At 42.0% G+C, this 126428-nt stretch overlaps 2 protein-coding genes and 1 long non-coding RNA gene across 8 annotated transcripts; 2 read left to right on the top strand and 1 right to left on the bottom strand.

Annotated features, from left to right (window-relative positions):
- Nucleotides 1–14102: 14102 nt before the first annotated feature.
- GRXCR2 (glutaredoxin and cysteine rich domain containing 2) lies at nt 14103–20591 on the top strand. The gene is made up of 3 exons (XM_048487380.1): nt 14103–14444; nt 18648–18875; nt 20526–20591. Exons 1-3 carry the CDS (start codon nt 14103–14105, stop codon nt 20589–20591), a joined length of 636 nt encoding a protein of 211 aa, XP_048343337.1.
- Nucleotides 20592–33575: 12984 nt separating this feature from the next.
- LOC125428269 lies at nt 33576–37532 on the bottom strand. The gene is made up of 2 exons (XR_007243797.1): nt 36937–37532; nt 33576–34884 (listed from the first exon to the last, which is right to left on the bottom strand). It is a non-coding gene; the product is annotated as an uncharacterized LOC125428269 (long non-coding RNA).
- On the top strand, nt 37199–85789 carry PRELID2 (PRELI domain containing 2). 6 transcript variants are annotated; one of them, XR_007243796.1, is made up of 8 exons: nt 37199–37341; nt 56719–56776; nt 60345–60418; nt 62701–62861; nt 71781–71886; nt 72918–73107; nt 83918–83984; nt 84459–84499. XR_007243796.1 is itself a non-coding variant. In XM_048488061.1 (7 exons), exons 1-6 carry the CDS (start codon nt 37267–37269, stop codon nt 83972–83974), a joined length of 531 nt encoding a protein of 176 aa, XP_048344018.1. In that variant the 5' UTR covers nt 37199–37266; the 3' UTR covers nt 83975–83984; nt 84459–84591. The 6 variants fall into 6 exon arrangements, 5 of the variants coding, with proteins under 5 accessions (XP_048344018.1, XP_048344021.1, XP_048344017.1 ...); XM_048488061.1 differs by lacking the exon at nt 72918–73107 and having other exon boundaries at nt 84459–84591; XM_048488064.1 differs by lacking the exons at nt 71781–71886; nt 72918–73107 and adding an exon at nt 64880–64922 and having other exon boundaries at nt 84459–84591.
- Nucleotides 85790–126428: the final 40639 nt, after the last annotated feature.

The following is a 126428-nucleotide window of genomic DNA, read 5'->3' as shown; positions in this document are numbered from 1 at the left end:
TCATTGGTGGCAGTAGGTACTCTGCTTTTGGCACCTCGGGGAGAGTTTGGACACCTAGAGATCATTGAGAAGATAAATGGATAATTTTGGAAATTCTGCATGCATGGAGTAATGGTAGTGTGAAAATAAAAATAAACCAGAGTAAGGCTACATTGAGATAACCGGCATGGAAACAGTACAGCAGCTGAAGTTCATGGTGTTTAAACAGGTAGAGCTACTTGAAGAGTGCCAAAATAGATGTATAGAAAGTAGGGTTGTATTATGAACAAGTTAAAGATCCTCTCGAATGACTCCTTGAGCTCAGGAGGCAGCTAAAGCAATTCTATAAAGTCAGTTTGTGCCAGGGACAATAGGAGCTGAACACCCAGGCCAGCAGGGAGAGACTCATGTCAAGGAGTATGAGGGAGCCACTGTATCTGTTAATGAGAAGGAGATAAGAACTTGAGTTCTAAGGATGTAGATGAAGGAGCTGGAAAGGATGAAGGGGCTGGAGGAGAAGGTGACTGAAGACTAGAAGCAGTTGCAGGAAGATGGGGAATTGGGCTGCCAAGCTCTAGGTGGGAGTGTGGGATACTCCCTGGGACACCCACTCAATAAAAGATAAATTTATGGTTCCCCAGAAGGCTAGTTTCTCTTTGCGACAACTAATGGATTCATGCTGTTGCTTTTGTTCTTGTAGCTTTTACTGCCACTCCAACTCCTTCTGTGCCAGAGGTGGGATCCAACCAGTTCTCACCACTTCTCTAGAAGTGGTTACTATTTTTTTCTGAGTGCCGAGAAAGGGATACTAAAGCAACCTCCCTGCCCAATAGGGACTGGAGGTGCGTGTGTGCGGCGGCGCCACTGTTTGAATCCCATCACCATCGGAACCTGTTATTAAAATTTTTGGATCCCACCACTGTTCTGTGCTTATCACCTGATAGGGCTGCTATGCCTGGCAACTGGAGGGAGGGTTGGGGGAGGCAGCATCCTATGAAAAATTAAAAAGAAAAATAAGGCCTTGTCTACTTACAGGAAACTTTTACAGCAGAGTTTCTGGCAATTCATAGCACTACTTGGATGTGAGAAGTGGTAGGTCTAGGAATGGCTGGAATCTCTATGGAGAAGAAGTTTTGGTTTCACTATGGAGTTTCTAGCAATTGCTAGAACTACCCTTTTCAATTCTAGGTAGCTCTAGGAATTGCAAGAAACAGTGTGGTGAGGACTTCCTAGCAGCTAAAACATTTAGGATTTGTTAAACCAAATGTATGATAAAAAGCGAAGTAGTGGTTTAGGACTACTCAAGCTGCCAGACTAAGTTTGTGGTATCAAACTATAAAATTGAGTTTTTTGAAAGAGTGAGTAACAGATAATGGAGAAAAGTTGCTGGCATAGATTGAGCAGAATTTTAAGGTCCTACACTCCCACACACGCCAGCTGGGTGACCTTGGGCTAGTCACAGCTTCTCGGAGCTCTCTCAGCCCCACCTACCTCACAGGGTGTTTGTTGTGAGGGGGGAAGGGCAAGGAGATTGTAAGCCCCTTTGAGTCTCCTACAGGAGAGAAAGAGGGGATATAAATCCAAACTCTTCTATTAAAACTATGGCTTTGGGCAAAGAAGCCAAATAGTAGGCATTATTAAAATAATAATTTAGTAATTGATGCTTACTCAGCCCATGGGACCAAGTAAAGAGTAAGCTGTTAGTCAAAAACTTCCCCTTAGTCTCTCTAGTTAGAGACATGATAGGAATGTTTTTTTTCTCTTTTAAGAAAGTAGGAATTAACACATATAGAAATTTGCTAATAAATAGTCACGTAATATAACGCATAGTTACTTGAATATTTTGGTTTTTGAATATCAGCAAGTTAGAGGTTATCTATGTTATATGTTACAAAAGGTTTTATGTTACAACCTATGCCAAAATTTGAGAAAATGCTATGCACAAAGAATATATTTTTAAAGCCTGTATACCATTTTATAGGCTGAATTACGTAAACCTGATAATCATTTTCTTAAAATATGGCAAAACAATATTGGTAGTTATGTAGGTGATAAAAAGTATATATATTTACATGTGGAACCGCCTTTATGATTGGAATCTCTTATAGGAAAAATCTAATTAAAATGATCAATCAGTGGCACCTAAACCAGTGGTGGGTTTCAGCAGGTTTTCACCACTTCGGCAGAACCGGTTGTTAAAATGGTGCTTGTAATCAACCAGTTGTTGAATTATTTAAATCCCACCACTGACCTAAACCCTTTCAGCCTAGCAAAGATCTATGGAACTGAGTAGTAAATGCTGGTTTTCAGCCCCATCCAAGAGCTGGGCACCAGCCCTGGCCATTGCCCCCATTTAGACTTCCCAGTAGTGAGAGGAGGCTAGAAAAGTGAAACAGCCTCCTCACTGCCCTCCCCACTCCATAGGGCTCAATAGGCTTATGCCACCCAAAAGGGCGGTATATGCCTTAAGTCCTGGCTACAGTGTAACACCACAGTGGGGTGATTGGGAAGGCATTTATTTTCTCTCTAATTGGCAAATTAGCCATCATCTCCAATAGCATGCCCAGGTTGTAGGAGGAATCAAGGTTAAGGCTTTTAAAACTGCAGCAGTTAAGAGGTTCCAGGAGGGACCTTTTTCTGTCCAAAAGCAATTTAAGTTGTTCTTTCAACAGAGTAGGATATACAATGGTTAACTGCAAAAATGATAGAAACGGGAAGAAAATGGGGGGAGACTGAGGCAGAAGAGTTTGAAGCTCTGTTCCAGCTGTCATGCTCAATTAATTTTAGTCCAAGTTACCCAGAGAATAAAAGTGTCTGGTAAAAGACAAAGGGCCAGAGGATGCTCTCAATGCATCAGAGCTTGTGAATCAGTTGATGCTGAACAAGGACAGATTGGAAAAGAGGACTCCCCAACTAAGGAAGGGAAGGAGGGATTCAAGAGAGGTGAAAAGGCTAATACTTATTCCAAATGGGATAAGGCTTCTGTGCAAGCAGAGGTTAAGAAGGCCCCTAATTTGGTTAATTGGAATTGTCCCAAAGAGCAAAACATACTTTTGCTGTGGTGTTATAGACTGCTTAATTTCATCACGCCCTATGATGGATAAACCTGGGCTGACTTGGACAGTCCTCCCCCAGAGTAGACTGGAAACTATGCATGGTGAGGAATGAGAGAGTACCTTCCTTCACTACTCAGGTCACATGTTACACGGGTTTCAGATCCCCAGATGCTGGGAGCAGTTTCCAGGTATGTGATACAAGCAGAGAGAATCAGCCCTGCTCCACAAGTGCCATCCATCCTAAAGGCGAAGGAGGAGCAAGTCATAATGTTGGCTTATTACTTCTACTTCACCACTCTCATTGAAGCAGGAGAAAGGAGCCTGTTTAGCTCTAAGACTAGTTGGTTCTTAAAATGCTGACATAGGAGTCTCGTTTTCCTTAGTGCATCCTGACCTCAGCCCAGGGGGTGCCCCCATTGTTTCCAATGAAAACTAATAGGAGATGGGGGCTAGAACTTTGAGGGTCCATAACTTTGGTCCACCTGAACCAAATTTCACCAAACCTGGGTGGTATCATCAGGAGAATCTCCTAAAGATACCCTGAAATTTTGGTGCTGCTAGCTTAACAATTGCACCCCTGACAACAAGCACCCCCCAAATTTCCCCAGATTCTCCTTTTAAATCCACTCCTTCCGGCATGGATTTAAAGGGAGAATCTGAGGTCCCCAGTTTAAACATTGAAAGTGATGAAAGTGGGGGAGAATCCACCCCAAAACAGCATCACTTTCAATGTTGTTTTAACTGAGGGCCCCAGTTTGTCCCTTCAAGGTGGATTTAAAAGAAGAATCTGGGCTCCCTAGTTTAAACAGCATTGAAAGTGATGCTGGTTGGGGGTGGATTCCAGCATCACAGTGGCTGCCCATGCTGGGGGAGTCTGCTGTCCCTGGCCTCAGAGTGCTGCTTTTATCAGCACTGAAGCTGGGGGCAGGGCTTGGGGAGGTGTGGCCATGCCTCCAGGGGTGGGGGGCGGGGCCCCACCACCCAACCCCCCCATAAAAAATCTATACCAATGTAACTGCCTCAGCCTCTATTTCCTTTTTGTTGACTTTCCTCAGCAAAACATTTGTTGACTTGGCCACTGTGCAAAACATGGTGCTAGGCTGTATGGGCCACAGGTCTGACACAGCTAGGCAGTGGCATCGCGCCCATGGGTTGGGGTGGAGCACGACGCCCCAAGCGAAGTTGTGGAAGAGGCATGGCCAGGCCGTGGAGGGGGCATGGCGGGGGTGTTCCCGGGTGGGGTGGGCAGTGCCATGGCAGGGGTGCAGGGTGCATGCATGCCCCGGGCACAGTTTCCCCTCACTCCACCCCTGCAGCCAGGGTCTTCTTTTGTTCTTTCAAAGCCTACCTGTGACACCAGATAAGGAACAACTGGTTGGTATTATAAAAACTGGTCCATATCCAACTAAATCCTTCCCTCTCTCTTAAAGTGAGAGATACTCCCACTCAGAGGAACCACTGGAAAGTTTGGCTGTTCTACAAACAAAACATTGTGTATATATCATCTATATATCTGATTTCAAAGTGTGATTCCTGCCTGCAGATTCTTAAATCCTCAGATAGGGTTTGCACTCACCCCTGACATGTTTTTCTGCAATCTGAATTTTTAAATCCCACCCCAATTATTTTTGAAGGAGCGTTGTCTCTGCATGCACAGACAGTGCTGTTTCAAAGTAGAAGTGGTTGCTATTGCAAGCTGAGGTCAGCCACCAGACCTGGCAGTGGCTGATGCTGGGGGCAACTCCTGGGATTCAGTGCAGCACAGCAGATGCTTTGGGTCACTCCAATGGTGGCCACTGCCACTATAAAGAACTGGATCCAACTTCATGGGTGGCAGATGTTGGGAGCAATTTCCAGGTATGTGATAGCACCATAATAGGCCTGAGGGACAGAAGAAGCAAGGTTCCCAGTTCCAGGTTGGGAAATACCTGGAAATTTTGGGGGTGAAGCCTTAGGAAGGTGGGGCTGCAGGGAGGGCCTTCAATGCGCTATAATACCTTAGAGTCCACCTTCCATAGTGGCCATTTTCTCCATGTGAACTGATCTCTGTTGCCTGGAGATCAGTTGTAATAGCAGAGGATTTCCAGCTACCACCTGAAGGTTGGCTATCCTATGGAAGATACATGGGGAGGCTGCAGGTAAGCCACAGTGGTGATTGTGGTAAAGGGAAGCATGAGGGCCTTCAGAATGACTTGACAAAATTGACAGCCTCCATATATCTCAATACAACACAGTGCTCTCTGAAACATGCTGTAGCTGAGAACTGCCCCCACAAATAGTGTTGGTCCTTCATGGGCAGCTGAACATCCTGTTGTCAGGATGACTACTTGCTTGCCCAGAGTTGGCAGGGAATGAGCCAAGCTGGTGAGTACTCAAGAACCTCTAATATTGTATAAATGGGACCATCACACAATCAAACACATGTTAATCAAACATTTATAACTGGTATTTTCCCTTTTGCTTCTGCATAATGTATGAAATGGCCCTTGGCATCTACAAACATTATGTTTTTCAGTGTATGTATTTGACTTTTAACTATACTCATCTGTTAGAGACTCACAATATAAGTCAACCATTCAGTGTTTTTCTTTGACTAGGAGCCTCCCATGGCCCATAACAATGAGACTTCCACAACATTCAAAAGGGAGCCTGTCACATGAGCTGTTGTTCAGGAAAAAATAAATCCAGGAATGCAGCTAGATATATGAAACTGGTTACACTGTTTTCTTGATTATGGATGGAGATTCCTAATGTTTTCTAGGGTTTAAATGGAACTCTAGAGCATGCTTCTTGTCAGGAATTGAGGTGCAAGGATGGCCAATAATTCCAAGTCAGGTCTGAGCCCAGGTACGCAGGAGTGATAAACTGTATCCATCTCTTAAGTCAGTGAACAAGCAAAAATCCAAGGGAATGTTAAAACTACCATACATGCAAGGAGCCTTCAAATTAGGCTGGCAGTGAAGATAAGAATCTTCATATCTTTTTCTGACTAGAAGCCAGAGATTAAATGACAACCAAATCGTCAGTGTCAGGAGAACTGTAATCAAATGCACTCTGTTCATAGTTGCCTTATTTGCCTTCTAAAGCAAATCTTCATTTCTGTAGTTAAATTATGTGGGTCTGGTTGTAGGGGATGTGACATGTGTTTTGCGGAAATTAAGCAGCTCTGGATCTGTTTGGTGAGCTGATGGAAGATCTCCTGGTAATCCCATATAACCTATCTTGAGTTCCATGATGGATGAAAGGTATAATATAAATGCAGCAAAAATAATAGGAGTTAATGAAGGTTATTGTCAATCATTGGTAGTGTTGAAGATCCATGACTCAGAAGCAGAGATTTTGTAGTCTATGCCAATGTCATGGAATCCAGAGTATTAAAGCAAGAATGTGCCATACAAGAATTCCAAGAAGTGTACTTATGGGCTACAGATACAGATATCTGGGCTATAGTAACCATGATGTAACATGTACCTCAACTAACTTTGCTAACTGACCTAAACTGAGGATAGTATATATAGGATTGGGGTTGACATGGCATTAGCCAAAGCACATTTCCTCTAAACCATAAAACAGCCTGAATTCTAGTTCCTGCATGTGTCCAGGTAGTCATTCAGTCATCTCAGTGTACTTCTGAATGACTTTTACCACATATAGAAGTAGTTGTAAGAATTGACCATAAGGGAGAGAGCAAGGATGGGATGGAAAGATATTGTACAGGGGATGTTGTCTATTTAAAAGGCTTGTATTGTAACTGACCGAGCCTTCTCACCAGGGGAATCTTAGCAACCTTGCTTCTTTTTTTAGATCTCTGAGAATAGAGTGTGGAAGGTGCTAGTTACAAGCTGCTACAAATTATAGACCTAAAGCTAACTGCTTGTCATCCCCCCCATGAACACTTCACAAAAATCCTCTATTTTTGTTTCCTTTGAAGCCAAGCAGGAAACAGAAGATGCTACTTACCTGCAACTTCAAGCTTTGTAACGAATGCCCATGAAAAGATGGTTGAATTAGACTGGTCAGCATGAACATTTGTCCTAAACTCTGGCAGATTATAATTTGGGTGTGTTTAAAATCTGAACATACATACAACAGTACGTACTGCCAGTTCCCTTCTCCCAACCTACCAACTGTACTTTCCCAAAGTGGGTTGGTTGCGTCAGGATATGAACTTTATTAAATAAATAAATAACATCAGCAAATTATTCTTTCCAATCATCCCCAACCTGACTTCCTGCCAAGATTGATGGCAATTGTGACTTTGTGGTCTCCTGAGTTGAATCAAAAGGCCAACAGAACTACTTTCCCCAGTTTTAAGTTCCAGTCTGGCGCCAGCAGTGGTCACAATTTGGCTACTTAGTTGAGGAAGAATAACACTATTTGCATTGCTGAATCGATGTTTCTATCTGTTTTAAAGCAGCATGGCTGCAATCCTGAAGATATCTTCCTGGGAGAAAGTCCCATAGAATAACATGGGACTTGCTTTTGAGTACACCTGCCTAGAATTGCTCACTGTGTATACTACGTCACTCAGTTCTTCATCAAAGCCAGTTGATGCTCAGTTAGTAATAACTGGGCTGCCAAAGCACAGCTCCTTAAGTGAAAAAGTTTTATTTCTTTTCTACAGACTTTCCAATGTTTTAGAATTATACTAGTCTTTCAAAAGTTGACCTCAGTATGCTCCATAGTTTTCCAATATACCAGCAAGTCTACACTTGAGAGTCTTAAAGCAGAGTGGGCCACTTCAGGCTGCCACACTAAACATTAATTAACTGACTGACTGACTGACTGACTGACTGACTGATTGATTGATTGATTAATCAATTAATTAATCAATCAATCAATCAATCAATCAATTAATTAATTTGCTGCCCTCCCCTGAAGGGCTTCCCCTTGAAGTAACTAGAGATATTCCCAGGTTCCTGACTTGCCGAAGAAACTTGAACCCCTATCTGAATTAACATCAATTAAATGGCTCTTTTTTATTCTGCCCTCTCCCATTTTACTGGTTTATTGGTCACTGCAGACTTTTTCTACTAGATTGCCAGGTTATAAAGGAAATTGGCAGACATGAAAAAGGGGATGGACCTGGCTCTATTCCTCACAAAGGTGTTGATAATTTTTTAACAAATGCTCCTAGCCCTTCACACAGATTGAGTATAAAATCAATATAATCTCAGCAAGTTTGTTAAAGCATTTTACCAACCAGATTTGGTGTCATGTAAGACACCAGTTGAGTCATAGTTTTTATCTGTTCTGTAAATATTTATTTTAATAAGTTTGTTACTTGAAAATCCTAACTTCTAAATGATTGGAAAGTTAGTTCCCCCTTACAGGTCAATTTTATTCTGCGAATTCAGGGCTACAAAATGTATGTGGTACTTTTAGCTAGATGCATTCTATCTGCTTGTTAGAATAGGTCAATGAAACACCTTCTACATCCAACCTACATTTTAACATGTAGTCTATTTCAAGTTTCTTCATTTTACTGTACTTTAACATACTTTGGAGTTATACCACATGAATCCTGCCCTACTAGCAATTATAAAGGAGTACTCCCAAACTACTCCTTCTCTCTTGGACTTCCTGAAAGTTTAGTTTCCTAAAGTTTTTTATTATTTATTTATTTATTTATTTATCATTGAGTGTGACATCTGTAGAAAGCTTTTTAATGATCCTTATGATGTACTTGTCAAGTATGATTGACAAGGTCGCTACCATATTATTTATTTATTTATTTATTTATTTATTTATTGTTTGGACTTTTATACCGCCCCATCCCCGAGGGGCTCTGGGCGGTGTACAACATAATATAAATATAATAAAATTATTAAAACCATTAAAACAGCGGTAACAATAAAAAGAGGCGTCCGCCTATCCCAATTTTTCTTTTAAAATTCTCCCCGGAAAGGTGGGAAAAGGGGGGGAGGAGGTGAGTCACATTAGATGATAGGCCCGATATAAGGGCTGACTGGGGGGCACCATTTCAGCGGCTGGGCCCTCCAAAGGCCCGGCGGAACAACTCCGTTTTGCAGGCCCTGCGGAACTCGTTAAGATCCTGCAGGGCCCGAACAGCTGGAGGTAGGGTGTTCCACCAGGCCGGGGCCAGAGCCGTAAAGGCCCTGGCCCGTGTGGAGGCCAGCCACATCATTGAGGGGCCAGGGACCACTAACAGATTGGCCTCAGCTGAACGGAGAGGCCGTGCCAGGACATATGGGGTGATGCGGTCTCGAAGATATGAGGGTCCCAGGCCGCGTAAGGCCTTGAAGGTCAACACCAATACCTTGAAGATGATCCGGAACTCCACCGGGAGCCAATGCAGCTGGCGCAGCACAGGCTGAATATGATCATAAATGGCGCTGCCTGTGAGTAAGCGCGCCGCAGCATGCTGAACCAGCTTTAGTCTCCGGAGCAAACGCAAGGGAAGGCCCGCGTAGAGCGAGTTACAATAGTCTAGCCTGGAGGTACAATACCCAAACTCCATTTCAGGGAACTGGCAAAGGTTAAACATACCGTATGTGTTATATAGTTAACTTTCTATTTCTGGACCCTCTCTGTATTGCATGGGAAGACAGTGTACTATGTATTGTTTAATTGTCTGATCTAATTGTCAGGGTCACTGAAGTGACTATCAATTTTTTAAAAACCCATACATAATAAAAACCAGTTGCCAGGGATCTGAGGCCAGTGAGATGGCTTGATCTCATCATTCTGGGCACCAGCAAGCTATTCCAGTTGTGTGTCCACACTTAAGTTCAGCATCAGTATGGTAAACTGTGGGGAGTTGGGGTCCACCAGGTTGCCAAGGATGGGTGAACTAGCCCAGATCACTGATGGAGTAGGTTAAAAAAAAATGCTTACAAGTGTGCCAGAGCATTGTAATACTGTTGTGCATGCATGTTTAAAAAGGACAAAATAACAAGATTGGGTTAAAGCAATCTATCACTTAACAATAAGTTTGTGGAAACTCAGAGAGTTTCCTGGAAAGAAAAGACATCTATGGATTTGGTTTGGGTCTGGGGTGAGGAGAAGGTACATCCTTCTTCCTCCTGAATAAACGAAGAACATTCCACCACAATCTCACTGTTTCGATTGAATCACTAAGTAGATGGCCAACTATGGTCACAATAGCTATCAATGTACTCTGAAAGTGATTTATGTCCCTGACTGTGGTTACCCCAACTCCCCTGCCCTCCAAGGATCTTGTCAACCTAATGGCTGTACTTCTGTGAAAAGAAAGCCATTTTGTTGATGGTTGTTTGAATTGCTGCCCTCCTTGACTGAGATGGTTAGGGCAGCAATCAGTCTACTAGGTAATTTATTTATGTCTGCTAGATAATTTATGTATTTATAATTGCGCTGTTTTCTTATTCCCCTCACAAAGAAAAAAAAGTAGCACATAGGAAATGGAAAAGGAAATGTTTATTGTCATACTGCAATGTATCACAATTTTTTGTTTATTGTTGAACAGCACCTCAGAGAAAGATAACACACAGAGAAGGAAGACATCCCTCCCTCCCCTCCCCCACATCAGTCAGAGTTCAAACAACATGACATTGATCAGTTGGGAGGTGCACTGGGTAAATCTGTCTCATTCTTTCACACCTGGTGCCCTGCAGCTTTATACTGACTACCATTTCCCAAGTAGCTTTTTTCTTACTGGAGAACTAGTATAGAGATCAGCTGTGATCTTTGCAGACTTTGCTAAGCTAAAATGAAAGACTGACAAGTGAGTGATGGACTGTCTAACTAGTGGCAACAAGTTCTTAATGGTGGGGAAAGGAGGAGCCCATCAGTTGCAAAGCATGGATGCAAAAAGAAAAAGTGGCCATGGGTGATTTTATGGTCCCGGCATCCCAAAATATTGCTACAATTAATGAACTCATGCACGCGCAAAATGACACTGGGTTAGTGTGTAAGAATCGTTGCAAACAGAAGCAAGGCAGTGCAGAATTAAACCTGGGCCTTTTCTGCACAAATCACCTAGAAAGTTTCCAGAATGTTTTTGATACCCCCATTTACCACAATGTTTGTCCTCACTCACCTCCTCCAAACATTTCATGGTCCCTGTGAGGGTTAAAAAAATTGTTTTACTTATTTGTTGAAACAATCGTTCATTGATTCATTGCTTGGTGCTCTGTAGCTCTGTTTAATCAACGCTTTGTTGATTCAACCAAACAACAACAACAACACCGCCCAATGACAAAAATAAAGAGGCAAGAAGGAAAGGAGTGAGGTCAGGGATACAAAAGTATGGCGCAGAGGGAAAATTGTGCAGCAGCACAGAGATGTGGAACATGGTAGCAGGAAAGATAAAACATTTTAAATATGACTGCACTGTGAGGGAAGCCGGTTCAGAAACATTCCATCTGAATACATCACTGTAAAAAGGTTTTCAAAAAGATGGAGAAAAAGCTGCTTGGATACATTTTCAGAATCTAAGGTGGAATCCGCACGGTCAATTAATCATGTGATACTCACACGAAATATCAAGGTTTCAGCAAGAACTCGCCACTGCTCAACCGCAGAACACAGATTCATCCTGGGTTCTGGCGCTCCTGCTCATCACATGTTTTTAAAGAACTTGCATGGAAGTGCACCTTTTTAAAAAACACGCACTGAAGCCAGATTGGTGGGGAGGTTCGGAGGTTGAATGTATATTTATTTTCCCACCGTAGGGAGCGATGCAGAGCCTTCCAGCCAATCAGAGCACGGCGGGCTGTGCACGATACATGCACAGCCCTTTTTTTGTTTCGCGCTGGTGGAGGTTACCTTGAAATGTGGTTGCATGGAACGTGATTTCTGTGCCAACTGTAAACTAAAATTAGACTTTTGTGCCAGTGTGGCTGCATGGGTAAAGAGTGCCAAAAAACTCAAAGTCGCACATAAATGTAGCTTAGCTTAGGCAGGGAAATTCTATCTACCCATGTGCGTAGTGACATAGCTGCGAAAAAGAAAAGTTTTTTTTTAATTCCTGCCACAACAGCCAATCAGGATGAGGAAGAACAGAATCTAAGCAGATCACACGTTCGTGGGGAGTGCTGCACTGTTTGAAACCATGATAGACATCGATGTCCTCATCAGACACATGCTGCAGTGGGGAGGGTGAACCTGTGATGAAACCTGGTTGTAGTGGCTTTAATTTCTCAATAGGGAAATGGCCGTAGAGGGAAAAACAATGTGGAATTCCATAGAGGAAATGTTTTATTTCCATCCTGAAAACATTGTAAGTGTTTTGTGTGGAAGAGGCCTTGTTGCGTGGATCCCCTGTTGCCAAAATATAATATCTGGATCCGCCTCAGAGGTGAAAACATAAACTAGCACTGCAGTATGGAGGACATAATGCAGTTTCATCTGTTTACCAAGTGGGGGCAGTTAAATTTTAAAAAGAGGTGGCAATTGTATATTTTTCTGTGTTGAAGGTTACACGATCTGTACATGTGGATTGTACTATGAGCCTAAATACTGTACTACAAAGGAAGTGCCAATTTAGACTCTTTTAAATAGTTTAGATTAAGAACTTCCAGAATGTATAAAAGAATGGGTCCTGCACAGTAACTATGTGAAGTTAAACAGTGAAGAAATAGGTCGGTTTAATCCTTTATCTTATGCTGTATTTTCTGTTGGTTTGCAGTACTTTACAATGATACTTTACCATTCTTCACAATAATGATACAATTGTTTAATGAGTGTTCAGTAGTAGTCTCATGTTTCATACTTTTTAAAAGGGTTTCCTTCCAACTCAATCTTTGAAAGCAGAATGTATCCATTTTTCCATGGTACGATTGTGCCTGGCTCTTAAAGAGGGTTTTTTTTAAAGTTCCAAGATTTTTTGTCCACATGTACCTATCTTCCTGATATAATTAAAGGTAGACTGGCAAAGAAAGTTCCTATCAATTTAAGATTCTGTAAGCTTTAACTCAGCATTTTAATAATTCTTATGCATATGAATCAGAATGTTTCAAGGCAGCAAGGAAAGGCAATATGCCATGCTATTTCAGGGACCATATTTCTCATTTATATGTTCTATTATGAGGTTTAAAAAGGGTTGCCATTTCCACAGATGATAGAAAATCTTCTGTTCTCCACCCCATCCCCACCCCAACTGCTGCTGTCTGCCACCACTCAGCTGGGCAACGGAGTGGAAAATGGTGGCTGAATTGGGGAGTATGATTGGTGTCCCTGGGTTGATGAACCAACCTCGGGTGCAACCACAAAGTGAATCTCAAGCATCAGATGAATCTATAGCATTCATCCAAAAACTTCTGGATCATGACAGAAGTTGCATCATTGTGATAGAAGATGCTGATCTTGCCCTCTACAGCTTAGGTTCTCACATATCCCATGTTCTGCCAGTTGCCAGGCCACACCTAGAAACCCAGGTAAACTGAGCCATGTCACATTGAAAGAGAACAGGAACAAATACTTGTTAATCATAGATGCATTGAAAAGCAGACATTTTGAACTTTCTTGTGAAACTTCTGCCTTCAGCCCAATTCTATGCATATTTACTCAAAGTCAGTAAGGCTGTTCAATGCTACTCACTCGCAAGCAAATATGCCCAGGATTATAGCAGCCCTAATCCTTGTCAGTCTTTTAGTATACAATCTAAATGTCTTAAGCCCATTGCCAATCCCTTCCGCCACTTACTCTTTTCTCTTTCAATATGACATGGCTCAGTTTACCTCCCAAAGAATTGCTAAAATTTTCAGTACTTGTTTGCAGCAAGTCAAGTCACTGTAAAATGCATGCATGCACACACCTGAACGTGTGTTTCCTCTGGCTAGAAATCCCTTTTCAATTTATAAAGGCAACCCAATTATTTCTTATAAATCTACTCATTCATTATTTGCTCGAGAAATTTCCCTTTATATTTCACCAGAGTAATAGTCTTTTCTCACGAGGCTCTATCAATATTTAATATCAAGGTATCCTCTCAAAGTGTAATGTGAGAGGACGCAACAGAACCTTTGAATTATACATGGGGCAGATGAATGTGAGCAGCTTTTTTGTAAGTCCAAAGTCATCGCTGAATGAATTTCTGGGCAGCTTCGTGCAAAGCCCATACCTATGGATGAGCTGCAGAAGAAACTGAATCAGAGACATGATGCGAGACCCCGCAAAGTGAGATTCAAAATCTCATCTGCATATAGTGGCCGGGTCTTAAAGCAGGTGTATGAAGATGGACAGGAACTTGAAATCCCACAGGAAGAATATCCTCATCGGCTTCGAAAATGCAGCTTTGAACCTAGAGACCATTTGTTTGGGATCAGAGAAGCCCAAGAACCAAGGCGTTGCCCACCAGCTAAACTCAGTGCTCAGAGGATCAGTGTATTCAGAGAAGGAAGCAAGTATACCCTCACAAGTAGCCCTTCCCTCTTAAAAGAGTACCAGGCAAATGATAACCGTAGGGTAAGTAATGTTTGATCTTGGTTCAACTAATCAAGCTATGATCAGTGTTTAAGTTTATAATATGAGAATTTTAGCAAAGTTCAGATGGACATCTGTAATTTGTAGATTCAGGTTTTAAATCATATTTACCAGCTGGCTTCACAGCACATTTCCCAGTGGGCATGAGTGAACAATAATGAGCCAAATGTAAGCATAAAAAATGGTAGACAATACATTGCAGTGTCAATCACATTCTGCAAGTGCATGGACTACTGAAGGCTAAAAATTAAGGACTGTTAATGAAACTGACATCAATTTATTATGGTGGTTTACATCCATATTGCCAAATGAACCTTGCCCAAGACCATTTGGTGGAATCAAAATATTTATGCACATTTCAGATTAAATATTTCAGTGTACATCATGCCTACATTGTGACCCATCAAGTCAAACACAGCCCACAAGCCATATGTGATTGGCCACTATTGTTTCAATAAACTTCCTGTTTTGTTGCCTATCTGGATCTGCAAAAACAGGATGAGTGTTAATCAGGCACAATACAGAGCTGGTGACTTGCATTCTGCTTGCTGGGTCACAAATTGTTTGAATCTAGTATATATATATATTTGGTCAATTTCAAAAATTACCATACATTTAAAATGACAGGCTGAAACAGCTTAAACCCTTCAAGCTGCTATCCTTTCAAAATGGAACACTTTCCATGCTGTGATGTTTAGTTAAAAGAACCTGTTGTACTTTGTAATATGAAGCACAAGTCAAATAAAGCAAGAAGCAATAGAAGGCTACATAATACCGAGAAACTTGGGAAATGGGATAACTGAGTGAATTTTCTACAGGAGTCATAGTGGACAACAAGCACTCTATGATTTTTTAAAATCAGTAGCAAAGAAGAGAATGCAAGGATTTATGAAAAAGTTTATTCAGACATTCCTTATTGCTAAAAATCCAGTGAGGCAACATGTGAAATTCTATAGCTCTTCTTCATCAAAGCCCTCAAGCATTTTGCAAAACATGAATGAACAAAAATATAATAGCAACAACAAAAAACATTTTGTTGGCATATAATAAAAATGCAAAATTAAATAAGATACAGAACATAAGATATTTACAACAGTCAAAAAAAATCCGAACATGTGTCGGCCAAATTGGAGAGAGTTCATGGCATACTGCAAGAACTTTGCAATCAACTCTAGTGTGATTGGGTACTGATTCCCCCCCCCCCATTACCCTAGGGGGGGGGGAATAGTATAATTGTTAAACTGTCCACAATAAATTGTGTTTTGCTGTCCATTTATAGAAATTAAGACAGAATAAGTTTAGTTTTGCCAACCAAGGCCTAAAATTTCTTTTAGGTTTTGATAACTTTCATTTTCATTTCATGAGAGTTTTCAGAATCTCAGAAAATATGACCTGAATTACTTTGGATGCATACATAGAACTGGGGTAAACCCATCAGAAAATATAAGACAGGGTAGATACACTTTCTAACCTATTTCATCATTACCCATTCCTAAATTCTGAGACTTCTCACTATGGAGGAGTGAGTAGGAGTAGGAGTCACTGTTTATTTTATTAATTTATTTGCAGGCCAATTGTGACAATCGCCCAAGTGCTAAGACAGCTTATTAATGGTAATTAAGGGATTGCTCCTTTGTTTACTCAGAATTTCATTTCTGATGAGCAAAGCTAAGCTAATATAGTGTGAGAGCAAAGCTGAATGCAGAGGCGTAGCTAGGGAAAATGGAGCCCAGGACAACAACTGAGTTTTCCGCCCCCCCTCTCCCCCCATGAGTGGCTGCCCTTCCCCACCACGACCAAACAATGGTGGGTTTTTTTGCACCAGGTCATCTCAAAGTTATCATCACATTACAGAACATGCCTCAACTCACAAATCTGAACACAGCAATGGTCCATGCCACACAGTGGAAATAAAAGTTTTTGACAACATTTTTAAAAGGTTTTCAAAACGTTTAACAACTGTTATAACACTTTAAAGTGCTTAAAATGCTTTCAAAATGTTTTATTACTGCTGTGAAAACGTTTTATGGTGTTATATCCAGCACCCCCAATTGTCCCCCAGCTTTGGAAACACAGCACAGAGCCAGAAAGGAAAGGAAGGAGGGAGGGAGGGACATACACTGGAGAAACTGCATAGGATAGCCCTGCCAATGTTATTAAAGGTAAAAGTCGGATATAAATAAATCCTCATGAATTCATATGATTTTTTAATTGGAATGAAACGAAACCACCATGAAACTATAGAATATATTTTAGTCTACAGGCAGCACCAAAACAATCCCACACTCTGTGGTGCTGCAGTGGTGCAAAAACATGATTGAAAAACGTGGAACTTCATTATTTTTGCACTGTCACCCCCAAATCACCATCACATTACAGTTCAAGCCCTTAGCCACATGTCTGACCACAACAATCATGCATCCCACACTCGTGGCACTGCAGTGGTGCAAAAACATGCTTGAAAAACATGGATCCTCATGATTTTCCCACTTGGTCACCCCAAAATCACCATCACATCACAGCTCAAGCCCTTAGCCACATGTCTGCATATAATAATCACGCCTCCCACACTCCGTGGTGCCGCTGCAGCACAAAACATGCTTGAAACACATGGATCCTCATGATTTTCCCACTTGGTCAACCCCAAATTACCATCACATCACAGCTCAAGCCCTTAGCCACATGTCTGAATACAACAATCATGCATCCCACACTCCGTGGCGCCATAGTGGCACAAAAATATGCTAGAAAAACACGGATCCTCATGGATCCTCATGATTTTCCCACTTGGTCACCCCCAAATCACCATCACATCACAGCTCAAGCTCTTAGCCACATGTCTCAACACAACAATTATGCATCCCATGCTCCATGGTGCCTCAGTGGTGCAAAACATGCTTGAAACACATGGATCCTCATGGATTCTCATGATTTTTCAACTTAGTCACCCTAAAATCACCATCACATCACAGCTGAAGTCTTTAACCCCATGTCTCAAGTGGGAAAATCATGAAGATCCATGTGTTCCAAGCATGTTTTTGCACCACTGCACAGGGAGAAAGAGACAGAAAAAGAGGGAGAGAGAAAGGCAGAAAAAGAGGGGGAGAAAGAGATGCAGAAAGAGAGACAAAAAGAGGGACAGAGAGGGACAGAAAAAGGGAGAGAGAAAGAAACAGAAAAAAAGGGAGAGAAAGAGAAAGCCAACTTCTTGCACAATAGGGGAAGCTGCTGCAGACGCCTGCCGCCAGCCTGCTGGCCTCACAAACAGCTGCTACTACCACCAAGAGCAGGAAGAGAAGGAGGAAGGGGTGGTGAGGCGGGCTGACTGGCTGGCTCCAGAAAGGTCGTCAAACTATGCTCGACCAGCACCACAATGGACCAGGCAGGCAAGCAGGCAGGCAGGCAGGCACGTGTGGTAGTGGTGGGGAGGGAGGTGGGGTCTGCTGGAGGCCCAGAACAGGGCAAAAGGAAGACACCCACCAGCCTCTCCCAGGCCGCCGCTGTCCCAGAAAGCCTTTTTCAGCCCTCCTTTCCCCAAGTAAGCGAGAGGGAAAAGAGCCCCGAGACGTGGAGGAAAGGTGCCCAGGGGCAAGAGAGGCTTGCCCCCACCCCTTCTCCTTGACCTGTTGGCACTGGCACTTAGGGCTCGAAGAGTCACAGGGTGGTGATGTAGCTGGGCAGCTGCCTGTTGGGGCACGAGCCAGGCAGCCCCGGCTAGAAGCGGGTGTGTGTGTGATTTTCCGCCATCCCCACATAACTGAACGGCGGCCTCCTGGGGGATTTGTCTGGGGATTTGTCCCCAGGTGTCCCCGTGGAAGCTCCACCTCTGGTGAGTATCACTATAGACATTGATTTTATTAAATTTTGAGTCCAGATTTAGAAAACTCAGATCTAGGCTGAAATTTTCTCAGTCCTGTCATAAATATCTTTCCTATTACTTTGCTAGTTCATAGCATTTTTTTAACATGATGGAGGTAGACTATACTGAGATGCCAAACAGCAACTATGCAAGATATTTAAAATGGAAGGAAACACTATGACTTGGAAGGAAACACTATTCCACTTGGCAGAAAGCAGTCTTCTTAGCTGTACTGTGCATTTCTTGCCCTTACATGCCTTTCAGAAGTTGTTAGCTCTTGGGCTTTTTACAGATTTAGCCTTATACCTATCCTATTTCCATTTCAGCATCCCCCCATTTTAGATTTTGGCAAGATTATCATCTACACCAGTAATCTGAAAATCATCAGAACGTCTATGAATAAGAAAGAGCTGGTGAGAAAACTTATTCAGAATGACAGTGTTGATGACTGGTCCCTCACACACCGTGAAGAAAAAGGTGAAAACAGTAATAACAAAAGTGATGGGGACAAGAAGGACACTGGACATCAGCTTGTACTCAACCAAGATATGCAAGTAAGGCCCAGTATTTCCTGCCCTTTTCTAGATGTGAAGGAAACCTGAACCATTAGTGCGCCATTGACAGTTCCAACCTTTTTTACAAAGCCCTCAATCATTTCCAGAATGAAATGCAGTTAAATTGATCATGGCAAACATCCTAAATTATTCATTGGTCAAGAACTTCCATTGACTTTATTTTATTTCTTTTATTAATTCCATTTCTAGACGGGGAAATGCAGAAGGTGAATGATTAGCATAGAACAACATGAGAACCCAGCCTCAGGACCAGGGATGGATTGGCCATTTAGCTTACTAGGAAGGTTTCTGGCACATCACTGCCCTGGATTGCTACTGGCAGTCAGGAAACAGGCAGAGCCAAGCCTCAGCCTTTCCACTAGTACTGCAGGAGTTGCTTGGTTCAGGTCCCTCAGCACCTCAACAACAGGTGTCAGCTTAACAGTTGCTTCGGCGTATTGTCGAAGCCTTTCACGGCCGGATTCAACTGGTTCTGGTGGGTTTTCTGGGCTGTGTGACTGTGGTCTGGTGGATCTTGTTCCTAATGTTTCGCCTGCATCTGTGGCTGGCATCTTCAGAGGTGTATCACAGAGGGAACAGACCACGGCCACACAGCCCAGAAAACCCACCAGAACCAGTTGCTTCAGCCTTTTCAAAACCATGCCAGATACAATGGATGAGCCAATGCTCCTTGTCAATGCTGCTGACTTGTTTCTAGGTTAGTGAACACGACAGTGTGAGTTCACTGTATCACAGGAGCAGCTCAGCTTGAGTTGTTTATTGGCCACTGAAACTTCCTGTCCACCCTGCCAGTGATCTTGTTATCAGGAATGTACCTTTTTTTGGATCTGATACAGTCCAAAGATGGATTGGTTCCAATTGAACAGTTCCAGATCTTTAAGTCATCCTATTTGCTAATGACATCACTGACATGTGTCTCAAACTAGATGTTATGTCTGACATAAGTTAAGTCAGGTTACCTTGACCTGACTCTGATCTTTGCACAGACAAACATGGCATTGAAGAACTGACATTCCCAAGTGTTCTGAGGTTTGATTTGGCTTGAACTTGAAGGAAGGAGGGAGGAGAGGCTTCAGCATTCTTGCCCGCACCATTTTCCCAAGCCCAAGCAATCCTGGAAAGATTCTATTTGCCTCAAGTGCACTGACATAGTCTTGCTGTAGCATTTGCTGGAATTCTTGCAGCTGCTGTCTTGACCTGGTAAACTGTGTGGGGCATGGAGAATCTCCAGGGAATAGAATTATCAACTCTGGGCTTGGAAATTAATGGAGATTTGCAGTGAATCTTGAGGAAGATGGAATTTGGGGAGGAGAGAGACCTCAGTGGGGTTCAGTGCCATACCGTCCATCCTCCAAAGGAGCTATTTTCTCCAGGGGAAGTGATCCCTGACTTCTAGAGATTGGCTATAATTCCAGATTTCCAAGCCCCCCCCTGAAGGACCAGGGAATAATGTGACAAGGAGTGAACAATTACAAAGTCACTTCAGATGCATTTTGTCTCCTTAAATTCTGAGATCTGAAATAACTCTGGGTTACCTACATACCAATCAGAGTTTGACCAGGGGTATTTTGGAGCATTTGGGATTATCCAATCCTGATTTCTAATTATTCTTAACCATATCTTCCAAAGCATTTTAATGTGGTTCTGGCAACTGGGTTACCAGTCCCTTTCGATGACTTTGTCAAAGTCAGTTAGCCTGTTCCCTACTTGCCTAAACATGCGTAAAATGTTCTTCAAAACAAGCCAGAATACATAAATCTTCAGGGAGAAAATGGAAACGCCCACTATTTTAGCTGGTTGCTCATCATTGCTTAGTAAAACTTTTCCTGGGCAAGGGCATAACCCAGGTATAACCCACATGGAAGCAGGCACTCTACATTCTTGGAAATCCTGGAACTCCACATTTGCCATCATTCCTCGCTCCAATTCTCAAGGATTAGCTAATAAAGGACAAGATTCTGCTAAAGGAGATTGCCACTGCTGTATTGAGGACAGCAGTAAAGCAGCATGAAACTTCTGGTTTTAACCAAGATCTGTCTGTTTTTTAAAAAATCTGGAAGTCTTGAGGATAAATTTAGAGAACACAAAGAAATAATAGTACACATATCTGTTTCTAGCATGCCCTTTTTATGCTTAGCTCCTCCTATGTCCCTCATATAAAATATCAACTGATTATATCAGCCAGTGTTTTTCTTCTAGACATATGTAGATAAGTGTGTGTGTGTGAATGAGTGAGAGAGAGAGAGAGAGAGAGAGAGAGAGAGATACTTTGCAGATAGCAATCGGTAGTTGCTTTTACACAAAGAAAAGGAAATAGTACATTGTTTGAGGGTGTGTGATAGACTGACATAGACAAATACGGTTAGGTATTTTATCCTTAGATAAAACAAATCACTACTTTAAGAGAACCTGAACATTTTTTCTTGTTTTCCAGCTTACGATAAACCAGCCCTCCCACCTTCCTCAGGTAGGTGAGGGAAATTACAGGCTATTAACCCTGAGGTTTTTGTTAATTACTGTCCCAGATCAAAGTGAAAAGCATTTATCATTTTACCTGTTTACTAAATGTGAAGGGCTGTCTCCTGTTTGCTGCTTTGAAACTACTTCACCAAAGTGTCACCCTGGACAATTGCCTAGGTGTGCCTACTGGTAAAGCTGTCCCTACCAGACATGTCCCACATTTTCAGGTTGTTTTTAACATGCTGAGGGTTTCATCCTCAGGAGTTCCACATTGCCAAATTCTGTGCAAGATGCTATATTTTCCGTTTCAAAGCAACTGTTTCATTCATATTTTCAGGCCTTTTGGATACCAAAAATGCATGGAGAGCAGTTTCCAACTTGAACCCTCATATCACTTGGAAAAAAACTCTTAAGACCCGTTATGCATGGGCGTGTGCAGCATGGGCAGCAGCAGCATATATGATGCTGGTGGAGCCCCGGGACCATTTGTATGCTCCTGTGCGGCCCCAGAGCTGCCGCAACCTGCAATCTGTGCGAAGGCGCCTCTGTGCTGTTTGTAAACTTACCTTCTCTTTCCTGCACAGTTCTGCAGGAATGAGGGGACACGCCCTTATGGCCATGGCAACGCCACGGGGGTCAGAGGGCAGGAGGTGTGCCCCCTCTTCCTGCAGAGCTGCACAGGGAAGAGAAGGTAAGTTTGCAAACAAAAGGGAGGCACCTAAAAGCGGCTCCTCCAACCCGATGCCGTTCACTTGGCACTGAGTTCAAAACGCTCATTTTGAAAAGACTTGCTCAAGGAGTGAGTTTCAAAAACAGTGTTTCCCTGCCAGTTGTGGGGGGAGGGGAAGCATGGTGCTGCCTCGTTGCAGAGGCGGAAGCCGTGTGAAGTGCATCCTTGGAACTGTGTTTTTACCATTCCAGGGCTGCTGTCTTAGGCCCATGCAAACTGGGCCCATCAGTTTTGAACGAAACATTGTTCTCTGTTTCAAAAGCTGTGAAGTCACAAGATTTTGACAGGGCTTGGCTTGCCAGCTCCAGGTTGGAAAATTCCTGAAGAGGACAGGACTTGGGATATAATGCCATTGAATTCACCTTCCACAGTGGCCATTTTCTTCAGGTGAACTAATCTCCTTTGCCTGGAGATCAGTAGTGATAATGGGAGATCCCCAGCCACCACCTGGAGGATGCCAACCCTGGTTTACATGTTATACAGCCTTTTTCTTTGTAGATAGCACAAGGACTTCATATGAGATGAATGATGGGAATTTTGTTTTTCCAAAATTCGGATTGGTCCTTCTCAGCTTGTTATCATTGGGAATAAGAAGGAGCACTAGCCTTCCCCTCACTCTGTTTTCATATCTTCAAAACATACCAGCATTGTGAAAATTGTGTGTAGCTACATAAGTGACGTGATTCTGCAACAGAGCCAGTAACACCTCTGTGGCGCAGTCTGATAATGAGAAAACACAGGAGGGTGGTGGGGAGGCTGAAGCAGCTTCTTCCTGTGTTCCATGGTAGCGAGCAGAAAAGAGCCAGCATGCATCTGGGGGGCACAAAACTCCCACTGGATATCTGATACAATCCCCTTTTCTCATCCAGCAATGAGTAGAAGGGACAGGGACTATCAAAGATGTGTGTGGAAAGTGCTGTCAAGTCACAGACAACAAATGCCAACCCAGTAGGGTTATCGAGGCAAGAGACTAACAGAAGTGGTTTGCCATTGCCTTCCTCTGCATAGCAATCTTCATTTTCCTCAGTTGTTTACCATCCAAAGACTAACCAGGGCTGACCCTGCTTAGTTTCTAAGATCAGACAGGATGGGGCTAGCCTGAGCCATCTGGGAATGAAAGCTCAGGCAGAGTCAGACACAGGCTGCTTTCATTTAAGCAGCAGCAGTGGGAATGGCATCCATACATCCCTGTTCCCCTGGGGGGAAGAGACCACCCTCCCCACCCCCACTCTTCCCATACCCCCTGTTGTTTCACTAAAGCAGGGGTGGACAACCTCTGGTGCTCCAGATGTTCATGGACTACAATTCTACTCCATGGACATCTAGAGCACCTGAGGTTGGTTACCCCTATACTAAAGTGTATACACCTGAAAAATCCCATTGCCTTCACTATTTCTGTCATTAGAAAGCTACTGCACAGCTAATCAGGGAAAGGGAGAACAGCCATGGGCATAAAGGGGACCATGAGGAAGCTCCTCTTCCTTTCTTCTGAGGAATCTTCCTCCCTCATTGATGACAGGTCTGAGCATTATTGAGACTGGCATTTCTACATGTGTCCTTGCTTCTGCATGCACACAGAATTTGTTTGATCCATGTATTGTAAATAAATGCATTACTGTGAAGACAATGCAAATCTCTGTATCCTGGTTCCTAAATGAAACATGACCTTTAATATCCTTCCTGAACTTTTCATTAAAAGCCACAAGCCTGTTCCAGTTTCTGTGGATCTAGCTACAAACCTGACCTAGTTACAAGACAGTGGACCTTGTGCTTTGCTTGATCTATGTGCTGTAAATACATTATTATAAGGGCAGTGAAAAATCTCTGTATCCTGGTTTCTCAAGTAAATATATCCCTTAAAGGTGTTCCTGAGTTTTTCAGTAAGACAAGTTACAAGCTTGATCTAATGACTGTAGATCTGGAGGCTTCAGCAGTATGGTAGACCTTATCATATTTGTACGGAGACTTCTTCTACCCTGGCATAATGACATCAGCACATAACATCAGTGCAGCAAGCCTCTGCTCATACTGAGGAAGGTTTTCTGCATTTTAAGAATCACTGAGGTCTCCCCCTTGGTTTTTGGAACTTTACTGGATTATCTAAGAGGTGCCCATGGAAATTTGTGAACAAATTCTAAACTGTCAATAATTTCTAAAGCTGACTGGGTAGTACTTCTACACAAAGTCCTGCCTTTTGAGGACAATCAAGTATGTGTGAACAGTATTTAAAATTCTTTGCCAAAGAAATTCCAATTATGTAATAAAAATGCTGCTAATTAAGGCCTTGAACATTCACTTATGTTGCATTTTTTGAGCAAGAAACTGGGTGTTGTGAAAAGCTGGCAAGGAACTGGGAGGCCCTGATATAAGCAGAATATTTGGGCAAGTAAAAATGTGAAATTCAAATGACAAGAAATGATACACAGTGAAATTTAGCTTGCACATTGATTTGGTTGGGATTAATGATTGTGTGAACTGCTATTAAGCAAGGTTGTTTTGACTGACTGATCCTTTCTATCACAGGACAGAGATGATGAGAACAGTTGTGCCCAGTGTAAAGGATCTGGCTCTGCACCGTGCTCTGTTTGCCATGGAAGCAAGTTTTCAATGTTGGCCAACCGATTTAAAGAGTCGTACAGAGCTCTGCGATGCCCTGCTTGTAATGAAAATGGCTTACAACCCTGTCAGACCTGTGCTCCATGATTATACAGCTGGTTTGGCTTATCTGGGCTTTCATCTTTTATTTCTGTTTCAAGTAGGAAAAATAACCCCCTTTTGGTTTTTGTAGCTCTTACATCTGATGCCGATGCAAGGCAACATGGTTGCTTGAAAATCTGGTAAGGTGTTCTATAAGGAGGTAGCCATTTTGAAATAGCACTGGTGTTCCACAGTGCTGAAAATGCTTTTTCTCTGTATAAACCTGTCAACTAATCAGGCTGTGCTACAGCCGAAATTAAGCATCATTATGTTCAATTGATTTCAGCGGATGAGATTTACATTTAGCTCTCCCAGAGAAATCACTGTGGTTTGGGTTTAAGTTTGGGGCTTAACATTGGCTGTATCATATCCTGACATTGATTCTTTCATTTTAGTGATATGAACCTTATATTGTTACAGGGGAAAAGCAGTGCCCAGTACCACCAGCAGCACTGGTATTTTGTAGTGAGAGACAAAAGGTTTTGTTGATGTAGGACTGGGATTATTTGGAACAGAATTCACGCTCCCACTTGTCTCTTCTTTTTGGAAAAGATTATGCACATACAACTAGCTTGTAATGTTTGGTACATGATCATCCAAAGTTCATGTATCCAAAGGTATATTCAGGTCAAGAGTATTTCTCTTGTGCTTTTGCTTTCTTGTATTTCCTGGTTTTGCATAATGAGTATTGTAGGGTAGGAATTATCCTTGTGCAGTGTGTTAGAACAGCGGAGTGCCAATCTTTAAATCAGCTTTAGGCACAACTAATACCAGATAATAAACTTGCAACTGCAACTTGACCAATGAAATAAATTGTGAGATGTTGTACGTTTACAACTGCAATTGCTTAGCAAAAGATCATTTTCTACATAACGTTTATGAACATTTTCAATTTATAAATCATTTTGCAATTAGCTGGACATACATTCCTTCGGTGGCGTGTGAACTTTTCTACATATCTACTTCATTTCAAATTTATTGTTCCCAAAGAACACTGCCTTTTTCTCTTCTTTGACTTAGGCAGCATTTTTTAAATTCAAAACACTGTGGCATGGGGAAGTGGCAGTGAGACTGAAAATGAATAACTGAAAAAAAATGTTTTTATGGCCTTATTCACAAACAGGAACCTGCTGATATTAATGGAGAAGTTCTGCATCTCCCCAGATTCAGTTGTTAACAAATAGAAGTCCTGTTCTTTAAAATTAATCCCCATTGTAATTTTTAAGCCCATGAACTCTAATTAATTTAGATAGAGCAGGGCTGAATATTCAACATGCTCACTACACCAAGAGTTTTATAAATAAGGAGGCAAGTGAGAGAGAGAGAGCTTTCTCCCAAAGCCTATCGTTGTTATAACTCAGTTAATGTCTTCCCTGCATACAAAATCCAAGAGCCTTGATGAGCTAAGAGAATTCTCCTGCTCTTTATGTTGCTGAGGCTGCAAGCCTAAGCAGACTAATTTATGGCAAAATTTGTACTTTGGGATGCGTATGTCAGAAGATTTCTTGGAAATAGCTATATTATTAGTCCTAATGCTATAATATGTCTAAAAACTGACTGGATTCTCCAGCACTGAAATTCACTTGTATGTGTCCCAGTCATATAAATATTGCTTTGTAAATGCACTGAGTTTTTTTAAATTCTAAAAATATACAGCATGGAAATACTCTGTATACTGATGTACATAATATGGGGCCTGCTTTGGGTAAGGTGACCAGATGGTCACCTTTGTGAACTGGGATGGGGTAGGCGGCTGCGCGTGCATGCGCGGGCAGCCGCAGGAGCATACTGCCTTCTGGGGTGCTGCCGTTTCCTGCCCTGCGCCCCAGAAGGCAGTGTGGCAGCCTCCCCAAAAGCGGGACAATTGAAATAACCCGCGGGATGTGGGACAAATTGTTTGAAGGCGGGACTGTCCCGCCAAAAGTGGGACATCTGGTCAGCCTGGCTTTGGGTGTTATCCTTTCATCCATATTCATATTAAGGTTACTGTGGGGGTTACAACATTTTATACATATGTCTATCTCACATTGCTGTTCAGACTTCTTTGCAGAGTACATGATAAAGGGAGAAAACAGGTTCAGCATCCCCTAGTTGTGTCTGAAACCATCCTCCACTTCCTTCTTTAGAGATGACTTCCCTATATCTAATTTGAGTTTCAGTTGACAATTGGCATTAATCAAAACATTCAAAAGAACTCTCAAGGTGGAATATATTGATCAAGAAAGCTAAGGGACTAGACTAAGAGACCATAAACATTATTATGAGCTAATTGTAGAGAAACTGGATTTCCATATGAGTGCAGAATTTGAATAAGCTGTTTGGCTGTAATACTATAGCTCCATTCACACTCCAGAATCTACATGGGCTTCCATTACTACAAATGGCAGAGACAGTTCTGCATCGATGCTTACCTGAAAAGCTCCACATGGAAAAGCTTTGTTTATGTGGGAGTATGATGAGAGGGAGGGACGTTGGATGCCCTTAATCACCTTCTCATTGCCTCATGCCCAGAGGAGATTTTTCCCTCCAAAATTAGGCTTTGGCTGAGCTGCCATTTTGTTTGTCAATATGCAATGCAGTAGCCTGAATGTGGTAATGTAGACTTTGTGTATATACTTTGCTTTTTCCCACTTTTACAAATTAAATTAAACAGTAAGAATGGTCTTTAGTTGTTCATCCGGGGCCCTTCAGACTGGAAGATTAGCAGCTCTGTAGGGACACCAAAGTAATCTTTTTCTTTCTGTCAGAAAAAAATAATAAACTGGCACCAGAGACTTGTAAAGTTTAAACAAAGGATCAAATGTTTTTATTTACAAGAAATAAATCAGGAAGTTTTTCTGGCAAAAGATAAAATTGAAATTATATACAAGAAGCAGGTTTCTGAGAGGTTACTGTTTTACAAGTTGTTTCAGTATGTTTTTATAGTTGATACCAGGCTCACACAGGCGTTTTCAAGTTGTTAGAGTCACTTAAATTCTCCACAAACTAAGGACCCACCAGGATAGGTGTTCACGTTTTTATTTGGCTCTCTAGTTAATATACTAACAAAACCTTAATTTCTACCCTCAGGTAAGTATAACCTACCCAGTTCCTCAAACAACTCTAAGACAGTCTCTCCTCTAGAGTATCTATCTCACATGATGCTATCAGAGAAGAATGATGCTTTCCTCCTAGAAACCCAATCCTTTCTCTCTTTACCAACTAAACTACCTTCAGGATCTTCACTGTTCCATATCTTGGTGATTTCTCCTCAGAGAAAATCAGCCGAGCCACCAGTGTGATTAATCAATGTTACTATGTTACAATTAACTCTAGGACCTTGGCATATATTCCTTAACTTAACCCTGTCCTTCCTGGCACTTAATCAGAGTAGCTCACTTCACTTCCAACTGGCCATCAGCCTCCACAGAATGGGGCTACAACAGAACAACCATTCACTCTGGTTCACTCTGGCATTTAAATCACTTCTCCCCTCAAAACTCTCTGGCTAAGAATGTGCTGCAGTTCTCTCTAGCCAATCATGTGGAGTTCCATGTTAACCCTTTGAGGTCTCAACTCTCTACTGCCTGAATGTGTCTAAGTGATTGTAAACATTACAGGAAGCATTGTTTATCCAGCAGGCACTACATCCTATTTGCCTGATTCATTTCTGGATCAGTCTTTATGTCTTTAATTGTGGTTTACTGGAGGTCTTTAAATTGCTGCTTATTTTGCATTCTTGCACACATTCCTCTACATACTTCAACCATACAGTTTTGAATGGTGTTTAAGTTTTCTTAAGAGGAGGTGGTGATTTTAACTAATCCCACCCATTTCAGTTCACTGAGCCACCTCTCAAAATTTTGTTCATGGAGTCAGCAGATCCGCAGGAACAGCAAAGATGCAAAGTAGGGTTTCGCAGTGAAGGGAGAATTTCTCTTAAGAAAACAAAAATGCCCTTAAGTCTTTGGAACAGGTGGTTGGATATAGGGCCATGGTGGCGAACCTTTGGCACTCCAGATGTTATGGACTACAACTCCCATCAGCCCCTGCCAGCATGGTCAGTTGACCATGCTGGCAGGGGCTGATGGGAATCGTAGTCTATAACATCTGGAGTGCCAAAGGTTCGCCACCACTGATATAGGGCATTATTTTGGAAATGATAAGATAATACTTACTACCAGTAAAGTGTTTAGGATTCTGTATTAGTGATTTTGTTCTCATGTTAGTTTTGCTTGAATGTGTTCATTAAAACAGCTAAAAATTAATTTGTAAAATACATTTTTTTCTTTTTTTATTGAATGCAATCCTATTTATGTTTCTTTTGGGGCACTATTTTAACATGTCTTTGCACACATTGCATTTCTTTTGGTAGAAATATTGAGGACATTTGAGCAAACATTTTACTCATATGTAACAGGATAGTCCCTGGATGCAGGATCTCCAAGGATGCAGGAAGAGCTGTGACTCTGAAGCACATAGAAATGCAGTGCTTACACTCCTGGAGCCCCTGACATCAGGATGGGGCAGCATGAGAGAGAGTCTCACTGCCCATTGTCTAGCTGTGCATTAGCTGTGGTAAGAATTGGATATGGAACCAGTTCTGGAGATCCAACCACACCCCATTTGCCTGAGGTACTGGCAGTGACCCAGATGAGAGGATGTAAAATCAAGGTCTTGCTAATGAATATTTCACTGCTGAGTGAAACAGAGTTCTCAGTGAAAGGCCAAAGTGGGTAATTGTAAATACTTGTGCTGTTTATATAACTGGTAGCAAGATGTAAACAAACAAACAAAAAAGCACAAATTCTCAGTAAAGTGTTTGAAATACAAAAATGTAATTCTTCATGAAAGGAAAAAGAAATTACCTTTAATACTACTTTGTTTGGCAGGTTAGTAATTTTTGAGCCGTTTCAATTGTGCTGTAAACCTACTAACTTTGTTCTCTTTTTCATCTGCATTGCATCTTTCATGTAAGTGAATGACTTATTCTTCTGTAGGGGAAAAGTTCTGCTTGTACGTGGTTGCCAATCTGCAGGTGTGCAAACTAAATATCACTAAGCACCTTAGCTGTAAGTACAAAAGTACTGTTAAATTTATAACAATATATTTCAAATAGGACAGTTATAATTCCAAAAATATCAATTTACAAACACATTATTTCTCCTGATAATCTATTCATTCATAACAGTATAAACAAGTTAACATTGGAGTATCCAAGGTCACTCAAAGAAACTTAAATACAAAATCTTAGCACAGAATAAAGATTCATTATTGTGAATGCAGAGTTGTGCTTGTAAATTGATATTTTTGGAACTGTAATTGTCTGATTTGAAATATATTAACAAATTGTTATGAATGTAACAGTACTTTTGTACTTGTAGCCGCTAAGGTGCATAGCGGTACTTGGTTTGTACTCTTAGGTGCACCTCACCAAAACGTAATTTGATATGACTAATTTCCGGATGTGGCCGGGAATTTTCTTGGAATTACACCTGCTCTTCAGACTACAGGGATCAATTCCCCTGGATAAAATGGCAGTTTCAGAAGGTGGACTCTATGGCTTCCTAATGCTGCGACCCTTTAATACAGTTCCTCATGTTGTGGTGACCCCCAACCCTAACATTTATCCATTTTACAGATGGAGAACACTGATGCAGAAAGTCTTAGGCGACTCCTGTGAAAGGGTCATTCAACCCCCAAAGGGGTCCCGACCCACAGGTTGAGAACCACTGCTCTATGGCATCACATCCCTGCTGAGCTCTCTGCCCTCTCCAAACTTCATCATTTCCAGACACTGTTCCCAAACCTCCAGAAACATCCCAAGTCCGAGTTGGTAACTGCATGTCTGTGGGACACTGTTGCAACCAGGTAAAAACTGCCCCAACCACTACTGACACTGACTCTCACTATTAGTCATGGAATCTCACACAAGTGTATATTATACTATTAATGGACATCCCCCCCCCCCCCAACCCAGGGTTTAAGCATTATATAAAGCTTATCATCAGCACACACCAAAGCCATCACAATAATGGGCCTTGTGCTTGTTAAACAATGTGATGTAAATCTAGTTATTGACAGTGTTAGGTGTGTTACAAATAGCAGTGTCTGGTCTGTTATGGATGAATCGCTGAGTGATGATTACATCGATTCTGATCTCAGTGCTATGACAAAGCTGTTGTCTCACATGGCAAGGTGCTGTCTGGTTTGAGCAAGAACTACCACACCCATTCCATAAACTACTTCAGCCCATATATTTCCTCTCTGGCACAGTTTGGGGCAAAGGTGATCTAAAATGCAAAATAGCCAAATGATGACATTGAGCAGCCCTTCTAAAGGCTGTGGGGGAGTGGGGTAATGGGCACAAAATTCTGGGGGCCTAGGTATGCAATCCTAAAAATACTTGGGAGTAAGCCTCAGTGACTAGAGTGGAGCTTGTTTGTGAGTAAATCTACTCCCAAGGACACTTAGGTAGTTCAAGAGGTAGGAAAACTTTTGCTGATGACTCATTCCTAACTGGCCAATTACACACAAGGCATCTGCTGCATGGTGGGGGCAAGGCTCTATCGCAGCAAGATTTCTTGAATGGACGTATTTGCTTAAGCCTCACTTTCACTCCTCATAGCAAGCGAGACCACTTCTAGCACAAATTTAAATTTGCTTCGCAATCAGAGTGGGGAGATTTTCCAGTGGGTACAGCTTTGTCTCAGATCTCTTTGCTGACAGCCAGCTTGCCTAGCTCCACCCTTCCCATTCTCATCCTTGCCTTCCCTCTAGCCCCCCTTCCATGTTGCTGGCTCCTTCTGGCCTCTTTAATGCTTATTTTGATATATAAATATATCACTATAACAGAGTTGGCTTTTGCAAAGAACAGCACAAGCAGGGTCTGTTTTTGACTCCAGCCTATTTCCCGACTCTGCTTCTGCCCTCTCTAATGATTGGGAGAACTTTTTCAAACTTGTTTTTCAGACAAGCCTCTTTTTTAAAACAAGCCTCTCTCCCAAGAAGCTCAGGGAGAAAGAGAGACAGTGGGAGTCCGTGGAGGAGAGGGAGGAGAAAATCAACTCTATAGTATTGGGACTACTGAATGTTATGAGATCTTTAAGAGGGGCAGAGTTAAGAGAACCAAGAAGCAGAGAGAGGCCTGTTGAGACTAGCTGCGGGGGGACTGGGCTGCCTCCTCACATGCAAACATAAAAACACAAGGAGACCACACTTCAGTCCCACCGCATGGCTAAAAGGCCTGTGGTAAGTGTGCCATGAGTAATGGGCCAATGTATATTTGCCTTAGATTTTTCACTCATAAATACTAGGCAAAATTGGAAAAAGCACACAATTGGGCTGGTTTGTGTTATTTTGCTCTAATGTTAGTGCTCTAATGCAAAGGAGGAAAAATTAATTTTTCCTCCTTTCCATTAGGGAACACGGGGGGGGGGGGACAGTGGCATTGGGGGGGAAATGGCACCTGGGTGCTGCCCCCCGCCCCCACTTACCTTTTTCTGTTGGCTGGAGACAGCTTTCTGCTGGCTGAAAATGGGCCAGGCTGGTGGGGAGGGATCAGGCCTGGTGAGGTGGGGGGGGGGCGAGGTCAGGGGTGATTTTCTCCCCCCGGTGCATGCCTTCTTATGGCTATGCCCAGTGGTGGGATTCAAATAATTTAACAACTAGTTCCAGTGGTGGGATTCAAATAATTTAACAACTGGTTGTTTACAAGCACCATTTTCACAACCGGTTCTGCCGAATTGGTGCGAACCTGCTGAATTCCACCGTTGGCTATGCCTCGGGGTGGGGTGGGGGTAGAGAAAATGGCTGAAAGGGAGGAGCTGTAGCAGATTCGGGGGGGGGGGAGACAGGGGAAAGGGAAAGATTAAAATTCAAAGCACGTGTTGGGGGGGGGGGGAATCCTGCAGATCAGCTGTATTCCAGCATGGTGGTGTGGTTAAGCTCAGGTGGACTCAAATCTGGAGAACTGAGTTTGATTCCTCACTCCTCCATCTGAGCAGCTGACTTATGTAATGAACCAGATTTGTTTTCCTATTCTAAAATTCTGCTGGGTGACCTTGGGCTAGTCACAGTTCTGTCAGAACTCTCTCAGCCCCACCTGCCTCACAAGGTGCCTGTTGTGGGAAAAGGAAGGGAAATGAGTTTGTGAACCCCTTTTAGTCTCCTTACTGGAGGGTGGTATAAATTCAAAACTCTTCTTCTCTTATCTTCTGAATTGTGTGTGAATTACATGCCAATTTATGTTGACCCTATGAAGTAACATCCTCCACAACATCCTGTCATTAACAGCTTTGCTCAGGTTTTGCAGACTGAGGGCTGTAACTTCCTTTACAGAGTCAATCTCGCTTTTCCCCTTATGCCTTCATCTTTTCCTAGCAATATCGTATTTTCCAGTGACTCTTGTCTTGAAAGGGGCTGAGATACATATTGTGAGAAGGGAAGTATAAGACATCTTTTTCCTTCATGTTCATGGTGGCATGGTTTCTCCAATCCAACCCAGCAGAAAGTTTTCTAGTTAGTACTGCACTTCTTTGAGATTGCCTTGTTTTTGTTATATTTGGTAAAAGCTGACGGAGACACACACTTGTCTATGTGTCACCTGTAGCTTTTACTTGAGGGCTTAACTCACCCAATGTGCATTTCTAGAAATGGACGTGGACAGACCTGGGAGGGTACTTTCTGTTAGAAAATTAATGCTGTTTAAAGCTTGTTAAAGCATGATTAACAGAATTAGTTGCAAAGTGGTGGGTGGGGCTGTGTCCCAGCATTTGTCTTAAGGAAACAAAATTTGATACATGAGGCCAGAGCAGTGTTAAACGAGAAAGCATACTTTATTGAACAATATTCCACTTCCATCAAGAATTAATCTATATATACTAATTTCTATACATTTATTGAGCTGGCCACATGTGTGTGGGTCTGCTTGTAGACATTTTGGAGTTTGTCCACATGGATCCTAAGGACAGAGAAAAAAGATAGGAAGCAAGAAGGTTACAGGCAGAAAACTATTTGTTCACCTGTAGACAGGCATCAGGAGAAAACACATAACCCCTGGTTCTATCACCAAGTCAAACATCTCACCCCTTTAGTGGCCCAAGTATGCGCAGGTGCCTTTTTACAACATATTTTCTACTGATGCTATACCAGTAATAAGGCTAGAGCTGAGCCCCAAGAGAGCCTTTCAGTTTTGTACTGACATTGGATCAATTATTGGTTGTTAATGTTTTCAACTGGAAAGTTTCCATTTGTTTGCTTCTTGTTCCCAACATGCCAAGGGTGCCCTGTATTGGTTGCAATATAGCTAAGGAGTCTGTATAGGGTGCTGTCTTGATGGCAGGCCTTAAGAGCATGACTCAAGGAATCTTGATTCTTTCTTCTACCCTTTTAACATCCAGCCTGATTAAATCAACCCCAAAACTAGCACATTTTGTCTTATTTTGACTGGTCTTAGTGAAAGCTATTACACGGCTTTTGGGAGGTAAAAATGTGGGCCATTTGTACTACCTATACTAAACACAGAGATTGCTCAAGCTTGTAACACAAGTGACACATTGTTCACAACATGTATTTATTTATTTACTTCATTTATAACCCCCTCCCTTTATCATTGGGTGTTCTGCTGTTCTGGTGTTTTACATGGAGTAAAGCAGTATGATCAAATCACATGAGAAAAATGAAATAGGACTGAGATTACAAAAATTAGAACCAGTGCAAAAAAAAAGTATTAGATGAGGAATGTCAAACAATGCAGAAAACAAAACAAAAACAGTAAAGAACAATTTATGTAAGGAATCACGTATGACCTCCAAAATTCATATGTGGTTTCAGAAAGACAGCCACAAATGGGCATGGCAAGACAATGCTTTAAGTTCTTTCTGAGGCATATAACCACAAAGACAGAAAGAACTCAGAATGATATGGATGCACCATTCCTACCTGCTGACAGGGCTATCCTTTGTCTCCCAGCCTATGTGTGCATTCTTGTTTTCTGTCCCAGTGACATAGAGGCAGGAAGATCATGAGGGCTTGGGATTAAGGAAGTAGTCCGACTCTGTCAGATGAATGAGAGTGCCTGGTAGGGCTACTGTAAGGCTGGACACACTCAAACGAAGTTGACTTTGAAACAAAGGAACAAACTTTATTGAAATGTATCGCCCTAGGTACAAGGTGCTGGAACTGAGGGTTCTTGCCCTCAGTTCCTATATATATAGAGGGGTTGCGGGGGCGGTCCCTCCCAGTGGCGGGAACTGGGACAATCGGGGGAAAAGGAAACTAACTGGGGAAACAGAAGCTTATGTGAGGAGTGGGACCCTGACAGGCTACCACTAGAGTGCTGTGGAAATTCAGTACAATGCTGAGGAAGCAGCTCTGCCTGGCTCTTTCTGTGCAGTCCAACTAGAAAACTTGGAAAGCCTCTAGAATCCAACTTAAGAGAGCAACAACGCCTAGTATAGCTTCAGTTGGAGGGAGAGAGAGGGAGCAGAAGCTTCTCAAATCAGAATCTACTAGAATAGCTGCAGTTTTGGGACTAGTAATTCATATTATATTCCCCTAGTTTCATTTCCCTGGATGCCACAATGTGCATATGGCAGTGATTTTGAAGATCTATCCTGCTGATTTGCACAGGATCCCTGTGTTCAGCAGGGTAGCGTTGCAAGCATTGCTCTTCTTTTTAGTGTGGGATCCCCCCCTCCCATCGAGTAGCTGTTCCTCATATCTAGAGGACTGCTGGACTGGAGTGCTTGTCTTTTCTGAAGTCTTTCTTGATTGAGACATAGATTTACTGTTGCACAGGTTGGATCCCTCTTGCTCAAAGATGTACAAAAATAAATCATCATTGAATTTGTTTTTATGATTTATATGTTTCTCTCATGAAGTTTCAGAGGGTAGCTGTGTTAGCCTGCAGTAGAATTTCTAGATTCGAATCCAGTCCTGTGAAGTATGTCAGGCTAGCAGTGGCCCTTTTCCCACTTACCTTAAGCCCCGCGCCACTCTCCTCAAGTAGCGTGGGGTCCCAGGGCACTCCCCACTACAGGGGCAGCGACAACACAGCCGCCCCGACGCTGCTGCTCTCGCGCCTCCTCAGGGCGCGGCATCCCTGGCGCTCCTCGAAACGGCGCCTTCTGATGACCCCATGCAGAGCGCAGGGTTGTGGGGACACCCGGGCGCGCGCCAGAGATGCCGCGCGCTGAGAGTAGCACACAGCAAAGGGCAGCAAAGGTAAGTGGGGAAACGCCCAGTGTGTGACCACAAGAACAGCCCTTCTAGTCCAACTAGTCCAGTATCCTGCCTCACACAGAGGTCTACCAGTTCCTCTGTTGATCCAACAGGGCATAGAGGCCTCCTGGCACTGGTATGCAGAGATCTATTGCCAGCCTCTCAACATGTGCCTGATCCAAAGTGACTCAGCAAGCTTCCCACAGCAACCTCCTCAAACCTGGGTCTCCTACATTGTAATCATACACACACCACTACCCCACATTGATGATAAAAGGCTGCTCACACAGGTTCTCATCACAGTAACTCCGATTTCATGACTTGAGCTGAGAAGATTATGCTGGTGAACTCACAGCTGTCTTTGTTTCCTGGGATACCCATCTTGGATATGGGAGACTCAGCACTGGGAAGTGGCAGATGAGAAGCCTGAAAGTCTCAGCAAGAAAGGATGCATGCATTCTGTGCAGTGAAGGGGGGGGGGGGTGATTGTCACAAGGTTGTCCCCTTTTCACAGCGGATTTCCTGACTGGGTGCAAATGTGGTGGCTTCACAAGGCTTCCTTTCCAGGGATGGATTCTTGGCTTTATGCGTGCAAATTAAGCTTTTTTAAAAATCTCGGCACGGTGATCCATGAGCGCTAGAAATAGAACGAAACGGCTACTTTTTAACGACAGTTTCCATGTAAACGAACAGCAACAAGCAGCAGTGTCACTTTTGCCCCTAAATGCAGCCCTGAACTTTGGCACATAAAACTGAAACAGGGAAGGGGCGGAGCTAGAGACACGTGGAAGATGCCCGCTTAGTAATTGGGCCTTGAAAGGGCCCCTGCGGTTCAAACAACATTAATTTCCTGTGAGCAAAATGCTTCCTTATAAAACCTCATGCCAAACTGTAATAAACATATCGATTGTGCGTTGTTTAGATGCACTATAAAATCAAGGCTGGCCATACCTTTCCCGAGCTAGTAAAACAGACTCCCACGCGTGCGATCGCTTCCTTCCTCTGGCCACCGAATCCAAGAAAGGAAATATTGATTGACCGCCCTTTCCCTTCCTTGCTAGTCCGCATGTGCTTAATCCACGACCGGGCAAGGGGGTTTATTTGCCTGAAGGCGACGATCGGATAGCACTCGATCAAATTGCAGTGAACTCGACCGCGGGAGCTTTTGGCACGAGGAGGGGAAGCGGGGGGGTGCAGCAGCCTGCGAGGGGAGGGGACTGGCCATCGGGCGAAGTTTGGGAACCAGATTGCAGAGCGGGCAGCAGCTCCTGTGCTCCCGCCATGGGCGTGACCGTGGAGGCACACACAATTTACAGATACCCCTTCGAGTATGTGGTGACTAGCTACCTCCGAAAGGTAAACGGGCCAAGGCCTCCCCCCCACCCCCCGCGCCGCGTTCCTTAGGCTTCCTGCTGGTGCTATGCTGGCAAGGCTCGCCCTGCGCTCCTCTTTCCAGAAGGCACCGAGAAGGCCACGATGTGGCGGGTTCAGTTTCGGAGGCGGCTACAGTGGCAGGCAGGCAGGCAGGCGCGGAGCCCTTGCCATGCCGTAGCGGTCCGCCCCCTTTCCAGGGTAGAAAGTAGAGCAGTTGAGAGGCGGCTGCGCTCCCCCATGTGTAGGGCAGACGCTCTAACTGAAGTCGTTATCGGCACTTCCATTGTTTGCAATGGCTCGTGCTTGCAGAACGCGTGTAAAGAACGCGTTCAGTTTTCTTCCTGCCCCCCCCCCCCCCTATTCTGTGGGACGTATCACATCACCTTCTCTTCTACCCCTTTTGTTCCCCAAGCCTTTCGGAGACGGATCCCCTTCGAGGCTGGCCTTTTCTGTTGTAGGTGCGTGCGTATGCGGTGGCCCGTGGGTTTTCTTCTCGACATTTTTTTGTTTTGCATTGGATCTCCCCCGCACGTTTCCCCCAATCAATTTGTCGTGGGTGTTGCAAGGTTGTGGCTCATATCTCTAATACCTTTCCCCCCTCCCCCCATTATGTTTTGCTCGTTCACTCTACGAGCCTTTCCACATCTTAGGTTTTCCAATTATTTATCCCCTTTTTGCCAGATTCTTGTGTCTTGTGACGCTGGTACAATCAGCAACTAATATGAAACAGCTTGCCTGGATACTTGCTCTGTAGCTAGTGCATGTCAAACAGGCATTTCTGTTTGTGTTATTAAAAGATGCTTGTAAGTGTTTTTCACATCATTGGGTTTATATACAGAGACTGTAGTGCATGATGTGCAGATCTTTAAGCAAAGCTGGGGTAGACACTGAAGGGGATGAATTAAAAACAGGTGGGCCTTAGAGCAGGGTCTCTGTTGTTCTTCATGGACCATTCAAAACCTTGCAATTTACTTTCAAAAAGCATGTGGATGCCAGGAAGGACATCAGACCCCATGGTATCCCTGAATGCCATGCCAGGCTCTGGTGATCTTGAAGGTCAAAACCAGCATTTTGAATTTGGCTTGGAAGCCAGATGGTAGTCAGTGCAACTCATCTGAAATTGGTGTGATGCTGATGTTTCAGGCAAGGAGCTGTGTTCTGTGTTCCCTTCCACATACTGTTCAAGAGTAGTCCCACAGAGACAGCCCTGGAACATTAAAAAACATGGATGACAGTTCCCAAACCACCATACTGTGGTTCCTAAACAGTTCCCAAACCACCATAAAGTGGAAAAAGTATGAAGTGTTCCATAAATTGTGCTCTTGATCTTGGCTCGTATTGAGCTGTGTTCTCTGGGCCAACAATGCCTGTACTGTAAACCTTATTTTTTTAAAAAGGCAAATTCTTGCATCTTGCCTGGATTCTTCTGCCTCTTCATCTGCTTGTCACAGCTGTCAAGCTCTGATTTGGAGAAGGCTGCAGCAGTTTCATCTGAATTGAAATAAAACTAGAGCTGGATGTTGCCAACGTATTGGTGACAAGGCACTCCAAAACTCTGGATAATGTATTCCAGTGCTGCAGATTTTATGTCCCGATATGTTCCCCCCCCCCTTGATTTTTAACTGAAAAGTACCCTTGGAAAACCATGATTTTCAGGAAGAAATAATTGCTTTACCCTCCCCCTGCATTAAGCAATGCCACCCCTGATTATAGCCTTCCTATGCTATTTTCAGTTACAAGTGCACGATGGGAGGAGTTAGCCGCATCTGCCTGTACATACAGTTTTGCTGCTAAGTTCTAGTGGCTGTGAATATTCCCACTATCTTTTTGTTTCTCTCTGAATACAGTTGCAGAAGCTGCTTAATTATATATCTTCATAATACACTGATGCTGACTTTATTGCCCTCTAGCTGTGGCTTTTTAGAAATGAAATGGAAATTAAAAAAAATAATTACTACTTCTCTGCCTGTTTTTCACTTAGCATATTAAGGGCAGGTGACCTTTTTTAATACCTTCCCCACTTTGTTTAAAAAAAGACAGCTTTTTCAAACAACAGGAACTTTCCTTATTTTGAGGGTCTTTATTTTAGTATTGTATTTATCTACATTTTTTCCTTTCTCTGTAGTGTTTGAATGTGAAAGAATATATCACCTTACCAGTAAATGTGTTAATGGATGCCTATTTCCAGCCTATCAATTCAAGAGTTCAGTTTTTAACATTTTTTTTTGTTAATAATGCCTTTTTTCTCTCTGGCCGTTTCCGCACGGCCCCCGAGGCGCCCCCACGCCGGCAAGAATTCTGCCGGTGTGGGGGTGGAGGCCGTTCGCACGCAAGCGTGCGTGCGGCCTCAGGGGAGGCCGTCGGAGGACAGGCGGCTCCGCATGGAGCCGCCTCTGCCCCCTTCCCTGTCCCACTCACCTTGTCCCCGTCGTCGGCCTGCTGGCCTCTGAAGCCTCGCCCACGCTGCCCTCCGACCTCCAGTTCCTGTTGTTTGAAAAAGCTGTCTTTTTTAAAACAAAGTGGGGAAGGTATTAAAAAAGGTCACCTGCCCTTAATATGCTAAGTGAAAAACAGGCAGAGAAGCCCTTAATATGCTAAGTGAAAAACAGGCAGAGAAGCTCCATGCGGAGCCGCCTGTCCTCCGCCGCTGTTCGCACCGCGCCGCCGGGAACACGCTGTCGCGGCAAAAACAACCCTTTAAAGGGTTGTTTTTTAGGGCGGCCTGACGCCGCCCTGTGGGAGGGGGAGCACAGTCAGGTCGGCGCTGCTGCGTTGCAGCAGCGCCGCCTGTGCGAATGGCTCCCTGGGGACGGCGTTTATCCCCGTCCCCAGGGCGCCATAAAAAGGCCGTGCGGAAACGGCCTCTGTCATATTTTATCCTGCTCTGCTCCAAGGAGCTCAGAACATACGTCATTCCCTTGTTCTTGTGATCTGAACAGAGCACCATTCCATAGTTCATCTGAGGCTTGTCATTTCCTGCCTTCAGGGGACAGACTCTGCCCTCAGCCCCAGTTCCCTGCTCTCAAGAAATTGAGGAGCAGGAGAAAAAAATGGCTAGGAAGTAGTGATGCTTTAGAAATTTCCTATATTTATATGGTTTTTATCTCCCAGCATTTGACTAAGTAGTGCTGGCAACCCTGTTTCATCCAGTGTTTTAGTACTATTTTGTCCTGTGTGTTTTTTAGTTTTGATTGCCTCTGTCAGGTTCTGTTCAACTTACCATAGTTCCTGAATGTTTTGTAATTTTTCACTTTAGTCTGCAGTCCTGCTTCATTAAAGCCCATAATAAATTTGCTACACTCTCTCTAAGAAAAAGATGTTCGTACAGTCAGTTGTTCTGCAGCAGTTTGTTTCTGCGTTAGAATATAGTCCTGAATGAATATGAGAATTATCATTCATTTTTATGCACTGTCTTTGTCAAAATCATTATTTTGTGCATTATTGAACATGGTACTTTGATACAAGAGCATTTATAGTTCATTGAACAACTATCATCAGGAGCAGCAGTGGCATAGGAGGTTACGAGCTTGTGTATCTAATCTGGAGGAACCGGGTTTGATTCCCATCTTCTGCCTGAGCTGTGGTGGCATATCCGGGGAATTCAGATTAGCCTGTGCACTCCCACACACGCCAGCTGGGTGACCTTGGGCTAGTCACAGCTTCTCGGAGCTCTCTCAGCCCCACCCACCTCACAGGGTGTTTGTTGTGAGGGGGGAAGGGCAAGGAGATTGTAAGCCCCTTTGAGTCTTCTGCAGGAGAGAAAGGGGGGATATAAATCCAAACTCTTCTCTTCTTCTTCAAATGAATTGGGCGGGGGGGGGGGATCAGGGCTGGGCAGGCACTAGGACTCAAGTGGAATGTTCTACAACAAAGAAGATCTGACATGTTGAATTCTGTGGCGGAGGAATATACAATCTGCTAACATTTTTTTAATGAGACAGAGTATAGTTCAATCCAAATAGAGAACTTAATATAGGAGTGATCAGTCCTAGAACCATTGCCTTGCCCCACACTTTTGCACGCTGCATGCTAACTCAGCCTCATGGACAGCTGTGGTTATTTCAGTTGTTGCCAGAGTTCAGTTGTTTCTGGAATGGATGCTCTTAGAAAATTGCTGGTAATGAGGAAGGCAGCTTACAACAGACAGCAGTTGGGGTGGCTTTTTCTGCTCTTTTCCCCCCCTCACCATGAGTGTGGGGTGAACTGCAAGTAAACAGATCCCAATATTTTCCCTGCCCCAGTTGACTGTTCTGGTCAATGAGACTTTTCTTCCTTCTTCAGAATTCCATGCAGGGAAAAGTAGTTTTTTATCCAAGCATCCCCTTTCATAGGTTTGGTCTGCCCATGGACCTATCCATAAGGTGATGAAGAACTCTGATGAAAGAGTGGATTTCATTGGTAGATTTCATAGTTTTCTTTCATTGAAAAACTCCATGCATATTGTAAACTAGATCAGCATGTAGAATGGTCTTATCTAATCACTTGCTGTCTAGATTGTCCTGTTTGCCAGAAGTATTCAACAATGATCTTCTGTCTGCAATCTGAAGTGGTGCGGCAGGGGTGAATCTTCAGAAAATAGCACTTATGTCAAGCACTGACATTGCGCCCCTGTGCAAACATCTGACACTCGGGAGTTGGTCCTCCTGTTGTTGGCTCAGGGCAGCGGGAGCCTCTCCTTGAAGCTTGGATCCCACTCTGTCTTCCCACTTATTTTTCTGCCTTCTCTTTCCCACCCTGTTTTCCACTGTATCTCTTCTCAGCTTGTTCACTATGTTCTATCTCTGACCGTGTTTTCCATTCTTTCTTTCCCAAGTACTTCCACCACCTCAACCCCATTTCCACTCTTTTTCTCTCCTCCATTCATCACTTCTTTTTCCTCCCCTTCACTGATGCAGCTTTCCCCCAACCCTAGTCATGCTCCAGCCTGAAGTTGGGTATATGCCATTACAAGGGAGCTTTCTTAAGCATCGTTAGTAGTGCAATGTCCATTTGATTGAAATGCACATTTTAATTGCAGGATCTTTTAAAACAATTATGTCCAATATTTTTATTGTACAGTAACAGAGGTCCCAACATTTTCAAGACTCTTTCCTGAATAACACATTTAACTTGCCATTTACTTACAAAAGTTTAAAGAAAAGGCAGTAGTCTCTTCATTCGCTCAGTCAGATGTAAAGCTATTCTTATTTTGTTTCTATTCCTTAATCTCACCATAGCTAGTACGTTTTTAGAGGTAAGGGGAAGATTTATATGGATGAAGCAGTCAGCAGGAAAGATACCCCCCCCTCCCCGCCCCATATGCTACTAGCTATAATGTAATTTAGGGTCTTCTATGGCTGATTTATTTTTACCTAAAGAAAATGTTGAGACACCTGATCCCATATAATGTAAGCACTTGACTTTTCAAAGCAACAGCGTTCAGTACCAAACCTGACACTCCTTCATATTTTGGCCCCTCCTGCTAAAAATGCGATGAAGGCAATATGGGGTGCACTTTCAGATGAGAAGAGAGGCAGGTAGGAGATTTGTTTACAATTTGATGCATAAGGCAAGTATAAGAATGCCTCGTGCACAATGAGGGCGGAATAGAGAGAGAAAAGGCCAAGGGGTTTGGTGGGAAGCTTTATAGAAATTGCATCATGAAATTGCATCTTATACTTGTTTACCTAGAAACAGATTTCTCATCCTTGATGCAACTTATTTAAGATCACAAGGGATTTCCAGGGTTCTGAAGAAACTAGGAGGATGTCGAAAATGAGGGGCTAGAAGGCATTTGCTTTCCCTCTGTGAAAAGATTAATTCCTGCTGGGGGCAGAACTAGTGGATTGGAAACCTGAATCATGTCCTGGGTTATTATTGGATGGCAACTGCTGCTTATAGTAATGCAGCAGTGGTTTAGCTACAATGGGGACACCTGGGGACAAATGCCCTGGGCACCCCTGTTGAGTCACGTGGGGGCGGAAAATCACCCCCACACTTGTGGCCCACCAAACCCGACCCCCCGCTGGAGTTGGCCGGGTCGAGGGCTGGAGTCTGGGCTGTTCCTGTGCGGAGCCAGCACAAGCACAGCACAGGCTCCAGCTGATGGCCTGGCCTGGCCTGCCCTCTCTCACTCAGGCTGAGTGAGAAGGGGCGGGCCGGGCCATCAGCTGAGCCCACACAGGCACAGCATAGGTTTGAGCCGATGGCCCGCCCCTCCCCTTCCCCCGCAGCCCAGCCAGTCTGCTTACCAGCAACCAGTCTGCTTACCAAAGCTTTTTTCAGCTAACTGCTGGTAAGGGGGAGGGGACATGGGGGGCAACCTCTCCCCTTTCCCTGCAGCCCAGCCAGGTGGTTACCAGCAGCTGGCAAAAAAGTTTTTTTCAGCCGGCTGCTGGTAAGTGGCAAATAAGAGGGGCCGTGGGGGGTGGGGCCGAAGGGGTGGGGCCATGGGGGGTGCCCAGGTGCCATTTTGCCCCGGGTTCCATTTTCTTCCCCTATGCCCCTGTAATGCAGTAGTCTTTCTTTTCCCAAGTGTCTGGTGCAGGCTGGGAGCAGTTGATGAGGTGTGAAGTTGACAGGAAGAAAGGAGGCAGAATGGAGTGAGATGAGGCAGATGGATGGCATGACTTTGGCAGGCAGGTATGGCACCTCCCTTCAAGTGGCACCCAGGGTACATGTACTGCCTACCCTTGCTTAGATATGCCAATGTGGTGCAGTCCATTTTGCTACGTGGGTCTCCTGTATGTGTGAATCAAAGCCATGGTGAATGTCTTGGAACAGGGGTCCCTAGTCATGTTGATTCTGTGGGCACCTCTGGAATTCTGACTTGGGGAAGGGAGCAACCATAAAATGACTTCTGCCACTAATGAACCCAACAACAAAATGATTCTCATAGGAAGCAGAGCCATGTATATAAACAAACACACAAGAAGCTGGTGCTATGGTTATTTTAAAAAGGATACTGGGAAGGAGGAGTAAAAATAAGACAGCATGGCAGCTATCACTGAATTGACGTTGTTTTAATCTGCTCAGCCAGTGAGATCTTCAGGAACTCTACTTGGCATGAGACCAACAGGCATCATTAGGAAAGGTGTCAGCAGATATGGTACCTTTAGACAATACATTAGGGAGCTCATCTTGGAACATTTCTCTTAGCTGTATCTAATCCAACAGTTTGAATGTTTATAGAGTTATTCCTGTGTTGGCCTATGAAAATGAGAAGAATAAACACATTTCATTGGCTTCAGATCACTAGTTCTGAACATTTGTAATGAGTTTATAAATTCTTTTAGCTGAATGTTGCTATTGAAACAACTTTAGTTTGCAAATGAACAGTGTAATGTCAGTTTCTATTCTGTTCAAATGAACGCAAAAATGAAATTGAAAAGAAGAGATTTAGATCATCCCATCTGGGATTTTCAAAGATATACTATATCTGTAAGTCCATTCAAGAAATCATACTGTAGGCTATATGCCTGTGTGTGTTTCTTGACAGTAAGATCCGGTACATGAAATAGGATTTATTCCTTAGTTAGTGTGCCCAGGACTACTGTCTCAGTGGATACACATTTTACAGCAATAGCCCTGTTAATTTGTTGAACAAAAACGAAATCGAGTCTTTGGGTACTTTTGTGTAGCATGCAGCCACAATCATACTCATTTTATGTGTCATGAGGTTAGGCTGTAGCCCACTAAAGCATTTGCTGCAGTAAATCTGTTAGGAATCTTGTGGCATCTTAAAGACTTTTCATTGTTTTAGCCCTAAAGGAATAGGCATTACGTAGCTTTTTCTGTCTTAAAATGAGCTATCTGATAACTGTTATATTCCCAGATCTCTGTAGTATATCTGCTACATATATATATATCTATATTTAAAAGTGACAAAATACCTGAGACTCTGATCCAGCATAACAGTTTTTGCAACTCAAGAAAAGGGTGGAAGTAATGAGGAAAAATTCAGCCTGGCCTGGGGAGAATGAAAAATGGCTAAAATGTAAGTGCTTGCAGAGACAGATTCTCAGGAAATCAGAATCCACGAGACATTTCCATTGTTGAGACCAATCTCTCTCATGTATGATTCCTGTATAATTGTGTATTGATCCACCTGATGTTGAACATACATATTTTTAATTTTTTTTAAAAGGGCAAGTTCTTCCACATAGCACTGTGGGATTGCAACTGCAGTCTTTTTGCTCTTCAAAGGCATGTTACTTTCCATCTCCATTACTGAAATTCATCTGCTCCACTGTTATTTTAAAGCAGGGGTCCCCAAACTTTTTAAACAGGGGGCCAGTTCACTGTCCCTCAGACTGTTGGAGGGCCGGACTAAAAAAAACTATGAACAAATTCCTATGCACAAATTATTGTAAAATGTTTGATTTCACCTTTCAGCCTTTCTGTCATGGTCTATTTTTAGAACAGTGACCAAAGTATGTCAAGTACAGGGTGGGCTCCAAATATTGTTGGGGAGGCTGTGGAATACCTTCCCCCGTAAAAAAAAAAAAAGCAGAACTTTCCCAATGAAGCATTCCATCTAACCCAGGATCAGGTATCTTCCTGGGTTCTTTCCTCCCTAGCAACCAATGTAGCGATTAGCCAGCCTGGCTACGATGCCAGCTATAAGGGAGATGGCCGGAACAGAAAGCCTGAGAGCAACTTACATGGAGTAGCTGAGAGGAAGAGGCGAGGAGCAGGCGTTGCCACATGTAAGGTTTCCAACTCTGGGTCAGAAAATTCATGGAGATTTGGGGGTGCCATCATGTAACTGCAATCAACAGCCGTTGGGGCCGGTTCCTCCTCTCCCTCGAGCCCCCACTGCACATGAATGGAGCTATCGCCGCCATGCCTGGCGGGCCGAATAAATGCCTTCAGGGGGCCACATTTGGCCCCCGGGCCGTAGTTTGGGGACCCCTGTTTTAAAGGGACATCTCACTGCATAACCTCCCTTCCTTTTCATTTGGACGGTAACTTTATGACCTGGGCAGATGTGAGAACTTTTTGGGGGAAAGCAGCTTCCATTGCACAGAAAGTAAGAGGTGCAACTCTGCATTTGTACTACAACATAACTCTCACTGACTGAAAAATGAGCTATGAAATTAAAGGAGGAGATTAAATCCAATTTACAATGTTATTATTAGATTCTACACCACCCGTCCTCTTTCGAGGAAGAATCAGCCATTTTTCACCAATTTTGAAGCTAACTACTCCCCTCTTCCCAATTCCAATTATATTGTTACTATCAAGCTAGCTCTATGGTTGAGGGTAACAATGGAGTCTCTGGCTCAACTGGCCTCTCTTTCCCTACCCGCTCTCTTTTACTTTTTTGGTGTATTGTTGTGTTGTTTGCATTCCTCCCCAATGATCTCTGTTAGTTTGGGCACTGTAAAATGATAGTGCTGATGTTGTGTTGATAATAGTTGTTTCATTGTAGGGTTGGGTTGTACATTGCTTATGTATCTGTTGTAAGTTACCCTGAGCCTGTTGACGCAGAAGGGCAGTCTGTAAATCAAATAAATAAATAACTTTATTTCTCATAATATTCTGGAAAACATGACATTAACTGATTTCTATTCCTGTGGGATTTATCAGAGATTCCTTCAAATAGATTTTGGGATATCTTTTATCTTTCTTTAGCCTTTATTTGGCATAAAACAAATAAAATAACATCATATCAAATATACTGAATTTATAATAAAAGCAGTTTTCAAATACAAAATATATGGCATAAGTGTAGGCTACTGGTTATACATCACTTCCAATAAAAAAATTGCTACCATTTCACAAGTTGTGAGATCAGAATTATCCAGTAAAAAAAGGAGTCTGCATGAAGAAGAAGGAGGAGGAGGAGTTTAGATTTATATCCCCCCTTTCTCTCCTGTAGGAGACTCAAAGGGGTTTACAATCTCCTTGCCCTTCCCCCCTCACAACAATCACCCTGTGAGGTAGGTGGGGCTGAGAGAGCTCAGAAGAACTATGACTAGCCCAAGGTCACCCAGCTGGCGTGTGTGGGAGTGTACAGGCTAATCTGAATTCCCCAGATAAGCCTCCACAGCTCAGGTGGCAGAGCTGGGAATCAAACCCGTTTCCTCCAGATTAGATACACGAGCTCTTAACTTCCTACGCCACTGCTGCATCCATTTCATCAGGAATCAGAGAACGATTTTGGGATATGTGGATCTTGTGTTGTGTCCAGTTTTTTAAAAATTGACATTTAACCTTCCATTTGAAAAAACCGAACTCCTTCCTTGTCCTGAAGAATTTAACATAGAATTATACACGTATTATATATTAACTTGATCTAGATTCTACAGCCAAATTCAAAATATCATTTTAAAATGTGTTTTATACCTTTTAATATGAGCCTCATTTTTGTAAACTTTGTGTAGCGGGTTTGCTGTTTAGCATCATATTTCAATCTGCGTAGTTTACTTACAGATGACACTCTTTCTTTTAGACTTCTCAGCAGACTCCCCTCTTGAAAAGTGGATACATGCTGATTTTTTTTGTGATATTTGTTTCTGTTGTTGCTAATGGTAAGTGGGGGGGACATAAGTACATTTTCAGAAATAGCAGCACGTAAAGAGATAACAATATTAATCAATAGTTTCACACTGTGCCAACATTGTCACACAAGACATTTGCTCATCCTCTTCCATGGAACAAAACAGGAAAATCACCATCACATTTCATCAGGTGTCAGCACCTGGAGAAGCCCACTTTTAGCTCTTCAAGCCAAACAAAGCTTTCATCTTTTCCCCAACGGTGGGCCTGCATGCTACATCACAGGCAAGCTTCTCTCTAACCTTTGGGATCTTCAAAAGCAGTTTGGTGCTTAGTGGGGTAGAGGAGAGGAATGAAGATTAAAGGCCTAAAAGATGTATATACAAAGTATTTTTCTCACATAAAGAAGATAGCAGAAATATGGACCTATCCATATCTTAATGTTTGTTTGTTTAAATAACGCAGCATTTTTTAGTTTTGCAGAGCAATTGTTTAAAGTGAAATTGTAACATTCTTATAATTTATAAAACAGCTTTCCAAGAACTATATTGTTTTTGAAATGAAGACATGTACACTTTATTTGCATATTATCTCTTTGAGCTTCACTATAAATTGGTGCTTTAAATGGATGGAACAATTTCAGAAATCATTTGCCCTTTGTAGATCTGATACACAGATGTGAAAATAAGTTCTTATGTGGTAAATACATTATTCTGGCTTTGGCCTGGTCATTATGTGAAAGTGCCTTATATCTGATGGAGTCTCATGGTTGGTGTGCACTTATTCCTTTGTAACTCCCAACATGAGATAACTGTTTTCATAATTTACCTAAAGCAGATTACGAAGACATGTTATTTCCTCATTCAGCCCAGAATGGCTAAGCAAAGATTGCACAGGATCTGCTAGCAATGCTTTGACCATTTCATCCACATTTATCATGTATCTTTTTTCCTTTCATAAATCTGTCCCTCCCTATTATGGCTGCCAACTTCAATTGTTTCAAAAATTTAATTTCTGTTCTCTTTGGGAATTTGGATAGAATTTGGATAGTTCTATACATTTCTGCAGTTTACCACAAGATGGCATTAAATCTTTTTGATGGTGATGATCTAGTTAAGGAAGTTTTGTGTTTGTAAAAACTGTTAACAATGCTCCTTTGTACACAAATCGCCTAAGATGTTTGTAAAATGTTTTCAGTTCCCTCCTTTACCACAATATTTGTCTGTGCTCACCCCCTTTGAAACAATTCCTGGCCATCCTTAGGTGTTTTCTCCTGTTTTTTGAGTTGTTTGTTGAATTGATGTTTCAATGCTTCTTGCTGCAATTCTCTATCTCAGGGGTAGGGAACCTGCGGCTCTCCAGATGTTCAGGAACTACAATTCCCATCAGCCTCTGTCAGCATGGCCAATTGGCCATGCTGGTAGGGGCTGATGGGAATTGTAGTTCCTGAACATCTGGAGAGCCGCAGGTTCCCTACCCCTGCTCTATCTGTATATATATAAAGCTAACAGTGTTTTTGTTACTGATTCCCTAATGCCGAAACACCTGGACGGATCGCCCCCAAATTTGCACATGACATCCCTCCCTGTTGCGGGCAGGTAATTGGACCTTCAAATCGCCAAAAGTCCATACCTGAGCCAGGTAAAACGTCTTTTTCCTGGTGCACCAGGCCATGAAGCTGGCTGTGTTTAACTGTCACCCTTAGAATGTTTGTGCAGCATGTCTGTGGCCTGAGGGGTTGGTATGCCCTTAGAATGTTCACGCAGGTGGCCAGAGATGAGCATTGAAAACAGTAAATAGGTAATACTGTTAGGTAATACGAGTGGAAGTGAAACACATACATACTTTGCCATGTGAGACACCAGGTGGGGTTCCCCCCCACACGCAGGTAACTTTCACTCTCTGTGCCTCACCCACTGCTACCACACAACACACATACTCTCATACACATCCAGCTCATCCTCACACACGTCAATCTTCCCTCTCACATCCAACCAACACTTACCCACTTCCTCACCCACATTCGCCACAGCTCTCTTTTACTAAAAGCGAGCTGGAGTTTGCCTTTTTCTTCTAAGAAAATCCGCGGGGTGGGGACGAACCAACACTACTGGCTCCGCTAATTTTGCACATGGCTCTTTAAGAACCCAGGGAGCTGGCCTCGATCTGAGCGCCTCACCACCCTGCCTCTGCTGCCTGACTGAGATAGCCTCCTTGCCCCAGTTCTGCCTTACCCAAGCCAGGATTGTGCATGTCAACTAGCGGGATTCGTACTCTGGACAGTTCCGTTGTGGAATGGAAAGGGTTACTTTATACTAAAAAAACAAGACACCACCATATAACAATGTGAATTGAAAAGGGAAAGAGGGATTCCATTTGACCACCCCAAAAAGCTATGCTGGTGATCATTGGACCTGCATGGACATCTGTGTGGGTTGCGGACTGTGATGAGAAGGACAATTGCCACAGCAACGTGTGGCCGGGCCCCGCTAGTAGCTCATATAATTGATGATTTGAAGATTTTACTTCCCTTCCCCAAAACCAAACAGAAACGATGAAAATAAACAAGTGAGGGGGAATGGAGTTAGCTTAGCAATGTGATAAACTGGCGCCAAAGAGAAAATTTGGGGACTGCACAGACATGAAAAACGAGTAATAGATTGCACAGCAAGTGAAAACATTTTGAAAATTATTCAAGCCAAGGAATCACTTTCTCTTTTAAGATACATTTAAAATGTTTTGAGGCTGGAAATAAAACGTTTTCGGGACATAAGGGGGGAGAGACAATGTGGAATTCCATTCAGGAAACATTTTATTTTTGGCCTCAAAATGTTTTAAAAGGTATGTGCAGAAAGGGCCAGTGTCCACTAGGAAAGCAGAACCTTCAGCCAATGCTATTGATTGTTATTTTCCTCATATACAAAGCATTTACCTGTCAAGTGAGACATAAGTGATTTAGCACTCTGTGGTCTGTTCTGCATGGGCCAGTTAAGTGGCTGCACACCAGTATACATGATAACGGTGGAGCCCAGGGGCCATTTGCACGCTTTTGTGCGGGCTGCCCTGGAGCTGCTGCAGCCTGTGAAGGAGCCTCCGCATGGAGGCGTGGCCTGTTTTTTTTTTTAAAAAATATACCTTCTCGCCCTGTGAGCTCCTCAGGGATGAGGAAACACGCCCCCCACCGCTGCGACGATGCCTCGAGGGTCGAAGGCATCCTTGTCCCTGCAGAGCTGTGCAGGGTGAGAAGGGGAGTTTTTAAAAAACAGGACGCGCCTAAAAGCAATGTTTCCCACCCGGTGCTGTTTGCTCAGCACCAGGTGCAAAACTCATTGAGTGAGTTTCAAACACACACACACACACACCCCCCACCCCCACACGGCTGCCTTGTTTCAGAGGCGGCAGCTATGTGCTCCCCTGGAATGGTGTTTTTACCATGCCTGGAGCACTGTTTTTGGACCATGTGGAGTGGGCCTGCTGCTTAGAGAGATTTTGCCTGCCTTTTAATCCATGTCCCAGTTTCTTTACATACAATAAAATGTAACTTCAGTAGTTGTCCCTGACTGGTCTGGAATGGAGACTGGAAACATTTCTTTTTTCCTTGTTTGTGAGATGACAGGTCCTGTGTGTCTATGCAGCCCATCAAGATGGATGCAATTTAAGATTCTCCTTCTCTAAACAGGGATATGAATGTTGCACTTGATTGCACTATCTGAACCACATTGTAGTAAATAGATACCTTATCTGTTAGCTTGTAAAATGATTACAGACATGCCTGCTCGGTGTTTTGGGTACGAGGCCTTATCTCTAATTCATTGTAGTCAGTTTCTTGAAAGCTACATGACATTTATACGCAGGCTGTTCTGGTTCTGTGGAGCCATCCAGGGGACATGATAGAAGAACTGCAATCAGCATGCATGGCATAAATCATGTATGGGAAGGAGTGGTGCCCTCAATACACAGTTTGAAGCCCTTCATATACATACATACATACATACATACATACATACATACATACATACATACATACATACATACATACATACATACATACATACATATTGGGCAGAAATTCCTCTTTCTTACTAGCCAGTTAATTCCATTATGAAGGCCATGGTGGAATTTTGACCAGTTTCTTCAGGTATCATTGAAATGGTCTTAGATTAATTAACATTTAAAAGAAACAACTCATAGGAGACTTCCTTATCTGAAAGGAACGAAAAGAGGACATACAATTATAATCCAACACAAAGCATATGAATGACTCAGAACTAAACAGGGAGAAGGTCCTTCTACATGCTCACCACCAGGCATTAGAAGCAAAAAATATTTGATTTAAAATCAGCATTCTTCATTTCAGTCATATCAGTAAATGTCATGTATTGCTCCTCCAATGTGACTTTCTAAGCTCCCTTATGGAAAACAAAAGAAAATGCACCTTGGTGTCTGTGCCACGAATCCGGTTAAGAATAGCCACATAGTTTCACAACCGCCAAAACATATTATTTTGAAAAGAAGATGGACATTAAGATGGTGATGATGCTTAGGCCATAGAAGACAGAGGCACAATTGGCTGGGGATTCAGTAGGACGGGAAAGTCAGATTTTTCTGGGTAGGGTTGCAAGACCTATGAAGAGCCACGCTTACACTTCGGGAGTACTTCTGGAGATTTATCTTGGTGGCCAACTTGGATTGGTAGACCAATGGCAACTCTTCATAGATAAGCTAATCTGGCCACAGTGATGCATGCCCTGGTGACATACAGACTGGAATAGTAGAATGTGCTTTATGTGATGATCTTCAAAAAGTTGTCACTCATGTCAGTTGCTTCAAATGTACATGTCTGAGTTGGGTTGGCCACAGTGATATTATACCAGCTGAAATTCAAAGCCCCATTCAAAGTGCTACATATGATTTTAAAACATTTGGAGCTCTGATGTCTCCCAAGCTTTCTTCTCCAGTATTAATTTATTCTCTTGCTTATGTCAGTTATGGAGCATCTGCAGCATGTTATGCTGAAAGCTGAGTTTTTGGGATATGCGCACATGACAAGACCTTTTCAGCAGCAGCAGCACCAATCACTGCCGTTCCCTCCTCCAGGATCCATAGCTGAATAGTAACACAAGTGGAATTAGACATAAAGTGTGCAACCAAAATAAAAATTGTAATTGTCATCATCAGCCCTGCCCAGAAGCCTGATGAAAAGGGGTAGCTTTAATGTGCTGTACGGGAGCTTGATGCTTTTATATGTTCTGTTGATTTAAATATAAATGAAATCATTTGCATTAAACAATTAACTGAATTAATTAAGGAACAATTAAAATATAAATTATTTTAATTCATTTACATTAACATTGCTTTTTTTGGTTTCCCCCCATTGTAAGACACCTTGGTTGTTTTTGCTGAAACATAGGATATATCTAAATATATATGAATGTAATATCATATTGTCCTGAAAAAAGCTGGGAAAATTGAATGGAATTGTAGGCTGCTTCATGTTCTATTATATCTTGTCTTTCCTCCAAGAAGCTCAGAGTGGCATATGTGGGTCTTTCATCCCTATTATTCTTACTATGCTGGGAAGTTGGCTAGGTTGAAAGGGAGTGACCAGTCCTCGGCCACCCCATAAATATCATGGCAGAGTAGGATTTGAACCTGTCTCCTAGGGTTCAGTCTGACATTGCACCACATTATCTTATCAATGAAACATTCCTAATGTACTTTAAACTATCAAGATGAATGGAAAACTGCAGCGGAAATAGAACTTGCCAGAATCTATCCCCCCCCCCCCCCAAGAATGGAGGAAGGGACACTGGACATTGCTTTAAAGGTGAAGGGCCTTTTTTTTCATCTTGTGGCTTTCTGTCACAACACTTGGCCCAGTTTAGCTTGCTTTTTCTGCAGGGCTCTCTTTCCATTTGGATGGGTATTTTGATATTGTCAGTGCACACTGAATCGTAGCAAATCTTAATGCAATTCCTCTGAGGCCTTGAAATTCCAACAGAGGTTTCACACTGGATTTAGAAGCGCTGTGTGGCAGTTTTTCTTTTTTACGATGCAAGTTCCTCAGTTTCTTTTACACAAAAAGGCTAGACCATGAGTATTTTATACCCAGAACCACTTCCATGAGCAGTAATATATTTCTTCCTCCGTGTTTTCTGTTAATCTGTTGAGGATATAAAAGAGGGAAAGCCATATCAGGTTTCGAAGAATGTCATGTGGAAGCTAATAGTTCAACTGCCTACTTGCTCATAAGCGCTTAACATCTCTTTTATATTAGACTTTGTACAAACTGAGTCAATTTGTGGCTAAATACTTCTGTTTATAGTGTTCTGTTCAGTGGGAGATTTATGCAAATAGCTTCTTTTGGTCTTACATGAATGGGTCTTACATATTATAAGATTAATTGATAATGTAATTTCACTATTACTTGCCATTTGAAAGCAGCAAGCTACACAGAAGTATCAGATTTTAACTGCCACAGAGTTATATTTGCAATCTTATAGTTCAGATAATAAAAGTATACCTGCAATGGATATAGCAATGCATTTTATAGCTAATGTCCTGTAAGTTTTTCCCCTTCCATTATTTATGATAACTTTGTATGTTCAACAAAGAGAGTAGAAGGATATCTGCCTGTGGAGTGCATCTTCCTCACCTTTGCCTTGCCTCTGCAGCCCAAAATCCCCCCTTTAAGTGGAGCAGCATTTGGGGGGGACATTTTGGGCTGCAGCAGGTAGGGGAGGTGGGAAGGGAGGCAGAAATCCTTCTGTCTACAGAAGCACTCTGGTGGATCCGAGGCATGGCACAACTTGGTACACTGCGGCCTTAGATTTAAATCTTTCACCATCCATCTTTGTTCCTTTTTGAGGGGAAGGGACATTCTACTGATCTCCCTCATTTGCTGTTTAGTGTAGCTCTCTCATAACATTAATTTACATTCAGGTCTACTGCTGCACACTGCGGATTCTTTAACTGCCACGTGATTTATTCGGTTTATTTTTCACAATGCATCCAAGCAAATGAGAGCAATCTCAACTGTTGCGATCACAAAGTGATTGAAGTTAAGAATAATTCTGTAGGAGCAGAACTAAATTATGAGTTGGGGGCAGACCATTTGATGGCTGCTTTTAGCTTCAGAGTGGTAAGTGTTCAGGGATGGGAGAAAATCAATTTTACATTTTCCTCTTTGTACTTTCTGTTATGCCTTGCTGTAATGCAGGTCAAAAGTTTTGTCTTTTAGGGGTCTCAGAAAGCTTTATACCAGCAGCCAAACAGCAAGTCAGTAGCAATCAAGGAGCTGCTGGTTTGCTCCAGTAAAGCATAATCTACATATTAAGCTTTGTAAATAAACGGTGCCACAAATACTCTTGGGCTTCTTGCTTTTGAACAAATTCAAGCAACACATTTACACATTTAGTTCTTTATAGTAACCTAATGTGCAGAATTGAAGATGTGTTAAGTAAATAGATACCTACGATAAAGCATTCACCTCCTGCATTTTCCCTCTTTGATTTAGAGGTGCAACCCAAGAAATAGCATTTAAGTCTCATAAGTGTGATTCAAGTGAGTTGATGAGCACTGAGAGATTCAAAATATACTGTGTTTCAGTAAAATTATCACTCACTTTTGTGGAGAGCCCCCTATGCTGACCAGAGTCAGGCCCTTCTGCTGTCTCTCCTACCTTTCATGAGCAGTGTTCAATCTGTTCTGTGGTCAGGTGTTTTGGGCTGTGTGATGACCTGCATTCAAACCTCTGAGGTGACCCCATCTGTTCCTGTACTGGGGCAGAGCCACGCCTGGCTCTTGGCTCTTTCCTCCCCACCCCTCTCTCTCCTCTTTCTCACTCTCCTTCTTTCCTCCCCACCCCTCCTGCTTCCTCTTTCCTCCTTTTATCCATTTCTCAGTTCTTTCCACCCCACCCCTCCCTGCCTTCTCCCACCTTCCTCTGGGCCAAGATCTGCTTCCAAGCCTCCACTGGCTCTTGGGCTGTCTGTCAGGCCCTGCTTGGGCTGCAGATTGGTCCCGTTGACCCAGAGTTTGCTTGGCCTTTAAGGAGCGAGGTTTGGGAGTGTGGCCCAGCTCTGCCATGGCGCCTGGCCATCTGCTGCTGTGTCCTGCTCTCCAGGGCCATCTGAGGTGGGTGCCAGCTGCTGCTGTTGGCTAGGAGATGCTGAGGCCACTCCCCCCTGCCAAGGTAAGTGGGCTTTGCATGGGGCACCAGCTCTAGACAACATTGCACTTTGAACTTGAAAACCCCATATCCTCAAGTTTATTATTATAATATCAAAAGTCAGATTTTCTCTCTTAAAATCTGATGATTGATTAGGCCTTGGCTTCTGCTCTGAGACAGGACAGTTAAAGTACTGAGTATTGCAAATTCCTGTATACAAACATACAAATGTTTTAAAGGTAGGTTCACATAATCGTTTTTCTTTTGTCACAAGCTCCCAGAAATTTCCATCAGAAGCTCCCTGGTAAAATTTCAGGGCAACTACAGATTACATTGTGATCTATGAATCATGATTATTCAAGGTTCAGTTGTGTGGTCAGTCTGGGGCTTGGAAGACAAAAGTTCCTATCTCATTGTTTACTGTTTGAAAGTGTCTTGTATTCTAGATTATACTAAAATGCATGCTTAATATATTTTGAATAGTCGTTTTGAAACTTATCTAATCAAAGTTTACTGATCAGAAATAGCTGTACTTACAAAAAATATTTCAAATAGCCACAGCGAACAGTTAACATGCATTTGCATGTTTCCTAATCTGTTGAGAGATATCATGAAAATACTTCTTGGTTTACTAGTCAGTTTTAGAGTATTTTCCTTTGCCCATGTGATACATTGCAAAGTTTATACATTCTTCATCTTTCACCTAGTATCCCAGTCCCATGGAGAAACATGTAACAGCTGTAAAAACCGTAGAAGAGAAAACGGGTAAGCTGGACCCTTTCCTGTTTTGTTTCAGTGTTCAACTGAGCTTCATTATATTTTAGCATTTTGTTATTTAAAATGCCCTTTTGAGATAATATGGAGAATTATTTTACTAAAACTTCTGGATTTGCTGAATATGTGCAAATATGCTGGTATTTCTTGCAAAGGTTTGATGGTCCGTGCATCAAATTTCTGTCTTGTTTTAACCAGTCTCAAAAATGTAAAGTTTGTACCACTTCACAAGGAATAAGCCGTTGTGGATAATGTCAGTGAGATTATTTGTAATGGTTAGCATTACTAAAGCTAAGTAAGGGGCCTTTTCAAATTAATTATTCCATTTTATTTCAAATAATAAAGTACCTTGTACCTAAAATGCAATTTAGCTCTTCAGTCCAAAATACCAAGCAACGACAGCGACTTTGCCTTGCTGAATTTGACTCATCACTAGTCTTTCCAGTTTCTGTCATGCATGTTTGGAGCTAAGGCATAAGGAGGATAAATCAGGTTTAAGTTTATTTCAGTCAGAGGTCTAAGCAAGACCTCGGTAGTAGAGGTTATTCCAATGGTTCTCCCTCCTGGTTAACTTTGGTTCACCGTTCTAAACTTCAGGTGGGCAACTCTGACCCTTTCCATACAAATTTCCTAAAACGTTTGTAAAATTCCCCCTCTTTTGTTCACACTCACCCCCTTGAAACAATTCATACACGCCATTATGTGATTGTTCTCCTTTTTAAAGTTCTGTGTTGAATTGATGCTTCAGTGCTTCACAACCTCACGCTGCATTCTATACTCCTTGTATGCTTGATGCTTCAAAAATCCCCCACCTACCCCCCAAAATAAAAGAGAAAACAGAGAAATGCTTCAAATGAACAGGCGAGGGGGGACTGAGTGAACTCAGGAAATAGTGCCGTGAGGGAAGCTCAGGGAAGCAGAAGGGTGGGAAATTTAGTCAGTACATCAGACAGCAAGTGAAGACGTTTTCAAAATGCTTCAGCCAGATAATTGTTTCAAAAGGGGACTAAATTAATACAGTTTGAGACTGGAAATAAAATGTTTGGGGTAAAAACAATGTGAAACTCCATGGAGAAAACATTTTATTTTCTGTCTCAAAATGTTTAAAATGAATTGTGCAGAAAAGCCCTATGAGTGATCAGTGACTTGAGTGGCTGCTGAATAGGAAGGGGAGAAGACTGAGGGTGTTGGTCTAGCATCTTGGTTCCTTCATCCCTAGATATGTGCAGGCAAAACTGCGCTGACAATATCGGGAAGGATAGTGGAATGCAAAGAGACAGCTCTGCCCTTGACTCCTTATCTTCTTTCCTTATTTCTACCTAAACTGGCACCTGCTTGAATGGTTGTGAGGAATATTCCTCTGCTTCCAATCCTATTTCTTTTATCTTCACTGTCTGCTTTGAACACAGGATAACCATTGACTGCTCTGCCTCCTATTTCTTTCTCTCCATCTCCAACTAGCATGGTGTAGTGGTTAAGAATCTGAGAAACCAGATTCAAATCCCCATTCTGCCATGGAAACTTGCAGGGTGATCCTGGGCCAGTCACAGACTCTCAGTATCAAACTTGGCAAGTATTTGGATAGGAGAACTCCAAGGAATACTAGCGTGTGATACAGAGGCAGGCAATGGCAAACTACCTCTTCCTAAAAAACTATAAATCAGCCATGATTTGACCAAAACAAAACCCCAGACTGAAGATGAAGTAGTTATACTGCCAATTCCTTTCTAAGACTGAAATGATAAAAAATAAAATATAGCAGTCACTTTTGATGGAAATCCAAATGTGAACCCCCCTTTAAATAGTAATGCTTTTATGGAGCCCCTCCCTGCACCAAATCTGGGCATCAGAAGAAGTCCTAAAGTCCTGGGCTTGATGGCACCACTTCTAATATTTAGTCTTACCAGTAATCATGTCATATTTGATATCTTGGAAGTGGCCAATAAAATTGGAGTAGCCTCTTGCAGATGAGCAAAAATATATTCTTCTGTGTGGATGGGGCCTTTGCACACTTTCCTTGGAAGCAAGGCTCCTGACTATCCTACTAATGCATAACTTTTTGTAGAACTTGGGAACTGATAGTTCTCAGGACCACTATTTCTAACCAAGGCTATTGAGCACATGGAATCATTGGCCAATTACTGTTACAAATTAATCTCCACACTTCTTGATACTCAGGCTGTGTGGCTCAGAGAAGTCTGGGAACTCAGCAGTCCATGTACTGTCTGTGTATCTGGCCCAGAAAAACTGTCTGGTCAGCTTTGGTTTCTAGGACTGTGATGGCAGAGCAACAGAAAGCAAGAACAAGCTAGAATGGAGAAAAGGGATTTGATGTTGTACTTCCAGTCCAAATGTTAGTGAGGGACTACATGAGAGGTGATCACTGCCATTAGGAGATAAAATGGGCAGGGTTTCCATCATAAACTCTCATTTTTATTCTCATGGAGTTTTTTAAGGCCTAGGGATTGGGACAGCAATTTTGGAAGTGCCAAGTTATTTTTCAAGTGTTTGAGTTTTGGACTTTCAGTCACATATTATATATACAGTTTATCCTTTTCTCTTGAGAAATATCAGTTTATGACCTCTTGTAAATGTGTCATTTCAAGAAAGCCAAATATACTGCCGAATGTTTCTTTAATGCAAACGGCAAAATCCTTTCCTTCAAAAGAAAACCCTCCAAACAAAATACAGATGAACTTTGTGAGCAAGATATTCCTCTCTTCCAGAGCACTCTTTTTTCCGCTGGGTTATTTGCTCAGGCCCATCATCAATTAACAGCATCCTGAGGTTTCTGGAGTTGATTGAGATCATTAAATATTAAAAAGCCAAGTGAGCTTGGAAGCCAGTCACGTTCTCATTGTAGCTAAATCATTGTAATTTGTGACTTTATTTTTTAAAAAGGAGAGCTTTGTTCTTGTCATTGGCCCAACTCAATATAAAAATAAATTTTAATTGTTCAAGAGAATTGCTTGAGGCCTCAAATACTGGCAACGGTGGGTGGAGAGGCATTTTGTGGTCCTAGGAATGCAGAGTGAGCAGAATGAGCCATTTTGAACCAAAGTGCCGACCCCGGAAGATATTTGAAACTTGCGGCTAGCAATTTAAGTGCCTCAGAAATTAACTCCCTGCCTACTATATGCCAAACACTGCAGTAATTCCAGTGGAGTTCTAGGCAGCTCTGTGCAGGTTGCATTTGGCACTTGTGTACAATGCTTTGTTACAGCCAGCAGTAATGCCAGTAAAATGCTTGATCCATACCATCTGTTCCCAGGCTGGTAGGGGGAGCTGGTGTGTTGAGGTGGCCCCAAATGTACCCTTTCTGAACTAAGCATATAATCCTAAAACTTTTCATTATAGTCCATCTGGCAAATGGGCAGGAATCCTTTGCTTCTAAAGCATGAAGGGAAACTAAATCCCTCCATCAGATACAGGCTTGTGAGCTTGCCTGCCTGTCATTTCCATGCCATGGTTTTATTTATTTTGCTTGTTTTGAACTGTGAAAAGAATCTTATTTGCCAGAGCAGCACTGTTGTAATTTGTTTTGTTCTTTTATACTCAGATTTGTCTACAGGGATTATATACAGGAGGAGGATTGCAACGTGCCAGAATGTAATCCCTCAGATTTTAAGAAAGGTAATTTATTTCAGTCAGTGTTGAAACATTGAGTTATTCTAGTCTGTTATGGCATAGGTATGTTGCATAAGTTTGTGATAATGTTTCCCCAGAGGAAATGTCCACTTGACTGAAAGAATATTTTAACTAGCTCATACAAGCCAGGTGATAAGCAGATAGGACTGTGTTTCAAACTCTTAATTGCTAATTCTGTTCTTCAGTACCTTAAAAGGGCAGTTACTCAAAGCAAACCTTGCCCTCAGTGTGAAGCTAGGAAAAAGTGTAGTGATGTTCTTATAATGTAGTGATGTTCTTATAGTGATGTTCTTATGGCTGGGAAAATATTTGGAGCTTGTGACTAGCAATTTAAATGCCTCAGAAATATTCTGAAATCCTTGACTAAGGTATCTTGTTGTGCTGTTGTGATTTCTTTCATTTAAGCTTTGTTCTGTATCAACATTTCAAGTTTCTACATCTCTGTATTCAGATAACACAGTATATTTATTCAGATTACAGAAGAGCTTCACAGAGCAGTCCTAGAGATGGGTTTGGTTCAAGCACACGTATGTCAATAAATTGATGTACACATGATGAAGTGTTGGGTTGTCTTTGTGCATGAGCTATTGTAGGTCTGCCACCACAAATAGAGCTTTCATATCACTTAGTGCCATTGTTTGATTTTCAATAGAATCACTTCACAGATATAGAGCTGGTGTAGTGGTTAAGAGCAGGTAGATTCTAATCTGGAGAACCGGGTTTGATTCCCCGCTCCTCCACCTGAATGGCAGAGGTTTATATGGTGAACCAGATGTGTTTCCACACTCCTACATTCCTGCTGGGTGACCTTGGCCTAGTCATAGTTCTTTGGAACTCTCTCAGCCCCACCTACCTCACAAGGTGTCTGTTGTGGGGAGAGGAAGGGAAAGGAGCTTGTAAACCACCTTGAGTCTCCTTACAGGAAAGAAAGGTGAGTTATAAATCCAAGCTCCTCCTCCTCCTTCTTCTGGTCTCTCATAATTCTTTCCGTGCTGGGAATTTCCCACTCTGCTGTCATTCACATTGTTTAGTGCAATGTAACTAATGATAATGTGCATCTATTGCATTCACAGGTGACAGTAGACAGTTGATTTGCTCAAAGAATGAGTTCTACTAAACTAAGGATCCCCTAGCTTTTTAAGCCTGCAGGCACCTTTGGAATTCTGACAAAGGGTGGTGGCTGCAGCCACAAAATAGCTGCCGTGAGAGACAGAGCAGCCACAAAATAGCTGCCGCTGTTTACCTTCGGTCACACAAAGAAGATTCTTGTGCTGTGAAATGAGCTGCTGACTCTGCATTTGCAGAGTCAATCATATCTCCTATGGCCCATCAAAAGCCTTGTTGAACATAAGCCCCACCTGGCCCCCCATATTTTCTAAAAAGCATTTGACGGGTGAAAAGAAGAGTGTTAGCAGACAGGATGTGTAATGTGTGGATCAACTCTCAAGCATCTAGTGGTGAGCCATGATCAATCAAGTGAGGTGCCTCAGTGTAAACCTCCTCAGCGACTCACTTGCCAACATTGTGGAGGCCACTTGTACAACCAGCCTGTGGTGTGAGTGATTATCATTTTTAGCTAGTTTTGACCAACTACTTCCTGCTAAATAGTCTGAACAAGCTCGAAGAAATGTGTTTAAGTAGGCTGCCATATGGAAGGCTCCTCAGTAGCTAGAAAGTGGTCTATGAAGAGCAGAATTAGCAACTTGGTCAGATTTGCAGGCAGTTTTCTTTGCGGCAGTATTGATAATATAGTGCTCTGCCTTGCGTTGCACTGCATTTTGTGCCATTGACTTTCTAACTTTACTTTAAAATTCAAATAATTCCTGCTTGTCACATTTCTGTTTGCTTTTGCCATGCTTCATCCAGATGGGAGAACCTAACATTTCCAGGTACAATAAACCAAATATTTTGTTCTGTGTGCAGCAGTCAGCAAATGCCTTTTCTTAAAATGTGTTTCTTTAAATGGAGTATTTAGACTATTGAAATGAAACGTAAATTAAGTTGAGGCTTGCAATTTTGCAACTGGCAAAACATTGCTAGGGACTAAACAGCAAGAATAAATCTTCAAATGTTTTCATAATATCACCAGTGATCTCTGAAATTAGCATCAAAAGATAAATGCTATTTATGGACTGATAGCTACACTGAGAATGAAGCCTTCGTTGCATGATACAAGGATGAAGACAAATACTAACTATAGAGGAACAGTTCTTTTTGTTTTAAAGCAATCTGGCATTATTGAAATAGGTAATTTTGATTTCCAACAGCTCAGTGTCCTGAAAGTGTCTGATGTCTACTTAGAAGAGGAATCGTGGCTTAATATGCAAGAAAGAATTATGTCCATGAAGACTCGTTGCCTCACCTGGTCACAGTACGCCTCTCTAAAAGAAGAGTCAGTCTTCAGGGAAAGCTTGGAGAATCCAAACTGGTAAAGTGAAGATTGTATGCGCACAACTACTTCAGCTTAATTTCTATCTTCTTTGTCAGATTAGTCTGAAGGATCTGGTGGCAGTTCCTAGGAAAGACTTGTGAACCAAATGCAGTCTTCCAGTGTTTGCAAAGGGACTCAGTACAGAGGGACCCTGTTTTAGCTGGTTAATTGGGACTCCTGATATGCTTTTGGCTTGATGGTTTACTGCTTGTGCATGCCTTGTGCAGGTAAACAGAGACAGAGGGGAAATGGGAAAAAATCTTTTGAGCCTAATCTTACATGCTTACAAATGTATATCTGTGGGTTCTGTTATTTTTGTTTTGATTTGATGGGAAACATAAGGAAAAGTCAGAAGTAGGACTATATGCAAATTGGTTTTTTTTTAAGAAAACTGCAATTTTGTGTTAAGCACATCAAAATTCTGCACAAGAGAAGCTCAATTCTACCTCCAGTATGAATTATGCCAATGTTCATCCATTTTTGTATTGTGCATAAACTATGTTTTCCAGCTATTTTGCACAATTAAATTTGGTGTTGCCAATCACAGAGAGCTGCAAAGAGTTCTACAGGATGCTGAAGCCCCATCAAGAGCCAGTAAATATCTTCCCTTTTTTTTGCTGATTTTATCTAAATCAGAACCATTTTACTCTTGCAATTCCCTCCTGAGCCACCAGAGGTTTTTTCCTGGCTTTTTAGAAAAAGTCACTAATTGACCTATCTCCATAACAGCCAGTTTTAAATTTCAATTATCAGGTAGTTGATATATCACTGTAATTTAAAAACAGTAATTGGCCTATTGCTGTAGCTTAATGCTATGTCTGGTATATCAGTATAACAGATTTTAAAAGCCCTCCCATGGTGTGGAGTCTTGTAATGGCAGCTACTGGGGACTGAGGCAAGGAAACTGTGGAGAAGTAGAAGGAGCATGAAAATCTATTGCTATATGGGTGTAGCTTTACTAAGAGATTATGAATTGCTTTAAATGTAAACAATAAGGCTCCATTCAGGTGTGTTACTTAATGGAGGTTAATATAAATGTTCACTAGTCTGGCAACAGTCACAGTTTGTGCACATTTTTGCTTAACCATAGGTAAGCATTGCCTAAGAATACAGCACAGGGATTGTTGAAAAATATGTCAATTGCTTTAGCAAACCAAAATATTCAGTTGTGTGCTTGAAAAATCCCCCGCACCCCAGACTTTTACTTTCACTGGAAACTATGTTGACTGGATGTTTTTAGACTAGCTCAATTTCATTTGTGCACTTTTCTTCATTGAATTTGTTGTGAAAAGTAGCAAATATGATGAATTGTTGGTAAGTATAGGAACATCAGCAAGGTCCAATTGCAGTGTAATAGAAGAAAGATGTGGTGGAGCATAAAATGGTTTTGAGAGACGTGATCCAGCATGTACTCTTTTGATTCATTTCAACAATGCTTATTTTGAAGGCCCCATGAATGAAGAATGAAACCAATAACACAGAGAGTTGGATTAATAAAGTGTACAATGTGAAAGAAGCCAGTGCTGTTAGAGGCAGAAAGACCTCGTAGACATTTGGATTTTCAGTATGGTAAGAAGTTAGGCTTTTGCCACACTCGTCCCACTTTTGTTAGACTGGTAGAGTCACAGAGGAATCAAAAGACAGCAGGTTAAGGAGTGTAAAGGAGAGAAAACCCCAGGAGCCATGTTGTATCACTGCAGGAGAGCGACCTTAGAATCAGCACAGACATCCTCCCTCCATTTTCAAGAGACAATGATGGACTCCAACATCAGGCTGAATGAGTTACAAAATCTAGTCAATTACCATTCAGTGTTAAGTGAAAACTGATGCACAATGTGAAAAGTAATCTTATTATCAATCTAAGCTTTTAGATCCCTGAACACTGACAACAGCAAAACTATTCCCTTTCTTCTGAAGCAAAATCCTATGCCATTTTTATCCCTCTCCTTTTTTTTGTCTCACAGTGCATTTAATCTAACTAGTTTCTCTCTTAATTTTACCTTCATGTCAATCAGTGTAACACACAAATTGACTGTGGTTGCTGGATGCGCTAGAGAGGTATGTGGAATTCTGTGAACCACCTTGTTATTCTGCAGTTTGAATATTCAGTGTGGCACTGGCAACTTCACCTCTTTATTCTGCTAAAATTATAAGATGGCTGTGCTGAGTGCAGTTTATATAAGTCAGTGGCTAGCTGGACTGAAAGGGAATCCATGTTGGTGCTATTACTGAGCACACACAGCTAGGTATATTTTTTTTTACTGTCCAGCCCTTTCTGAAACATTTGGTATATGTAATTGTTAAACAAAAAGGCCACTAGTGTTTAGCTAGTTTGCTCCAGGATGGTGTTTCTTTGTAATACCAACAAATAAGATGCAAAATTTACAGATTCTGTGAGTAGCATTTATGATGTAAACACAGGAGATGATTAAAAGGAATAAATAGCTGAGTTGGCAGTTTTTTAAAATTACATTAGCATCTCTACAACAATTTATTTAACATATTAAATGATTCAGGTGGATAACAATAGTGAACATTATATGATATTTAAAATGTCTCAACAGTCATATATCATTTCAATATTCATAACTTTTTCCCAGCGGTGAAGTGCTTGTCCTAATGAAAAGGTCTTCAGTTGCTTTTTGAAGATGCTCACCTTCTAGGGAAAGGGATCACTGGTGTTGGAAAGTAGCCACTAAAAATGCTGTGTTGCATATGTACATGCATGACCAGGTTTGCTCTGAGGTGCTTTCATTTTGCATCAACTCACTGTCTGTCTGCTTAGCTAGCGTCTAGAAATCAGAATCTAGCCATTGACATTAAGGAAGAAATACAAAGAAAACATAAAGACAAAAATTGAGAAGACAGCCTTACAAATCAGTTGACAATTGTTATAAGTCTACAGGAAATGCTAGCCAGCCAACCAATATACACATTAATTTGAAAAACATATGTTATGTTTTAAAAATGATTATGAATCTCTAGATTTTTGAAATGTTAGACTCTTGCTGAGGAAATCATGAGCTCCAGGGTACGCTTCAGGACAGTTCATCATTTCCTGTGTTGACCAGGTTTAGTATTAATGCTAAACTCTGGAGATGGCTTGAAAATGGCTGATCACATTACTGTTCCCTTTTAGACATTTCCCACAAACACTATGGAAGCCTTTTTCCTGTGAGGAGTTATCATGTGAGTGGTTTCACTGTGAATACCAGGCTCATATGGGTGGGATGACCTGTGTGGTTTTTTGGTCTGGGCAGTAATCAAGTGGGAAAGTTAAATCTCTCGGTGTTCTTGTTTTTACAAGTGGAAACATCTGGCAAGGAGAAGGTAAGATATGGCCTTTGATCATTTTTCTTGGATGAAAAAAGGTCCTTCAGCATCTGTTTTAGTTCTCCCCTCCTCTGCTTTGCCCTCACAACAACCCTATAAAGTTACTTACAGCCCAATTCAGAGCAGGGGGAAATCCCACTCTGGAGCTGGTTACTTATCCCAGTGGGCAGGCTTCTGACCCAGAAGTCCAGGTGGTGGAGCCAACCTTGGTTAGCTTCCACTGCCCACCTAGTCTCCATGTGCCAGTGGGGCCAGTCCAGAGATATGCTTTGTTTTCCATGGCGTATCTCTGCTATCCCCTATGGGGGATTCTTGGTTCCTTTTAACTTCCTCTTTTTTGGGGTGCAGGCTTCCCACACTGTGGAAAAGCCATTTGGGAAGGTGAGGTCTACTCAGTCCTGTCCTTACCCACCTGCCCATTATGGATTGGGCAGTTAGGCTGACAGGCAAAAACTGTCCCCAGGGTCACTCAGTGAGCTTCATCACTGGGTAGGGCTTTCAGCTTGTCCTCCATCCTAATCGAGCATTCTAGCCATTACACTGAACTGAGGTTACGAAAAACAAAAGACCAACTTTATGCGGTGTTGGTTTAATAGCAGGAAACTATTAACTGACACTTTCAGTTTATTTAGCATATTTGTAAATCTGCCTTTCTCCTAGGTGACTGGAATTTGGTTCCAGATTTTGTGATTTTTGAAAGTGTGATACCCAGCATATGTTCCTGACTCACTGGTGTACTTCTATGAACTAGATCGTAAACAGGGACTATTTATAAACCACAGTTCCTCTGGAAGTACCAAAAAAAAGTATTGTGAACAGAATTGAGCTTTTGATTTTTGAAAAGAAGGCAACTTTTCATTATAGTCCTGAAGGTGTACATGAGCGCAGAGCCAAGTAAAATCTCAGGAACTTGAGGACTTCTTAAATTTTCAGGGAGAAAGGCTTTAGTGTGTTTTCTCTCCCAACTACAGAACAAATGATGCAAGGGAAAATTGCCTAAATTACACAGATCATAGATATAGCATTACATTCCTTTTTTCCCCTAATGATCAAGCGCGCATAGGCCTGAACTTGTCTACAGATGTACCTTACTGGGTTCAGAAATATATTTCCCCAGTGGCTGTGTTCCATAAAATTGGTATTTTCTATACCCGTTTTTCTGACAACAACCACTCTTTCAGCTAGGAGGATCTTTTTGTCAAGCCTCATGTTTTGTTCATGAGCGCAAGAAAAGAGAATTTGGTGGAAGGCAACTTTCAAGAGTGGGGATTTCCACTGCATCTTCTGCAAGAGCTTTTCCTCAGCCAGTTCTGTTGAGCAAGTACATGAGACAGCAATTTGCACTTTGTAGCACTTCTCTGAAATGAAGGTAACTGGAGTGATGATGTGCCCTTCATGGCAGACAAAAGAGCAAAGTGTGTGTTGAGCATCCATGCTGCACATATAATCAAGGACTTTTTCAGCTGATAGACTTTTAAATTCAGTTTTGAAAGGAGTTCATGGTAAGGGACACTATCTGAACCAAAAACTTCAACGAGGTTTCTGTGCTAAAGATGCTTTAATTACACGCCAGTCACCAAAACAGTTAGACTAGATTTGCTATACTTTTAAAGTAGTCAATAATTTAGTAGTTGGATCTCACTAATAGACTTCTTCCTGTGACTGTGTTGTTGTAATGATGCTGCATCACCCAGCTGTGTACCGTGAGAATCAATCTGAGATCAATATGTTCTGTGAGTTTTTTCTGTCTTTCAGAGGCTGTGAAAAAGAAAAACAGCAACAAGGGGCTTTTTGTCATGATTACATTATTGGATTAAATAACCCAAGATTCTTTGGTTGCTCTCTTTCTCAGAGGAACATACTTGGGTTATTGGTTACTTGAATAACATTTTTTGCATTTAAAGAATTTTACGTTCCTTATGATTATAATTTTCACTATTATTCTATGTCATTGAATAGTGTATATTCCTACTGTGGGACTTGAACTCATATCCTTAGAAATAAGGTTGAAGCCCACCCACCCTGGTCGAGGCCCACCCATCTGGTCAGGGCACGCCCACCCTGGGGGGAAGGAAGGGACCCGGCATCTGGCAGGGCCCAGCATTTAATCGGGGCCCACCCATCTGGAGGGAGAGGGGGAGGGACCCATCATCTGGTCATGGCCCACCCACCCAGTGGGGAATGGTTGGGAGAGGAGGGGGGTGGCTTGATGTGTTGCTTAGAACTTGGAACCCATTTTAGTTCAGAAGGAAGGAGAGATGTGCAACACCAGTCCCTACTACATGGCCAAGGCTTGCATAAGTACGAGGGATCTAGCCTTTATCTCTGGTTAATCATTGGAACAGCCCTTCCCACACTTTAGACCAGGGGTCACCGAATCTTTTTTATCCTGTTGGCACTTCTGGAATTTTGACATAGGACAGCAGGCGCAAGCACAAAGTGGCTTCTCCAGGAGGCATAGCCAGCCACATAGTGGGAGCCCAAATGCTGGGACAAAGAGGGGTAATCTTAAAAATGCACTGAGAAAGACTCATGAGAGAGAACAAAGCCAACGCTGTGGTGACAGCTGCTACTGAAACAACTATATTTTAATGTACAGAGGCAATCAGATCTCTATTGCACAAAAAGAAGCCCTGCTAAGCAAGAGCCCATCTGGCCCCACCCACTTTCTAAAAAAAATGGGTGCCAGGAAAGGTATTGGTGGGTGCCATGGTACCCATGAGCTTCATGTTGAGGACCCCTCCTTTAGACTTGCTTCTCCAGCTTTTAGCTCAAGCTCTGACCTCAGGGACTCTGAACTAAAGACCCTTCAGTTCTAGATGTGATACAGCCAATTCTTACCCCTAGTCTGGATGGCTCAGCTCTCCAAGCAACCCATGTTTGAGGTGGCAATATTGTTAGGAAGGTTAGGTTCTAGAGTGCAGATTCCCAGGAACTCTTTCGATTTTATTAGAAATGCCTGGTGGCAACATCCTCTGCAAAACTGCCAAAGATCTTAGATGCCTTAGATGGGCCAACTCTCTGGGGCAGGACATTTCTTTTTTACAGAAGTGCACTGGAGTTGAGAAACAATAACTTGAGCAATTTATTCTCTATACTCCCAACCTGGAGAGTTCACGACTGAGCAAAAAACTGAACATAGATTTCCAAGATCTCATTCCAACCTACTTTAATTTGTAGCAGTAGTTTTTAGTTGTACTCTTGTAAGTAACCATAACTTTACAGTGCTCTGTTGTTTAGCAATGTAGAGTTAATCCACCCATTTAACACTTAGTCCAGTTAAAAATCTAATAGTTTGCCCTGTAATCCAAAACAGGATATAGAATGCTGTAACTGTAATTGTGAGTGTAATGATTTGATTACCTTTTTTATATGGACATTTTGGCAATTTGGGATTATAAAGTTGTAGAATCTTACAGTTGGAAGGGTTTGAATAGACCAGGGGTGGTCAACCTATGGCGCTCCAGATGTTCATGGCCAAGCAATTGGCCATGCTGGCAGGGGCTGCTGGGAATTGTAGTCCATGAACATCTGGAGCACCATAGGTTGGCCACCCCGGTATAGACCGTCCAACCCCATTCTAAATACAACAGCAGCCAAAAGCATCTTTGACAAGTGTGCGTCCAGCCTCTGCTTGAAGATTGCCTGTAAGGGGGAGCTCACCATCTCCCTAGGCAGTCGATCGCACTGCTCAACTATGTTTTCTTTATTTCCTCCTTGCCAAGCACATGTTTGATTGTGTCGTTTTTGAAAGTGCTGATTATCTGTTGGAGAGGAATGGAGGGAAAATCCCCAAAGAATGGATGAGTGACACTGTCAGGCCCCTTCTGCACATGCAGAATAATTCACTTTCAGTCTACTTTCACAATTGTTTGCAGGTGGATTTTGCTATTCTGCACAGCTGCAAAGTGGATTGAAAGTGGATTGAAAGTGCACTATTCTGCACATGCGGAAGGGGCCTCAGAACTGACAGGACTACCACATGATCTCAATGACCAAGTTGGGAGGATCTGAGCTGTATCAGCACAATCTTATAGTTTTCTTATCATGTGAATTTTAGCTTGATTTTTCCTCTGCATTGCTTTGTGTGTGTGGGGGCGGGGGGGAAGAGTAGGAGGATTCCTTCAGGGTATTACTGGACTTTTAATTATGTTCTCAATGCAATGCAAGAAGAATCTATACTCTAATCTTATAAGAGTGGAATAAAAATACTTCCTAGAAATTGTATCTGCTTTTGAAGGTAATTATTAAATGAAAGTTGGCTGGAACCTAAAAATTATTCATGAAACCACAACAGGAAGAACATATTTATGGATTATGTGTGACTTGCTAAGATAGAAAATTATTGAGAAGTTGGGTATAAATCTTTCAGTAAATATTTTACAGACTTCCAGTATCTTCCAAAATTGATACTGGCTTACATGAGCATGAGATCATTCTGTATTTCTGTATATTTATGTAAGTAGATGTATGGAACTGCATTGTAGTTCATAATTGATAACATTAGTTATTGCTTCAGGTATAACTTGGGTGTCCATGTGAACTGGCTTAGAATGGTATAATTCTATTTAGGATTGTACAGTAATTTTTGATTGATCAAAAAGTACTCTAGATTGAGGAGCAAATGTTTTTGATTTTTAAAAATTGAATTCCTCATGAAAATTGCAGATGGCCAGGAATGTCCTAAATGAGACGCCACATCTCAAAAAGGATATCAAAGAGACAGATAAAGTGCAGAGAAGGACAACGAGGATGATTGAGGGATTGGAGCACCTTCCTTTATGAGGAGAGGCTGCAGCGTTTGGGACTCTTTAGTTTGTAGAGGTGACGTCTGAGGGGGATATGATTGAAGTCTATAAAATTATGTATGGGGTAGAAAATGTTGACAGAGAGAAATTTTTCTCTCTTTCTCACAATACTAGAACAAGGGACATATATTGAAAATGCTGGGGGGAAGAATTAAGACTAATAAAAGGAAACATTTTTTCACGCAACGTGTGATTGGTGTTTGGAATATGCTGCCACAGGAGGTGGTGATGGCCACTAACCTGGATAGCTTTAAAAAGGGCTTGGACAGATTTATGGAGGAGAAGTCAATCTATGGCTACCAATCTTGATCCTCCTTGATCTGAGATTGCAAATGCCTTAGCAGACCAGGTGCTCAGGGGCAGCAGAAGGCCATTGCTTTCACCTCCTGCATGTGAGCTCCCAAAGGCACCTGGTGGGCCACTGCGAGTAGCAGAGTGCTGGACTAGATGGACTCCGGTCTGATCCAGCAGGTATGTTCTTATGAGACATCCTCACGTTTTGCAGATTCTAAGATGCTCCAATTGCAATGTAAACACACAATCAACAAAGTATGATTTTCTTCTTTACAGTTTTTTCCTCATACACAAATAGATGTAGATTTAAGAAATTAACTAGTTGACTAAAACTGACCTGATTAATATAAAGTGAACTGAATAGTTGGCAATTCATCTGTACATTTTGCTGCTTTGATGTGATTTTAATGCCTTTTGTAGAACACATTTGTGTCTGTTTCTGCAGAGAAAAGTGAAATTTAATTGCATTCTTTTTTTGTAGGACAGAATTCATTCAGAAAGGGAATATCTCCATTAAAGGGGCAGGACTACTGAATTGCTTACTGGAAGCTTTTGGACAAACCTTTTTAAATCAAGGTGCCAAAAAGGTAAGTTATTTAATTTATGCTTTTTTAAATAATCTTTTTTATATTCTTGATATTTTAGATGTTGTCCTAAGCCAATGAATGTTGATTTACAGTTTGTTTCAAACCCTTTCTCACTAATTTCAGAAGACTGTAACACGTGACTTAATCTCTATTAATGTAATTCTTTAGATACAAAGCCAATATGTACTTCAAGAATGGTGTCTGATTTTTAGGTGTTTCCCTCACAGGAATAGGCTATAGTGGTTCTCCCAGTGCTGCTTTGGCTGCCAATTCAGTGCACAAATATAGGCCTTCCACATGATTGATTTTCTCCTGCTTCAACCCCCAGCAGTAGCTATTCCCACCATATGTTGAGAGCGTTTTCTTTTTTTTTTTAAAGCAACCATTGGATTCCATGTTCTTGCAGAGAGACCTTTTCCCTTATATGACCACAGTGAAAGGGTCTAGAGAATTGCTTTAAAAAAATGAAGCAGGGTATTCAAATAAACTCATAGCCAGATTATTATAATGATATACAGATATTCAATTGCTGAAAAAGAAGAAAGCATCCAAGTGATGGCAGGAGGGACAGGAGCATGGAAAATGACTGTCATGTGGGTGGGACCAGAAAAATCCAAACTTTCCCACCACACAGCAGCCAGGCAGGCTTTGGTGGGATCTTTCCCAAAACTTTGCTGCAAAGCAGCTTTGGGAAAGATTAGAGAAAAGCTGGGTAAAACCCTGGAGGTGCACATGTGGACAACTCTGCTAATTTACTAACAGCATTGAACCCATGGCAGAGAACACATATGGGAAAGGTCTCAGTTGTTTCAAATTGCATTCAGGTACCTTTAATTCTGAAAATGAATGTTACCAGTGGCATGTGAAAACTAGAATTGTTTAGGAGGGTATTTTTGAGAGAAGAAGGTTGCAATCTCAATGCGTGATAATGTTATTGCATTGTTTGTCAGAAGCATTATTCATGGTCCTCCTTTTATTGGTTTGTTTGATATATTTATACAGATCTTTTTTTGCATTTTCTAATTCTATAGTACACCTGTAGCAATGAGAAAGATGGACTGCAAATACATAAATAATTAAAAAGGCAAACAATTAACCAAGCTGTGGTACAAAGATGTAGATCAAAGGATTGTATGACTAGTTTTGCACATCCGATGAAAACATTTGACTTAACAGTTCTTAAAAATCCTTCGTCCCTCCTCCAGAAAACTTCTTTTGAGAGTGAGTAGAGTTTCAAACATGGACATTCCATCAGAAATGGCACTAAACAGTCCCACCTGACATTTGAACGCACAAATATCTGTTTTGCTGAAGTGAGCCAGAAGACTAGATGACAGCTTCTGGGTGATTTCCAGTAACCAATGAGGGAGGGAGGAAACTAACTTCTTCCTGTTTGGCTTGGGATCATCTCCCTTCCTTTCAGTTATTTTCCTGCCTCATAGCTTGGTTGCCTGCGCTAGTTTTCCTTCTCTTTCCACTTAATTTTCATCCTAATTTTCATCCTCTACTATATCTTAACTCTACCGTCTCCTTGTTTTCTGTGCTCCCACTGAGGCTCAGGGATGGTGAACTTGATTGAATCCCCTGGAGGCTTATAAGGCGTTTCTCTGGACGTCAAAGCCACATTCAATGCAATGTAAGACTTTTCTCTCTGTGGACGAGCTGGAAGCTCCAATAACAGCGGGAGCTGAGGAAGACTCTAGCCAGACAGGCATGATCCCAATGTGTGCTGCCTCTGCTTTAGCCAGTGTTTCTCCAGTGCAGCCGTCTTTTGGCTCTATAAAGCGTGCCAAAAGGAGGCGTGAAAGCAAAATGGTTGCCTCCAATGAGCTCTGTTTTCTTGCACCCGTGGCAGGCAGCAACTGCCCAGAGGGAGCCCTTACTCTTGAGGAGACCCATTGAGAACCCCTCAACACCAGCACAGAGGGTCTCCTCAGAGTAGGAGCAGTGGGAGAGCATTGACTGGGTAACATCCCTTGGGTTGGGTACCTTCACCCCAAACTGTCTGCCGACATAAGGGAGGAGATGCTGAGAAACATTTCTTCACGCAACGTGTGCTTGTTGTTTGGAATACGCTGCCACAGGAGGTGGTGATGGCCGCTAATCTGGATAGCTTTAAAAAGCGCTTGGACATATTTATGGAGGATAGGTTGATCTATAGCTGCCAATCTTGATCCTCCTTGATCTGAGATTGCAAATGCCTTAACAGACCAGGTGCTCGGGAGCAGCAGCAGAAGGCCATTGCTTTCACATCCTGTATGTGAGCTCCCAAAGGTATCTGGTGGGCCACTGCGAGTAGCAGAGTGCTGGACTAGATGGACTCTGGTCTGATCCAACAGGTTCTTTCTTATGTTCTTACGGCTTCTAGAAGAAATTCCACCAACTGTACAAATAATTGTCCGGGGGCGGCCTGGAGGCCCCACCTTGGATTTGACAGGGCGTCAAACCCTGCCGCCATGTGCAACTGAACGGTGGCCCCCCATGGGGCCCTGCCCTTGTTGGAGGCCAGCTGATCGTCGAGGGGGTGGGGCGCAGCCTTGCCGGAGGCGGCGGCGGCGGCAACCCACTGGCCACGACCTCACCGGAGGCCGGCCAATCGTCGAGGGGGTGGGGCGCAGCATCGCTGGAGGCGGCAGCAGCACCCCGTCTGGCCGCAACCTCACCGGAGGTCGGCCAATTAGATTGGGGGTGGGGCGGCGAGCGGGCTGTGCCGACAGCAGCAGTGCCAGCCTTGGGCTTGGCCTCCGTATTGGGAGGCCAGGTGAAACAGGGACAGGGCAACACGGGGCATGAGGGGGCAGGAACCTTGCTGCAGCTGCGAGAAACCCCAGAAGGCCCTGGAGGCCTATTTAAAGAGGGGTGTGGTGGGTGTGCGAGGAGATGAGTGGAGGGAAGGAGTTGGGGAGGGTGGAAGAGGGAGAGAGTGGAGGAGAACGGAGAGTTAGAAAGAGCAGAGCAAGCGACAAAAAGCAGTAAAGAGGGCACAGAGGGAGAGAGAACTGAACAAGGGGCAGAAAGCAGAGGAAAAGGCTTAGCAAAGCGAGGAGAGCAGAGCAAGGAACAGCAGATAGAGCCTAAGAACTGGTGGAAAGCTTCAGAGGGAGGAAAAGCAGAGGAAGTGGCAGCCAGCTGGCCAAGGGGAACCACTGGGGAGAGGGAGGAGAGCTGGGGCTTGGCCACTGAGAAAGGGGGAAGTTCGGGGAATGGGGACGCTTGACCCTGGGCAGGACTACCAGCACCCTGTGGCTAAAATCGTTGACATTTACACATCCCCCTAAGACCGGGGCCACAGACGGGGAGAACATCATCCCGGAAAGGGAAGGTAGGACGGTTGACCAGGCCCAGTCCCTGGCAGGGGAGGGAGAATGCCACAATAATTTTACTTGGAAAGCATATATCAGGTAGGTTAGGAGAAAACAGATAGATCCAATGCTCCATTCAACCAAGTCCATCCTGGAATTTCTGCAAGAGGGCCTCAAGTCTGGCCTGTGGGTGGCCATCCTTAGAAGACAGTGGCTGCCTTGGAGACAGTCATTCCTCAAGTTCACGACTGGCTCATTAATAAACACCCTCTCATCAGTAGATTCCTGAAGAGAGCCTGAACCCAGGATTCTTCCCTCCCAATCAGGTGGATAGACCCACACAAATGTCCTCACCCACATTTTCCCAGGTATTCAGGTATTACAGCAGTGTTGTAGGATAAAAGGCCAAAGAAACCCTGCTGCCATACTGCTGCTGTCATATACAAAAGAAAGAGATACGTTTTGCAACAAGTGTAGACCAGCTGTGACATAACATTTGAACTATGTTAGCAGAAAAAGCTGTGTGTGAAGTATGGGCTGTTAAGACTTTGGACTCTGTGGAAGCACCATATGGGCAATCTAGATAAGGCATTTGATGGTCTCACAAAGCTTACAAGGGATTTGTGCCTCTTTGTTCTTATTTCCTATGACCCTGTGCCTTCTCAACATTCATATTCAGCTGAAATCTAGGGGACTTGAGGGAAAATATAAAACACAGACACAGAAATCTGGCAATAGAAAAGTCCCATTTTATGACCTATTCATCAGGGAAATGAAATGGAAACACAATATGTTCAAGCAGGCAGAGACAAACAAATGAAATCTTTTTTCCCACATGTAGATTATTTTTGTGAAAAAAGAATCTTGTTGATTTCATTCATCCAGATGGTAATTGAAAGGTAGTTGTATGAACAATTTAAAAGTCTTGGTTCAACAAATCTGAGAATTAAAGACAATTGATTATGATGCTTATATTGGAAGATATGCTGGAGGGAAAATAAGAATTCCCTGACACTGACCTTATATATATATATTTAAAAGGCACTCGAATGTTGTAATGTTGATATACCATTGTAACAATATGTGTTACAGGTTTTCAGAATTCCCAGCTTATTTTTCTTTAAAGAAGCAAGTCACTAGTATCTTCTCTTCCAGAGATAAAAAGGATGAAACTTCCTTTTTTTAAACTGAAAGCTGGGAATTCAGAGAACCTGTTGCAAATATTGTTATAATGGTATATTGATGTAACAGTTTTCTGATGCCAATTAAAAAAAATAAAATTGAAAAATCCCAAGAAGCCCAGGAAAGGATGAATGGCTACTGCTGGGCACTGGTGTGGGAAGACCTGCAATGTGAAAGCCCCTGTTGCCGCTGTGCTTTATGTGCAGCTGCCTAAGCAGTGAGGAAACCAGATGAGCTCTTCCACAGGTAAAATTTTCCTTTTTCTATGTGTCCTGCCCTGTAGCCATGAGTTGTCCTGTCGCAGGGGCTTTGGGCAATCCAGTTTTATCTTTCCAGCTTGTCAAGTTTTTATTATAAAATTGTATGCAGAAGAAAATTGGTGTAACTTCAGAGAAGTGTGTTTTTTTAAGGAAAAAAGAAACAGTTCCATTCTTAACAGCTGTAAGCTAAAGTAGGAAATAGGCAAAATAGTATGTACTTTCACACACGCAGTTACAATAAGGGAAGATATTTGTAATTTGTTGATCAGATGTTTGTCAATCAGACAACCATTCAAACCATGGTTAAGAGGATTAGGAAAGCACCACACTCATCAGCCCTCTTTCCCCCTCCTCTCTGTTCCTCCTTCCTCTTTTATGCCACCCCCCCTTTCTGTTTATGGTTACTTGCAACCATAGTTATCCATAGTGCATCTGTGTTGAGCAGTTAATAGCTAACCTCCAGTTTTTTTGAGCCACTTCAAACTGTGATTTAGATCCATTGTTTGGAGCATGAATTCAGTTGGCAAGAGGAGGAGGTTTCAAGGATTTGAACATAAGAGCTGAATTGGGCTGTATGGAAAGAAGATGTTAATATATTCCAATTGTCAATGAGAAAAGCTTTTAAGCTTCTAATGAAAAGGTGGACGGATTAATGACTAGGTAAGTTTGTTCTGCATTTCAAGCATATCCTCAAATTTTTACAGTGTAAATCTGGAGGCTTGATCTGTTGGGTCAAGATTTAACTTTATGAACTTTAGTTGAAAAGACTATATTGATTAGACTTTGACTGAGTCATTTCCTACTGAAAAGAGTAGTCATAATGACTTGTAACTGCGCTTTAATATTTCTTGATTCACTTTGTAAATTCCCTCTGCCTCTCTATCAAACAAGTCTTTCTAAGGCAACTAGGCTTTGAGGAGGAGGAAGAAGGGGGGGTAGTAAACCAACTGTCACACTGTGAACATAATTGATTCAATAAATAACACTGTTAAATTCCCAAGGCAAACCTCAAAGTTTTCACTTATGTCAATTAGTGCTCTACTTAGTAAATGGTGGCAAACTTAATTTAGACTGATAGGATGAGTTAGCTGCTCTCTCTTCCTGTGGTGGCAGAGAAGGTAAGCCCTTGTCTGAGTTTTTTACTTCAAAAGGAGCAAACGTTTGACCCAATTCAGAAAGGAATACTTTGGTTGATGATACACAAAGCATCTGCTGCGCGATGGGGGCAAATGTTTGTAGCCACAAGATTTCTTGTATGAATGTATTTCGTCAAGTCCTGCGTACACTGTCTATTCTCCCTGTGGCAAGCGAGACCACTTCTAACATAAATTTAATTTTGCTTCACCGCCAGGGTGGACAGAGTTGCCAGTGAGCATAGCTTTGCCCTGGACCTCCTCTCTCTGCCCACAGCCAGCTGGCCTATCTCACCCACACTCCCTCGTGCTGCTTTCCACGCTTCCTGCTCTCTAGGAACAACATAAGCAGGGTCTCTTTCTGGCTCCACCCCACCTCCCCTGCTCTGCTTCTGCCCTCTCTGATGATCAGGAAGGCATTTTAAAAACTTTCTTTCTGACAAACTTCTATTTTTTTTTTAAAAAAACTCTCTCTTTGGCTTTTGCAAAGGAACAACATACTGGTAAGTAGGGTCTCTTTTTGTCTCCACCCCACATCCCCTGCTCTGCTTCCACCATCTCTGATGATCAGAAGGGTTTTTTACAACTTTATTTCAAACAAGACTGCATTTTGTTGAAGGCTTTCACTGCCAGAATCACTGGGGTGCTGTGTGGTTTCCGGGCTGTATGGCCATGTTCTAGCAGCATTCTCTCCTGACATTTCGCCTGCATCTGTGGCTGGCATCTTCAGAGGATCCTCTGAAGATGATCTGATGATCAGATCCTCTGAAGATGCCAACCACAGATACAGGCGAAACGTCAGGAGAGAATGCTGCTAGAACACGGCCATACAGCCCGGAAACCACACAGCACCCAAGACTGCATTTTAAAACATTGTTCCTGGCTGTAGCTGTGGCAGGAAGAGAGAGAAAGAAAGAGTGTGTGTGTGTGTGGAGGGGAAGGGAGGGGGCCAGCAAATGGTCCCCTTCTTCAGCAGTATGTGGTCCAGGGAATGACTTTTCCTCTTTCTTTGGGAGGGGGGGTTAAGTTGAAAAGGGGCTATAATATCCATTTACTTGCTATCACAGGCACATCAATATAAATGCAATTCAAAGGGCTTTAACAATGTCCTTTATCTTGCAATTACTTGTGTAATTAGATTTGGCCCTTAAAAGGAGCTTATGGACAAAGTTATGAAAATCAGGAAAAGCTGCAGAGGCCCATTGAGACCAGCAAACTAGCTTCAGGGCAGGCTGAGAATGGTTCCTCATGTGTAAAGAGAAAAACGCAAGGATAGCCCTGTGCAAGCATTCTATGTGTAATGGGCCTTTGAAAATCATTTATACCTTAAAAAAATTCCTTCATAAGAAATGACTTAAATTATGTTCTGATCTGATTTGTTAAGTTATTGGCATTGACAGTGATGCAAAGTTGCCATGGTTTCCCACAGTGTTCTGTGAAAAGGAAGATTTTCCAAGCATGGGAGCATTTTCTGCTCTACATGCCAAAGATTGCTTTTTCCCCAAAGAGAACAGGAAGACCCTATAAATGCCACACTTTTTTTCATGGCCATCATTCAACACTTATGTTATGTTTTGGCTACTGACTAAGCAGCAATCCGTACAGCAGCCAAACTGCTTGGTTCTTGTTGGCACACTAAGTTTGATGTCTACACATTTGTCAGAGTTGTTGGTTTTCTTACCCTCCCGTGATGGCTAAAATGAAAGAGGGCAGGGAGAAAAAGTATCTGGCATTCAGCAGGCTGCTCTAGATGGCCAGTGAAGTTTATTGAGCTTGGAGACTCACACGGTATTAAGGTTTGCTTTGTGAGTGATTTGACATCTTTACATTCTGTTTCTAAGCAACCATATATTATAATCTGGTCACCTGAAAAAAGATAAGAAGGGTAATTGAGCAAGATGCAAAACCAGTTTAAAGGCAGAAGCTGGCCTCCTTAAACATAAATGGATTGAATGGATGGAAAGTCTAAGTTCTAATGCCTCAAAAAGGGGTAGTATATGCCACAAGTAACATTATCATGAAACCTACCAGCACCATTTAAATCACCAGATACTTGCTCAACATGGTTAGAAAACTTGGTAGGGAGAGTAAAGAAGGAGGAGGAGAAGAAGAGGAAGAGTTTGAATTTATACCCTCCCATTTCTCTCCTATAAGGAAACTCCAAGGGGCCTACAAACTCCTTCCCCTCCCCACAATAGACACCTTGTGAGGGAGGTGAGACTGAGAGAGTTCTGAATGAACTGTGGCTAGCCCATGATCACCCAGCAGGGATGTAGGAGTGTAGAAGCAAATGTAGTTCACCAGATAAGTCTTTGCTGTTCATGTAGAGCAAGGGTCTGCAACCTGTGGCTCTCCAGATGTTCATGGACTACAAATCCCATCATGGCCAATGCCATGCTGACAGGGGCTGATGTGATTTGTAGTCCATGAACATCTGGAGAGCCGCAGGTTGCAGACCTCTGATGTAGAGAAATGGGGAATTTTAAACCCATTTCTCCAGATTAGAATCTACCTGCTCTTAACCACTATGCCACATTGGTTCTTTTAGAACATGGGAAGCTGCCTAGTAATATGATTGACAGACAACTGTATTGTTCCATCTAGAAATCTTCTCAAGATGCTGAGTTGAGCTGGGTAGTCCCTGTCGTTTGGATGCCACTTTTTCTAATTCTCTCTCATCTCATGGTTTTTTGTTTTGTCCTCTCATGTGAACCAGAAGTTCCAATCTTTTTAAGCCTGTGGTCAGCTTTGGAATTCTGATACAGAGTGTTTCTTCTAACAAAAAAATGGCTGCTACAGGAGGCAGGGCCAGCCACAAAATGTCAAGGAATGAAGTTATGCATATCTCTTCAATGTTTCAGGCCTAAGCTCTATCTAGCAGGATACGGTTTAATCTGCACAGTCAATCATATCCCCAGTGACCAGTCAGAAGTTCTGTTTGGCAAAAGCCACACCTGGCTCCAACTGACTTTCTAGAATCATTAGATAGGCATCAGGGAAAGTGGTGTTGGGCACCATGGTGCTCATGAGGACCCCTGATGTGAACTAGTAGGTTCTTGTACTTGTGCCATTATGATTCTCACAGGCTGGTCATATGTGTAAACTAACTGTAATCTTGGAAATTTTCCTTTTCTTCCTTCCTCTTGTCCATCTGTTCATATACTCCATTTGATAGTAGAGATTTATATTTAAATGAGAACTGATCAGAATCAGAACTGAACCTCTTTTACTGTTACTACTGTAATTTACCCAGAGTGAGGCATTAATGATAATGTGCAGCATTTGGAATGGTGCTGGCTGTTCAAAGTTCAAAAGGGTCAGAGAGAAATGAGAATGCAGGTAAGTGGGCAGATATATTGCTGTCAAATTTGCTGTTTTATCAACAGAGTTGTTCTAGTCTTGCCATCTGTCTTATTAAAGTAGTTTGCATTGATCACCAACTTGAGTATGTATGTACAAATAGTACATATCTTCACTCAGGTACTTTTAGTATTTTTGAGCCAAGTGTAGATAGAAAGATTACCAGAATTGGTCTATTCCTTTCTGACCTAATAGCCATGAGCCTAAACAAAACCTGCTGCTCTGTGACTGGGATGTAGCAAATACCTGTTCCATCTCCTCATCTTACCGTTGGCTAAGCATGTTTTAATGTTCTCTCTGTGGGTTCCTCAGGAGTAGAGACAGTGCTTTTGTGGAGCCCATATGCTAGAATCTATCACCCATTTTTACAAGCTTTATACCAAGCCAAGAGCCTCTGTCCTGGCCACTGTTCTGGGTGCTTTCTTATTCATTCTGCAGTTTATCATCTTTTAAGTATTCTTGCGACTGACAACAAGTCGTCACAGAAGCTGCTGCTTAGTATACTTGAACAGCTGTGAAAATTTGTGCTAAAGTTCATGCTAAAGTTGCCCTTTGGTTAGTTTTGTATTTTGAATTTTCCTTATAAAAAATTTAAAATAGTTGCCTTGAATGTTTCTATCTAATGCCTATTTGCTTTCTAGGTTCTGTTTCCACAGTTTATATGAGAGGCACTTAATGTTTCCACTGATCTGTTTATATGAGAGGCACTTAATATGTTTTAATGTAGTTGCAAAATCTTTCATGTTACAGAAAGATATTACCTGTAAATGTGAAGCCCAACGACCCATGTGCTTTTCAGACAGTATGCTTGTGTTAGGGGCTACATAAAGTGCTGTGTTTGCATGCTATTTTGTTCTCGCTGCAGGTGGGGTATGAAAACAGTAGCGATAATTCCTGGCAATAGGCAGCATCTGTCACTAGTCAGAGAGAAGCAACTGGTGTATAAGCAAGACGCACAGCAGACTCTGCCAGTGAAAGCAGATGCCATACTTGTTCTTCCCCAGTGAAAGGCAGCTATTGCTGTGGTGTCTTAAAGTGTCTGCACTGTAGTCAGTAATGTAAAGAGACAGATTGGGGCAAAACATACAAGGCATGAAAGATCAATGTTGAGGACAGGCCAGAGATCTGTCAATATCTACACTGCTCTTTACAAGCAGCCATGAATGGCAAGTTAAGCCTTTGGTTAAGCCTTTCCTAATTCACCGTCCTCCCCCAGAATAAAAAAAGACAACCTTCTATTCACATGCAAAGAAAGACGGAGGAGCGGGAGGATCTACTTTTAAACAAGAGCCAGTGGTGTATAGTGGTTAGAGCATGAAGTGAGAACAGGGGCCCCAACATATCCTCACTAAGTGTTTTTAGAAAGTGAATGGGGGCAGGTGGGACTTTTACCCAGCAGGGCTTCTGATTGTCATTGGAGATCTGGTTGACTGTGCAGATTTTTAAAAAGTTGCTTCTGTAGCAGCTGCCACCATTCCACACACCGAAGGTAGATTATGAGTCTGCAAGAACATATTTTAACAATATGTTCATTTAAAAAGGCATCTTGTTAAACAGAGCTTCTGCTGAAAATGTTTAAGAGTTAAATGTGTGACCTCACTTCCTGAGATTTTGTGGTTGGCTCTGCCTCTTTTGCCAGCCATTTTTGATTGGCACCACCTTCTGCCTCAGCCATTTTCTACTTGGCCCCACCATCCAGTGACAACATTCTAAAAGTGCTAACAGGCTCAAAAAGGTTGAGGACCCCTGGACTAGAATCTAGGAGATCCTGGTGTGACCTCTTAGTCTGCTCCCTTTCATACAATTTCATCCTACGCTGCCTCACAGGTAATATGGCTTCCTAATCACCTTATATTATGGAGCAATGCCCATGATATATTCTAACCCAATATGCAGAGATGCTAGCACAACGTGATGCACTCTTATTCCTTCCTTTTCTTGACTAAAAGGAGACTTACAATCCAGATGGGGGAGTTCAAAATGGCTGGTGGGAGCAACAAAGGCCTGTACTGGTGCATTCCCCCCCTTCCAGCCCCACTGGTGTAAAGGATGCTTGCACCAGCAGGAAGAGCAAAAACCCTGGCATGTAGGCAATGGACAGCTCCACGGAAGCCAAACCCAGAAGGGGGGACCTATCCTGACATCCAAGCAGATGGGGTGGGCCAGGGGCATTCTCAGAGGTGGAGTCAACTTTAGTTGGCTTCCATCAGTCTTCCAGCCCAGGAACACCACCCTTGGTGACTGCAGACTTATACCACATGAAAGTCTGGCATAAGCCTGTTTAAACTATGAAGCAATTTGGGTGGCAGGAGGGTTTTTAAATTTCCCTCCTTTATGTGCCACCTGAAGTCCCTTTGGAGGTTGTGGGTGCAGCCTTCAGTACTTTATCCCTGGCCACCTCGCTCCCCCTCCTCCTGATTGGACTGTTAGAGGTAATTTAGGGAACCCATATGATTAATATGCTGGATTATTTTTATGCCATCTTTGTAATTGTTTTATATTTACATATTTATGCTTTTAAAATATTTATTGTATTTTTGGATTGTTTTTATTGTAAGCTGCCTTGAGTCATTGAGATATGTAAATAAATAAATAAATATTAGCACTATGAATTAAATATATTGTAATAAAAACTGAACAGTTTCTTCTAAACGATTGACTAGTTTCACAGTGCTGGAGTAATCTTTACATATGGGTATTCCATTTCTGAAGCTGTTGGTCATTGATATGTATTTCAGCTTTGGTGAAATATTTAGACAGTGGACAAAATTGCTTGTCTGTGTTCTTTATGCAGGGCATTGCAATCATGGAGTCACTTCTTCAAGAACTTTATGGGAGTCCATTTTCATAATGAGAAAAAAGTGAGTATGTATATATGTATGCCAATAAAGGCTTGTTGTTGTTGTTGTTGTTGTTGAGTATGTATATATTATTCCTTGAGTTACAATAATGTAATAAATAGACACAGAAAGGCTTGGTAGCAGAAGCCAGGCTGCCCATGCAGGGGCTCCCCGGAATCTCCACATAATTGATCTGAATTAGTCAGTGAAGACTTTGTCTTGCTCAGGGTTATCAGAGCTACTGCCAAAGTCATACACTATACTGGGTTAGACAGACCTAGTCTTATAACTGAAGGCCATTTCATTTGTTCATGTGACTTGAAGTCTGGCAGCAGCTCCAAAAATCTTGGGCAGGAAAAAGTTGGTAGAAAAGTAATTTTTTTCAAGTGTTGTTTGTGGAGAGCAATGTTTATAGACTCCAAGTAATACTAGAAAAAGAGCTATCAATTGGTTTCTAATAATGCTCTTTGGTGTGATGCATTTTGTGTCTTTCAGGAGAAGCAATCACAAAGCTTGATCCACAGCAATATGTCTTTATTCTTGAAGATGTTTCTTGAAACTCTGGATTATTTTAATGAAGGAATGAATGGGGGTAAAAAAGATAATGGTCTCCACAGTACTCAAGCAATATAATGGAATGGTGTTCTTTTAAAATTTATGCCAGGAATGATTGTGGCATATAATTTGCCCTTGTGCTTTAAACTCTGCAGACTAAATACTGTGCATTCAGAGGAAATAACTGAAGTGAAGAACCATCCCCCAAGCTTGTGCTTCTGTGCTGGCCCAGAGGAACAGCTGTGCAACAGAAACATTTTCTTGCTATTTGTGTCATATCAGGCTGTCACAAAAACAATGTTTCTTAACTCTAAATGCTGGAATGTATTTTTTTTTGCCAAAACTGTGTCAAACTCCACAAATATTATATTTGTCTCTCAGGTATGCCAGTACATCCCTCTAAAATGTGAATAATTGTCAAACATTATTAGTTTTCTAAGTCTGCAGCAATCATAGATCTAAAAATATTCATGCAGTTCTAGCCTAACTGGGTTTCCATCCTTTTAGGTCCACTGGATTTAGTTAATGGACTTAGAAGTGTTGGCCTGTTTAGGATGCGGATGTTAATGGATAATGACTTCCAATAGCAATAGTTCTTAGATGGTAGACTTATTCTATTTTTTTCCCAAAGGTGATAAGTTTAACAGGTGGGTTTTAAAGGACACTCAGAATAAATATCCATCACATTAACTCCTGTGTTTACTGACTTTTGTGATCAGAAGGTCACGGTCATTCCTCTTTCTTCTGTTTTATAGTTCTGCAGTTCTTTCAAAGGGTATATCAATTATTTGATCTTTAAAAGACCTTCAGTCTTACCTGATTATCCTTATTTGGAGGTAAAACAGATCATGGCCAAAGTCATAAATCTTACAGTAATTTTTCAGGTAAATGAACCTGATGGGTGCATCGCATTAAAAAAATAATAACGGTGTGCAAGCACAGGATCATTATTGATCCATGAGGTGACATCACATCCTGATATTCTGCATTGCTAATAATAAATGTTTGAATTGGTAAACATTTTTCCCTGTATTGGGATTAATGTTGGTAACACTGTAAGCAAAAGTGCTGGGAGGATCGTTAATACCTAAACTGAAATAATATAACTTTTGCTTGGGATAGGTACCATAAACATGCCATGGTTTGTTGGATGCTGCTTAAGTAAACACCCAATATGAATACGTTAGAAATGTTTAAGTTAAAAAAATACGTTTAGGAGTAGCAGGGAGGATGCTGTTTTGTCATAAATAATAAAATCATGTCCTTTTCAACCTTGTCACCTGTAGTTTTATGACTGAGATTGCTAGAGCAGCCTGGATTAAATTTAGATTTACCAGGCACAGCAGTTATGTCAGGTCATTTTTAATTCATTTCCTTCAGCAATAAGCCAACATAACCAGTCATTTGAACAGCTATTTGACAGCTGGCTAATGGGAGTGAAAAGGGTGCCAACTCCTCTGATGGCTGCCTCCCTCTTTCTGCTTTCCCTTTCTTGCTAACACACTGAGGGCAGAAAGGGGAAAGAAAGATGCATGTTTACAAATGTGTGTGTACAAGAACCTATTGAGCCCAGCTAGCTGGCCTATGAGCCTACCTATGTGTCTTACAAGTGTTTTTTTCCCCTGTGCTTCCACATATTAACAAAGATCATCAGGCTTTAACATGGCATCACTCTGCCTTGTCTGATATTTCTCAGTGGCCTCCAATGACCCCGGAGGAAGTTAAAATCATGATCTTGCAACTACAAGATGGAAACATACCATCAGAATGACTGAAAACCAATATAGAATGGTGGGCCCCGGTTTTGGCTGAGCTTTTCACCAATATTAATAGTACTGCCTGTATCCCATCTGATTGGAGTGCTGCATTTATAGTCCCCATGTTTTAAAAAGGTTTATCTTCAGACCCAGCTAATTATAGACCAATTAGCTTACTCAATACTGTGAGCAAACTATATATTAAATATCTGAGCATAAAATTCCTTGAATGGTTGGATAGAGAAAGCTTACTGGATGACGAACAGGCTGACTTTTGTAAAAGCAGCTTGACTATGGATCACTGCCTGATATTAAACTGATATTGAAATATGTACATATTTAAACAGGATCACTATATGCAGCTTTTGTCAACCTTAAGGCCACATTTGACAGTGTAACTCACGGTCAGCTTTGGGCAAAGTTAGCAGAAACTAATATCGATAGATGCCTTCTCCAATTAATTATTAAGTTACGTGAGAACACAACCATACAGGTAAGGTTCTCACATGAAGGTCATCTAACTGCACCCATCTCTACTCAGAAAGGTGTAAGCAAGAGTGCTTTTAGCACCCCATTTGTTTAACTTTTATGTTAACACACTCATAACTGAGTTTCATAAGAAAGATACCCATGCTTACATCTGACAAGAGTATAGCCATCCTCATGTACACCGACAATCCTTTTGTATTATCATTAATGAGAGTGGGGCTAAAAAGACCACTGAAGATATTTGCTCAGAAATGTACAGAGGAATTGCTAAATATTAACTATATCTGACTCTGCCCTGAAACTAGATGTTTGGGTGCTTAAGAAAGAAACCCAACTTGGCTAATCCATCAACATTCTTGATTCTCTTGGGAGTTCTTGGCAGAGAAGACAGAGGTTGCACAAGGGAGACCACCCAGTAATTCCAGAGCATACGTTCCAAGACTGAGCTCTACCACTTTAAATGCTTGGTGGCATTCTATAGATCTGCTTTTGTTACTGAGGTGCTTTTTTGAGCTCCCTTCCAGCTAACCATAGGCAAATTTGTTGGAAAGGCTTGTCAGCTACATCTTTACTGTACTGGCTGTTGGCTACTTACATTGAACATATCATGTATAGGCAACAATTATGCACGGACTCATTTTTGATATATATGCTTATCTGTACACTTGCCACCATTGTTATACTGTGTTATATGTTTTACTTCTTTCTGTTGGGGTGATCAAAAAAAAAATTCAAATGCTCAAGGTGCTCCCTTTGTGGAATGTTGCAGTGTAAAATGCCTGAGCAGAAAGAAGTAAAACATATAACACAGTATAACAATGGTGGCAACTGTACAGATAAGCATATGTATCAAAAATGAGTCTGTGAATAATTGTTGCGTATATATGATATGCTCAATGTTGGCATGATGGTAAAGTCCATTGGATTAGTGGAAGTGGGCATTTATCTCCCCCTTTTCAGGCTAGCCAAACTCGCCCGGCGCACCCGACCCCTTTCCAGGCCCGCCGAAGCTGCCGGTCAAACCCAGCTCCAGCTCTCTCAAAGCCAGCTCTCTCATAGCACTCTGACTGCCTGGTGGAAAATGCCCGTAAGGGACTTCCAGTAGCCCGAGATAAAGGAGGTGAAAGTAAAACTAGTAGCAAGTTGAATAATTTAGACTACAAGATCACAATAAAAAAGTAAGTACTTTGCATTTATGTCTATTTTTGTAATAAATATGCCATTTGATTTTTTTAAAAATGGCTATTGGTACTTTGTACTATTTGCCCTTCAGATAGTTAACTGATAGTTTTGTATGCTGTGTTTCTCTACTAAAATTTAAAACCTTAGGTTTTAGGCTGAAAGTATTAAGGATGACTCCTGAGCAAATACCATGAGGAGTTGGGAATAATAAACTGACTAGAAGGTTATTCCAACTTGTGAGGGTTGTGAATGAATATATTAATAAGGAATGAATTTTGCCTCTCAGATTTTCAGCCCTATTTTTCATTTTTCACAATAGTGTGTGTGAAATTACTCTCTTTAGTATGCATCTGAATCAATATAAGCCTACCAATCTGAGGGTCTGGTAGCCTTTATTTAATTCACAAGGCTTACCATAAGAGAAAGGATTAGCTTTCTTTTGTGAAAGGTTTCCTTGGTAAGAAATACTTCAAAAGTAATAATTTGAGGGGAAAAAGATAATTAAATGTTCAAACAAGCTAAGACTTTAAAAACTCTGGAGGCGCCTCCATTTTCTTTCTCCAAAAAATGGAGGCGCCTCCATTTTCTTTCCTCACACTTACCTTCTCTCCCTGTGGAGCTCCGCAAGGGCAGGGGGCATGCCCACGCTGCTCTCCAACCCTCGGGGTTGAAGGGCAGTGTGGGCATGCCTCCCCATCCCTGTGGAGCTCTGCAGGGAGAGAAGGTAAGTGTGGCGTAAAATGGAGGCGCCGAAAAGTGGCGCCTCCAACCCAGTGCCATTCCCCCGGCACTGGCAGGTAAACACTGTTTCCCAAAAAAGGGGGGAAGCACAGCACTGCCTCGTTGTGGAGACAGCAGGTACACAAACAGCGCCCCAGGGACAGCGTTTTCACCATTCCTGGGGCGTTGTTTTTGGCCTTCGCCAGAATTCCTAACAGCAACTTGCTTTTCACATGGCCATTGTGCATGGAAGGCTTACCTTGGGGCTCCTCACAGCATGGTGGGCTTGCAGTAGAGTCTCCTCATGTTTACACACGAGGAGTCAGCCTACAGCCAGCAGCACAGTTTGTCTGCTGAACTCTGCTGACTCTCAGTTTCTGGTTCTCTTAACTCCGTCCAATCTCTCCTCTTCTTTCCACACACATGCACTCTCTCTTCTTGCCACTGCTGCCGTGGCAAAGAAGAGAGAGCCTTGTTTTAAAAGAAAATATGGTTTGAAATATGGTTTTTAAAAGCCCTTCCGATCATTGGGGAGGACAGAAGTAGACAGGGTGGGGTGGAACCAAAAATGAGACCTTGGGTGTACTATTCCTTGGAAAAGCCCTCTCTGTCATTATATCGAGATATCAATATCCTGAAATAAGCATTTAGAGAAGCAGGATGGAGCCAGCAATATGAAAGAGGGGAGCAAGGGGGAAAACATGGATGACAGAGTAAAGCTAGGTGCACTGGCTGTGGGCGGATGGAAGATGTCCATGGCAAAGCTGTACTCACTGGCAAATCTGTCTTGCTTGGATGGTGAGGTAAATTAAAGTTGTACAAGAAGTGGGCTTCAGAAAGTACATCTGTACAGAAATCTTGATTCAACAGACATTTGCCCCCATCACGCAGCAGACGCATTGTGCATAACGGGACTCTCATACAGTTGTACTTACCCACCCTTGTTATTTAACTGCTACGCTGCAGGCAATTATATATATATATAGACAATTTACAACTCCTATAACTCAGTCATAAATAAATGCTGTTTTTCAATAAAATCTGATCCTTTGTTGTTTGCCTAAATAATCTTTAGTGACACTAATAACTGCCTGAATTAGCTTCTTTGCACATGCACAGTTTTGCAGAACCTGATGTAAACCACTTTGTCAGACATTAAAAACTTTTCAGTGTGAATTCAACACACTGAGTGATCAAGCTACACTATGATGGGCATCTCTGAACATGGAAAGTTCAAGGTAGGCTTGCATGGAAAATAATACATTTGAGGTTGGGTTTCTATTTGTAAATTGGAAATTACATTGAAATTGATAGGTCTAATTCTGAGTAAATCTTCATTCATGTATGCCTGTGTGGGGTAGGACTAGGAAGATTTGGGCCCAATTTCATGCATACATTCAGGTAAGGTTCTATGATTCTAAGGAGATAAGAAGCCTGACTATTGCCTCTAATAGTGATCACTGTACTTCAATTAAAGCCTTTGAAGAGTTAGTTTATTTAATCCAACCTGATTTAATGGAGACAATTATGCCCAGAGGCACCATCTTACCTCGTTCAGTCTCAAAAGGTGCACCTTTATTTGATGGAGAATGTTACTCAGAAAAAGGCTGTAAGGGCCCTGTATCAAGACCCAGGTGCACAAGTCCCTCCCATATTTTATTGCCAGCAAAAAAAGAGCAAAAAGAACATGAAGCATTATTGGCTCAGAAAAGAAAACAAACAGCATCTGATTTGTGGCTATCGATACTGAATGCCTTTTAAAATCATGATTCAAGGACCTTCTGGCATTTAGTAAACGGCTATTTAAATCATGGTACTACCATCCCCAGCTGTACCATCCCTGTAGATGTCTGGGAGAGACTTTAAAGCCCTGTTCTCTGAAAGTAATGGTCACTATGAAGATGATGAAGCCCAAATTTTGGTTGCACTCTGTACAGCTTCTCAGTGGAACCCTGCTATGACAGAGGAAGTGGCCAACTAAAAAATGGTACAGTGCCAGGCGCTGATTACATTCCAGCGGAATTATTTAAGTCTAATCAGCACTGCTGGGCCTCTTTAATAGCTGCTCTTTTTACAGTGGTAAATGTGACAGGCAAGATCCCCGGCAGCTGGGAAAAAGCAACAGTAGTTCCTATTTACAAGAACGATCCAGTATCCTGCTTGGACAACTATAAACCCGTTAGCCTGCTGTCCATTTTGGGCAAACTTTATGCTCGTTATCTTACCAATAAATTTTCCCTTTATCTATATGAGACTCATGTTATTTCTGATGCTCAGGCTGCTTTTAGAAAAAAATTCCACAGATCACTGCCTAATTCTCACTTATGTGGTGGAATTAGACAAATTGTATGTCACTTTTATCAATCTAAACATCACATTTGATTCAATCCCTAGGCCCAAATTGTGGAAGAAGCTAGAAGCGATCCTGAGTGATAAAAGACTTCTATTTCTTGTAAGAGCTTTACATGCCCAAAATCAGCTGCAGGTAAAATGTGACCCCCGGGGGCAGCTTACTAGAGAAATATATGTCAAAGAGAGTCAGACAAGGTTGTGTCTTGACCCCCACTCTTTTTGTCTTATTTATTAATGACATTGAATCAATCCTTATAGACAATAATGGTCACCCTCCCCTTCTAGGCAATAGGAAGATCCCAACTCTACTATAATGCAGTCATACTTTCCTGTTACAGATTAGGGTGTTGTATTTATTGAGGAAATTTGTTGACTATTGCAACCAAAACGATTTGGGATAAATTATTCAAACTCTAAAGTCATGGTGTCAAACACATTGTTTGATATTGGTTTGCCTAGCTGGGAGGGGGACATGCCCAGAGTTGCTTTTGTTTTTGCAGGTGCACTTCTATCTAACAGTCTGGCCTTGAGTGTCTGCTGCTGGGATGGGTCTCATGTTTGGATTCAGCTATGTTTTTCTTTTGTGTTTCCATATGGGGGTGGGACATATTATCAATTGCTTGGCACTTTTTTACTCAGAGTCGTCTTCTTTACTGTACCCTGAAGTCTGCCAATGAAATCCTTTGATCAACCAGAGCGTTTATTGGGTTCTGATCCAGGGAGTCTGACACATGGTTTTTGAGGAAAAATGTTTTACAACGTAGATGGCCAATTGATGGCCACTCCTTAGAGTGGTTAGGTTAGGAACTTGCAATTCCTGGGCTTAAATTTTCACCATGCTGGCTCCTGAACTATCCACAGACAATTAGCTCTGAAGAAAGCAAACATCAGTCTATTATCCATCCTATATTTTTACTCCACCTGGGGAGGGAATTATTCTCCTCCCACTATAATAATCTTTAATGCAAAGGTGGGGAAGCAACAGTTATGTGCTGCATTAGCATGGATTGGTGAAGCCTCTCAGGGCCTGGATAGACTTCAAGCTAGATTTATAAGGGTGATCCCCAAGGTACATAACTGTCTTTCGAATGCAGTTCTCCTATTAGAAATGGGTGAGTGTCCTTTGACTTACAGAGCGTGGTCTGTAGCATGAAACCTTTGGATCAAAATAAAGGTCTTTTCACGGGGCAAAGGTTTGCTAACTGCTTGGCTCAGGATAATTATTACAGTAATTGGATGAAACTGGCAGCAAAAAAAGTTGCCTCAATACGTCTTTCTTCCTCCTTTTTACTTCTTTTGGAGTATGATATTGCCCTTAAATCTCTAGATCAGAGATTATGGGATATTGCTACATCTGATCTCTGTTCTTGAGCCCAGATTGTTTGTTCTGCAACTTGTTTTCACATAAACTATGCGATCCCATTCTTTTGTGCTAATTACTTGAAAACCCTGATGGTTTTTCACCATCAATGGCTGTTCGCAAAAGCAAGGCTAAATGAAAACCTTCGTGGTAGGCTCACAGGTGTTCCTTATTCTCTCAGACTATGCCCTTGTAACTCTCAGGGTATTGAAACCTTACCACATATTCTTCTTTCTTGTAAGTTTTTCACCATGAGAACCCACAGAGGATTTTTCCTTTAATGTCAAAATTTAGAGGCAGTACAGAACAATCCCACAGACATTTTTTGTTAGAAGACAGAAATTTTGGGATCGCATTAGAGGTTGCACAATTTCTGGCATAATTTTCAGAATTAAAAACCAGAGAACCCAAACAGTGACTTCTCTGCTGTAATATTTTGCTCCTAGGTCTATGTAACCTTAACCCTTTTGTTCCTTTAATCTATTGATCTGTTTGTTATTCTTGACCGGATACTGTTTTTTTGCTGTATGAGGTTGTTTGACTGCAACAATGAATCTTATGGGCTTGTGATAAAAACGAGAACGATTACCCAGAGCTCCTTGGAGCATCCCAAATCCTAGACCAACATTCTGATAGATTGGGGCTGTGTATGACCTTAATAGCAGGTCATTCTGGATTTTCTCTCATGAATTTCTATGAAATATGCATTTGTGAATGATACCACTTTTCATTGGAGGGGATTTGATTTGCTGCAATAGAAAATGTTACAAATGTTATGGGATATGTCGACAAAAGTGATGTAACTCTTTGGATAGTCATTATTGTTCTGCATGCCCAACTGCAATTATTGAAATTATTGTCAGATAGAATTCTGCATGTGATGCTGCAGGATTCCTCAAAAGATACATAAAGTTGGAGTAGGAGCTAATTATATGAAATTAGATTTTATCTCTGTTCACTGTCATCATATGTTAGGCCTCCACAACTCATGACCCAACAAGCTGAAATCAGCCTACCAACCACACTTTGTTACCAGCTGTTTGAGAACTCTCCATTGTTGCAGTCCAAGGCTGGCAGTGGCAGAACAGTTTTCATCCCCATGGGCTGTCAGACATGGATTTAATTTGGATTTTCAAGGAATTCTTCTTTTAGGACGCTGCATTTTCCACATAAATGGGTAGTAGAGAGACCTTCTTGACAGAGGTCTTAATGATCTATTTCAACTGTAAATATGAGACTGCAGCATGCAATTATATGAGTATGTTACATTTCTGAAGGGAGTGTCAAGCTGTCATGTAACAGCTCAAAAGGAAAATGAATGCAATCCGCCCATCAAAGAAAATAAAAGGGTGCTTCATTGATGAATAGGACAAGAAGTGGAAGGAAAATGAGTGTGAAAGCAGCTTTGCACCAAATTTGGAAAGAAAGAAGGCTTATGCTTCAGGATATGTCTGCCTTGTGGGGTTGGGAAATAGATTATTTGAGGAAGAAGGGAGGAAATAGCAACAATGAGGGAAAAACAGAGGGAAAGGTGATAAGAAATTTGGACACTTCTAATAGACCTTGGGGGATGGAGAAGTGTTGCCATTAAAAGCCAATGTGCTGTAGTGGTCAGAGTGTTGGTATAAGATTTGGGGAGTCCAGGTTGAAATTTCAATTCTGCTACAAAGCGTATTGGTTAACCTTGAACTCTGAGTCTGCCCTATCTCGTAGCACTATTGTGAGCATAAAATGGAGGAGGAAAAACTCTTCCCCTTTTACCCCACTTTCTTAGAAGAAGAGTGTGGTAAAAATACACTGAACAGATAACACACTGAACAAATAAGGTTAATGAACATTTTGAAAAATTTAATTTAAATTAGAATCATTTATATTTGGGGGGGGGGGTAATGTGTACCCTTCTATTTTTATGAAATTGAAAACTTTTTGAAATGCATAGCAAATTACCACATACAACCATATTTATATTGACTTTCATACATTGAGGCTGCTTCATTTTGCTTGTCAGATGGACTTCAGTGGTGAAGCCATCATAAAGCTGGACCTGGCCAGGCCAAGTCTGTGGTTTGTTGTTGGGAAATAGGTATTCAATGCTAGCCCTAGTCTCAAAGTGCATTGTTATATTATTATGGTAAATCATTGAAATATGTGGAAGTTGACTGTGGGAGGGGGGCAGAAAACAGTAGAAAAACCTCATGATGTAAAAGTTTGGGTTGAATGAAAGCAGATAGTGGGTCAATTTTCACCAATTAGTCATCCCACTATGTATCCCTGCTTTGCCTCTATGCTGTTCCTGATGGTCCTGGTCTCTCACATGCATTATTTTGTGGTGCTCAATGGACCACAGTGGTAGGAGTGAGGTGGGAAAGTTTGATTGTGCTGGATGAAATATCTTCCCTTGGTGGAGAACAATCTTTGGATCCAACTCAATACGCAAAACACAAGTTTGGGGAGCCCTAATGATCACTCCAAAGTGGCCATCAATTTAAGCCTGGATTTATTTTATTTATTTATTTTTATTTATTTCTCAGTCTTATAGACCGCCCAACCCCCGAAAGGCTCTGGGCGGTGAACAACATAAAATAACAGTTACATAATAGACTGTAAATAATTTAAGTTAAAATGCAGCAATTAAGAACGACTAATAACAGCAATGCCCGCAACAATCCCTGTTAAACTCTCCCAGAAGGGGAGAAAAAGAGTGGGCCCATAGATGGTAATGGGCCCAAAATGTAGGAGGAAGCAAAATTTGCTATCAGCCAGGCTGGACATCTCCAAAGGCGTCTGTGGAACAACTCTGTCTCTTGCAGGCTCTCAAGCGGAACTCACCAAGATCCCGCAGGGCCCGGACAGCTGGAGGAAGAGTGTTGCACAAGGCAGGGGCCAGGGCTGTAAAAGCCCTGGCCCGCGTGGAGGCCAGCCGCATCATTGAGGGGCCAGGGACTACCAGCAAATTGGCCTCTGCTGAACATAGAGGCCTAGTAGGGACATATAGGGTAACGCGGTCCCCGGCTGAGGGTCCCAGGTCATAGCGCCTTAAAGGTAAAGTACCCATACCTTGAAGATGATCCGGACCAACCGGGAGCCAATGGTACGGGCGCAGTATTGGCTGGAATATGAGCACGGAAGGCGCCCTCCGTGAGCAGCCGGGCTGCTGCATTTTGGGACCAGTTGTAACCTCCAGATCAACCAAGAAGGGCAGGCCCGTGTAGAGCGAAGTTACAATAGTCCAGCCTGGAGGTGACCGCTGCATGGGATCATGCGGCCAGGTCCGCGTGGGAGAGGAAGGGAACCAGCCGACGGGCCTGCCAAAGATGGAAAAACGCAACCTGGAAAGAGTATGGGGCCAACACCTGGGTCTCCATCGAAAGAGACGAATCCAGGTGTGGACCCTGTGGCTGCGGACTGAGGGGGCTTCGGCGCCTACGAGGCCCCCTCCCACACCGGGCAGGCTGGAAAATTCCCTCACCCTCTACCTACTCAAGCCAGAGGATCTCTGTCTTCGATGGATTGCTCTTTAACCTGCTCTGCTGCAACCAACCAGCAACCGCCTCCAAACAGTGCTGGACAGCTGCAGGGGCGATGACCGCTCCCCCCTCCATCAACAACAGAATAATGAGCTGAGTATCATCAGCCGCATCGGATGACAGATCAGCCCAAAGCTCTGCACTCCAGCTGAGCAAGGGGTCGCGATGGTAGATATTAAATAACAGCGGGGACAGTAGCGCTCCCTGAGGCACCCCACAATGAAGTGGGCACCGCCGGGAGGCTTGGTCCCCACACCCCACTTGCTGACTCCGATCCCGGAGGAACGAGGCAATCCATTGAAGGACAGTGCCCCGTACCCCGGAAGCGGCCAGGCGGTGGGTCAAAAGATCGTGGTCGACCATATCAAACGCTGCGGTTAGATCTAACAATATATGGGTGTGTTGATAACAGTGTTTGTGATGTTTATATCTCAGTGGAATCCCAGTGGAATTCTGGATTGTCTTCAAGGTGTGGGTATTGACCTTTAAGGTACTTCACGGCCTGGGGCCCTCATACCTTCAAGACCGCCTTATCCCATATGTCCCGCCTCTATCCCTCCGTTCAGCAAGAGGCGAATCTGCTGGTGGGCCCCCTCCCCTCTATGATGCGACTGGCCTCCACCAGGACCAGGGCTTTTACAACACTGGCCCTTGCCTGGTGGAACACTCTTCCTCCAGTTGTTAGGGTCCTGTGGAACCTTGGGGAGTTCCGCAGGGCTTGTAAAACCGAGGTGTTCCACTGGGCTTTTTGGGGGGGGGGGGCTGGCCAAGTTACTGCCCCTTCTTGATGCCCTTGTACCATCTGCTTTCTTTGACAACTTGCCAGTTCCTTCCCAGGGTTAGGATTGGACGCCATCCACCAAATTGTGGGTGGGCTGTATCGTTGCTACTGGTTTTATTGGTTTTATGTATTTTAATGATGTTATTCAATGTTTTGTGTTTTGTTATTTACTGATCTGTACACTGCTCTGAGCCCTTTGGGGGAGAGCGGTTTATTAAGTCGAATGAATGAATGAATGAATGAATGAATGAATGAATGAATGAATGAATGAATGAATGAATGAATGAATGAATGAATGATTCTGGTCTGAAAATAGTTCTGAAGTACATGGATTAGTGCATTCTTATTTGGAAGCACACCTCATTGAATACAGTGGAACTTACTCCAAAGTAAACATGCATAGGCTTGCATTGTCAGTGAATTGCCCATCAGTTGGGCCACAGGGCAATTTACCCATTAAAGAAAACATAAAACTGTTAGAAAATCTCAAATGATTACTTTCATTATTTGAAGTCACCAACAATGTGTTTAAAAAGGTTGGACACCACATGCATAGAGATGTTTCGGTTTCATGGTTAGTCAAGTGATCTATGTTCCTAAAATAGGTTAGTGCAAGGACTATTGAAACTCTAGGTTTTACACCAGTAAATAAAATAGGAAATATTCCTTGATTAAGAACATGATATTGGCCAATATGAATAAGTAAAGTGCAAATCCTGGGAAAATAGCACAGTACATCCCCGAAGTATGTGGGGAAAGCCACAATCAGCAAATGCCTTTGATTCAATGCCATTTGTCCTGAACAGTTTGCATGGGTGAACTTTTAACAAGGAAAAAATTGAGGCAAATTAAGCTGAAGATCCATATGACTGCAAGCACCACTCATTTATTGGTCCAAATCAATTGCCTGCAACTGCAAATGGTGTGATTGCTTTGTCCTTCAGTGAACAACTTAAATTGCTTTCCTGTTTTAACTGCACCTTCTTGCATTAGAGCAAACAGCATGGCAATCAAAAGAATTCTAGTCAACAAGGGCAGCAGGAGTCCCTAAGGATGCTACAAAGTGAGTTCAACAGAAAACAGAAGATTCAACAGATAAATTCCTGAGGGAAAGTTGGTTATAAAGGAGACCAGAGCTTGGTGGAAAGAGAGGTTACATTTGTCACAATATTCTTTGGAGGGGATGCTATAAATCATGCTTCTCATGAATATTTTTAGAGGTAAATGTACAGAAAAAAGCAATAGTGGAGAGTGCCTTACAATGAGAACAAGCTATAATAGAAAATGAGTATATTGGTATGTGTGTCAGTTGGTATATAGACATACAAAAGTTAAATTCTGGGGGATATATCCACTGGCTGTTGTGAGTTTTCTGAACCATGTGGCCATGGTCTGGTAGGTTTTGCTCCTAGTGTTTTGCCTGCATGTTTGGCTGGCATCTTCAGAGTCATGTCATAGTAAGATGTGTTTCCATGACATGCACTGTGTCATGGAAACATATCTTACTGTGACATCCCTCTAAATACTACAAGCCTGCCTCTGAAGATACCAGCCCATAGATACAGGCAAAACATTAGGAGGAAAAACTTCCAGACCATGGCCACACAGCCTGGAAATCCACAGAACCCACAGATTCTGGCCATGAAAGCTTCCCTTCGACAATACATTGAATATGTCCACATTACTAGATGGCCTGAAATCTGGCTCAGAATTGACAGTTGCTGTTTCCTAGTCTTTTATGGGAAATTTGTGAAGTAAGAATTCTTACAATGCTGTCACTTTGATTTCTTTAGCACTTCAGCGCCACTGCTCTGCCACCCAAGGGACACTTGAAGAAACATGCACCATACCAAAACACCCCCAAATCAGCTTCAGTCAATAGTGTATGCATACTTGAGTTAACTTTCTGTATACTTTTTAAAGCTGAAGCAGATTTACTTTCAATAATTCTCAGAAGCTTTATTTTCCAAATTAGGTGTTGAATATTCTGTTCTATGCATCCCCAAAAATGTATGTTTCCTGACATAGTGCCCCCTGGGAATGCTTTGGGTTGGGAAAATGGTATTGGGAATGGTGGTAGCTAGAGCCAATTCTTCACATGCACCATAGTCCCAATCCAAATCACACCCAGAGGAATGGAAGAGACTGCTAAACTCAAGTCTGAATGAGTTATGTCTGACATAAGATAGGAACACCAAGCGCAGACTGTGTATTCCGTAATGTGCGAAAAGACATTTTTTTCAGCATCTCTGCAGCGCTATGAAAATGAAAAACTGTTCCTTTAAAAGCTGGGAGATTTCGGGAATTGTATGAAATGTGGGACCAGGGTCTGCAGACCTAGTGACTCCCTTTCTTGCTTGAGAAGGACTATTTCAGCCCAACCTAGCATTTTGCTTGACATCACACATGTTAGCACAACCTCTACTGTTTTTATTGTTAAAGCATTATCGAACTCTTGGCCACATTTTAGTAAGCCATCTGAGGTTTGATAGACTTTTTTTTCTGAGTAAGCATGCATTTCATTGATTTGCACATTTCCTCTTCTTTATCTAGTTCAGGAATGCACATGTACACCACAAGTCTGGAATTAAATTTTCTTTGATGCCTTGGTTTGTTTTAAGAATGAAACCGAGTTTTTGCATGCCAGACACTGAGGTGAAAACACAATCTCATTTAGTTGTCAGGCTATAAAGAATCCTGCCATCACCCCATACCACTCCTCAAGGCCATAGTAAATCTTTATAGGGATTTTTTTATGAGGCTTTTGATGATGAACAGGCTGTCAGCTCTGATGCTGGTTTGTCAGAATTTGAAGTACATGGCCAGTCTATGAGCAAATAAATTTGACCAGACCATCTGAATCAAAAAAACTAAAATGATACGGTTGCTTTTTCTTTGTTGCCTTTTGTAGTCCAATGTATACAGTTGAAAATTGCCTTAAAAACAGCTGGGTGCTGATTAAAAATAAATTATAGCCTACTTTTGGTCATGAGGTCAGTTTCAGTTTTCTGAAGGGTTAGACATTGGAACAAAAGGCAGTAGTTAACAGGTTGATATTATGGAAATTCACTGAGGAAAAATTAGTCACTATGGAGACCTGTAGTACAACTGTCATGATTTCCCCCAAAGAATCCTGGGAATTCTTGACCAGGGTGCTGAAAATTCTGAAGTGTCCTCCATCCTTGCTCCACCCCAGAGTTAAAGATCTTACGGTTCCCTGGAGAAAGTGAACAGCTGTTAAACCAGAAAGTCTGGCATGTAGACATGTCCAAAAAAAATACAATTCATTGTGCCATTTGTAATCCTTGAAGTGCAGTCACTTTTCAGATTTCTTTATTGCTCTAAGGCATTATCCAAAGGCATTATCCATTGCTCTAAGGCATTATCCAAAGGCATTATCCATTAAAAACAAAGTTATAATGAGTTCTGTTGAAATAAGTGAAATTTAAAGCTACTACCCTAAGCATACTTATTTGGTGGCAAATTCTACTGAAATAAGAACGAACATGATTGGAATTAGGCTTTACAATTTAACTGTGTGCTCAAATCCCATTGGCTTAGCTTAACTGTTGCTGGATAGCACCCGAACAGATTTTGAAAATATCTTTGTAATAGTCTCAGCCATTTTAAAGGGCTCCTTGCTACGTGCAATGCCATTTATTACAACACTGTGGAAACCCACATTCCTAATAAAAAGATTGAGTAGTGAAAAATATGGCAATGAATATCAGTTATCTGAATTGGAAACAGTTTTTTAAAAAATTATCAGAAGATAGGAGTATACAATGTACAGATTTCAAGGGGGGTATAAAAGAGAAAAGCATACATAAGATACTTTCTTTGCATCAAAATCACATTTTATAATATCTGGCCAAATCCTGAGCATTGTTGGAGACATTATTATTCACTCAATGTTTTGAATATTTGTATTGAATAGCACTTTTGTTAGTGTTTACAGTGAAACAGATCTGGAAGCCTGCAGGCCCTGCACTTGCATTTTGGCAGTCTGAAGTATACAAATGAATTAAATCTACCAATGCTTTGCAGCAGACCCAAATGACATCCAGCATTTAATGTGTGTTTTATTCCCAGCTGTCTGGTGTGCACTGCCTATTAGTGTCTTTTGCAAAGTATGTGCTTGGTTTGTTTTACTAATGATACAAACATTTCAGCAAGAAAGTCAAGACAGAGTATTTTAATATTAATGATCCCTTACTTAATCAGGCATTCTAGCTGAGCCTGAGGTTATTGGATTTCCAGATATCCTTGTGGCCTTGAAGAATTTTCTCAGTCAAGGGAATACAGATAAGGAACAAGCAGTGTGTCCCATTTTCAAGCTCAGGAAGCTAATTGGGTCAACCTCAATTTCCCCTTAATCCAGCTCTGTTAGGGTGTTTCCCAATGGAGAATTTTTTTCAGGTGTGCTGACTCTAGGTGCCTACCACCTGTAAGTCCACACAGGAAAGCATGCTAGTTCCCACGCTGATCCATTCCAGCTAGTCAAATGAAGGACAGCAGCACTTACACTGACCAAAAGAGAGACTGTATTGCAAACTATCTGTATTGCAAAATGCCTGTAAACCTCCTCAAGTTCAGAGCAACAGGGGCCACCACGTAGTTGTGTTCTGTCATGGCAACAACTCGGTACTTTCATGCACTTGTGCTGTACATGTCTTTCAGGACAATGTGTTCCTGATGCTGGTGCCAAAACAGTCCTTGCACTTGCCATTTATTGCTTGGTGAGGTTTCCAGTCATGGTGTACAATGATGTAGTCCATTTTTATACACAAGCACAACCCTAAGAACATTGCTAGAAGAGAACATCTTTGAAATAAATAAGATTTCTGAGGAGACCTGCTTGGGATTGCTCCCTTTGGCTCTAATGATGTGGTTGCTATTGGTTTCTATCTGGAGAAGCCCTTTAAATTTTTTAATTGTTCCTGAAGAAGAAAATCCAGCCATTCTCTGCATGGTCTTGCAATTTGCTTTTCCTACCTGCTGGGGAGAAAAATTAGATCCTGGCTGCAATAACAGCAGAGAGTGGACTGCTGTAGCACCATGAGGGCAGAACCACCACTCCTGGTCTCAGTGTTATCTGTTAAAGCAACCATTATACTTACTAGTAAGACGCTGAATCCTGCATCCCAAAAGATTCTAATAGTGGGATGTACTGAAGAGTGGGATGTACTGAAGTACTGAAGAGTGGGATGTACTGAAGATCACTCAGCAATCTGGGAGATGGTGTCTTATATTACTAAATGGATTTGAACCAATGACTTACAAGTTATCTAAACCTCTGCTTTTAGTAACTACTTCAGATTGCTCTTATATTGTAGATGTGTGCATTTCCAACTGTTACCTAGCTTAACAGGGGTTATCAATTTATTAAAGGGAATCTCCACCAGCTGCTAAGAGTGTAACAGCACACATATAGTTTTAAAATAGCACAGGGGAATGAATGCTCACTTGGCAGTGCGAGAGGAGGCTAGGAGAGATCTTGTAGACTATTTCTACGGGGAAGGGATTTGGCAAGGAGCGATCCGCAGAGTAATTCAAGAGTCCAAATGAGTTTTCAAATATTTATATAAATTTGGTTCAAAATACACACATATACTAAGGCATAAGAGCGCATACATTCAAGTTCCTAGTATATAGAAAGGTTTTAAAAGTAGGTGGGTGGATAGAGAGGGAATTTAGGAAGCAGGGACTATACGTTACCTAAATTCAGCTGAAGAAGATCTTGTAGAAGGCAAGAATTCAAATGGCCAGCATCTGAATCCAGGCGAAGGACGAATTTGTGTCTCACACCAACAAGACCAAGGGAGGTTCAAGTTAGCAATGAGCACTGGAGTTGGGGTGCTCAGTACTTTTATACTCTTTTGCCCAGGTAGGGGTGGGAACAAGTGAGTTTTAAGTTTCATTTTCCTAAATTTTCTGGAACTTCTCATGCTGGGCTTGCTGGCCTGAGCTAATTAGCAGCTCTTCTATTGTTCTAAGTACCCGAACAATGGGGGTCAATTGCTCTTTGATTAAATCAGGAAGCACAGAATGGCTTTATGCAGAGTAACTCTGTAGAGACACTGCCCAGGTTATTCAGATTTAGCTGAGACATTAGACCGGGATAAGGTGAGTGGTTTAGGAAAGTCATAACAATGGGTAGAGGAGATGCAGAGAAGCAACCATCTGTTGCTGACCTGGTTTCCAGAAGAGATAGAGAAATGCAGTATCTGATACTAAGGTGGCTTTCCATATTCTTTGTCTTAACAGTATTTTTGCAAGGTGTGGTAATCAAGCATGTCCTTAAACAGGATGAGGCCTCCAGGTTGTACAGGAGTAACTCATTCTCTTAATTAGATCATGTTAAAGCAAACTTTTGACCTTTGGCTTGCTGTCAGGTGAACATGCTGCTACCTACACAGAGAGGTGCTGTGAAAACTGGCTTCTGCCAATATGATTTTAAGGAAAATATATTGCAATAATATATATGGGGGTAATTGGGGCCATAAAACAACTGTTCATAGGCTTATGTTTGCACGAAGAAGCCACAATGTTTCAATGGACAATAAAAGACACAATCTGTGGTAGGACTGCCAGAATTACAACGAATCTCCATGCTAAACCCTCCCTTTCCCAAGTCTCCAGGAATCTCACAACCCAGAGGTGGCAACTCTAATGGGGTGAGTGCGGTGATCTCAGCAAAAACCACAGATCACATCCATGGTGGCTTAATTCCTTGTCTGCCTGAGTGGATGAGCTGCAGTATACTTCAGGATGGCTCATGTCGGCAAAACATATTGCTTGATCCAACCTGGAGATATGCTGATATGTCAAACAATAAAAATTAAAGTTCTTCATTTCAGTCATGCCAAACCATGTGAACAGTTACATCCTGCAGTTGTATGAGAAGCACAGATTCCATTCTGAAGTGGGTCTTCATGACTGGCGACACTTCCCTCCCTCCACCCCTATTTTTTTAATAGAAAGCCAGTTTGGAAAGATGGGTGTTCAGCAGTGTCTCAAACCTCTTCCGTTCAGTAACGTTCTTTTGTATTTCAGAAACTGTAAAAGAAAATAATAATTGGTTGATCCTGGAAGAAAACAGAATTATACTTGCTTTTAAAGGAGCCAATTATAATAGGTTGATCAAAAGAAGACTCTGCTATCAAGATAACACTTTGAAGCATTCTGAAAAGTAAAAAAAGAGAGAGAGAGGACATTCCTTGTTACCTTGTAAACAATAAATGCTTTAAAAAGTTACTGCTACTGGAGGGGACATCAATGAAATCTCATACCACTAATATTGTCTTTGAAGTGAAGAGACTATAAATTTCCATCATTTTATTTTATTTTGTTTTTTATTGCTACCTACCTAGTATCAGAAATATATTTCAAAGGCCTTTACTTTATGCTTCAAGAAGAAAATATTTCCCCACTTGAATGTGCATGCAGCAACCTGTTACCTGAACTGGAGCATTTTTTTCTTATCACACTGATTAAACGATCAGACCAGCATCACCAGTGTAGCCTCTCCTTCAGCCCTGCTGCCCACATCCTCTTTGCTTTTTGGGGTGTGTGTATGTGTGCGTGTGTGTGCGCGCGCACACACATGTGTGCCAGCCAACCACTGGCAAATATGATGGGACACTGGCAAGCACAAAGGGTACAAAAACTGCATGACAATTGACTATTGAAATGTTCTCCTACAAGACTTTTTAGCAACATATGGGGTTTATATGCCTTGATCTGGATAGTGCAGGGTAGCCCAATCTCGTCAAATCTTGGGAGCTAAGTACAGTTGACCCTGGTTAGTATTTTGATGGGAGACCACGAAGGAAGTCCACAGTCGCTATGCAGAGGCAGGCAACAGCAAACTATCTCTTCCTTTGAAAACCCTAAGGGGGTGGCAATAAGTCAGCTATAACTCAATAACGAAAATAAATAAATAATGTAAGCTTGAGAGGTACTCATTAGAATGTATTCAACCATCTATTCTGAGAAGGCAGAAGGGATCGTCCTGCGCTTCCCTCCATTCTTGTAGCTTCTTCCAACCTCTGGAAAGATGGAATTCATGCAGAGAAAAGAAAATGTAGGTTGATGTGCTCCAGTGAGGAAGGAGAAGGTGATGAAATCAACCCCTTTCCTTAGCACAAATGAACTCACAGAGGAGGAAAGAGGAGCAATTTCACCCCTTTACATAACTGTACATAAGTAAAGAATTAACTGAATTAATTTCAAGTCACCTTCAAGTGGTAACATAATGCATGTGTTAATCATGGACCTAAGGTTTAATAGAAAAGGATTCACAGATCACCGTACTATAGAATGATAATAGGCAGGTACCTATTAATGCTCGAACTGCTTCATAATGTTCCTCCTTTTACACATTCCGTAGGAAACACTCTTTCATGATTCCAAATTCTTGCCAATTAGTGGTTGTTTCAAACTGGTTCAATGTTACTTTGAAAATCAGTTCTTAGATTCTTCAAGAAATGTCATCAAATGAATAAAAGCATTTGTGGGTGAACTACGTATCCCTTTAACCCTGGCTGTATGTAATAATCCTTTTGTAGCTGGAAGTGCTGAAGAGACTCTTCTGTAGTGACCTCCCAACTGTAGTTCTGCTGGCAGGAAGACTCTTCTCTCATGAGTTCAAAAGAAATACACTCAATCTTAGTTTCTCAAGTTTTCTTTGTACAAATCAGATTCTGCCCAGACCTCTCTGTGATAGCTTTGACAAGGGCAAATGAGCCATCACAGCTAATGTTTCTCTCTACATGGAATTGCCTCATGGGACATACACACTGATAGCTTAAGTGGACTGTCAGTCCTGATTACATCTTTGCTTTGAGTCAAGCATTGGCATATTTCCAATGAAATACAGCCTAATCATTAAGATCATATAGGAAATGGAATGATATTTGCTAAAAGTTTAAGTGGGAAAATTTTTAACGCACATCAAGCCAGCCAAGTATAAGCATTAAAACAATGTTTGGTAGAGCTGAAGGCAAACATTTTACTACTCAGGTGCATTTGGGAAAAGCAATCAAGTAGCTTCAGCTTTTCAAAAGGTTTTCTAGCCTGTCTAACATGATTCACAATTAGTCTTAATGTTCTTTTTATAACAATTTGTAGAATTTATATATCGCTCTGGAGCATATAAAGTGATTCACATTTCCTTAGTAATAGTTGTCAGGATCTAGTCCTGGTACGGGAGAGTTTTGCTTGTGCATGGGCGTGTCTGAGGGGCACTTTCCCACTTCCTGAACTTGTCTTCCGTTCTGTCACCACCAAACTGAACTCAGCCTGTCACATTTACTAGTATATTAGACACCAGTAAAGGCTCATTGTACATGTGCAGAATGCAAAGTCCCTCAACTCTTAATCCCCTCTCCCTCTGTTCATGTGTGCATGAGCAGTTAGGCACAGGGGAGCTATTTTGAACGCAGCCTGCTTTCTTAAACAAGGAAAAGGATTATTTTCTACAGCTTAATAATTTAGAGCACATGACATAAGAGAAAATGAATATAATATACAAAGGAATATAGCAGATCTAAGGAAAATTAAAGGAAAATTTATTCACTAGTCTAACCTTAATGTTGAAATTGTTACCTCAGCATACCCCCCCCCTTCCCCTTAGATATATAGCTGGAAGAAACTCTTGACCTGCTATTTGAACAATGTTAATGGGTTGTTCGTATCTTTCTCCCTTGCTCAGACCTTGATTTGGGAGCCCAGCTTCTCATGAGATCCTAGCACTCTGTTCCCAATCACAGTGCGGTGTACATGCTTTCTACCCAGCTCGTGTTTTGTCAATAGCGATCCATCCTGCTCCTTCTGGACAGTTTGGGCAAGTAGTTATCTCTGCTGAAATTCATTTGAGAATTTTACAGACCTCTTCCCTGGGAAAGATCACTGTTCCCAGGGCACTGAAAACTTCTCGGTGAGCTTCAATGCACCTGCCACGTCACAGGCAGGACAATAGTTACTTAACACAAAACTTTAAAGCACATGTCAGCATTATTATTCTCCCATCGTAAATTAGTATCTGTATTCTGAGAAGCTGACTTAGCTAAGCCCACATAAAGGCAAGTCTCATCTGAGATGTAAGGTAAGGATTTCCTGGTTCAGAACTCATGGTCCAATCCCATTCTTCAGTAGTGCCATCTGGGAAACGTTGCATTGGTACTAGGTTTTCTTCTGCTGGAAGAATCCCAGTACATGGTAGCACAGCATAGTGTGAATAATTGGGCCAGGGAAAGCTGGCCACGTACAAAGGGATAAGCAGCTGGAAATGGGACAAGAGTAAAGAGCAGAGAAGTAATCAACATAGCCACAATTATATGATCCCTCAGGAGTTAAAACATCTTATCCGCTGTCACAAAGTTACATCTACAAAATAATGGGTGTTAGAATATCTTCCAAAGTCAAAGGAATTCTCTCCTTTCCCCAGGTTTATAGGTTGCCAGCTTTAGCACAACACAAAGGGTAAGCCCTGACAAGGTGGCACAGCTCATATGTCAAGGAGCTGTATCACTCTGTTCTCATGTCTGTGAAACAAGTATACCTATCTACTATTGGATTCAGTGCTAGATAAGAAAAATTTTCTGAGTCGGTTCAGCTGGAAGGTGTCAGTGTAATATTGACTTAGCCAAATGATTGATTATAATGACCATGAACCCCATTAACACAATGACCAAGTGAAGCTGCCAATCAAGGATCCCTCAGCTGAGCGAGCTGCTTCTACATGCAGATAAGCCGGCATTTTAAGGATTCACAATTAATGCATGTACTTTGTACATGAATAATATACATTGTTTCCAGAACTCGGAGATAAAGGATGAGCAACTTCAAATATAGAGCTGAGATGGGCAAATACATTTATTTCAGTCATGATGTCATGGAAGCCCCCCCCCCCCCCCCAACAAGTAAACATTTCCAAGCTGCTTGTTACAATTATTAATTTCTCAGCATTTGTTTGCCAAAAATCAGTTGCTGCAAAGAATTAAAAGTTGCTCTCCTAAATGTATCACATGCTCAACAGTGCTCTGTAATTTTGGTAGCAGTATTTTATGTCCACTAATCAAGGTTGCCCAGAGAAACATTGTGGTCTCCTCCAGTCTCATGAGCTTCATACAATCCAGCTAAATTCAGTTTTCCTCTGTGTCTGTCTGCCCCAACTTAAATATTTCCAACTAAGTTATTTTCTCAAGAATCCTGAAAAGATAGGGGTGATCCTGGTGAGGAAAGAGGAGGTCTTGGAGGGCACTGTATATCCCATGTTTGAGGGTTCAACTGATCTTTACTGATTCATTTAAAAGTCTGAATCCCAGCCTTATATCCAGAAAACTACCGGTAAGTTAATTAAATGGCAAAAAAGAAAAAAAGATTTATCCAGTCTTCACTTTGCCTGGCGGCTGGCTCCCTAGCTTGATCCAGCTGAATTGGCTACCATCTTATACAATTTTCTATTTTCCCTCCCTCTTCATACTGCATTATTTGTTACATGTATAACAGTGATGGGATCCAAAAAATTTAATAACAGGTTCCGATGGTGGTGGGATTCAAGCAGTGGCGCCGCCACACACACGCACCTCCAGCCTTTATTGGGCAGGTAGGTTGTTTTAGTAACCCCTTCTTGGCACTCAGAAAAAATTAGTAACCACTTCTAGAGAAGTGGTGAGAACTGGTTGGATCCCACCTCTGATGTATAATAATGTCTTTATTTCATTGTTTCCTGATGGTGAATTACTGTTTTGATTTCAGTGTTTGTCATGTGTACTGTACTCAGCTTTATGGCAGTTTTTAATTAATTTTGTAATCTGATTTGAGCCACAATGAGAAAGGCAGATGAAACATATCAATAATTAAATATATAACCCTCCATCCCATACAGAGCACTAGTCTCAGAACCCACTCTGCAGATAACATAGCTCATTTGGGAAAACACCTGACCATAAGCTCTCCCTGAGGATATATCCATGAAGAAGCGCACCCAGACTTACCCGGGGTGCGTTTGTGGCAGGGGAGGATGGAGTGGACAGCTCGCCTTCCCCTGTGTTGGGGAGATGGGTCACGTGATGGGGGAGAGAGCCGTCACATGACAAGGGAGCCGGGCAGGCTATTTAAGCCAATGCCCGGCTCGGCTCAGCCTCCTCAAGAGGCTGCTATCAAGCGGACCCACCCTCCCTCCCTAAGTTTGGGCAGTTGTTTTTATTGAATGTTGTTTATTGTTATACATTTGTGGCAGTCTGAGTGGTTTTCAGGGCATAGGGGCACATCCTTTGCGGGTAGGCAGGCTTGCATGCCAGACCTTCTCATGGCGGGGGCCTCAATAAGAGGTCTGGGGGTAGTGGAGGGCTTGAGGGCGCAGGCCTGGAAGTCCTGTCTCGAGCTCTCCATCGCCAGCAGGAGGGGGTGTCACAAATGGGTAGGCGCCCAAGTGGCATCTAGAAACCTCCTGTCCCGGTCCCCTATGGGGGACGGTGCCGGGTTCAGCGGTTTGCTGCCCGTAGGGCCAGGGGTCAGCAGTGGGCTGACAAGGACCAGGTTCAGCGGTTCGCTGCCTGGTGGCCAGGATGTGCCCCGTTATGCTTGCCCAACTTCCAAAAAGTTATGTGTTATTGTTAATAAACCAGGCTGCGGCCATTCTCATTCCAACAAGCAAGGGTTATGTGTGGTTAATTGGGGTAGCGAAATCCGCACATCTGCATGCATTCATCCCTATTAATAAGCAAACAATTTGATGAAAAGCTTTTACTTTGTACTTAATCTATCAGAAATATGATAGGGATATAAACATGTTGGAAAGCCAGGCTTTCTTTGCACTGGCTTCTTTTCTTTGCACTGGCTCTAGAAGGGCCTGTTTGCCATTCTAGTAGCGACAGAATTAAATTATTTTTATATTACAAGAAAATAATATATGGAGGCTGAGAAATAATATACTTCAATTGATTTGGGTAATTTTTTCACATGCAACTGCCTACCAGGGAAATATCTGGCAGTGATTTTTGTTGCATAAAGATTGTTTTTGTTTTATTTGGGAATGAAGCTTATCAGCACAGTTCCTGAAGGGAACAAGTTGCACATATATGTTTGGATTTTGGTAAGCTTTAGTTGCCTACTCTCCCAGGGGTCCCCAGCCTCTTTTGAGCCTATAAGCACCTTTGAAATTCTGGGAGTAGGCATAACCACAAAATGGTTGCTACAGGAAGCAGAACCAAATAAAATGGCTGTCACAGGAAGTCGAGCCAATTAAAAATGGCTACCATAGGAGGTGAAGCCAACCAAAATGTCAGGAAGTGAAGTTACATATTACTTTAATAGTAACATTTCAACATTTCAGGCTTAACAGGATGCTTCTTAAAATTAACATATAGTTTAGAAATATTTTATCACATAAACACAGTTTCATCTTTGTGGGTTCACTGTGCAGTCACATATTGGGTTTGCGCACCCATGAAGGCCAACCCCAATAATATAGAAAATGTTTAATTCTTCTCAAGTTAACTAGAAGGCACTCACTCCCACTCCCCCATAGCTGAAAGTGGGAAAGTTTCCCACCAAAGTCACATGACAAGAGTGGGAGAAGTGTGTTTCCCTCAGTCCTTCTTTTGCTGCCAGAGTGATTTAAAGGAATCCTCTACTCTCTCTGTTTTCCTTTGGTGACTGGAATGTTTCTGGTTTACTTTTGTCTTTTTTAGCTGGTGTTTTGTGTCCTCCACGGAATGTCTTTGAGAAAGGACACAACACTCCAAGGTGATTACGCTTGCTACTCTCTCATATGGGACTGCACAGTGAACCCACAAAGATGAAATATGGAGTTGCACTTACCTGTAACTGCAGTTTATCAAGTGGGTTCCTGCATAGGCACACATCCCTCCCTCTGACCCTGCTGTGGGATGATTTTGAATTGCTTGCCCTTCATGTCACCTTGTGTCATGTGTGACAGCAGTTCAAGGACTGAGGGAGAGACACTCCTCCCCTCTTGTCATGTGACTTTGGGTGAGAAGCTTTTCTGCCTTCAACTGTGCCTACATAGGAACTCAATGCACTACAACAAGGTAAGTGCACTGCTGTGTTTATCTCTGCACTGCTGTGTTTATCTCCAGTCATGTAGTGAAGATTGTTGTGCTGTGGTAATAACTGCATCTGAAAGCAATTTTTAAAAATCTCTTCAGCCAATCAGATCTCCAGTGGCCAATAAGAAGCCCTGCTGGGCAAAAGTTCCTTTTAGCTCCATCCATTTTCTAAGAGCAGCAGTGGCATAGTGGTTAAGAGCAGGTGCATTCTAATCTGGAGGAACCAGGTTTGATTCCCCTCTCTGCCACCTGAGCTGCAGAGGCTTATCTGGGGAATTCAGATTAGCCTGTGCACTCCCACACACGCCACCTGGGTGACCTTGGGCTAGTCACAGCTTTTTGGAGCTCTCTCAGCCCCACCCACCTCACAGGGTGTTTGTTGTGAGGGGGGAAGGGCAAGGAGATTGTAAGCTCCTTTGAGTTTAAGGAGAGAAAGGGGGGATATAAATCCAAACTCCTCCTCCTCCTCCTCCTCCTCCTCTCCTCCTCCTCCTCCTCCTCCTCCTCCTCCTCCTTCTTCTTCTTCTTCTTCTTCTTCTTCTTCTTCTTCTTCTTCTTCTTCTTCTTCTTCTTCTTGTTCTTCTTCTTCTTCTTCTTCTTCTTAACACTTTCTGGGTACCATGAAAGACTAGTAGCTGCCATTATACCTATGGGTGCCATTTTACTCTAACTGGATTGATAGTTCACCTGAGCAGTAGCTCCCTTAGCCAGAGATCAGCCCTGCTAGTGGTAGGCTAGATAGAATGACCATAGCCTGATATCCAAAACAGGAGGTCCCACAATCAGAATAGAAGATAACACCAACACATGGCAAAACCCAAATGAAGGTTTAAAAGACTCCAAGCTAAAATTGGCTAAACCAATGTTCGCTGTATATTGGCTAAGAAAAACACAACATACCGGTAGCCCCCTTCTGCATATGGAGAATAATGCACTTTGAATTCACTTTCAATGCACTTTGCAGCTGGATTTTACAGTGTGAAATAGCAAAATCCACTTGCAAACAATTGTGAAAGTGGATTGAAAGTGCATTATTCTGCATGTGCAAAAACGCCCCTAGCCAAAAGTTCTTTATAGTGCTGTATACTAAAGTTATAACACTTCATTGAAATAGGCAACATCATGTATTCACAAACTGCATATTTCATAAAACGATAGCCTTCAAGGAGACAAAGGTAGCTGCTATTAACATTTTTGGGTTGCAACTTGCAGGTTATAATATTATATTTTAAGATAACTATTGAAACAAGAAATGTAGAAGCTGAGGCTTCTCTCAACTCTTCACTCTCCCCCCTCTATTTGTTTGACACACTCCACTGCTTGCTGCTCAGTAGAGTTGTACCTTCTGTGACATGCCATACAAGAGGAGGGAAAGGAAAGAGGACAATAGAACATTTGGAGGAAAGCTGGCTGGGAAATCTTGTTCCTGTCATCTCAAAACATTCCTGTCCATGTTACAACCTGACAACTCTGTTTCTTTTCTGACCTAAAAGCCAACATGGCTTTACAAGTGAATGATAATATGAAACAAGAACACTGCGAAAGATAAGATGCGTTACTGAAATCTGCTGAAATTTCATATTTTAAAAACATTATGACAGAGACATGCTGAAATAAAATTAATGCAATACGTAAATGCATCAATGATACTTGAAATCTTTTGTTGGCTGGTAATAGTTACTAGCACTGTTACAAATGACAATGCCTATTAGCTACTCTTGTACTGCGTAATGCAGCAATAAACTGAATAAAGTCTTAGCTACAGTTGCTGTGGGAACAACACTTTGAATATTCTCACTATGGATTTAAAATCCTTTCCAATCATGCTGTATTGCTCTATAAAGGTAAATTCACTGTAATCCAATTTCCCTTCTTTCACAATGCAGATCTCTTTCTATCATGTCCCTGATGCAATAAAAAAGAATGTGTACATCTTAACACAATATTTTACAGAACTCACATGAAAGTGTTGGTTTGTAGGAACTTTCATTTTTTTAAAATGCCCCCAAATCCAAATCGCACATAACAGAGCCCTTTTAAATCCGTTTCTACCATATTTTAGGGACTGAAGCAGAACAGTATATTCACAACACTAAAAAAATAATTGTTATTGATGGCTTATTACATTGGGTTGTTATGCAATGAGCACAAACACTTATTACTGTATTATATTGGCTCATTATAGAAGATACTATATTTCCTGCAAATAACTTAAAGCAGTTTTTACAATTGCTAGCATCATTTATGAGTGACAAGCAGGCTCACATCATTGAGAGTTTGAATGGACTGAGCTAATACAAATTATTTCCATCCCTAGCTGGAATGTAAGTCATGGTTTTATGAGCTGCCCATAAAGATGAGTAGCACTTGCAAAGAGCAGGAAAGTGGTTTTCCTTCCCTGCAGTAGTTTGTTACATTCATTAATTTTACACATTTTTTAAAAAGAGATATATTTTGGAAAGAATAATGGCTCAAGGACTGAGCATTTGGTTTGCAACCAGGAGGTCTCTGGTTCAGTAACTGGCACCCCCAGTTAAAGGGGCTAGGCAGTAGGTAATATGCAAGACCAGCACTGGAGATCCTGGAGAGCTTCTGGCAGTCAGAGAAGCCAACATTATTACTGATCTGGTTCAGAATAAGGCAGCTCCCTATGTTCATTTTGTCTGTTCATCTGATCCTCGCAAATACAAGTGAGGAGGAGCTTGGCTGCTGGGCTTCCTCAGAAATCACTGTAGTGCTGAAGAATATTATCCAGCTAAACTTTTTCCATTCCGTAAAATACTGTCCATATACTGTCTGGGAATTTTAATTCAAATTTTGCTAGTGATTTCTTAATTTTGTGCATTATTAAAAGGTAAGCATTTTTACAGGAGTGTAGTGCTAGGAAGTCACAGAGTACAAAACTAATATATCAGTTACATGGCATACCGTCCGATATCCAAGAAAAAAATGATTTGCTTATAGTAATTTTAGTCTTCTATTGATTTAACTGATGTCCCTATATTCTTCTCTAGAGATAGTGCAGGAAATAAGGCTAGAGCGTCATATTCAAAACTGTGTTGGAAAAGTTGGGGGTGGGGACATAGCAACTAATTAATGTTTTTATTACTGAAACTGGAGATTCCTAAGTTATACTTTTTTGCTAATTATGCCTTTCATTCTGAAAATTTATCCAGTGATACCAGATAGATATGTGTGATTACTGTGTGGTGAGGAGAGAATAGATGCAGACTTGCCCTTCAGAACAGGGATTATTGTTGGCTCAAATTTAATCAGATCCTCCCCAAGACCTTATTTTGTCTTTAGTAAGAGGTTTAAGAGTGATTAAATCAATTGATGTTGAGCTGAGAGAAACTGAGGGTGATTTTACTAACTTCTACTTCCTCAGTGTACCCAGCAGGGTACAACAGGGAATCAAATTTGGAAAGCATTGCTAGGGAGAATGGTAACTGATATAGGAATGACTTGTGATCCTTATGACCATGGACCGCTGGATCCAACCCAGCCAGTGCATCTTCAGTTCTTTAGCTATGATACTAGATTTCGGAGGAACTGGCTGAAGCTGATAGTGGTTATTATCTTGTAAGTAAAATGTATTCCGCACATACTCAAAGGCACACATTCTTTCCCACGGGTAAATTGCAGCAAGGTGGCTTGCATTTAATTATTTAAAACAGATACCAGGTTGAATGAAGCTGAGCTTTCATTTTACTGTTCCTTCCATGCCCCACCTGTTCACATTTCTGCCTAATGTTCTCATTTATCATTGTGGATTTTAAAGAAACAAACAAGAAGGAATCAAAGGGTTCAGCAGTCTTTAACCAACTATCTTCAAGCTGACCTTGTTCTTGGAATAGCACCACTGCACATGATTACCAAGAAGGAACAAGTTAAATTTTCAATAATTCACCACTTCATCTACCCTAGAAGTAGGCCAGTGAATAACAGCCTACTAGGCAAGTTGTGTTCAACAGGGTATGCTTCTTTATAGCACCATTGAAATGATTATATTCTATGAACAAGATGTGCTATAGGGAAAATGTGGTATTAAGTCTGCTTTTAGGATAGATGTTGCCAATGCATCCATATAATTTTGACCTTCTGGCTTTTCAATTTGAAGGAAATGTTTAAACCTGTGGGATGCTGGATCCCTTATTGAGCCTTGAAAAGTTTAGCATCATGTTGGAGTGGATATTTAGGCAGAAGTTTGGTAGCCTTGGTATCACACATAACCTTGATGATTTCTGGACCCTGAGGACTGAAGTAAGTGTGTGTGGTCAACACAGGGATTTTGAGGCTTGTTCACTGGAACTGGGGTTGCCATTGACAGCTGAGAAGAAAGAAAGTCTGCTACAAGAGAGATTCCTTTTGTGTGTGGTGATAGTTGTGTAGATGAGTTGTACTATTTGGAAGCTGAGAAATTGGACATCTATATAGAGTCATTAGTAGAATTGTGATAATTAAGAAATCCCTGAAGTAACTTCAGTTAGTAGTACACAGGACCATTGCATAGTCAAGTGCATTTATGTTTCTTGGAAAGATGGCCACTCATAATGTGCCCCTGTGTGTATTTCAATACATTTTGTAATGGCAAAGCAAAGCAAACCACACACGTTTTTATGAATATGTTCGCAAATGCAGGTGGTTCTCCTTTTCATTCCTGAAACTATCTTGTTTATAGCCAGGAGATTTTGAACAAAAAGCACTTTTGAGTTTTAATTCACACTTAATGGAACAATCCTATAAATAGCAGACTTTAACCAGGCAGATAAAGTACATAAGAATTTTGGAAACCATAACTTTGTTTCTGAGTCTGCACAAGCATTTTAATGCTTCTTACTTTGGTTCCTGCAGAATCAGAATGCTGAAGCTTCTTCTAAGTACAAATGTCAAATATAGCTATTTTAGTCACTGGAGCTAGATAAGAGTCATAATAAAACCTTTAGTGATCACTATTAACAATGGACAATATAGCATTATTATTCTGTTAGGTCTTATGAATATTTTAAATATTGGATGAGTCTGATTCCTATTTTTTTTCTCCACACCCTTCTTTATGAGGAAGAATATGTAATTTGGAAGCTTGAATTATTATACACGAACAGCTATCTTAGTCAAAGGCACTTTACCCTGTTGCAACCCAGCAATTCATGCTGCATCTTTACATTGCCCAATATAGCCATGGCTTCTTCTTCCCGCTCCTCCCCCAGTCTTGTCATCTATTCCCCTCCCCGTCTGTTCTTCTGTATACTCCTTTACTTTTCAGTGGATGTGGCAAGGGAAGCAGATGTTAAGATTTTGTATGGAATGCCAGACAGGGGTATCCACTGGACACTGGGGGGCGATGGGGGGGTAGGGTTGCCAGATTCAGGTTGGGAAGCTCCTGGGGATTTGGGGATGGAGCATGGGGAGGACAGGGACCTCGGTGAGGTACAATGCCATGGAATCCACTTTCCAGGGGAACTGATCTCTGTAGTTTGGAGATGAGCTGTGATTCCAGGGGATCCGCAGGTTTCAACTGGAAGCTTCCATCCCTAATGCCAGAAGAAGACACAACATCCTTATTTCTCTTTGTCTTTAGAAATCTAAAGGTACAATGCAGAGACCTGTATTGTAGCCTCACAGTGCTTTTTGCTGTTTGGGTTTTTGATCTATAGTAACAAAGAGAGCAGCAGTGGTGTAGAGTTAAGAGTAGATGCACTCTAATCTGGAGGAACCGGGTTTGATTCCCAGCTCTGCCGCCTGAGCTGTGGAGGCTTATCTCGGGAATTCAGATTAGCCTGTGCGCTCCAGAACTCCAGCTGGGTGACCTTGGGCCAGTCACAATTCTTCTGACCTCTCTCAGCCCCACCTGCTTCACAGGGTGTTTGTTGTGGAGGTGGGGAGGGGAAGGGAAAGGAGATTGTCAGCCTCTTTGAGTCTCCTTACAGGAGAGAAAGGGGAGATATAAATCAAACTCTTCAAAATGTCTACAGACTTTACCACCAAATGGGAGGTTATTTCCAGACAGATTTGACTTGCATCCAACCACATGGGGATTTCCCTTGCTAATTGCTTTTTTGATAGTCCAACTACTGAAAAAAATGAAAGCAGGTTGTTTACAGCATTAGCACTACTTTTTAATGATCAAGAGTGGTGCCTTGTTCAACCTGAACCTTAGATTAGCCCTGGTAAGTTTCACTTGGCCATTTATACACATTAAACTGCTATTACTGGGACAGATTGTTGCTGTAGTGGATCTCAATGGCCCAGGGCTACGGCTCGTGCCACAGCTAGCTGCTGAAGCTCGTGAGAAGGCCATCTTAAGCAGCAGGGCAGTTTCCTTCTGTAACTCCATGCTACCATCCATGGAGGAGGTAGGCAGCAGCCATCTAGTCCCATGCTTCCATGTCAGAGTAAGAATGCCACCCTGGACATAGCAACTAATGAATGGGCCAGCCACTCCTGTATAATATTAGTACCTGGCTGGTTATTTTACATTTTATAGCTTTGCAGTACAGAAAGCCTCCCAGAGTTGAAGATCACATGAAACATGTGTGTAGATTTTTCGCATGAAATGTTGCCTATGTTTTTTTCCCTGAGCCTATAGTAACCCCACGCTCATAGATTGTCATCCTTCATGCCTTTCATGCATTTCTTTCCAACAAAGGTGCTTTAAATGCAAAAAAGTTGTAAGGCTGAGGGCCAAATAGCTCTGAGTGAATGAGCCTGTATAACACACAATCCCAATAAACACAGCATGAAAATCGAAAGCACCAGTGGCCCTGAAATCAAAGGCAATCATCAACACTCTGTCTAGGCACCAAAAATGGAAGTATCATTTGTTAGTGAATGTAGAATATTTATTCTTGGCTTGATGGCGCAGTGAGTGCACAAAATGAACCATCATCAGGTGCACATTTATTTTCATTGAAGGGCATGCTGTGCTAATAAACCATTTCACATTTTTCCAGTTTATTTTATTTTGGCCTAGGGCATTTCTTCCACATTTAGTACAAATAAAGAGCACCAGAAGCAACAGGTAGTATTTCTAAAGGACGAAATGTGGATGCTGACAATATATGTATGCAAAAAGGTAAACAAAATACTTTGCAGAGCTCAGTGACACAAAGTTAATGTCTGTCTCTCTAAATATGCATATTTCTTGGGATAGGGCGGGATATAAATTTGAAAATAAATAAAAAATAATGTTTAGGTGATGATTCCTAAGAGTCACAGGATTGCCTCTACCAGGCATTGGCTGTCACTTGTGCAACCTCTTCTGTGTCTCAGTACCTAATTGCCATGGAAGATTGTTGGCTGAATTGCTAAACAATTATTTCATGTCCTGTGTGCTTATTGAAATGCATATATTCATGGATCATATTTCATAAACAGCCAACTGAAATTGTTCAGTTTGGATTGGATACAAGCCAATTATCTCTCACATTAGTTATAATGAGGATTGTTTCACAAAATAATTTCTTGTCCTAGTTTTCTTTATCCTGATATGGAAAATTTACTTAAAAGAATGAATGGTTGGGATCAGACAGTATGATGATCACCAGTTGGTAATTAACTGGTTTGAAGGACAGATATGTCCAGGTGCTAATCATGTAACTATTGCGCAGATGAGGCGATCTGCAAAGAAGAAAGGAAGCAATGAATGGATGCTTTTTAAGCTATCCAGTCAAAGTCTCAGAAAATATTGTCATTGCAATAGGCAAAGAGGAAAAAGTACAAATTAATACATATGACTAATCATATTATGAGCATCAATACAGAACCAATACAATTTTAATGAAAACTGCGTGGGCATTTTATTTTGACCACTACATCTTGAACAGCTCAGGAGAGGCAAAATACAATTTTCAGTAGATAATTTTGAGTATAGTGGGAATTGGCATAAACATGGAGTAATTGAAATCAATGCGTGATATTTCACCGATTAAAAGTAGAATATATTAAAAACTGTGCCACCATTTTGACTGAATAGGGGAGATAAACATTGAATAAACCCTTGGCCTACCTGCTCATCTTATTATCTTTTTATTATCTTGTTCTTTGGAGCAGCCCCAACAAAATGTTCAAATATCTAAACCTGTTCAAATAAAAGATATTTTGTGATGGTATGCTGAAAATAAATCCAAAAACTAGTATGAATTTATTGGCAAATAGTCAATTTTATTTGAGCTGGCCTTTAAATCCCTTGTACCTGTCCACAGTGGGTAACTCAAACAGGAAGAACAGTTATTGTCAGGTGTTGGTGAATGCTGGCATGTCATCCAAAACTTTATGGCATATCAATTTTGACACAGGTGTCATAGATTCAGCATCACTGCTTTATATGGTACTTATTTTGCTTTACCAATTACCAATTTACAAATTATTTTAGGTGATACCTATCAGGGACCTGAGCAGCCCCCAGGCTCTGAGGGAAGCCAGGGATTCACCCTCACTATCCATGAATCAAAGCAGCAACACATGTGGTACCTTTCAGATCAAGCCTACTGCTCCACTGCTTGCGAGAGACTTGCCCTTTAACAGCCGCACTGCCTGATGAGCAGCCAGGATGCAGCCTTGAGCCAGCAGCTTGGAAACAGGGAGATGAGTCACAGCCTGGATGTGGGACAACAACAATTTCCCACAGCAGTTGCTCAGACTCCATGGGAATTCCAGACATGTACAGCCTCCAAAAGAACTAGCCCCAGCACAAGTCAGGCCCTTTATCAAGCAGTAAGGAAAAAAAATGAAGATGGTTTGCGGAGGGCAGGTCTACCCAACAATTTTCAGTGGGCAGTAGACCTGTCTTTTGAGTGGCTAAAATTCTCATATTCATGTCTGCGTATCTTTAAATACAGATCCTCCAAAAATTTTTTAAAAAGGAAAACCATATATTGCCAGAATTGGCAGGACGAGCTGAGTACAACTATGCACTCTTTGGGCTGAAAAGGCATGCAGAATTGGAGCCTGCAGAGCAAACATCCTGGGGCAACCTTCAGTAAATCGAGGCAGGGGGAATCCCTTCAGCAACACACAAAATGTTGGGTGCAAGCTGAGAAGGAAACTGACCAGAATGCTTAATGACTAGGTGGGGGGAAGCCTCTTTTCTCCTCTGACACCTGTGCTGTCTGGAACAAACATGAGAGGTGACTTTTTAAATGACGTCCTCAGGATGTCTTATTTTGGGTGTGCAGAGTATAAAGGTCACTTCTTTTTAAGATGACCCCTAGATGTCTTTTTTGTGTGATATAGAACAGATCTCTATATGTTTAACATGTACACAATGTAACAGAACTTTAGCTTTCCCCAAATTTCATCCACATGCAAGAAAAGTGCCTCACCTATTATGTTTTACCTGTCTGGAAGTTACATTAAAAAATCAGCAGCCCTTATCCTGTCTTGCATTAACATTTGAATAAATCTGTGTTATTTGCACTAGGACTCTGTTTGCAAAATGGCTTTCTCATGCTGATAACAATTAAAATTGCTGGGGGTAAATGTAAAGGAAAGGAAAAGAAATCAGATGAATCCAGGTTGCAAAAAGAATGGAATTACTGCATCAGGCTCCTTTAGTCTATTATGGAACTTTTTTCTGTGTTTACTCATTGCCCAAAGTGACTGGTGCTACAATTTTCAAGCCCAATTACTATACAACAGCAGTAGCTGCTCTGAACCCCTCTGACTTTCAATAAGGTTATACCAAAATAGGTGGCCATCAGCAAGCCATTCATTTCAGAAGAATGGATAAATTGAATTCTGTCTAAAGCCTGTACAGCAAGTGGGCTGGGAGTTGCTGGTTTCTGCTCATGAATAAGGTATACCAGATGCAACCTGGGGAGTGATGAAAAAAAATACTTTGATTCATAAATTTATTTGGAACAAGCTTCAACACTAGCCTTGTATATTAAGTGTTTGATGCACAATATACTGGCAGCCTTGTGTGGTATTTGTAGTTCTATGGATCATAATAACAATCTGACAAAAGGGCAGTGTGGATTCAAAATAGGGATGCTGTGTCACAAGAAGATGCCGCAGACACATATGCTGTGTTTGAGGTCTAGAACCACCTCTAAGCCAAGCACTGAACTTCCCCACATTGCAAAATTTGGCAAATTGATTGAAGTGGCAGTTGAGGAGACGTGAGGGGCATAGCTGTCAGGCAGTGTTGGCAGCAGAAGATGGGGAAGGCATGGGTGGGGGGATGCTATTGGTCAATGGAGGTAAGGATGGGGTTATAAAGCAACAGAGGCAGGGTACAGTGGGGGGAACCATGAGATGGTTTTGGGCAGCAGAACCAGCAGCAACAGCAGAAAGTAAGGGGAGGGCCAGGGTCCTACATGCACTTTGCTATACCATGCAATACCAAGCACAAAGGCCCATTGAGGAGGTAGCTCACTATTTGCTACTGGTGGAAAGGGTGAGCCAAGGTGGCAGGAGTTCAAACACTCCTAATTCAAACAGCAAATGTAACACAAATAAATGGGTACTTTCTAAAAAAAATGGTGTGAATTGTGGATTTTAAGTATATTTTTGTGCTGAAGCTATGCCTCGTAAATTCTTTTATGGAACAGTTTCCTATGGTAGTTCGTGGGCAAAGTCAAAGACCATTTTGAATATATGGGTGTAATATTCTTTTGTAATACATAATTCCAGAGAAGAATCTGGGATTCTTCAGCTACTAGGTCTAGAACCACCTCTAGGTCTAGAACCACCGGCTGCTGATAGGTGCCCATTAACAACTGAGATCCGCTGTTCCCCCCTCAGAGTCAGAGGGGTGAAAGGTTGAACGCCATCTTTTTAAAATGTTTATAAGCTTGGAGCGCTGCATTTTAACTTGTACAAATTTTAGTATTTTATCTTATTTATCCACTTGTATGTATTATGTTGTAAACCGCCCTGAGCCCTCCGGGGGAGGGCGGTATAAAAGTGGAATAAATAAATAAATAAATAAATAAATAAATAAATAAATAAATAAATAAATACTATACTATTTTAGCTAAATTACGGAGATTACCATATACCCCTATTATACGGTCCCTGTATTTTTCTTGGCTATGGCAGAATTTTACACAATTACAAGTCATCCTGTATTCCTTATTTGCGATTGTCCTTTGACCCTGCTGATTTTTCCTCTTTTTGTTTGTCCTCTTCAGAGCCTCCTATGTGTGTACATGTGTATGTATGTATGACCCTGTACTGACCCTGCCTAATTAGGACCCAGGGAAGGTAGCATGGTATAGCCTGATCTCATCTGATCTCGGAAACTAAACAGGGTCACTACTTGAAAGGGAGACCACTAAGGAAGGTTTTGCAGCAGAAGGCAATGGAAAAATCACCTCTGCTTCTCATTTGCTTTGAAAATCCTTTGCCTGGGGTCACCATAGGTCAGACGCAACTTTGCGCTTTTATACACAGTTATACTCTGTTAACAAACAAAAAAAAGATACCAGATTGTATATTCCTCCACCACAGAACAAAGCATGCTGGACCTTCTTTGTTGTAGAATGCTCTACCTAGGTCCTTGTGTCTAACTGGCCCTGCTTCTCACATTTGTTTGAAAGTAAAAATACATTTTGGCATGATTGCTCTTGTATCACGTAATGGTTTTGACCAAGACAGTGCATAAAAATGAATTATAATTCTTGTATTCATTTGGAATTATATTCTAATATAGAATCATACAACTTTCTAAACTGCTGCACCTCAGCTGACTGAACTATCATCTTTCTGTGAAACAGTGTACAAGACCAACTATATGCATCTGATGAAGTGGTGTCAAAAGACCGCTACTTATTTTACCCAAATGTATCTTAAAAGTCTCATCTTCACTATTACGGACATTTTTAAAAATCTATCCTGCTTGACTCCTTCGACAGCCGTTCTGCCATTCCTTTTGGCAACAATTTTTTTCACTAATTTGTTAGTCTTGTTTTGATTTCACCTTGATACTACCTGAACACGGACCACAGCAATAAGCCGCATGTGACAGTTACAAATTGCACTGCCACTATCTGCTTCTTTTCCAACTAGTATCTCCTCCCCCCCAGTCCCCTCTCCCCACACCTCCTCCTGCTTGCTGGTAAAACTTTAAGAGCCGAATGAAGAGTTTAAGGCTTTCTATGATGTTGCAGCTCCCTGGCTTCATTTTACAGAGGCAAACATATAAATCTGCCTTGAGCATGATATATATCTTAGTATTGAAATAGTATAATGTAGAGATGCGGAAGTACCATTACGAGGCCATCCAGTCAATTCCCCTGCCAGTGCAGGATTACATTCCTCCTGAAAATATATCTTGTAGTACTTCATCACTGTCTGGTGAATTGGTACAATGTTTTCACAGATTTTGGCCCAATTCTACATTAGGTGTTGTTTGTTTGGTATCACTTAAATGGTATCTTTACCACTAAAACTGCACAAGCCATTCTTTCCATTAATTGCTTCCAGGAACTCTGGATTGCATTTATTTTATAATCATTATTGTCATTTATTCAAAGAGCACGTTTTTCTGCTTGGAGATGTTTCCTCTTTCCTCTGTTTGGAAATACTCTCAGGATCATGAACGGCATCTTCAGACCTGATTGGCTACCTTGCCCAGCAGTCCACAAATTGTGACTGAAAGTGGTAACCACTATGGCCCTTTCCACACGGGCCAATAACAGCACCCCAGGGACGGCAAAAGCGCTGTCCCTAGGGAGCTGTTCGCATGGGGGGGGGGGTGCAGCTGCATTGCAGCCGCGCCACCCTCGCTCCCCCCCAGCGGTGCGAAGCCGCCATTTTCCCACCCCGCTCCCCGAGCGAGGTTTTTGGAAACCAGCAATTTCCAGCCGCTGCCGTGCGAACGGCAGCGGCTGGAAGGCGCCATTCCCTCCACCTTTCCCGAATGACTTACCTTTCCTGCGACCTTCCGGCGCGTCGCCCAGGCCTGGGGACATGCCCCCCCTGCCCTGCGACTCCAGAGCTGTCGCGCAGGGCAGGGGGCGTGTCCCCTGGCCTGGGCAACACGCCGGAAAGTCGCAGGAAAGCTCCTTCATTAGGGCGACGGCGTGAAGGTGTTAGCGCCGTCTTCCTCTGCTACCAGGATTACGTTTGTCGCGAGGAAACGGTTGGGGTGTAATTATTGCCGGCGTTGTATCATGGCCTTTTCAAAAAAAGCGTGGCCATCGCGAGAGCTTGACCTTATGTTTTATGCTAACAAGCCATTAAGTCCTGTCCCACAATATTATCTGTAAGAACAAAACCATTCCTGGAATTGGTTCTTATATTAATCTTGTCAATAAAAGGGAAACAGTTCTTTCAAATTAAACTCATTATCCTCAATCTTATCTAAACTAATTTTTACTAATGAGTATGTGAAATAATTTTTACTTTTTAAGTTGTGATTTATTTCATAATTGTGACTGGTTTGCCCTTTCAGTGGTATAATATTTGATATTTTTAATAATATTTTATATTTTATAATATTTTTGTCATCAAATATATAACTTTGCAGGTCAAATACAACACATCAAAGTAGAAATATTCCTTCACCCTGCACTGTTTTTTGATGTCAAGTGGTGCTGGGTTGTGTGTGGGTATTTGACACCATCAGGCATATCTGTATCAGCTGACAATCTGTCATGGTTGTGAACCATCCTGGGTTAGCATGGAAGGATGAGTTGTCATCAGAAGAGGACCTGTGCCTGAGCCCCACCTTTGCAGGTAGTTCCTGTGAGTAAGATGCTTCTGTGCTTCCCAGAGGGAACTTTTGCCAGCATTGGGACTGCCCACTAAGAAAGCAGAGTCCCAAGTCTGGAGCTTCCCACATAGATCCACCCAATGCCACCCATGCCACAGACTCCCCAGGAGCAAAGAAGGTGAAGAGCTGTCAACCTCCATGTGGAAGCTGGAGATCTCTCACTATTACAACTGATCTCTAGGAGACAGAGATCACTTTACCTGGAGAAAATGACCACTTCAAACTGTGTACTCTATAGCATTATACACTATAAGTAAATGCTCTCCTCAAACTCTGCTCTCCTGAGGCCCTACTCCAAAATCTCCATGTATTTCTCTAACTCAGAAATTACAGTTCTAAGGCTGAGGTCTAGGTAGTCAGAGGAGTGCATGCCTGGCAGCCCAAAGCCTCCCTTTTGCTAAAGAACCAGAAGAAACAAACCAGCCACTGGAGAATCCTGAGCAGAATTATTGACTCAGCTTGCCGGATGAGCCTAATTGCAGCAAAACTTCCTATTGAAGGCTGTAGTGAGGTTGCAATATGTGTGAGATTAATTTGTTTGCAGTTTTGCTAAGGGCGGGGCAGGGGGGAATGTCTGCTTTGAATTTTGTCCTTGGACATAACTGTTGAACCTAGCGTTCTAGCTGTTGTTACTGTGGATCTCTGTGGTTGGCCAGAGTCTTGTCTCCAGCCTGGTGAATGCAGTTGTACTAAATGCTTGTTTACAACCCTTTTCACACTGGGTCTCTTTTTTCAGTGTCCTTCAGCTTCCTCCTTTGCCATGCTTTACTATACCAGGATATGAGGAAGTCAGCTACTGGATTCAGAATAACAGGCAACATGTTATTTATGAAGGTGGGAAAGGGGAGCTGAAAAAAATGGTATATTTCAGATATAACTGTTCCTGGCAATAATGTTTGAATGGCAGTTTTAGCTGTTCTGGGAATAATTTGTCCAATTTCATTTCTCCAAGCACTTCTTTTCCCTTCAAGTTCCTCACTATACTTCCTTGATGTAATTTTCATATGTGTCTTCTGTTTCTATTTTCAATCTTTAGGAATAAACATTCAACTTCTGTAGGGTGTTAAAAACCCATTCAGTAGGGTGTTAAAAACAATGTGCATTTTTACAGGGCAGTAGTGGTGATGATAGACCTTTTTAACAGATTATTCTGGTCAGACCTGATTTAGTTACTGGTGTGCACTTAAGAAGCCCTAGCTTGTTTAGTTAGTTTTCCTGTGGCAGATTATTTCATTCCTGGCAAGGGTTGCGAACTCTGGCTTGGAAATTTCTTGGAGATTTGGGGGTGGAAGGGAGAATTTGGGGAAGGCAGGGAGCATGGGAGGGGGGATATGATTCCATAGAGTCTATGTTCCGAAGTTGCCATTTCTTCTAGTTCTAGGAAAGCTGATCTCTGTTGCCTGAAAATCAGTTATAATTCTGAAACATCTCCAGCTATCACCTAGAGGCTAGAAAGCCCCTGGATACCTCAGCAAACTAGCTGTTACCTTTTCAATAAACCAGGCTCTCAATATGCATGTGCTCTCCTACAATACAGCACAACCCAAAGCCATTTCATGTTGGGAAGACTGAAGCCCATTCCCAACCCACAGTATGGGTTGATCCAAATTGGACTCTCTATGATGCTTAGGAAATTAGTTCCCAGTGGTTGCTGTGTATTAGAGAAGTACAAGAGTTGGCTTGGTCAGCCTGCTTATTAAAAACAATGTCGAGTTTGACCCTGACGGAAAATGCACTGGAAAAGGCTCCCTGGGCAATCTCATGGCCTGAGGCCTCTTTTCCCCAAATGCAATTAAAGAGCATGTTTCAAACCCAAGTGGTTTGAATACTGTGTTTGCTACTACATTCTCCCAAGCATCCTACTACCCACTTTATTTTGAAATATATCTCTTGCCTTCATGAACTCTTTTTTGTCCCTTGCTTTTATGAAAATCTGATTGCACT

Source organism: Sphaerodactylus townsendi, linkage group LG03, assembly GCF_021028975.2.
Source record: "Sphaerodactylus townsendi isolate TG3544 linkage group LG03, MPM_Stown_v2.3, whole genome shotgun sequence".
Lineage (NCBI taxonomy): Eukaryota > Metazoa > Chordata > Lepidosauria > Squamata > Sphaerodactylidae > Sphaerodactylus > Sphaerodactylus townsendi.
Note: the sequence above shows the minus strand (reverse complement) of the source record. Positions and strands in the feature narration are given on the sequence as shown.

Coding starts and splice junctions, on each gene's coding strand:
- PRELID2 (XM_048488060.1), top strand. CDS start 37,267: ATGGGCGTGACCGTGGAGGCACACACAATTTACAGATACCCCTTCGAG. Junction 37,342..56,718: donor TGACTAGCTACCTCCGAAAG/GTAAACGGGCCA, acceptor TCTTTCACCTAG/TATCCCAGTCCCATGGAGAA. Junction 56,777..60,344: donor AACCGTAGAAGAGAAAACGG/GTAAGCTGGACC, acceptor TTTTATACTCAG/ATTTGTCTACAGGGATTATA.
- GRXCR2 (XM_048487380.1), top strand. CDS start 14,103: ATGGATGAGCTGCAGAAGAAACTGAATCAGAGACATGATGCGAGACCC. Junction 14,445..18,647: donor AGGCAAATGATAACCGTAGG/GTAAGTAATGTT, acceptor TTTCCATTTCAG/CATCCCCCCATTTTAGATTT. Junction 18,876..20,525: donor TACTCAACCAAGATATGCAA/GTAAGGCCCAGT, acceptor TATCTTCCAAAG/CATTTTAATGTGGTTCTGGC.